This window comes from Phragmites australis, chromosome 24 (genome assembly GCF_958298935.1).
Source record: "Phragmites australis chromosome 24, lpPhrAust1.1, whole genome shotgun sequence".
NCBI classification, from domain to species: domain Eukaryota; kingdom Viridiplantae; phylum Streptophyta; class Magnoliopsida; order Poales; family Poaceae; genus Phragmites; species Phragmites australis.
The window spans coordinates 2,934,700-3,076,200 of record NC_084944.1 but is presented as its reverse complement, the minus strand read 5'-3'; the positions used below and the strand labels follow the sequence as shown (position 1 = coordinate 3,076,200).

Genomic DNA, 141,501 nt, shown 5'->3' with positions numbered 1-141,501 from the left:
GTGATGGTTGATATGATTTTGTTGGGCATGATTGTCGATGGTCGTTGATTAGATAAGATGGTTCCATTTATATTTACGTTCATGTTGGTTGCAGGTTTGAAAAGGTTTGTTTGATTAAGGATAGGTGCTCATATATATGTGTCTAGGTTGCTTACGTATATGAATTTACTTAATCTTGTTCATGTTTCCTTACTAACAACTAAATGTATAATTTTTAGAGTCAGTTTATTTATATGTATCTATTATAGAATAAGTCTTGCGAGTACCTTTATAATCACGTTGCTTATTTTCTTTTTAGGTGGAGTTAGGTACCAGCTACTCTAACCCCCGGTTGGTTGCCTTGTGGATAAATAGCGCCAACGGTTTTGTTTCTTTAGTTTAGTTTTTCTGCTGCGATGTTTGTTGTAAGTTAACGCTAGATGAGCCCTGACGTTTATCTTTTGTACCAACTTGTTTTTCTTGTAATCCTGTTTCTTCATCATGTGGTATTTATGTTGTTGAGGTATAGGGAGTTACCAACACGCATATACCGGGACTTCTGGAATTAGATTCGCTTTAATCATTGGTGGCTACGATTGTTGTGGTGAGATGAGGGTTAGCACGTGACACATCGAAAGACATGCGCGGGCTAGCTCCCATCTTGTTAAATAATCGTCCTGGTAATTAATTCGAATTTAATTTGGATAGATCCTAACAAAGTAACAATAATGATAGGGAGGACAGCGTTCACACTGACAAATCTATTGATGAGAAGTGGGAGTGTCTAAGGCCTTCCGCAAGTCAAAAGGGTTGTGCTTCACTTGCAGTGAGAAAGTGGGGCAAGGCTCACAAGTGCCCGGATCAAGTTCCTCTGCATGTCATCGAAGAGGTACTTGATCTTCTTTAGATCACTGATATGTCTGACAGTGAATATACCACCGAGTCACATAAGTTTACAGAGACTGTTCTTGTTGTGGAACATCAGACTCCTCCAACGAAGCCCAGACGGACAATGTGTTTCCGTAATTTTATTGGCAAAAGGGAGATTCTCATTCTCGTGGATTATGGCAGTGATGGTACATTTATGGCTAAGCAGATGGTTGATCACTTACAATTGTCGTTTATGGAGGTGCCCGCTGAACGGTTTATTGCTCCTGATGGAGGTGTGATGGTATGTGATCGACTTGTGCTGCAGTTACAGTGGTACATACAGGGCTATAACTTCTCGTAAGTCATCAGAATTCTTCCTTTAAAATACTTCGATTTAATTCTAAGGGTAGATCGGTTGGACGATCACAGTCTCATGTGGGTACATTGGAAGCTCAAACGTATGGGGTTTGGCCACATTGGGCGCCAGATTTCGCTCCAGGGTATGAAGTTGTCTGGTCTCCTTCGTCGTGGTGCGCTCTCCCACCTCATTGAATTGGTGCCTACCCATAGTGTGTGTTGTATTTTCTGAGGCCATAGCTAAACTGTCGGACGTTGTACAATGGTTACTGATAGAATTTTCAGACATCTTCAGAGATCTGACTAAATTGCCACCTCCGCGCACATTCGATCATCGTATTCCACTTCTTCCTGGAGCATAACCGGTTAACATATGCCCATATAGGTACGCTCCACATCAAAACACTGAGATTGAGAGACAGCTCGATAGCGTGCTGCGGCAAGGAGTCATCCGGCCGAGTTCAAGTCTTTTGCCTCCTCGGTCTTATTGGTCAAGAAAAAAGAGGATCCTGGCAGGGATGTGATCCCCAGAACTCTATCTTATCTGAACGAAGGGCAGGCTCCTGCCAGCTTCCTTTCACAAACAGTTGGTTGAAAAGGACGTTCGCTGTATATATGTGCAGTGCGGTGTATGATGATGTGCCCCCACTGTGCTGGTCCAAAGAAAACAGGTGCACCCACGGGGAAATTCGATGAACCGACCGCATCCCATGCTTTGCTAGATGCGCACTTGTGCTGGAGCCGAGTCATCACATGATAACGCGATGAACTCATAAATCAAAGCCATGCCTTCGTACGGACACTCTGTCAGGTAGTGGCCGCCGGGCAGCCGGCAGCAATTCAGTAGCTTCAACAGTGAGCAAGTCGTCCGGTCAATTTCCACCGGCTCGTCGAGCTGGACACGGATCCTCTGTATTAATGACGATTAATGCAGAGGATTACTGTTTGCATAGTAATATGAGTCTGCTGCTACAGTTCTCTATATTATTTAATTACTGTTTACTGCGGATACTGTAGCTGCAGTGTTTGATTCTACTGTAGCACGAATATGCACTGTAGCATCAGATACTGTATCGTTACTGCAGCAATTGATCCAATCCATCCGTCTCCAAATCAAGGGCTGTGGAGTGCTCCTAATGCACGCTACTGTAGCTCTCTGCAGTTGCCAGTATCCCGTCGAGCTACCGCACGAGCATGACCACTTGGTTGGAGTCATTTCGGTTTCGCGGAATTTGTCTTCGAGGTTACTGTATGCATTTGACTGCTTAATTACCTCATCTGAGCTGCTAGCACTCGTGAATTCTGGGCTTCCATTTGAGAGTTTTCCAATCTTTAATCTGGGAATGTCAATCGAGTGCTTACCTATGATCATATCACTTCTATGTTCCAAATCATTGTTGTAGGATGATGAGTGGATGATGCGATTCTCACTCCCCGTCCAAGCGTGTACAGCCAACAAGAGCACCAAAAGCTAGCAAAGGACTGCCAAGTCCCAGTCACAGCGACAACCTGATAAAAAAGACTCAAAACCTCACCTAATTCCTTCAAAATCATCGTAAATTGCACGCTATTCCGTTCCACCAAATGCCGCGGCCTGTACCTGCAGGCAGCCGCCACGTCTCGCGTTTCCATGGGCCGTGTGCATCCGTGCTGACTCGGATCCACGCTCTAGCTGCGTGCACCGTTGTCAGGATGGATATTTGCTGCGGCGGCTCAGGGTCGAGGCCCCGCCGGCGGGCGAGACGCTACGGTGTGCGGCCCGCCGGTGACGGGGACCCTGCCTGCATAATTGCTGGCATGAGTTGGAGCCAGAGGGCTGGTACTTCGAGATAAGCTGGACGAAACCGGGCCTGCCCGTCCCGTCCGTGGAGGTTCTGCAACACGACAGCGTCACGCTCACAGCCACAGTGCACGGTGGCCATCATCGCAGGCGCGCTACTTTCGAGTCCCTTTTTTGAAGGAGTTCGTGCTACCTGTGCCGACCGTCCCGGGCACGTCGGGTAAACTAGAGTAGCTGTAGCTGTCGCTCCCGAGGCTTATATTTTTTAAGGAGTTAATGAGTGCTACATGGTCGCTCGAATTTACTTAGCGTGGATGCCTATAATTTATAAAGAAATATATTTATTTATTTGTATTTACGGTTCTAGTGTGATTTACTCCTGGCTCGGTAAATGCGACGTTCGTACAAACGGAATTTACTTGTTAGTATAATAAATTTTATACAAATAACTAATTATAATTTTAATTTTTACATCTGATTATACGATCTCATATTTAATAAACTAAATAGAAGCTCGGTTCAGTTTATTTAAATAGATACAATTAATTAAATACTATTTTGTAATAAATATAATATTATTCAACCTACTTATACTATATAGTTCTATGAACTGGTTGACGAAACCAAACACACCCAACGTGATCCGGTGTGATCCGGCGAGATTGCGTTTTTCACGACGGGGAGAGCGTGAGATCGTCACAAGCAGTGTGGAATCCTAAGGGCCTGTTTGTTTCAGCTAGAGATTCTGAAAAGCCGCTTATAAAAGCTGGATTGTGAAAAGCTGGATTGTGAAAAGCTTTTAGACTGTAGATTTTAAAAAAATTTAATGTACAGTTTAGTAAAATGGACTTTCACAATCTATCAAAAACTGAGAAAAACCAACTTCTTAGATTCTCACAATCCAACCAACAGATTTTAAAAAGCTATAACCAAAAACTGCCTGTTTGTTTCAGCTTCGGATTATAAAAGCTGAAAGCCAGAATCCGAAGCTGAAACAAACAGTGCCTAAGAATGGGTTGGATGGACCGCCGCTCCAGTCCCCCGTGTAGCGACTGATACCTCAATTCGCGTCGCGGTCGCCTGCCCAGTTCCTGTCGGTGGAGTTGATTGATTATTTGATTCTGTGGTGATGTCTTACCTAATCGCTTGATTTGCACGACAACAACGCGAATTATCTGCGATGAATCTAGGCCGAATCGACAGTGCAGTTCGCTACAACTGCTGACATACAAATCGTACCATCGAGTGGATGAATGAACTATCACAAAACACATCTTGAAATGGACAACCATGCATCGTCCAAACCAAAACCCACTGAAGGGCATAAACAAAGATGAGGCACACAGGAACGGCCGGCGCATAGTTCGAGATAGAACTCTCCAGAAACCATCGATTCTCGTTGCAAACCGGGAAAAAAATTATATGGAGCGGTGTTGCATACATCGCTTTCTTTTACAATATCATCTGAATAGCAATCACATATTTTTAATGGAGATCTTAAAATAGTAAATCTTTATTCAAATGAAAATTTATATACATGTTTATTATTAAACATATATAATTAGTATTAAGTATATCTTGGCATCACTCTGAGATCCTTGGATATATGACAGGCATCCTTTAATATAGGAGATTTCTACAACCCTATTAAATGATGAGATCCCCGACAAACATTGTACGCTATGCGTGTGTCCCTATCCGAAAATTTATCATGGCACAGCAGCAGCCTCACGGTTTGGCGTGCGGTAACAGGCTCTTCGGATTAACCATTGTTTAAGTATTTTTTTCCTTTCACTTGTTGCGGGACTTAGAAGAGGTCTTGGAGAGAAATGTCGGCTCGCGGCGAGGCGACAGGGATGTCACTGACTACGGGCGATGGAGGATGGTTGGTGGATCAATGCTAAGGTAGGAAGGCAGTGACCTCATGTTAACGTGACATACAAGAGTGTCGTCGGAAAACAGGTGAAAAATGAGATGCGAGGATAAACACACGAACTCAATTTAAGGGTGGAGTAGTGTGAGCACCAAGAGAGCCGTCGAGAGATCGAGGACGGTTGTAAGCTATTAGATAAAAAAGCAAAAAAGTTGATAAATATCATAGTCCTTTTCCTTTCTTTTGGCCGAGAGGAGATATGGCGCTTGATTTTCCAGCCTGTCACGGTCTGTCCGTGCCCGCCATGCCGCGCGCGCGAGGGGGCATTTGCGGAAGTCTCCAGGCGAGGGGCCAGTATCGACGGGGCTCCAACTGCCCCCATGCACCCACCGTACGGGTCTATGCTTTGCTTATGGATCCGATCGCTGACGCGTGCCTCGTAGGCGCCAGATACGCGCCCGGTGCATGGACCGCGTCCAGGAGTGGGTGGTGCTGATGGCGGCACACTAATCCAATCCGTTAACATTAATGAGAAAATCCCAGAGGACGAGGCCGTGATATTTGCAAAGGAACCCTCGGGGTATGTTCTAGTGATGCAAAGTGTTATCAAAAGGTCCCTGGATCTTGGGTGATTTGTAATTAGGTATGTTGAGAAGGGTGTGAGTGTTAGGAAAGTGCCATATCCATTGCCATTTACGACCCCGTTCCCGTCGTCTATTCTGGCACCTCCCCTTCCTCTTTATATTGCGCTCCCCTCTCCCCCGCCGCCAAAGCTAGCGTTTTTATCTCGCGGACCGCACGATTCGAGCAATTTCCTAGGCGATTCCCATTAGCTGCTGTCGGTCTCCGGAGGGTCCGATTGCAGTCAGTCGCAGGCGCGGAATCAGGCGCTGGGCGAGAGCTCGGCCCGTGGCCGATTTCTCGGGATCGATTGGGTTTCATCTGCAAAGGTTGGGGCTTTCTCCGAGGTCGTTGCGACTGGAGGAAGCGGCGGGGCATGGGGGCGTGGGTTTCGGGCCTGCTTGGGGTGGACGGCGCGGCGGCGGCGGGGCCTGCTGCTGTGGGCCTGGGCGACCTGCCGGAGCTCTGCGTCGCCGAGGTTCTGCTCCGGCTCGACCCGCCGGAGATCTGCCGGCTCGCCCGGCTCAACCACGCGTTCCGCGGCGCCGCGGGGGCGGACTTCGTGTGGGAGGCCAAGCTGCCGGAGAACTACCGGTACCTGATGGAGTTAGTCGGGTGCGGCGAGGAGGGGAAGCGGAGGAGGCAGCGGGCCGGGAAGGAGATCTACGCAAGGCTCGCCAGGCCCGTGCCTTTCGGTGACGGCACGAAGGTGATTTCTTTTCCTTCTCCTGCTGCTTATACGTGATTACCTGTGATTTTTGTTACGCGATTTGAGATTTTATGAGCGGTTTCTGTGTTTAATTGGAGGATTGGAATCCGTCTTCCTTTAACCGGTCTTCTTTTCGCTGCTCATGCCTGAGTCCTGCCTAGTGTTGATACCTGAAGCATTTTTTAGTCAAATAAAAGTTTAACGAGGAAGTAATATATACCCGTAATTTTGCTCTTCATAAGTTCATAGTACTCCCTCCGTTTTTAAATACCTGACAATTTTGGCTTCTACATTTGCATGCTGACCAACAACACATTATAAAATATTTAGTGAAGTAAAATAGATATGGTATCGTTAAATTTACCATTAAAAGTACTTTAAGCATATTGTATACTTTCGACTATTTGCTTATGTATTTGTTAAAAATCAATGGTGACAGCATGAACATCAAAGTCAAAATTGTCAATTATGTATAAACGGAGGTAGTAACTTTTTTACCGTGAGAAGTTGGGTTTTTTTTTTTTAAGAACTCAAATTAGAGGTAGGGGATGGTTCTTTAAAAAATGGGATTACCCATCTTTTGCTTAAAAATGATTTAAACTACTGTTTGGTAATGAGAAGTTTGCAAATTTTTAGGCGTTATAATTTTTTTTTTGGGTTTCGGTAGAAAAAGACCAGGCTTGCTAAATTTTATGTGTTTGGTAATTGTAGGAATTCTGGCTGGACAAGAGCAGCGGCAGGATTTGTATGGCGTTATCCTCTAAAGCACTGGTGATAACTGGGATTGATGACAGAAGATACTGGCAACACATGCCAACTTCAGAATCAAGGTGAATATGGCTTTGATATCGCTTTTACTACCATGTTGTTGGTTCAGTTTGTGTTAGTTTTCTGAAAGATGGTATGGTGACATTGAGTTGCAATGGAATGAGCAGAAGACATACCTCTTGGTGTGATTGACCTGTTCCTTTCTTCATTAAACACTTCATTCCTTGATATCCAACTTATAATTTTTTTTTGGCTCCGAAACATACTAGATATGGATGCATCCGTGTTCACATATTTTTAGGATATTGTTTTAGGATATGCATAAGCTGACTTCTGCCTTAGTATAAGAGATGTGAATTCAAATAGATGATTGCTTGTTTCTTATCTCCGTTATCAAAGTGTAATATAGCTGCCAGCCTTCCAAGTGATGGCACAAGAAGCCTGTATCTACTCTGTGCCAATGGAAGATATTTACTCCAGGCGCCTCGTGTAATTGTGGTCATTTGGGATTCACTATTTTCCAATGTAATTCTATTCTAGCTCGTAATGATAGTCAATACCGTATTGCTGAGAATCCAATATCTGACCAGTCCCTGCTGAATTTTATCATGCAGATTCCGATCTGTGGCTTACCTTCAGCAAATCTGGTGGTTTGAGGTGGTTGGGGAAGTTGATTTCTGTTTCCCTGTTGGAACCTATAGCTTGTACTTCAGGGTCCATCTGGGGAAGTTCTATAAGCGATTTGGCCACCGTCATTACAGCTTGGAGCATGTCCATGGTTGGGACAAGAAGCCTGTCCATTTCCAGCTTTCGACCTCAGATGGTCAGAATGCAGTATCTCAATGCTACTTGAATGAGCCAGGGAGCTGGGTCTTGTACCATGTAGGCAATTTTGTGGCCTCAAAGCCTGACCAGCTGATGAAGCTGAAGTTTTCGATGGCGCAGATCGACTGCACACACACAAAAGGAGGTCTGTGCGTTGACTCTGTGCTTATTTATCCGAAGGGGAAGGGATTTCAGCAAGAGAGAGTGGTCAGGTCTCAGAAATGAGATTGTAGATGTTGTGGAGGTACTTACGGTAGGGTGTTAGACCAATGCAGCTTGCAGCCTAATCCTATTTTTAATTTGGGCTCTAGTATGCAACAGAGGAAAGTGTATATGATTGTAGACTCTAATTTTCTATGGTCAGTGACATGAGAGCGCTTTGTCAGTCCTTTCCCAAGGTTGTTTTTTTCCCCTTGAGCTGAACTGATACTTTGGGCAATCGATAAAACTGTACTGAAATGAGATCGAAAATGTTGGTTGGTCAGGCACATGAGTTTTTTTTCCTGTCCTTCCTATGGTCCCATTTTCCCTCTTGGTTTAAATTGAAACTATGAGCTATTGATGAACTGTAATGAAATGAAATTGAAAATGTTTTTTCACCCTTCTATTTGCTATGTTCCTCTGCGCGTTTGTACTTTCAGTGCTGATATGTGTAATTAGAAATTCTGATGAAACTCGGTGATCCATTTCAAGAAAATCTCAATAGATTGCTGAACTTTCTCCTAAAGAAACCGTAAAAGTTGAGTGAGGTTAACTGATGGTTGTTCGACTCGCAAGGATAGTTGTCCGTATTTCTTCCCCCGGTCAGTTGTGGCTAGTACCATGAGTGGTCTGTCTGCTTTATTTCTAAGTGCCACAAGGCGATGGATCGATGGTACATTGAGGGAAGGCAAAGAGTGCAGGTGCGCGCACATAACGATCCAAACAATACCATGAACGGATCAGTGGGCGACAGTGCATGTTGGCTGTTGTTTCGATCTGGAAGCTTTGCTAAATTCGCTTGGCTTTCTCTTATTGCGTAGGCTCTATACTATTCAACAGTCACATGCAGCTTGCACCTTTGCATGTTGCAGTCCGTCGTGTCATTGTCATCAACAAGACCGGCCAATCTGCCATTCTTTTTTATAGAAATGCTCTCCTTTTGATATTATTATCATGACATAATCGAACCAGTTGGAGTTCATATGTTCTCACTTAGTCCATGCCTGCTTTTACTGTTTTATAAGGAAAACATCGCATCTTGCAGTGAAATGCGCGCGTGCTCTCCTTTTCGCATCGATTTTATTTGGAATTTGACATCTCCCACTACGTGCTCTTAAACTCTCCTCAAGCTACGGCAATGGTGCGCTTGAGCAAGCAAGCTCTACTGCGTCAGTGCTCGAGGAAACCAAAGGGATCCTATGGTGCGCGCAGATCGTGGCTGGCGCATCAGCTTTTGGTGCGCCCAAGGATTGGATGGATCATTTCGCCCCTGCCGTTCTTATGGCCGACCTCCATTATGCCGATGCCGCCATGAATCTGTCTCGGTCTTGTCCCCTTCTTTCGCCGGGCATCTGAGACTCTGCCGGGGCAGCGCAATCTCTATCGTGTCGCCAGGCAAAATGATACGGCAACAGCACGAGGGAGACGAGGAGGAGCTGCTTTTTCAGGCCAGTGCTCTCGCCATCAGCGACAACCAACCAGGAATACCGAGCTCGCTCATCGGTTATTCATTTGCAGCGACCCCACTTGCTCACGAGCTGTTGCGTTGTCCACTGCGGCCTGGCTACCGCGGCCGGGAAGATGCGCTCCTTTGTCCGGGAGAGCAAATCGTCTTTCCTGGAATGAGCACAGACGCGACGACGCCTTTTGACTGGGGAGACGCAGACACCACCACCACTGTGGTTCAGAGAAGTTCCCGGTCCGCTTCGTTTTCGCTGGGTAGGAGAAGCCTTTTGACCGGTGTTTTCTGCGCAGTTCATCCGAAGCCGGTGTCGCCGTGCTGGCTTGCCGCTTCCGCGAGATTTATTTATTTATTTTTATATTTCGAAAATGAAAAAATTCAAAAATAAGTGACAGTTTGAAAAAATTATAAAACTAGACAACTGTCCGTCGAAAGAGTGACATGTTTAAAAATTAAATATACCGTCCTTTCAACATTGACCGATTTAAAAATAAAAAAGTTACGTTCCAATATTTTTAGTGGTACAGAGAATGCTATAGTCTAGCTTTTCAAAATATTTTAACTCAAATAATTATTTATATAATAAGAAAAAAACAAAGTTGTCTAAATTTTTTTAAGTTAGATCATAGTATCCTTTACACCACCAAATTTTTCGTTAGTGTTTTAAATTTTGAGAGCAATTGAACAGAATTTTTTTAAACATGTCGTCTATCAGAATGGCTACATGTAATTTTTTTGATATTTGAAATATAAAAATAAAAAAGTCCTTCCGCGACGCGCTCGGCTGACCGGGTCTGGTGGGTGAGAGAGAGGCTGAGCCGCTGGAGCGGCGGTCTGCTGGAAATAGAATGGGCCATGGACCGGGTCAGTTGTTCCGGGCCGCACAGGCTGAGGCCTTTGCATTCATCGATGGGCCGAAAATGACGGCCCATGTGATGAAGGCATCCAACTTCCAACGAGAACGGGAGCAGTGCGGTAGATTGTGGAGCCTGCAGCTTCACGGTGCGAGTGGCGGCGCGCGACGACACGCACCCGCCGCGACGCGACCACCAATCCAATCAGGCGCCATGCCTCACCTCGCCCGCGCACCGCCGCTCCACTCCCACCCTGTCCCCGCCGCCGCCGCCACCGCCCGCCTCCTCCCACTCTTGGCGTCGGCAACCAAACCCCGCCGCCGCCCACGCAAGTCCTCCCTCGCCCGCGTCCGCGCCTCCAACTCCGACCCTTCGCAGCAGCAGCAGCAGCAGGAGGTCAGCCTCTCCGTCCTCCGCTTCACCCTCGGTACCAACCCCCTTCCGCCTCGCACTTGCCCGCCGCCGCCGCCGAGCTGGTCGCTCTAACCGTGCTTCCATCTGACGCAGGGATTCCGGGGCTGGACGAGTCGTACCTCCCGCGGTGGATAGGCCTCGGATTCGGCGCCCTCGTCCTCCTCAACCACCTCCTCTCCCCGTCCCCCACGCCCGCGCAGCTCGTTGGTCCTCGTCAACCTCCTCGCCTCCCGCCGCCCTACTTCTCCACCCGTAACCAATACGGCTAACTGGTTGCAGAGGTCCGAGGTTCTTGGGCTGTGCCTTGCCGCGTTCTCGGCGACGCTGCCGTTCCTCGGGAGGTTCCTGGAGGTGGGAATCGAGTGTTTCCCTTCCCTAACGGTGTTTGATGAAATGGTGCATTGGCGCATTGCGGTGAGACAGTGGAGACAGAGATGTCAGTGATTGGGGTTTTGGTTGTTGCAGGGCGCTGATGCTGCCGGCCGTGTGCCTTTGCCCGAGGGGAGCAGGCAGTTGTTCGTGATGTCTGAGAATCTCTCGGCGGCTCAGAAGGAGGACATGGCGTGGGCCTCGTACGTTCTGCTGCGGAACACAAACACCACGTCTGTGGTATGTTTTCAGTTTCTTATCAGTCATACAGATTTAAATTGAACTTGATCGAGTGCAGCTATAATATGTCAAGCACATCCTTTTTTATCGTCTGCATATGGTTCCATCGGGTAGTTAAAGTATAGCAAAAGTCTTCTTGGTGTGCAGCTGTGGATGGTTTGTTAATGTCTACTTGTCCAGTGTATTCTGCTGTTTATGTGTGAATCTTGCTAGAAAAAATCTCAATCTTTGAACTGGTTAGATGTTTCACCTTGCGATTACCTTTTCCCAGCTCATAGCAATTGGGGATGTGTTGTGCATACGAGGATACTGGGATCCACCTGCAGATACTTCAAAATATGCCATGATTGAGTGGTTCAAATGTCAGATGCAGCAAGTTGGACTTGTTGATTTGAGGGATGCTTTGTACTTCCCTAATTTTTCAGGTAAATGCGCTGCTCTTGCTGATCAGAACATATTCTGATGTTGTTTACAAACAAAGAGTTTCGGCTTAGCTGTCCAGTATAGCTGCTTTTACAATGTTTGGGACAACATGCCATATTATATGGTTCTGTCAACATGTCCACTGTTTCTGTTATGCCAAATTCGTAGTAACTACATAGTAAATTTTGCATCTTAGGAATAAGCACATACTGACGTGTATTTGGTCGATCAATAGTGTGGTATTTTTGTCATGATGATTAGCTGGTCATGTGATTTTCATAATATTGTTTTTCTCTATTGGACATCTTTATATTAAATGTGTCTTACACTATACCAGCCATGCTGCTTTGATCAGACACTCGGCTTGGGAAGATTCTGCCAGACGAGGTTCTTTGTGTGTTAGCTCAACGAGTTCTGTGCAGTCCTGATCCAGCTAATGGTGAAACAAAAACTGAAGGTGCCATCCTGCTGGCCTCCAATGCAAATTATGCATATACTGAAAAAGATAGGGTTTGGATAAGAACAATTGCCAATAAATTTCAGTGTGCCTAGTTCACAGATATCAAAGGTATTCCTACATCTTCAAATGGCCTTTTTTTTTTTCTCGTTTTCAGTAATCCAAACTTTGAGTTTGACATAGGAAAATAAAAGTGTCTTTTAAACAATAATAAATTTGGACAAGCCATTTAGGCCATGCACGACGCAATGAGCTGGCCAGGCGCTTGGAGGAGGTTTCACGCGGTGGTTGTTGCCATGCTGGAGCCACGGACGCACTCATGCGGGCACTTGTGGCAGGAGTCTCGTTAGGTGCTGGAATTACTGTTCACCTACAATACTGTTTGTCGAGGGTTTTTCTCTGATAATATGTCCATAAGAATAATGGGGTTGTCTTTGTGATTCAGGAATCGAACAAAAGATGAGGCACACACGATGCATACAGGTTTGGACCCCCGATTGGAGTAATACCCTACGTCTTGTGTGATTGATGATTTATTTGTATTCTCTTGAGTACAGACAATGTGTCTAGATCTATTACTAGAAGTAGATGAGATCTAAACTAGACTATTGACGAAGTACTATGGGTCGTTCGTATCTCGACTAACAGGGCGTCAAGCAGAACCTCGACTTTAATTAGTTGGCGCGCCAAGTAGAAGCCGGCGTCGGAGAATCCAGTGCGAATGTGCACTCGAGACTTAGTCGATCCTAAAAAGCAGAAGACCTCTACCTAGCGCGCTAACTGTCGAGGGTTTTTCCCTAACAATATGTTAACAAGAATATCGCGGTTGTCTTAGTGATCCAGGAATCGAATAAGAGACGAGGCACACGTGATATATACACGTTCGGACATTTGATTAGAGTAATATCCTACGTTTTGTGTGGTTGATGATGTATATGTATTCACTCGAGTACAAACAATGTGTCTAGATCTATTATAAGGAGTAGATAGGATCTAAACTAGACTAAAGTCACCAAGTATCTCCTGTGGCATACTTGTGTCAAGTTGCAGATAAGTTGTGTTCCTCCGGAAAAAGAGTCTCCCTTCAGGGGTCTGGGTCTCTGTCTTATATAGGGGTCTTGTATCGTCTCCTATCTCGTTATAGTCGATAGGGAGTCATTCATCTTGTCCACCAAGAAAGATCAGATAAATCCGATTGGGATACTAGTTGTTCTCGAGTTGTGTAACCAATTGAGACCTTCCTTGTATGAGCCTTCTGCATCTTCGGGAGTATCAGGTACTGCAGATTCGGTTTCGTAATATCTAGAGTTGTTAAGCATGCACACGGCGTACTTTATCCATATATGGTATACCCTTTATGCGTATATACTTCATAGTTAGATATTCGACACGGTTCACATTTGAATCAGATTTGTTTAGAGATAAGCTTAGAGATCAGTTAGTTTAAATCAGATAAGATTAGAGATAAGTTAGAGTTGGATTTAAAGGAGGTCTTTGTGGATCTATATAAGGCACACGATTGCCATCATTTATAATCAAGCAAGAGAAACTAATCTAAGTACATATCCCCCTTATTCTAAGTCTTTCTTAATATTTTGTCTCCCCAATTTATGGTCTAATTTCTCCCCTAGTAACCAACGCTGTCCGACTATCTCCGGTGGATGTTTACCCTAACAAGTCACCAGTCGGCCAGGCATTGGATGCTTGGAGCGGAGAGCAACACGATCCTGTGATAGAACCACAATTTCAACTAGCAAACAACTGTTTATGTATGTACATATAATTGTTTCCGTTGTAGGTTGTGGCTCTTGTATAGATGCTTGATGATGTAGCAATCATTCTCTCCCCTTAAAGCATCTGTGTAAGCACATTGCACATGCCCTTAGTCACCTCTCCGGTTCTAGACGTATGCTGTAAGGTTTTTTTTAAGATGACTGTTGATGTGTTTATTTTAGAACTTGCATAGGTTCACTGGCAATTGTTGACTGACTAACTAATTTTTTTACTGAAATGCTGTGGGTCTGGGGCTCTGGGCAGTACTGGAAAATGGATTCAGAGGGCTTGGAGTGTGTAAAGTAGATTGACAGGTCTAACCAGGTTTCGGAGTGACTCCGTGGCAACATGGGCAAGGCAGATGTGGTCTAAAAGGAATTTGTTGTGCAATGGAGATGAGCAGTTAGATTTTTTTCCCGCTGGGAGTGGCACTGGTTGAAGCAAAACGAGTTAGCAATATCTTGTTCAATGGATAAGGGCCAAAATGTTGATGCTTGGTTCATCCCTATATTTGCGTTTTGGCATGTCTATTGGATTTGCCACTGGAGCAGAAAGGCAGCTCCAGGGATTCCCAATATCTCGTTCAAACTAGTGATGGTATCAGAAATTACACGGCACCTCCGGCCATATAAGGTAGTCAGCCACCTGAGACATTTAACTATAAACACCAAGAGCTTTCGAGTCCAACGTGTTGTCAAACGTCAGGGTTTGCAGACATTACAGATCAATTAAGATCTACCATATATGGAATAAGAGCTTTGATTGCAGCAAGCTAGTGACGTTTCCGGCACTGAATTTGCTATTTGGAATTAGTGCTCAATTTGCTACTATACACACACTTTTCTTCTGACTGACCGACTCACACTTAACTGTGGATAAAGATGTTTGGGGACAATTGCTTGGTTGCCCCTCTTTTAAAGTGCAATTATGATTTTACCCTCTTTTTTTGACTTTGTGATTTTGCCCCTGTTTTTTCAAACTTAAGAGTTCGTTTGCCCCTGTTCAGTTAAGGGCAGTTAACGGTGTGAATTGAGCTGTAAAAAGACATGTATGCCTTTGCACTATTGCCTCTACTTTTCTTAGTAAATTGTGATTTTGCCCTTGTTTTGACATCAAGCATTTTGACAGATTTTAAAAGAATTTTGAATGAATTTGATAGCAAAGTTTAACCGAATTTGCATATATTTAATTTTTTTATTGAATTTTGATAGAATTTCGACAACAATTTACAACTCATAAATCACGGTTCAATGCTCTCTGCACCTGAGAAAAATGCACAGTATGTAATTGAACTTTTTTTAACAAGCACATAGCTAGGAGGTGAATGCCTTTGCCTTCATAAAATTTGGATTGGAACTTTTTTAACAAGCACATAGCTAGGATTTTATAGATAAAGATGGCGCTGGTCCATGCACAGTTTTGCTTCAGTTATACACAACATTTATACAAGTGTTCCATTTGGCAAATCAAAATTGAATCAAATATGAATGTTTTAATTTCAACAAAAAAATATACAAGCCTGAAATGAGATATTAGTAACATACAAAATGAACGGCCAATGCTAGCTCAAGGTCTACACATCAACAGCTGAGGATCACGTACTACCTGCATCTCTGAATTTCTCCGAACTCTGTACTTTTCCGAACATGTGCCTCTCTTAGCTTGTTGAGGCTAAGCTTTAGAAGGTTTTCTGAAATCAAAGTCACATGCAAAATTAGGATCTTTATCTCTATCTAACTTTTTTCCATCTATTAATTTCATTGCAATCCAAGAAACAATTAGGAAATACAATTTTGTAACCACCACATCCATCAACCATATCCAGAAGTGAGATACATCAGTACATGACCAAAATTCAACATACATGAGCAGCACATTGACATATGTCATAGGAAAAAAATCGTAGCTAGTAGATTCGTCATCTAAACCACAGATCATCATTTATGTTCAAGCACCATCAACAACTAATTTTTGAAACAAAAACTGGCACCTAATTGAAGGGGATTAAAGTGTTGTTCCACGGAAGGGCTAGAACAGGGATATAGCAAGGACCTTGAGCCGGTCGGGGTGCAGCAGTCCAAGGTCTACGATGGTGGAGCAGATCGGTGGTGGAGCTATGAATCCGGTCGGCGTCTTGGAAGTAGGGTCCAGGACGCGCACTGCCCCTCCGTGCGTTGCGCCCAGCTCAGCTGCCGCCGCGCTGCGCCCAGACCGTGTCACGCCGTCGCCTGCCTGATTTCGTGTGCCTGCGCCGCGCCGTCACCCGGCCCTGCTCGCAAGCGCATGATGCATCGTTGCCGGATAGATGCGCACGACTGGCTGCAGCCGATAGGACGAAATGATAGGCTTTCATACTTGCACATCGGCATTTTGATCTATTTCCATCCTTTCCTATTTTTCAAAGGTTCTTTCTTTTTTTTTAATCGGAAAATTGATATGTACCTGACGGTGTGCAAAAACAGAGAAAGACAGGCCGGTTCACGTTCAAAAAGTGAGGACAAAATCATAAAGTCAAAAAAAAAAGGGTAAAATCATAATTACACTGAGAAATAGGGGCAACCATGCAATTGCCCCAAATGTTTGTTACTTCTGTTGAGTCACTGTTGTAAGTCACCGCCTCAGGCCAGAGAAATTTAACTACCCATTTAAATAATCCCAAAATATTTTCTTACCACTTCCTTCTAAATATCTGATCTAATCTGGATGGCATCTTGTGATGACATGTCCTAGATATGCAAAGCGAGTAGCTGGTGCTTGCCTCCTGGTACTGCTTGGTTGAGTATGATATTACTGATGGGTACTAGCATACTTCTAAAGAATTCTCTTGGCTATCCCCCTGCTAGGGACAAATCTTAGAACTGTTAACTGCAGGTGCTTCTTGTATAGATGTACTCATGGTTATTTTAAATAGAGACAAGCCTATTTTATTTTTCAATCTCCAATTGGCAAGAAAGTATGAGATTTTCCTGACTTACAATACCAGATATCCCATAACTCGTAACTGGTGAAACCGGACAAATGTCACTCCCGCAGCAATTCCACCCCGACTTTAGAAGATGTCATCCGTCCAACGTGGCACACTTTGCCGACTTAGCATCTGGATCCTAAAAAGCTCATGACCTGGCTGCTCTCTCTCTCTCTCTCTCTCTCTCTCTCTCTCTCTCTCTCTCTCTCTCTCTCTCTCTCTCTCTCTCTCTCTTCCAAAATTTCCCCATTCTCCATCCCAAGCTCTAAATTTGCGACGGTCCGGGGGAGAACTGATGTTGGAGGGCGTATAAGGTTAGTTCATTGCACCCTTGATTTGCTTTGGTTTATGTGTGCCTGATCATGTATTACTTTAAGTCAATTTGAATGAACCTACCTATCTTACCTATGCGTCATCATGTATTAGTCATGTCAATGTGTTACTCATGCTGCTGACCTGCAAAGTACTCTATTAACACATATTCAACAATGAATTCAACGCATATGGCACCATAAACGTAATTTCATTTCACTTGCTGAAATAAGGATACACAAGCTGTTACATTCACTTGCTAAACATCATTCCTAACAGAACACCAACACAACACACCACCACAACCATTAGCATCATTCTCTCATGCTCCAACTTCTGAACCCTTCCCATGAGCTCTGCATTTGCAGCATTCTTCTCGTACAACTCCTTGTTCAGTGCTTCCTTCTCTGATTTGTTCTCTTCTAGCTTTGTCATGGCATCAAACAAATATGATTTTAGCTGCTTGTTCTCCATCTTCAGAGCCCTGACCGTGTCACGCAAATCTATTAGCAACTCTCTGATGAAAGAGGAAATGTGATATTTGTCTAACCATTTCCAGAAACCGCTTCCACCAGCCTTCAATTGGAAACCACGAGATCAATCCCCAGCCAGAAAAACAATCCAATCATACATCAATGATAATTGGACTTACTCGAGCACAAAAGCATTTCAGATATCTTCTTCCCAGGTTGTCGTCGCTCCACAAAAGCCACCTTGCTGCCTTTTGACCGCACAAGTAGTGCACGACAGGCTCATAGTCGAGTGGGTGGTGCATGTACTGGATGGGGGAAGAGAAGTCCCTATCGCCGGTGCTCAGCCGAGAAGACCAGCTCGAGCTCCAGGAACTCGCCATTGATGCCGCTTTTGTCACCTCTCGGACCGCCACATATCTAGAGCTTCGGATGGGGAATGGGGAAATTTTGGGGGAGAGAGAGAGCAGCCGGGTCACAGGCTTTTTAGGATCCAAATGCTGAGTCAGCAAAGTGTGTCTCGCTAGACGGATGACGTGTTCTAAAACTAGGGTGGAATTCCTACGGGGGTGTTATTCGTTCGGTTTCGCCAGTTGCGGGTTGTGGGCTGTCTGGTATTGTAGGCCGGAGGGGGGGACCTCATACTTTGGTGCCAATTGGAGGTTGAAAAATAGACTTATCTCTTTTAAATAATAACAGTGTATATACTGTACTGGTGTACTGAGAGTCTGAGATGGATGAGGATTAAGGACTTACTCGGTGAAGATGAATGAACCTTTCAGGAGTTGTTTGAGTATCACCATTTTCTATAGCGAAATGATACTTGGATGAGACACAGACCATGTTTTCTTTCCAGGATGAGACACGGACCTGGTTAATAATGTTGGCATGTGCTAGTAGGAAATTCAAATCATTAAACAAAGCATTAAATGAAACTTGTTGGATCGTGTGTTGTATCTTGATGCAAAGACATCTTTAAGGTGAGTGGTAGGAGCTTCCATCTCTATTATGCTTTGTTGAATCCGATTAGGTTGTTGCCTTGTTGGGAGGGAATGTAGTTTTAACACTCTTACTTTATCAGTGCAGATGTGCACTTACATAACGGCATTGTGTGTATTCTCTTTTCATCTTGTAGATGGATAGCGAGATATGCTTTTCATGGCCTTAAGCAGTTGAAGATAGTGACAATACCTATTGAGGCTGAGACGATAGAATTGTTGAAGAAAATATGGATTTCAATGCTTTCTCTTCTTGGGCTCATTCTCTTTGTTTCTGTTAGCCAGTTGACTAGTGTGTGGCCCAAGCCCATGTCGGGTTGCTCATATGGGGCAACACCCACTTGGCTAGGGTTGGGGGAGAAAAAGGAAAGGAAAATGAGAGAGTAGAGGAGGCTGGCGGTTGCTCGTCTTGCAGCGGCGGTGGCGCAACCTACCCCAATTCCTGCGGGGATCGTGAGGTTCTGGAGGATTGCATCGTATCAACAAGAGGGTCGGCTTCTTCTCCCAGAAAAAAGAGAAAAACTGACTTTTCCCGTTGGTTCATCACTATTTTCTCTGATTTTGGTCCGTCGCTTTGAGCTGGAGGCGAGAGGAACTCAGCTTTGGCATTCGGTGTGTCGGTGCTTAGGGATTAAGTGGTGGAGCTTGTTATTTGGAGCTGCGTGTGCCGAGGCTCGCCCGTACTTGCAGTGGTGGTACGATTGAGGCTTTGTATCTTCGTCTTCCCTCTCGCCAGCGGTAACTGGTGGGTGATTGAATTTCTGGGATAGCCTTTGAGCGTGTTGAGCGTGTTTCTCCGTGAGTTTTTTACCTCCCTTTTGATCTGAACGGAATGGTTGTTTATGCTTATTGCTCTATGATGATCTTTTACACTGAAGTTGGGAGATGTTTGAGTACAATAGGTGTTGATCTGTGTAGTTCTTTGATATTTGGATCGACATATGTAGTTCTGAAGGTTGTGGTTTATTCCTCTTTGTTCAGTCCATGTGTATCCTGTTGTTATTTAGTACATTGCTTATTAGGCTTGATTCCTGGACTAGGAGCGCTGTAATTGTTGTTTCAATTAATCTTGTGTTGATTGAACTCTGAAAGAGCAGACTATCCACTGGTACTGCTTAGGTAAAATGTTGTTCGATTAGTGTTTGTTTCTCAAAGAGTAATCTTACTTCCTTTCGGTATCCGTATACAGTAGCATTGTGTAGGAAGAAAGCTCAAATTCAAAGAACATCTTTTAGTTTTGCATCTAGTTGTGATCTTAGTTTCTAACCCAGCTTATGATGTGTCAAATGGACAATTAAGGAGGAGGACATCAGAAGTTCTGGGGCCAATTGTTGAATTCATCTGAGAGCACTTCCTTTTATATCAATCATATGATATTCAGTTCTTTATCTTGCCTGATGGGAGGTGTCTTTGCTTATGCTCTATTGGCACTTTCATGTATGTTCATGTTCAGTGTATATGTGCTATTATGCAATTCGATATTTATATGCGGGATGAAATCCATGCTCATATTATCGCTTTATTTCCTTCAATCTAGAAATCCACTAGCTTCTGAGATGGCTAGTTCTAGCTCTTCTGTCTTACCACCGTCGTCCTCGGACGCGATTAAGTCTAAAAGCTTTGATGGAACTGGCTTTAAGGGCTGACAGGTCCAAACTAGGCTATGGTTAATGGAGCTCAGACTTTTTGGGTCCCTCACCGAAGAGTCGTCCGCCCCTCCGAGGGAAGCCGTGCTAGACGAGATCGAAAGAACGTGTCTTGACGCATTAAGGGTTTGTTGGGAGAAGGCTAATGCCTCAACCCTAGCACACATCTTGGCCGTCCTATTGAACAGGCTCTTCAACGTCTACGTGAGGTTTGAGGAAGCACGAAAGGTATGGTCAGAGCTGAATGATAAGCGATAATGACTTTGAGTCCTTGGGCAAAAGGACAGTGGGGAGGGTCATGATGTGCTCATGTCCTGCTTGTATCTCCATGCATCATGCGTTGCTTCAGCGCTGCATAAAGAATTAAAGAGGGAGTGGTCCGGAAGAAAAACTGACAATGTTGAACAAAAGTGGATTTCTGGCAATAACTGAAATGATCTGCGTCCGTAATCTTGTTGTTTATTGGGACAGGGCGCTTGTAATTGCAAATCTGCATAGCACGGGCTCTGTCAGTGTATCCCATAGCAGATCGAATAGCAATTCGAAATATTTCGTTTAGAATATCTCAAGTTTTCACACTTCCACATTTTTGCTTGTCACCCACCACCTTGAACCACGTGTTCACGTAAGAGCAGCCGCAATGGGGAAATAGGAGGGGTAGTACCATAATAAGGTCTTATTGTCGACAATATACACTGTGGGGCAGGGTTCAAAAATTCGTCGGTAACCGATCAAAATGCGCGATAACCGGGCATCTCGATCCGGCTCGGTTTCAGAAACCGAACGGTAACCGAATTTGAATTAAAAAATTTGAAAAAAAATAAAACATTCAAAAACATTCAAAAAATCCTAAAAAAAACTAGACACAATTCTAAGATATTCTGTGAAAAAAATTTCAAAATTAATATCGTTTGCATCATATTCTATAGGGAGGAAGTTTTTAAAAAAGGAAAAAATTGGAGCGTGTGGCTCAGTTATTAACTCATGTTAAGGAAAAGCTTAACATATAAACACATTTTTTTTAGAACGTATCTTAAGAGGATTTTTAAAATTGATTTTACTTTATTTAGAGTTTTATTAATTTCTCTATGATTTTTACAAAGTTCACAAGCATAAAGTGAATATGTTAAAAAACAACACTGTAATTAACTTTTTCATGTCTACTATTATTTTTCCTACGTAAATAATAACATAAATAAACTAATAAAAGTGGTTTCACTAATTTTTGAGGTGTGATAGGTTAGATATGAATTAATCTAGTCGCAATATATTTACACAATCCTGCATGTTACAATAACTAATTCATGAGTTCATGTATTTTTAAAAGACACAGAATCATGTAAGAAGACTAACAAAATTAGTTTCATGATTTTTGGATTGGCAAAGAGTAAACTATGTATTTAAATTGGTTTAACAAATATATTTTCTCACAAAAAATTTTGAACTTTTTTATGAGTATAAATACTTTTATCATGTAGATCATGTTATAAGGAAACCGACAAAATTTGTTTCACTTGATTTGAAGCTCAGATGAATTAGTTATTGATTTTACAAGATTGAGATAATTTTTGGGTTTTTTTGTTGAACTTCACTGAAAATCGATAAAACCGAGCGGTTACCGATAATACGAAAAATTCGAGAAAACCGCTCGATAAATCGAGAAAACTGCTCAGTAACCGGTCCAATTCGACGGGTAACCGAGAGGTCAATTTCATTATTTTTTTTCTCAAATTTTAAATTTTATCAAACGAATTTTGTCCAAATTTTATTCAAATTTCGAGCGGTTATCGCGAATTTTTTATTACCGCTCGACCTCGGTAACGGACCGACGAACGGTAAGTTGAACCATGTTGTGGGGTGGTATTAAAGCGGGGTAGTAAGTTGCTGCCGGTAGTAGTTCTGCTACCAGGTTACAAGCAATAAAAAAGTATTGGTTCTCTCACATCCTCCTCGTTCTCCCTCCTGCTGCACAATCTGTTGTTGCTCCCACCACATCGACCAACTCACCTCCACTGTTGCAACGTGCGGTGGTACGCCTCACATCCCGTATCACAATGAGGAGCTCATGGGAATCCGGCGGCCCATCTCCATAAGAGGCGTACGGCGAGGATGATGACCTCCACCAGCCATGGCGCAAGATGTGGCAGACTGAATCCATCTAACGCAAGCTCAGGGATGGACAGCATGACTGGATCTGACCACCAAGAGTTCGAGGAGAACCACCATAGCTAGATTTGACCACCACAAGCTCGGGAGAGAGGAAGCTCGATTCGATCGTCAGGGAGATCGGTCCGACAACGGAGGAGAGGTCGGCGATGTCCATTCGAGACCCGCAACCATTGCCACCAGATTGTTTCTCTCCCATCACCTTCCTCTCTCCCTGTCAGAATTTGTGGAGTTGAGTTCGATCTGACTCAAAGGGGAGCTCGATCTGGTGGTGAGGACTTCTATCTAGTAGAGGAGAGCTTGACCTGGTCAAAAGGGAGCTCAATCTGGTCACTAGGGTCTCCATCCGGTAGGCGGTGGCTCTGATTTAATCGCTTTGAGGGGAAGGGCGGGATGACATTGCTAGAGAGAAACAGGTGGAGGAGGAGGCATCGTGCGTGAGAGGGGGACAACACGAGTGGAAGATCAATTTTTATTATGATGTTTATCTCATTTAACAATTATAACAACTAATATCCACTGATATATAACCTCATTTTTTTTTAGAATTCAAGGGCCAAGCCCTAGTCACCCAATGCATTAAGGAGACAAAACCGTTTACATCATTTGTGTCAACAATCACAGTTCAAAACTAGCACCAGCTCAATAGAAAACCAAACTATTATATTTGTTCACTTCATCCTCTTGCTAAGTAGACAGGAGCATGAACCAACATCTGGCACTGCTCGTTCTTGTTCTTTACCAATGCATTCCTCCAGACTTGGGGGCACCCGGCTCAGCAGAGAGATGCTGGTAAGCAACAAGAGCAGAAACAACTCCTCCCAAATCTTTGTTCATCACCAAAGCACCCTTTCCGGTCTCGAAAGCACCGTCTCTATCTTGCAAAGCATGTGCTCAAAATGTGAAAGGCATCTCGTAGAACACAGGATTTTCCAACCTTTGAGCATCGAGACAATTCTCCTCCACAGAAATATTGTGATCGTCCTAAGAGCATCTCCAACCGAGCTCTCTTCTCACCCCTTATCCTATATTTGAGGAAAAAACGATGAAAATCGGTCTCCAACCGATCCCCTATCTGAACCCCTTTATTTGAGGAGCCCTCAAATCTCCTCCCTCACCCCCTACATCTAGGGACTCCTCATCCAACCCCTTATTTGGGAGAGAGGGGAGAGAGAGAGGGGAGAGAGAGGAGAGAGAGTTACCAGATATTAATAAAATAGAGGTGATTTGAATATAGGGGGTCAAATATGAGGGATCGGTTGGAACGCGTTGAAAAATAGTTGATGAAATCTGGATGATGAGCCCCTAAATAAGAGGAATAGAGGGTCAAATATGAGTAGTCGGTTGGAGATGCTCTAAGTAAACACGGGAGAGCAAGATACCAATCTTGTCCGGATGGACCCAACGACCTTTTATGTACCTGAAACCCATGCCTTGTCTTCTCTCGATCAAATAATGCATCGACCCGAATTCAAAAACGCTTGAAGCATAAACAAGTACAGTCACGCCAATCTGGATTCAAAAATCCTGCCCTGTCGCACAGTCTCGCTGCAGCGGATGTCAGCGAAAAGCCGTAAAAAAGTCACCGAGCGGCAGCGAACGTGTACCCACATTTCAAAATCCTCTCGTGCCCTCGCCTCCTCAAACGGTCGGATCCCGCAGCCGCCAAGCCCCCCGATCCCCACCGCCCCTCGCTGTGATCGGACGGCCCGCCTCGCCTCGAATTCAAAACCCCGTTCGAAGGAGCGGCCGGACCGGACCAGTCCACCACCGGAATAATTCCGGTAGGAGGAGACTGCAGTAGAAAGAATAGATTGCGTAGGATAATATGTACTGAGCCTTTGGATGAAACATATAGAATATATATAACTTAGATATTAAATAATTTTAAATAAAATAAAAACTAATTTTATTTTATCATAACAACCGGATTCTTATGTGTCATATACTATATATTCTAACATCCTCTGTAGTCGTAACAGAAGCATCGAAAACGATGAGACTAGAGTGTAAGACGAACACATGCAGGACGAAACACCATAGAAGAGTTTGCCGGAGGCGGCTACAAGGGGAGGCAGCCATGGTGAGTGCAGTCGTGGTTTCCCAGTCCTTATGCTTCCCTCCCTGCTCTCTCCTCTCCATCACCCACCACTCTAGCAAAAGTAGCGATTTCCGATCCTTCGCCCCTCTCATGTGACGGACATTTGATGGTTGGCATCCTGATCGTAGCTGCTCTAGCTATGGTTGGCCTCTGCGCCGTGGCGACCGGTGCCAGGAGAAGGCCAGGAGGGGAAGCAGGGGGCGGCGATGAGCCCGACATGAGCGACGGCGTCGGTGGGAGAGGTAACCATGCCTTGCCTTTTGCCTGCGCTTTCATTTATGTTCCTCGTTCTCGTACTTTGTGTGAGGAACCGTCCAAATAGTATCCTAATTAATCATCAGGATGATCATTAGTCATAATCACAACCTCGACGATTAACCAGAATACCATTCCGGTAGTCCCGGCACGTGTTTTGTGCCCAGGATCGGAACACATGCCTTCCAACTCAAATATCACAACACAGTTTAATAGAGAGCAAATAATTAAACTGGATTACCATTGTTAAACAAGCAACTACTTCCACAATTTACAACAAAAGAGGAACAACAACAACTACTATGCAGCGGAAGAAAAAAAAAAAACCTATACAACAAAAGAGTATGGAGCCGTATGCCCTTAGGCTCCATACCAAAAGCGCCAGAGTTCGGAGTAGAAGGTGCTACTCCTGCCCGCCACCCTGATCGGCAGGCACAAAGTAGCCGAACACTGCCTCTTCTTCGCCGACCTGCGAACCTGGAAGCAACTTAAGGGCAGCACCCTTAGTACGAAGGTACTAGCAAGTCTTACACAGTATGAGTATATATATTCTCGACTCCAAGGATCATGCATTTAAAGCTGTAGCAAGGATTAAGACATGTTTAAGTTCATTAAGCGGTAAGCAACCTAGACTCTAGGTGTAAGCAACTGACTTAACCAACCACCGACTCAAACCCTGCCAACCAACTGATCAAAACAGATATATAACAACAAGTGTATAAAAGCAAACCATTCCCACCAAACCACCAACCACATACCGACCAAACCACCCCAATCCAACCATGCCACAACCCACATCGAAACTCTACGACCAAAATATGGTCGCTCGGTGGAGATAAGCGATAGCGATGCTCATGACCGAGAGCGCGGCAGTTCGAACTGGTTATACACCCTGCAGGGGGATACTCCTGGACCCACACGACACAGGGACCATACGGCTTGTGCCACCCGCTAAGATGCGCACAAGGGGGTACCCGTGACAACCTTTCCCAACCAGGCCCAACCATGTGGATCAACCATAGCTCGGCACGGCGGTATTAGAACTACTCCCCGAGCAAACTAATACCGCTAAAAGCCCGGACTCAAACCGGACTCACACCGTCTATGACGAGGCCCACATGACCACGTCTGCGAAGGTAATCGGCTCGCCTACCATTATATCAGCATGTGGTGAGTAAGGTATGTGCTAAAGCCGACTACACCGATGATCGGTGCTTAACCGGTGCAAGCGGTCTACGGTGTCCGGGTTCCCTCCCCGAACTGCCTGAGGACTCCTCGTGAGCAGATGACACCCCTAACACCGCCCACACCTCGTCTCAACTCACCACTCACCAAACCGACTCATCATCAACACAACCATAACTGCGAACAAGTAATAAGTCCTAGGCTCGCGACAACGGTGGACGCCGTCGTCGACTTCTACCGGAAATCCTAAGTACCACTAAGCATAGCGAACTAAAATTAGACCTCGATGACACCACTAGGCTCCTAGGAACAACACATGACACGTGACCGAAAAGGGATAATGCATCGGCATAGGTTCTACCCAACTCAGTACCAGACACATGCAATGTATACATAAGCGTAGATAACATATTAAAATTTCAAGTAGACACGGTGCAATATGAACGATGCTTGCCTTGCTGCCCTGAATCAGAAAGGTGGGACGCCTCACGATCGCCCACGGCCTCCGGGATCGACGGATCGGCGTTCACTACAGAGAGCAACGCGTGCAATGTAATGAGCATGTATGAAATGCGATCATGTAAGAAAAATATGCTCCACAATACATGACAACATTATTCCAAGATCGTACTGTCCAAACCAGAATTTTCCAAGTGGTCTCAAAAAGTTTGGAGTTCCTACGAATTAACTACGAATTTTACAAGCTATCAGCTATCAGGAAAGCCTGATAAACCGTGCTCGGGGTGCCCGGGATGAACAGTACTCACGGGGTACCCGGGGTGAACAGTACCCGGGGGTGCTCGGGGTGAACAGTACCCGGGGGTGCTCGGGTGAATAGTACCGGGGTCCTCGGGATCGACCGTGCTCGGGTGCTCGGGGTGAATCAGTACAGGGGTGCTCGGGTGCTCGGGTGAACAGTACCCGGGGGTCGTCGGGTGAACAGTACCCGGGGGTGCTCGGGAGTGCTCGGGGGTGAACAGTACCGGGGGTCGTCGGGTGAACAGTACCAGGGGTGCTCGGGAGTGCTCGCGGTGACTGAGCTCGTGGTCGGGTGAACAGTACCCGGGGTGCTCGCGGTGACTGAGCTCGTGCTCGGGTGAACAGTACCCGGGGATCGTCGGGTGAACAGTACCCGGGGTGCTCGGGAGTGCTCGCGGTGACTGAGCTCGTGCTCGGGTGAACAGTACCCGGGGGTCGTCGGGTGAACAGTACCCGGGGTGCTCGGGAGTGCTCGCGGTGACTGCGCCGTGCTCGGGTGAACAGTACCCGGGGGTCGTCGGTGAACAGTATCAGGGGGTGCTCGGTGAACAGTATCCGGGGTGCTCGGGTGAACAGTACTCGCGCTACAGTAAAATCAGCCTCGCGCAGCTCCAGAACAGCAGCCATTACGAAGGGAAAAACTGAGCTAAACTAACCTGGGAGTCTCTCTAAATCAAAAGTAAAAATGCCTAGAAGGGTGTACAGGGTCTAGACTTTGTTCAACCGCCTAGCAACATGATTCCTAACTCAAATCCACATAAATCCTCATTTGTTCCCAGACTGTAGAACTTTAAGAACTTTGCAACCCTAGTTCCAGATCCAAGATCTATCCAACCAAAAATGAGCATACTTGCCATGGGAGCCTAGCAGACTCACCTAAGGTCCTTTGCTGAGGTTGGTGACCGCCAGTTGAAGGAGGAAACGACGGAAAATGGCTTGGAGAAGAGAGGAAAAACTGCTGCTTCCTTGCTTCTCCCAAAGAACACCAAACAAGTTCAGAACCAGCTCGAATTCCTTCGGGGAAACTGAAAATGAATTGGATGGACGAGTAGTCCCTGAGCTGGTGGTCAGGTGAGTACCACATACGTACCTTGATCTTGCTCCCAGAGGTAGGGATCCAAAAGGGGAAAAATGGAGCCTAAAAGAGAGAGTGAGAGACAGCCAACTCCAACTTGCTTCCTCAAAAAGCCTTATCTGGTGGAGTGGGTGAGTAGTACGTATGGGCAAGCTTGTTAGGGGGAGAGAGAGTGTTGTCCACTTATAGAGAGATATTTTCCACCCAAGTGGGCCCCATTTACCTAGCGGAAAGTCCAGACTTGCTTCCAGCTCCTTTATTTCTCTTAGTTTTTCCTTCTCCCACCTCATTGACTCAAAGTGAAGTGCTCCAGTGACCCAAACTGGAACATGAAGCTGAAATTGCATGTTTTAGGATTAAAACACACAATTATGGATTTCGGGACGTGACAAACCTCCCCCCCTAAAAAGAATCTCGTCCCGAGATTCAGTATGAGTCGGGGAGAGAACGATGAGCACACTCATGTGAGAGATTCCAAATATGCCATATTACGACATCTTTCACAAGTCCTCAAAGAACTCAGGATACTCGGAGCGGAGCTTATCTTCCCGCTCCCATGTCGCTTCGGCTTCTGTATGGTGGCTCCATTGGACTTTCAGGAATTTGGTAGAATGGCGTCGTGTCTTGCGCTCGGCTTCATCCAAGATACAAATTGGTCGCTCACAATATGTCAAATCCGGTTGCAACTCTTGGGGTGCAATTTCAACGACTTCCGTCGGGACTCGGAGACACTTCTTCAATTGTGACACATGGAACACATTGTGTACGGCGGAGAGAGACGGAGGCAAGTCCAACTGGTACGCGACCTCTCCACGCCGAGCAAGAATCTGAAATGGACCAACATACCGAGGTGCCAATTTGCCTCGGACTTGGAATCGACGAACGCCCTTGAGAGGTGAGACCTTCAGGTACACGTGATCCCCCACCTCAAATGTGAGCTCTCGGCGACGTCGATCCGCATAGCTCTTCTGCCTAGACTGGGCCGTGAGAATACTCTTGCGGATATTCCGGACATGGTCTTCTGCCTCCTTGACCAAATCCGGACCCAGAAAAGCCCGCTCACCGGATTCGGACCAATTCAGTGGTGTACGGCACCTCCGACCATAGAGGGCCTCGAATGGCGCCATCCCAATACTAGCCTGGAAACTGTTGTTATACGAAAATTCCGCGAACGGCAGGCATATGTCCCACTTCTTCCCATAAGTGAGCACACAAGCACGGAGCATATCTTCGAGAATCTGATTTACCCTCTCCGTCTGACCATCCGTCTGCGGGTGATACGCCGTGCTGTGGAACAATTCGGTTTCCATAGCCTCCTGGAAACTTCTCCAGAAATGAGAAGTAAACTGTGTACCCCGATCAGAAACGATCTTCTTCGGCACTCCATGGAGACAAACAATTCTAGTGAGGTACAACTCCGCATACTGCTTAGCAGAATAAGTGGTCCTGACAGGAAGGAAATGCGCGGATTTTGTCAACCGGTCCACGATGACCCAAATAGAGTCATACCCACTCGAAGTCTTCGGTAAGCCAGTAATGAAATCCATCCCAACTTCTTCCCACTTCCAAGATGGAATGGGCAAAGGCTGGAGTGTGCCGGCAGGCTTGATGTGTTCAGCCTTCACCCTTCGGCAGACGTCGCACTCAGACACATACCTAGCAATCTCCCGCTTCATGCGAGTCCACCAGAAACGGGGTTTCAAATCCTGATACATCTTTGTACTGCCAGGGTGAATGGATAGCAACGAATCATGAGCCTCATCAAGGATCTTCTTCCTCAGCGCCTCGACCCTCGGAACCACTAAACGGTCCCCAAACCAGATAACGCCTTGATCATCCTCAGTAAAGCACAAGGCCTGCCCGACCTTCCTCTTCTCTCGAATTCGGGCCATACCCTTATCATCCCTCTGTGCAGCCTTAATCTCATCAATGAGCGTGGACTTGATTTCGAGATTGGCAACAAAACCGTCCGGCACCATATCAAGCCCAAGACGCCGGAAATCGTCGCATAACGTGGAATCCATCGGCGAGGCTACAAGACAGTGACAATGAGCCCTTCGACTCAAAGCGTCGGCGACCACATTCGCCTTGCCAGGATGGTAGTGAACCTCCAGTTCGTAGTCTTTGATCAACTCAAGCCACCTGCGCTGCCTCATGTTCAAATCTGACTGCGTGAAGATGTACTTCAGGCTCTTGTGATCCGTGTAGATACGGCACAAGTTGCCCATCAAGTAGTGGCGCCACATCTTCAGAGCGTGCACGACAGCTGCAAGTTCAAGATCATGTGTCGGATAGTTCTCCTCGTGACGCTTCAGCTGTCGGGATGCATATGCAATGACTCGGTCCTCCTGCATCAAAACACAGCCGAGACCGATGCCGGACGCGTCGCAATACACATCAAATCCTCTGGTCACATCAGGCTGAGTAAGCACTGGAGCGGTCGTGAGCAGCTTCTTCAATGTCTGGAAGGCAGACTCACAGGCATCTGACCACTCAAACACGCTGCCTTGCTTCAACAACTGAGTCATCGGCTTCGCAACCTTGGAGAAGTTCTCGATGAACCGACGGTAATAGCCCGCAAGTCCAAGAAAACTCCGGATCTCACTGACATTCTGGGGCTGAACCCAGTCAAGCACATCCTGCACCTTGCTCGGGTCAACTGCCACTCCGTTCTCTGATAGAACATGTCCCAGAAAAGCCACCTCCCTGAGCCAGAACTCACACTTGCTGAACTTGGCATACAACTGATGCTCTCGGAGCCTGCCCAGAACAATACGGAGGTGCCCAATGTGCTCTTGTACAGTCTTGGAGTATATCAGAATGTCGTCAATGAAAACAATGACAAACTTGTCCAACTCCTCCATGAATACCGAGTTCATGAGGTACATAAAGAAAGCCGGCGCATTAGTCAAGCCAAACGACATAACGGTGAACTCATACAAGCCGTATCTAGTAGAGAATGCTGTCTTTGGAATATCCTCTGGTCGGACCTTGATCTGGTGATAGCCCAGCCTCAAGTCAATCTTTGAGAAGACTCGGGCTCCAGTCAACTGATCAAACAAGATGTCGATCCTAGGAAGCGGATACACATTCTTCACAGTGACTGCATTCAGCGGACGGTAATCAACACACATCCGGAGAGTGTCGTCCTTCTTCTTCACGAATAGAGCCGAGCATCCCCAAGGTGAGGAACTAGGACGAATGAAACCCTTCGCCAGCAGCTCCTGGATCTGCTTCTTCAGCTCAACTAGCTCAACTGGCGACATCTTATACATCTTCTTCGAAACCGGGGCCGCACCGGGCACGAGATCAATAGAGAACTCCACTGCCCTACCAGGCGGCATTCCAGGCAACTCATCCGGAAAGACATCCGGAAATTCCCACACCACAGGAATGGTCTCCATAACCCTGGTGGGGACAGCCTTTACGGCGAACAGGCAGGACTTGACATCCTCTAGCTTTAACTGGACCCGAGTACCTGACAGACCATTGAGGGTGACGGTCCGCCGAGCACAGTCCAACACAGCCTTGTTCTTGGAGAGCCAATTCATTCCCAAAATAATATCAATTCCCTTCGAGTTCATCACTAACAGATTGACAAAGAAGGGAACTCCGTTGACAATTACCGCCGCTTTATTCACACACTGGTTGATTAAAACTTTGGCCCCTGGGGCGTCTATAAGGTACGGTGTGTGGGTAGCACTGACTCTCAACCCACTTTTCCAAACATAACCCGAAGATATAAAGGAGTGAGAGGCTCCTGAATCAAACAAAACCACTGCAGAAAAGATGTCAGAGTTGAAACTCATATCCAACGTACCCATTAGGACGGTGTCACCCTCCTGAACCTCGTCGGCGGTAGTGTGGCGAGCTCGACCACGCTTGGGAACGTGAGTCGCCTGCGAAGACTGCGGTGCTGACTGAGCCGGCGGTGGTCGCGGGGCACTCACCGCGGCTCCCGGCCTCGGATACGGGCACTCCCTCGAGAAATGGCCGACGCGGCCGCAGTTGAAGCACGGACCGCCTGAGCCACCGGTCACGCTCACTTGGGAGCCGGCGGGTCGTGCAGCCTGCCCTTGTGGGGCGGAGAACGCAGGACGTGGTACAAACCACATCGGTCGTGGGTAGCCAGCCGACGGCACCTGAAACTGTGGAGGCTGACTCTCAGTGCGGGTGCGCTGCGAGCTCCCACCCACAGAAGACGAGGAACCCCTCTTCCGCCTCTTCTCCTCTTGGTGGCTCTTATACTTGAGCTCCACTGTGATCGACGTGCTTACCAACTCGTTGAAGTCGGCGAACCTATGCGCGGACAACCGGTCCTGCATCTTTGAGTTCAGGCCATTCACAAAGCGGCGTTGCTTGCGCGCATCCGTGCTGACCTCCTCGGTAGCATATTGTGCAAGGTGGTTGAACATCTGCACGTACTCCATCACCGCCCGACCTCCTTGCTTGAGGTCCTCAAACTCCCGCCTCTTAGCCTCCATGAGGCCACTCGGTATGTGAAACGAGCGGAAGGCCTCGCGAAACTCCGCCCATGACACGCGGTGATCGGCGGGATGCATGGCCAGGAAGCCGGACCACCACGCACCCGCCGGGCCCTGAAGCTGATGGGCGGCAAAGAGCGCCTTCTCGTGATCCTCACAACGAAGAAGGGCGAGCTTCTGCTCAATCGTCCGGAGCCAATGATCAGCATCGAGAGGATCCTCAGCTCGCGAGAAGACCGGTGGCTGAGTCCGCAAAAAGTCCGAGAAGTCGTCTCGGCGCACGGCCCCACCTCCTCCATGAGGAGCCGCGTTGCGCACGAGAGCCTCCAGGAGCGCTTGGTTCGTCTGGAGGAGAGCATGATTCGCTTGGCGGTTCTGCTCAATCTGCATGAGCACTTCCGCCATAGTCGGCGGTGGAGGAGGGTTGTTCTGACCGGAACCCTCCGGAACCTCTCCACTACGCCGAGTGACAACCATTCTTGAAATGTAAAATAAAAGGGGGAAACGTCAAATTCCGACTCAGCACAATGCATTCGCCGGATATATCGTTAGAATCCCGTAATACATGCATAAATATGAATGCATGCATGAATGCCATGAAATGATGCATGCTCGAACCTAGCTACCGCTTCTTTCTCAAAATAAGAACCGCACCTGCAAGCATCAAAATCACAGGCAGTTTATAACATCCAGAACGTACCCTTCGCGCTAGAAAGAGTAAGAGCGCGAACGGCCCTTGTACCACATGCCGTACAAGCGACAATCCATACGTCGATAACGACGTATTCACTTCCCGTAGACCCTACGGGACATCTCGTGTAAACGCCACACGAGTAGACGACCATGTCTCCCATCGCATGGTGGATGTTCATACGCTATTGCTAGCGTATTCACTTCCCGTACAGATCACCGTACGGAACATGCCGGGCCCCTGCCTCGCATCCGGCTGAGCCCTCGGTGATTAACCGCCACCGAGCGTCGTGCCTTACCTTCCGACGATGCAAAGCCGAAGATGCAATGCTCAACATGAATCAATGCAGGGTCGAAAGCAAAACAATGTGGTATAAGACATATAAACGTCACTCATAATACGCATTTTAACTTAGGGGCATAAACGATAGCAGTTTAATACATATTAGACATGAAGAGGCATAAACATAAATCATGGGTTATTTAGGTGAATTTTTGCGACTTACTAAACAACGCACTAATTATGTTTAGGCTACTAAATTAAACCAGGCTCTGATACCAAGCTGTGAGGAACCGTCCAAATAGTATCCTAATTAATCATCAGGATGATCATTAGTCATAATCACAACCTCGACGATTAACCAGAATACCATTCCGGTAGTCCCGGCACGTGTTTTGTGCCCAGGATCGGAACACATGCCTTCCAACTCAAATATCACAACACAGTTTAATAGAGAGCAAATAATTAAACTGGATTACCATTGTTAAACAAGCAACTACTTCCACAATTTACAACAAAAGAGGAACAACAACAACTACTATGCAGCGGAAGAAAAAAAAAACCTATACAACAAAAGAGTATGGAGCCGTATGCCCTTAGGCTCCATACCAAAAGCGCCAGAGTTCGGAGTAGAAGGTGCTACTCCTGCCCGCCACCCTGATCGGCAGGCACAAAGTAGCCGAACACTGCCTCTTCTTCGCCGACCTGCGAACCTGGAAGCAACTTAAGGGCAGCACCCTTAGTACGAAGGTACTAGCAAGTCTTACACAGTATGAGTATATATATTCTCGACTCCAAGGATCATGCATTTAAAGCTGTAGCAAGGATTAAGACATGTTTAAGTTCATTAAGCGGTAAGCAACCTAGACTCTAGGTGTAAGCAACTGACTTAACCAACCACCGACTCAAACCCTGCCAACCAACTGATCAAAACAGATATATAACAACAAGTGTATAAAAGCAAACCATTCCCACCAAACCACCAACCACATACCGACCAAACCACCCCAATCCAACCATGCCACAACCCACATCGAAACTCTACGACCAAAATATGGTCGCTCGGTGGAGATAAGCGATAGCGATGCTCATGACCGAGAGCGCGGCAGTTCGAACTGGTTATACACCCTGCAGGGGGATACTCCTGGACCCACACGACACAGGGACCATACGGCTTGTGCCACCCGCTAAGATGCGCACAAGGGGGTACCCGTGACAACCTTTCCCAACCAGGCCCAACCATGTGGATCAACCATAGCTCGGCACGGCGGTATTAGAACTACTCCCCGAGCAAACTAATACCGCTAAAAGCCCGGACTCAAACCGGACTCACACCGTCTATGACGAGGCCCACATGACCACGTCTGCGAAGGTAATCGGCTCGCCTACCATTATATCAGCATGTGGTGAGTAAGGTATGTGCTAAAGCCGACTACACCGATGATCGGTGCTTAACCGGTGCAAGCGGTCTACGGTGTCCGGGTTCCCTCCCCGAACTGCCTGAGGACTCCTCGTGAGCAGATGACACCCCTAACACCGCCCACACCTCGTCTCAACTCACCACTCACCAAACCGACTCATCATCAACACAACCATAACTGCGAACAAGTAATAAGTCCTAGGCTCGCGACAACGGTGGACGCCGTCGTCGACTTCTACCGGAAATCCTAAGTACCACTAAGCATAGCGAACTAAAATTAGACCTCGATGACACCACTAGGCTCCTAGGAACAACACATGACACGTGACCGAAAAGGGATAATGCATCGGCATAGGTTCTACCCAACTCAGTACCAGACACATGCAATGTATACATAAGCGTAGATAACATATTAAAATTTCAAGTAGACACGGTGCAATATGAACGATGCTTGCCTTGCTGCCCTGAATCAGAAAGGTGGGACGCCTCACGATCGCCCACGGCCTCCGGGATCGACGGATCGGCGTTCACTACAGAGAGCAACGCGTGCAATGTAATGAGCATGTATGAAATGCGATCATGTAAGAAAAATATGCTCCACAATACATGACAACATTATTCCAAGATCGTACTGTCCAAACCAGAATTTTCCAAGTGGTCTCAAAAAGTTTGGAGTTCCTACGAATTAACTACGAATTTTACAAGCTATCAGCTATCAGGAAAGCCTGATAAACCGTGCTCGGGGTGCCCGGGATGAACAGTACTCACGGGGTACCCGGGGTGAACAGTACCCGGGGGTGCTCGGGGTGAACAGTACTCGGGGGTGCTCGGGTGAATAGTACCGGGGTCCTCGGGATCGACCGTGCTCGGGTGCTCGGGGTGAATCAGTACAGGGGTGCTCGGGTGCTCGGGTGAACAGTACCCGGGGGTCGTCGGGTGAACAGTACCCGGGGGTGCTCGGGAGTGCTCGGGGGTGAACAGTACCGGGGGTCGTCGGGTGAACAGTACCAGGGGTGCTCGGGAGTGCTCGCGGTGACTGAGCTCGTGGTCGGGTGAACAGTACCCGGGGTGCTCGCGGTGACTGAGCTCGTGCTCGGGTGAACAGTACCCGGGGATCGTCGGGTGAACAGTACCCGGGGTGCTCGGGAGTGCTCGCGGTGACTGAGCTCGTGCTCGGGTGAACAGTACCCGGGGGTCGTCGGGTGAACAGTACCCGGGGTGCTCGGGAGTGCTCGCGGTGACTGCGCCGTGCTCGGGTGAACAGTACCCGGGGGTCGTCGGTGAACAGTATCAGGGGGTGCTCGGTGAACAGTATCCGGGGTGCTCGGGTGAACAGTACTCGCGCTACAGTAAAATCAGCCTCGCGCAGCTCCAGAACAGCAGCCATTACGAAGGGAAAAACTGAGCTAAACTAACCTGGGAGTCTCTCTAAATCAAAAGTAAAAATGCCTAGAAGGGTGTACAGGGTCTAGACTTTGTTCAACCGCCTAGCAACATGATTCCTAACTCAAATCCACATAAATCCTCATTTGTTCCCAGACTGTAGAACTTTAAGAACTTTGCAACCCTAGTTCCAGATCCAAGATCTATCCAACCAAAAATGAGCATACTTGCCATGGGAGCCTAGCAGACTCACCTAAGGTCCTTTGCTGAGGTTGGTGACCGCCAGTTGAAGGAGGAAACGACGGAAAATGGCTTGGAGAAGAGAGGAAAAACTGCTGCTTCCTTGCTTCTCCCAAAGAACACCAAACAAGTTCAGAACCAGCTCGAATTCCTTCGGGGAAACTGAAAATGAATTGGATGGACGAGTAGTCCCTGAGCTGGTGGTCAGGTGAGTACCACATACGTACCTTGATCTTGCTCCCAGAGGTAGGGATCCAAAAGGGGAAAAATGGAGCCTAAAAGAGAGAGTGAGAGACAGCCAACTCCAACTTGCTTCCTCAAAAAGCCTTATCTGGTGGAGTGGGTGAGTAGTACGTATGGGCAAGCTTGTTAGGGGGAGAGAGAGTGTTGTCCACTTATAGAGAGATATTTTCCACCCAAGTGGGCCCCATTTACCTAGCGGAAAGTCCAGACTTGCTTCCAGCTCCTTTATTTCTCTTAGTTTTTCCTTCTCCCACCTCATTGACTCAAAGTGAAGTGCTCCAGTGACCCAAACTGGAACATGAAGCTGAAATTGCATGTTTTAGGATTAAAACACACAATTATGGATTTCGGGACGTGACACTTTGGTAGGCTTTCGGGTTAAACATATGCTTTTCTTGCTGGCTTTTGGTTCTATTTGGCAAAACATATGGCTTCTGAGAAGCAGAAGCTACTTAATAAGTTGTGCCAAACAGATCGAGCTTATGCTGCCTTTTCAAAAACTGGTAAGCTAGTTTCTGATGAAATAAATTAAAAGCCGATAAACTGGCTGAGAGTGGTTTTTCAGAAAAACTATATTTTAAGAGGCTAAAAATTAAGACCATAAACTAACATCTTTTCTTAGTTTTTCTCAAAAAGATATAAGTAGTTTTTAAGAAAAATAGTTTTTCAATAAAAAACTCATAAATTTCAGCTACGCTAAATAAGGCATCTGTGTCCGGCCTTGCTTTGTCCACCTTGCAGAACGGGCGTACTTTGGTAGGCTTCCGGGCCAAGCATGATCTTCGCCGGAGATCTCGCGAATTTTCTACAGAAGGGCGCTTCGTTCTTTGGTTGGGCGAAAGAGAGAGAGAGTTGAGTACCGAGATCGCTTTGTTTTTCTTCGGGGGAAATTAGAAAAGGTCCTTTCTTAGGGCCTTTTTGTGATCCACAAAAGCTAGGAGATGCAAATGAAATCTAGTCCTCGTCTCCATCGGCACCGACGATGCCAACGACGGCGTCACAGGGCACGGCACGTCACGTCTGCCAAACGACCGAACTGCCCATGTACCGTGCGAGCCGCGAGCGCGGGAGGCATGGTTCAGCTTACCGACAGTTATCGAGCTACAGCGATAACCGAAAATTCACGATTAGCACGTTAACCGGTCGAATATTTTTAAAAATTTAGATAAAATTTATTTTAGAAAATTAGAAATTTGAAAAAAAATCACGATTTTAGCCAATCGGTAACCGGTCGATTACCGAGTGGTTTTTGCGATTTGTCGAACGGTTTTCTTGAATTTTCCGTATTGTCAGTAACCGCTCGGTTTTCTCGATTTATCGAGCGATTTTCTCAATTTAAAGTGTAGTTCAACAAAAAAATCCAAAAATTATCTCAATCTTGTAAAATAAATAACTAATTAATCTAAGCTTTAAATAAAATAAAACAAATTTTGTTGGTTTTCTTGTAACATGATATACATGATAAAAGTATTTATCCTCATAAAAAAGTTCAAAATTGTTTGTGAAAAAATGTATTTGTTAAACCAAGTTAAATATATAGTTTACTCTTTGCTAATACAAAAATCATGAAACTAATTTTGTTAATCTTCTTATATGATCCTATGTCTTTTAAAAATACATGAACTCATAAATTAGTTATTGTAAAATGCAAGATTGTGTAAATATGTTGCGACTGGATTAATTTATAACTGACCCATCACACCTTAAAAATTAGTGAAACCACTTTTATTAGTTTATTTATACTATGATTTACGTAGGAAAAATAATAGTAGACATAAAAAAGTTAATTACAGTGTTGTTTCTTAACATATTTACTTTATGCTTGTGAACTTTGTAAAAATTATAGAGAAATTAATAAAACTCTAAATAAAGTGAAATCAATTTTAAAGATCCTCTTAATATACGCTCTACACAAAAAAAATATATGTTTGTATGTTAATATTTTTCTTAATATGAGTTAATAACTGAGCCCCAAGCTTCATTTTTTTTTCATTTTTTTCAAACTGCCTCCCTATAGAATATGATGGAAATGACATTATTTTTTTAAAAAAAAATCACAGAAGTTCTTAGAATTGTGTCTAGTTTTTCTAAAGATTTTTTTTAATGTTTTTTAATTTTTTATTTTTTCAAAAATTTTAAATTCAAATTCGGTTACCGTTCGGTTGATTCATGATGCTTATTGCAAATAGAAAGTAAAAGAAAGCATAACGAGTAGAGAATAAAACTCTTATATCAATATATGGGGTATTTTTATATTTATTTATGACAAAAAATATAATAAAAGAATATATCTATTGGGAAGATACCCTTTCCCAATAGACACTACTCTCGGTAATTGATCATATAGTTACATCAAAAAGTATCTATTATAATACTCCCTCTTAATCAATTATTCCAACTATAAACTCTTTGTTGAAATTTCCTCTAAAACGCTATAGAAAAATATGAGGAGAAAGTAATATATTGATGTGCCATTAAAACTTCTTTAAAACTCAATGAAAAAATATCAAAAGAAAATGATATGGCATATATTAATTATTGCCTCTTTGTAAGCTTATATGAGAAACCTAAGAAGGAAAAGCTTATTGGCGAGCTTAGAAAATAATAATTATGATTTATGGGTTATATTAAAACTTTCAAAAAATCTCTTGAAAAAATAGTAGGAATAATAGTAATATGCTATTAAACTCCTTTAAAATTAAATAGGAAAATAAATAGAAAACGATACAGCATATATTGATTAGTATCTCTATGTAAACTCATATGAGAGCCTTTAAAGGGAAAAACTCATAAGCGAGTTTAGAGAATAATAGATATGTTTTTGATACCTCCTTTAAAAATCTCGAAAGAAAAAATTAGAGATATGACATATAATCTTGTTTAGATATTGTCTTATTAAAAATCTTATATGAGAAACCATATAATAAAAACTTGGAGCGCCGCCAGCTTGTCAGAGCCAGCTCGGGCATACCGCATTGGGCAGATCGCCAGGCTGGTACAGCCCAAGGCCTTTGGAGAGGGTGGATGCGTCGTGCAAACCAGGCCGCCACTAAGTTGTGCTGATTAGCGCCGTTTATGGGTTGTGTCAGCCGTCGATTGCCGAAGAGGGTAGGTGGCCTTGGGAGCTGCGTCGTCGCTGTTTTGATGCGGCAAGCAATGTTGGATGGGAGGAGCCACCACCAGAGGAGGCGCTGCTGGCACTGGCTGAAGAAGCACCGTCGAATGAGCTGGACGCCTGTGTCGCCGGATTTATGTGTGGTTTTTCGCCAGGAGGCAAGCACCGACCGGGCCACACCACCGTCTTGTGGCTGGTGTGCAATGGCCCCATGTGCCCTTGTTCGGGCTAGCCGAATGTCGTTGGGCTACTCATCTCGCGCCCCAAAGGAACACCATCCTGGGAGGGGCACACCAGAGTGCGAGGCAGCTGGTCGCCTCAGGAAGAGGCTACCGCCAGAGGGCGGTGCGACCAACCGCCACCATATTCGCCGGATGCGAGTGGTGTGGAAGTCGCTGAAGTGCAAACGGGCGCCAACAGACCGGATCCACGCCAACCATTGTTGCTGCAGAAAAGAGAAAACGACGGTGGCCAAGTTGATGGCGTGACTGTGTACCTGCAGGTTGAGAAGTCGTCGTGGTGCTCATATGTGATGTGCAAAGGCCTTCGTGCCTCTGGTATTCGGTGTTGTGACATGTTGTCAAGTGGAAATTGGCTTCTCGTTGTGTTCTGGGCGCCGTCTTCGTGTGGTATGTCGATCTGTGTCGAGGCCGATTAGCGTAGTTGTGATGTTAGGCATTGTTTGTCCCTCCTCCATACTTCCTTGCTGTGCTCTTAGGTGGTGTGGCTGATTAGCGATTTGGAGAGTAAAGTGGTTGATAACGCATTGCAATATAAATGAAAGTAGAGACAAAAGGTATAGAGAGTAGAGAATAAAACTCGTGTATTGATATACGAGGTGTTTACATATTTATACATGATAAAATGACATAATAAAAAGAAATTTCTATTAGAAAAAACCCCTCCCCAATAAACACTACTCTTAATAATTAATCATATAGTTATAAAAAAAATATCTATTCATAACAATGCTCCATGTATATCCCTAATTCCTGCCAAAAGTGGTTGCCACTTGCCACGGAAAGGCGTCGTGTAACGCAAGCCACGTGTGGTGCCACCGACAATGACATGTAGACCCGCACAGCTATCCATGCTAGACCGCACTAAGCTCAGTTCTTAAGTCCTGTTTGTTTGAGCTTCTGCTTTTGTTTTTTCTGCAAAGCTGTTTTTGAATTTTAATTATTGAATTTTACAATAATTTTTTAGCTTTTCAGCACACTACTTCTCAGAAAAGCTTCTCTCAACTAACTTTTCAACTTCTAATTCATTTCTTAAAAATAAAATTCTGACTTATCAGAAATCACTTTCCAATAAACCCGTTTGTTTGGGCTTATAGCTAATCTTTTTTTATCTCGCTTTGAATGCATGCGCGGTAGGTCATGGCTCATGTAAACTTTATGTCGCGTCCATCTTTTGAAGAAGCACTCGATACGCTCCCCCACGCACAATTATCTTGGCATGATTCCTTTTGTGTGAAGAAAGTGCGAGATCGTTGGATTAGAATCCAAGAAAGTATTGTGAAAATAATGAGCACCCAAATCTTCGCAAAAGGAACTCAACGGGGCACTAATTTATATATAGTGGAACATTTGGGAGCCGTATTTTCCAGAACTCTATCAATTCTCTCTTTCTAATTATAATTGAGGCAGAATTCCTGCCATTTCCGGCAAAAAAAATAATCTTGGTGCTTTTTGAATGATCAGTCTTAAGTTGAACGGTCAGTCTTAAGATAAACGCTCAGCTTTCGCCTGTAAATCACACGTTTCTCTGAGGTGCCACCCACCATCCCCTTCTATATTATCGATAGATTTTTTTTTCTACTGCAAATCACACGTTTCTACTGCAAAACAAATGGGATTTTTTTCCTTTCGATTTTCTTTCGGTTACAACAATTGTGCCGTTCAAGCGTAACATATTACTGAGAGACACCAACGAGCAGAAACTGAATTCAAATTTTGAACTGGGAAAAGCAACCGTTAGACTACAAAATCGAGGTGGCCAGTGGAGCTTGGCGTCAGGAGGAATTTGGCAAATTGCAGGCGTGGACGATTGCTGCCATTGAAAGCTCGTGTTCTCATTCACGCATCAGCTACCCGGGCCATCATTCCTCGAGTCAAAACTTGAAAAGACTTGGAATTTTGATAGGGCCTCCGTACCAGCTCATAATTTTGGGCTGTCGTCAGTCGTCACTCGTCACCGCATTTACGCCTCTCAAGTCTCAAATCGACATCTCGTCCAGCCAAAGCAAGAAAAGATCGGGGGTGAGTAGCTCGCTGGGGCTAATGGTTCGCTGTAGCTTTCCAAGTCTCCAAGATGGATTTTGTTTGGCTTAAAATAGCCGACGATTCCGTCCTCTGTCTCGTTCTACCTTCTTCAATCTAGTATGTTTTCTTTTCCAAGATTTGTCCGCTTCTGTACTGAGGAGTGAGCACCGAGCACTAATCTGAGTACTGCAGGTTGCGAGCTGCGGTGTTGTAGCTGCCAAAGAATGAGCTTGCAGAGCTGTCCAGCCGTCGCCGGGGACGCGACGGCGGAGGAGCTGCTTGAGCGGGCGCGGGGGCTGGTGCCGGCCGCCCTGGCCGCGGCGCGCGCGGCAACCGGCTTCGGCGGGCGGTGGAAGGCCATCACGGCGAGGCTGGAGAGGGTGCCGCCGTGCATGTCGGACCTGTCCAGCCACCCCTGCTTCTCCAAGAACTCGCTCTGCCGTGAGCTGCTGCAGTCGGTGGCCGCCACGCTCGCTGAGGCCGCCGAGCTCGGCGCGCGCTGCCTTGAGCCGCCGAGGGCGGGGAAGCTTCAGATGCAGAGCGACCTCGACGCGCTCGCCGGGAAGCTGGACCTTAACCTCCGGGATTGTGCGCTCCTTGTCAAGACTGGTGTGCTGTCCGACGCGACGGTTCCGGCGGCCCCGGCGGAGGCCGCGGCGGCTGCTGCCACGCAGATGGACGTGCGGGAGCTGCTTGCCAGGCTGCAGATCGGACACGCGGAGGCGAAGCACCGGGCGGTGGATGGGCTTCTCGATGCTCTGCGCGAGGACCAGAATAGCGTGTTGTCGGCGCTCGGCCGTGGCAATGTGGCCGCACTGGTGCAGCTGCTCACGGCGACAGCTCCCAAGGTCAGGGAGAAGGCGGCCACTGTACTCTGCTTGCTCGCCGAGTCTGGGAGCTGCGAGAGCTTGCTAATGTCAGAAGGCGCGCTGCCGCCGCTTATCCGGCTTGCTGAGTCAGGCAGCCTTGTCAGCAGGGAGAAGGCCGTCATCACGCTGCAGCGGCTGTCCATGTCACCCGACATTGCCCGTGCGATCATCGGACACAGCGGCGTCCGCCCGCTCATCGACATCTGCCTGACCGGGGACTCCATCTCGCAGTCCGCCGCGGCTGGAGCGCTCAAGAACCTCTCTGCAGTGCCGGAGGTCCGACAGGCGCTGGCCGAGGAAGGCGTCGTGCGCGTCATGATCAACCTGCTCGATTCCGCCGTCGTGCTCGGCTCCAAGGAGTACGCCGCGGAGTGCCTGCAGAACCTCACGTCAAGCAACGACAACCTGCGGCGTGCCGTCGTGTCCGAGGGCGGCCTGCGCAGCCTGCTCGCCTACCTCGACGGCCCGCTGCCGCAGGAATCCCCCGTGGCCGCGCTCCGCAACCTCGTTACCGCCGTCTCGCCAGACAGCCTCGTGTCGCTGTGCGTGCTCCCGCGCCTCGTCCACGTGCTCCGGGACGGCTCCGTCGGCGCGCAGCAAGCGGCCGCGGCGGCCATCTGCAAGATCTCCAGCTCCACCGACATGAAGCGCCTGGTGGGCGAGCACGGCTGCATCCCGCTGCTGGTGCGCCTGCTGGAGGCCAAGTCGAACGCGGCGCGCGAAGTCGCCGCGCAGGCGGTGGCGAGCCTGATGGGCTACCCTCCGAACGCTAGGGACATCAAGAAGGACGAGAAGAGCGTGCCCAACCTTGTACAACTGCTGGACCCGAGCCCGCAGAACACGGCCAAGAAGTACGCCATCGCCTGCCTCCTGGCGCTGTCGGCCAGCAAGCGCTGCAAGAAGCTGATGATCTCGCACGGCACCATCGGGTACCTGAAGAAGCTCTCGGAGAAGGACGTCGCGGGCGCCAAGAAGCTGCTCGAGAAGCTGGAGCGCGGCAAGCTGCGCAGCCTCTTTACCAGGAAGTAGTAGGATCGGCTACTGAATCAGCTAGCAGTGAAAGCGTCGTTTTTGCCGTAACCTGTATAAAATCCCCGTCCTGTTTCATAGCCTCTACGAAGTGAAGTGCGGCAGTGCAGTGCAGAGAGTACTTGTGTTCATCTGAATTGAACATATCGCGTTGTGATTTCAGTGGCTAATGCGTATCAGTGTATGTCAGGCAGTTCATTAGTTCCTAACTTAGGATAAATTCCTGCAGTCCCGTCCTAATGCTAATAAAAGTTCTTTTCTTTTTTTGAGAGCGCTAATAAAAGTTCTTTAGACAACATCATTTGCACTGTTTGGTTGCGATTGCTTATTATCTGTGGAGTTTTGCTGTTCTTTCGTTCTGCGGTCGCCTAATTCTTCAGAAATAAGATATTGCCTCTGAATTCGGGTTCAGATGTTCACATTTTTTTTCCCCTTGCCAATTATAGATTGTTCAAGAACAAAATCTGCGTCTTTTGGATACGAGGATGACGCTGATTTTGTCATCACTGTAAACAGCAGTGTCTGGTAGAGTGCTGTCGGACGAGTGACTAAGCTATTGGAGCACGATGGGGACGAACCGCAGATTGGTGCCCGCACTCGCGCACTGGCAATGCTCTTGTCGGCCGGCCCAACTCATTACGTGATCGTTTTCTAAACAAGATTACGCAAGAGTGTGTAGGTGATGTTGCTCTTTCTCTCGAGCTGTGGATGCATCGCAGTTGCAGACAACGTGGTGGAGGTGATTCTGCATCACGTCTTCAGATGCAGATGATTGAGTTGGAGTGAGAGCGATCTGGTGGGTCGGAGGTCAGTCTCGGACAATCCTTGTCGCTGTTTATTTTCGTGTCGATGGATTCTGCATCACACGGATGATAATGCCATGTCGGACCGGACAGGATGTGATCCTTGTTTTTCTGTATTTTTCTCTTTGTAAAGTTATCTTTTTATCTAATTTTTTTTAAAAGCTGGACAGTAGCATTCTCTACACCATAGATTTTTTCAGAATTTTTTATGACTAAGTGTTTTCAATTTTGAGAGTATTGGAGAACAATATTTTTTATTTTTTAAACCTGTCATCCGTTGAAGGGTGACCTGAGTCTATTATCTGTAATTTTTCAAAACAAACGTATATATTTACATTTATTATTTAAAAATATAAAAATAAAAAATTCGAATATTAGACGATGCAAAGCACGAACAACAAACTCGCCCACATGCTGTTTGAGCCCATTTCACAGAGAACCACCACCGGCGCTTTCGCATAATCCAGGCAGGCCCATATCACCCATGTGGTCATGTCGTCTAGGCCCGCGCGCCGAGCCACCTCAAATTACTGTCGCGGAGTGCAATGAGCCTTGCAATCCCAAAAGCGCTTCTTCCCAAAGCGCCCGCGCGCTCGCCACCTCAAAGTTTCTTCAATTCTCTTCTCTTCTCTCCTCTCCTCCTCCGATCACGCCCAATGCCTTACCCCATTTCTAAATATTGTCGTTGGATTGTTAAGTTTTGTCTAGGATCAATTGGTTCGGCGGTTCGTCTCCGACAGTCTGACGATGGATTCTAGTTGGATTGTTAGGGTAATACACTCTTACTGTCTGGATTTGCTTTTTTTTGTTGCTTGGTTTGCTGGGAAATTTTAGGATTTGGACACTAGTTTGTGTGCCTTTCATATTTTGACAACCTGCCACTCCAATTTCTTCGCAACATGACACTCTAGACAATTTTACCCCTCTTCTTCTTCCTCCCGACTGTCACAGGTATAGCTGTCTTCTTCTTCTCTGTCTCCGACGAGTCAGCACGCGCCAAGTACGACGGGGACACCTGCCACCCGTTGAGCCGTGCGAAGGTGTCCATGGCGATGCGGCGCCACTCTCGCGCTCCAGGACACGTGGCTCCTAGACGTGCTCCTCCTCGCCGCGAGGAGGTTCTGCGCCGCTCGGCCCCGCAGCAGCTGCTCACGCATGTATATAGACACTTTGGGTTTATTTTTTTAAATAATATTGGTGGGTAATTTATAAAGAGACACTTTGTTTTATTTTTTCTCTGATTAACGTGGTAATATCTAGATCTTGAGAGCGAAGGATATGCTTTTTTTATTGGCCAATTACTATATAATATATTTATGTCCCTAGATTTGCTATGAGATTCGTCTGTTTTTGTCGGATCCACAAAGAGCACAAAGGGGAAAAAACATTGGTGCCAGTTGCCACATAATTTGAGAGATTTTGCTTAAAAAAATCAAGTAATGCGATTTGAGTTTTTCTCTCTTTTTTTTCACTTGAAAGATGCTTAAACAGTCCCTTTGGATAAACAAGTGCCTCAGCTTGAATCATTGAGTTGAATTTTCGATATCAAATTTTAATAGACTAGTGGTAGCGCAGCATCTGTTTTGCTCCATGTTACTGGACTCCACTATATTGATAGCAACAGCTTGGATGCAGGTGAAGCAAGTTGCTTATGGTCGGTATCAACTTTCGTCAGTGCCATGACCATTAAACTAGTTTGATCTGTTGTTAGAGCACACCTCTGTAAGTGTTGCCCCCTATCGTAAGATCGACGGCAGTGGCATAAAGACTATTGTAGTTTATTGTTTCTGGTCCATCCTTAGCCTCTTGCAATCTATCTTGGAGAATGATAGATAATCTAGTCTAGGCATTGCTTTGTGGTTTGTGTGCTCTAGTTGTGACCTAAATGATGACACCACTATCTTATCTTTTGCGGGGATAAGGCAGACTTTCCTCCAAAGTAGTTCATAAAGAATAAATACTGATAATGGAATCTGTTGGCTTATGTTTCTTCTGCTTTTCTGAAAGAAAACTTCTATTTCTTACACACCTTTTAGGGATACTTGCAAAGGAGCAATTTGTTTTTTTTTTGAAATATAGTAGCAAATAATATCATTACAAACTTATAGCATGATATGCATTTAACTTCGCTTGATTTGTTGTTAGGGCGCATCCCTGCAAATTCTCTCCATGACTTCAACCAAACAGCCAAGATGTGCTTTAGTTGGGACCTAAACTATGGCCCTAAACTATGGCAACACTGCATCTTTTTCTTTCGAGGGGGATAGGGAGGCAGACGGTCCTTCAAAGTAAGTCATACTGAATGGTGTTGGTTGGCTTGAAAAAGAGATAGAACTAATAATTTCAGTACAATGATCTGTTTTACAGCAACCGGGTTCAGCTATATTAATAGAGAATATGATGCCTTTTGAAATCGGAACCTTCTTTTATCTTTTATCCCTTTCCCTGGAACATCTAACTCTGTCACCATTCTTCTGGTGAAATTTAAAGCAAGATTATGCAGGAAATTCTACACATACCGAAGCAATTTATACATATGAAAGCAAGTCCAGGAAATTCACGTATTGGAGCAATATATACATATAGAAGTCAAGGAAATTCTGTCGGATGCACTGTGAAGTTTCATCTGCACTTCCTCTGATATATACATAGTACGGCAAGTCCTAAACTAAGGCCGTGTTTGTTTGAGCTTCTGCTTTTGAGCTTCTCTGAAAAACAGTGCTTTTGGCTTTTCTGAAAAGCTGCTTTTGGAAATAGGTTGTTGGCTTCTGCAATAAATTTTTGGCTTCTCAGCACATAGCTTCTCAGAGAAGCATATCTCAGCGAGCTTCTCAGCTTTAGTTCATTTTCCTCAGAAACAGGCTTCTGGCTTCTCCAGAAACCACTTCTCCAGAACCTCGTTTGTTCTGGCTTCTGGCTTCTGCCAGTAGCAGAAACAGTTTCAGAAGCAGAAACAAACACAGCCTAAGTCTTCTACATCTCTACCACTGGAGCTTATTGTACTCAGAAGCCAAAGCTAGAACACCAAACGAGGAGACGGATAAGAAGCAGCCATTATACCGTTACATCATGAAAGTCATGGAGTTAAGGTTGGCCATGCGGCTCCACATGTCCAACGAGGTGAGCCTCGGCCGCGTCATGCTCCGGCGAAGCTCCTCCAGCCTCGACAGGAGGAGCACCATCCGCCGGCACGGGATGAAGACGAGAGTCAGCGGGATGAGCCATATGCCCCAGTCCACCACGAGCATCTCCGGCCTCCCCCCTCACTGATGGCTCTGCAAATCTTCAGAGTGTTCTTTGCTCTTTCCCAGTGATAGTGCTTCCTGCTATTTATATAGTGGAGCGGTGGAGCCTTTACTCCTAGTGGAGGGCCATTAACAAACTTTAGTTGCAAATTGCTAGAGCTATCGAAGGTCCCACTTCACTGCCTGTTGGTGGATCCTGGTCTGGCTTACTCTGGGTTGGCGTACTCCAGTGGCTTTCATCGCACATGGATCATGGATGAGGATGAACCTCTATAGGTGGCAAATTATTGGAATCATTGGTGAAGTTCGTGGGCAGATAGTCTGTTGAGATTCCTTAATATGATGATAAGAGTTAATAAATCTTCTTTTATCCAAAAAAGATAGTCTGTTGAGATGCAGAGTCAGAAGGTAGTATGGTTTGTGGAGAACTGGAGATCATCTTCATATGCTATGACCGGCATGCACTACAGTGTTATGTGCTCCGAGTTGAAGCCAGCGGGGTTTGTCTCCAGCCTCCAGACTCTCCATTTGATATAGGAGCTGAAGCTAGTTGATGCCACCAACTGGTCTGGCTTTTCGCGCTCTTAGAACGTCTGAAATATCTTCCAGTCTTTTCTGCTCGCCTTAAACCGTTTAGTAATGTACTTAAAATCCTCCCACGTTCAGAGTTGCTGCCCTTTTTTAGCTGAAAGGCTACCGACCAGCTTCATTGTGAAAGCTACCAAGAGTCCAGACCGGAGTCACTACCTTCTGTGCTTACCTTGGTATAATTGTTAATGCAGTAGCATGCTTGCACAACCAGTGACGGATGCAGATAAGCCAGATAGGAGGCTCATCGACCTCTCTCTCCCTCTTCTTTCTCCTCTTCCTCTTCTTCTCGCTCTCTCTTTCATTCTTCCTCTCCCTCATACATGGCAAAAAATTGTTAGGGGGAGAAGGCTCAGGGGGGCTCTGTGAGGAGGGGGGGGGGGGGGGGGGAGCTGGAGCCTCACTGGATCTGCCCCTGTGCGCAACGAAGCAACCCCCACCTTTGCAATTTGCAAATTCTTTTGAGGACTAGCAATTTGCAATTTTTTAGGACTCTAGCAACTTGCAATTAAGGACTGCTTCTTGTTGTTCGATGGACTAACTTGCGATGTTACGCATTCTGTAGTTAGGGCCAGAAGCAAGAAGTTTATGTGTGATCATGTTATGAAAGGGAAGTCAAATGAGGGAGGAAACGGTAGTTTGCAAGCTCGATTTCTGATTGCTGCTACCGTCAGTCATGGCCTGCCTGCAGAAAAACCTGAACACCACGCAAGCAAGTGTAAGAAAATTTCAGATACCCGCCTCTCTTGTGGTACTTGGGTTTGAGCAATGCTCAAGGCATGATCACTGTGCGAACGATCTCGCAGCCTAAGAATATCTCCAACCGACTACTCATATTTGATCTCCTATTTCTCTTATTTAGAGGCTCCTCATCCAGATTTCATCTCATACTTCTCAGCGCGTTCCAACCGACCTATCATATTTGACCTCCTATATTCGAATCATCTCTATTTTATTAATATCTGATAACTCTCTCTCCCCTCTCTCCTCTCTCTCCCCTCTCTCCCTCTCTCCTGACGCCAACCAGAGCTCCATCTCTCTCCCTAACCTCCCTCTCTTCGAGCTCCCTCTCTCCACGCCTCCACAGCACGGGTGGGCGGGTGAGGGGGCGACGGCGTAGCGTGGGTGGGCGAGCGGGTGCGGGGAAGCGCGGGCGGGCAAGTGCGGGGCCGTGCGTAGGTGCGGCGGCGCGGGTGAGGGGCCGGATGAGGGGCTCCTAGATGTAGGGGGTGAGGAAGGAGATTTGATGGCTCCTCAAATAAAGAGGACCGGATATAGGGTCAGTTGGAGACCGATTTTCATCGTTTTTTCCTCAAATATAAGATAGGAGGTGGGAATAAGGCTCGATTGAAGATGCTCTAATACCACGACATACCTCTGGCTATGCTGCAAACAGGAAAAGGGAGTGAAGGTAAAGGTGTTCAGTTACGCAGCACTTCTGCACCTTTTCCCTTTTGATCCGTGTGAGCTGGTGAACCGCAACAAATTCTCTTTGCTAGCGTGGTTACGAAGGCTAGCCCAGATTAGCCAAGCACATGTCTCCTTCGTTCTGCACATTCTCATCCCCACAAGATTCTGGAGTCTGATCACAGTTCCGTCGTTCTGTTCATCTTTTGGCTGGTGAGGGGAGCCATGCATGGGCACCCGGCGCTGCTCTGGAAGAGATACGATAACACAAGCCCTTTCTCCAAAGGTTGCGTTGCCGAACACAAAAGGTGTTGGATTGCGACCCGAATGTTTGCTGATCCATCCAAAAGCACAATCCATCCAAATGTAGAATCTTTAGAGTTGAATTATTATATATATTAATTATAGATTAAGTTTTACGAGTAATTTTATATTCACGTTGCTTTTTTCTTTTCAGATGAAGTTAGGTGCAATCTACTTATCTCCCACTAAGAACGATGTGGTGGCCAGCAGTATCTATCTTATATTTACTAATTGGAGGCTCTTTTTAGTGCCTCCACATTAATCCTAAAAAAACCTAGAAATTCTCATAAAAAAGCAAAACATCCGACCGTCGAATTGATTGATTGACTAACTGTAATTATAGATCAACAACCAGAATAAACAAAAGATTAAAAAATAAATCATAGAGTCCAACTCTAAGACTACTTCTTATCTTGCCTTTCCTTTTTTTTATAGATACCATTTGTCCAACGAGGGTACGTTAGCAAACTCCAACTTAGTTATGTTAGCAATAAACATACTTTTCCAAATCAATTAAAATATGTCAATTAAATATGCGTGTAATCAAACATTACAAAATTAAAACAACAGAACGCAAACATATTACGGATTATCACATAAAAGTAATATCAAAGAATTTATAATGTATTTTAAAAAATAATATGAGATACGGTGACGACATTAAAAATAATAATAATTTCAAAAAATCAAAAAACAAATAAAAATCAATTTGCATAACACATAAAATGAAAATTATAAATTAGATCTATTCACAAATAATAAATATGATTCCAATATTATGAATAAAAATTACATTTATATTTTACATTCTAATATTTAAATATAAATAGCTGATGTATTTTAGCATACAACTATTATTATCAAATATCTAAAATTCAGCTGTAAGCTAAATTTCTAACATGTGCAGTCGCACAGGTTGATGCGCTAGTACTACTCTAATTCTAGTTGTTGGCCTTATGGGTAAATGACGTTACCGGTTTTGTTCCTTTAGTTGTGTTTTCCGCGTATATATGTTTACGCTAGATAAAACCTTATCTTTTGTTAAATATATCAATTTGTAATCTTTTGAATCCTAGTAAATCTTGATGTTGCAATAGTCATGTTGTTAAAGGCATACGTGGGTAATAGCTTTCCTAAGAGTTAGCAATGCACACATACTAGGACTGCTGGGATTGGATTCATGCTAATTATTGATAGTTACGATCTTTGTGATGAGATATGGGTTAGCATGCAACACGTCAAAAGACATGCATTGGTAGCTCCCATCTTATCAAATGATCGCCCTGTGATTAATTCGAATACAATTTGGATGGATTCTCACAGTATTTTATTAATATAGAAAGTACACAAGATGTTGTCCAAGATGCACCTTGTTGGCGGAAGAGAAGATACCTTCCACAAACAAGGTGCAACGAGAGTTTCTTCTATAGAGGAGATTCAAGCTTAGAGAAAAAGTGGAGAGCAGGGATAACCAAAAACATGTTGATAGTAAAAAAGATTAGGTCCCTAGTATGGTGGTTAAGTGTTTGTATTTATATTATCATTCAGGATGTAAATATACAGGTATACCCTACAGAGATCGTACAGCCTGAGCCTAGGTAGAATACATTTATCCTGCTCAGAAGATATTATCTATTATGATAAATACAATAGTGCAAGTGGCCCTATGGACACGGTACTCAACCGATCATAAATTGTGATGTCGCACTATCTCGAATGTCAGAGTAGCCACCACTTGCGCCGGCATTAACTGCCGATCACTTTTGGTTAGGCCAATTGCATTTGATGTTCTCCTTTGCTGATATTGTCTCTGGAGACTAGCTTCTTCACCTGTCTCGAGAGGCGGTGGCCTGAGAGGTTCATAGCCTCCAAAAGCGTTAGCTTCTGCAGGGACTCTAGCGCCTGAGAGCTCCGGAGAAGTTCGTGACGGCGTCCCCTTAAAATTATCTATAGGCTGGGATATTTTCCCTAACACACCTATTGCTGAAAATTTATTTATTGATCATGATTCATCTAGAGTTTAACATTCTTCTCTTATTGTGCAGCCTACACAATATTTTATTGTAGTTGAAAGGCTTAGTAGGTAAATTAATCCACCCAAGAGGTTAATTGAGAAGTGTAATATTATTATTTATGCTTTGAGTTGTGCAGAAGAAGTTGAAGGTAATATATAATCTTCTAATTATAATGAGGCTATTACTTGTGCTGATTGCAATAATTAAATGATTACAGTGTAAGATGTGATGGAGTCACTTGAAAAGAATGGTACTTGAGATTTAATCAAATTGTCAAAAGAGAAGACACTTGTTTGTTGCAAGTGGATTTTCAAAAAAAATGAGAGTATTCCTAATGAAGCAGTAAGATATAAAACAAGGTTAGTTGTAAAAGGCTATAGGCAGGTTCTAGGTATTGATTATAATGATTTATTTTTCTCTGTTGTGAAGTATAGTTATATTCGCACTTTACTTAGTATTGTTGCTATATGTGACTATGAACTTGAACAATTAGATATTAAAACAACATTTTTACATGGGGAGTTAGATGAAGATATTTATACAGACCAACCTAAAGGTTTGGTTATTCCTGGAAAAGAAGATATTATCCGTAAATTAAAGAAATCTCTTTATGGTTTAAAACAATCCCCAGACAGTGATACAAGAGGTTTTACTCACTTATACTCTCTAATGGTTTTAAGCATTCTGATTATGTAGCTGTGTATATTTGAAGACTGTTAATGGTTCAACTATTTATTTTCTTCTCTATGTCGATGATACGTTGATTGCTGCAAAGGATAAATAAAAAATAACTAAATTAAAATCACAATTGAGTAATAAATTTTAGATGAAGAATTTAGGTGCAACAAAAAAAAATTCTTGATATGGAGATCATTAGAGACAGAAAGCTGACAAGTTATATCTTAGTCAACAAGACTATATTGAGAAGGTACTTCGTCGTTTTTATTATGCATGATGCAGAACCATTGATTAAGCTGCATATTTCAAATTATCTTTAGCTTTATATCCTGAGTCAGATTATGATATTGAGTACATATTTAGAGTTTCATATCAGGTGCAATTGGTTCACTTATGTATGTCATGGTCTGATCTCATCCTGATTTATCTCGTGCACTGGGTGTTGTTAGTAGATTCATGGATAATCTTAGTAAAGAGCATTGAAAATTTGTTCAATAGATTTTCATATATATATATATATATATATATATATATATATATATGTGTGTGTGTGTGTGTGTGTGTGGGGTACTTCTAATGCTTGTTTGTAGTTTGAGAAATCTGGAGATGGATTGTTTGTTATATTGATTTAGATTATGCTGGTGATTTAGATTAGAGATTTCTCATAGGTTATGTTTTCACCATTGAGGATTGTGCTATTAGTTGGAAAGTATGTTTGGAGGCTACTGTTGCTTTATCAACTACTGAAGCTGAATATATAGTTATTTTTGAAGCATGCAAAGATGATGTTTGGATGAGAGATTTATATACTGAGCTTTGTGAAGATAATTCTTGCGTTAATTTTTCTAAGATAGTCAGAGTGCTATTTGCCTTACAAAGAGTCTGATGTTTTTTGAAAGAACAAAGCATATTGTTATGAAATATCGTTATATTCGAGGTAAGAACTCATAATAATTCTACTAACATGATGATAAAATCACTTCCTACTACTAAATTTAAGCTATACTCAAATTTAGTTGGTTTAATTCCTATAGATTTTTTTTGGCACTAGTGATATTTATTATTAAAAGGAATTAATTGATAATTCTTTATTTGCTACACGATAGATTTCGTCTTAAGATAGAATTTATTAGATTGTGATCTGAATTTTTTTTAAGTCATATAAGTGATGTTTTTAGCTCACGTTTATATTCTAGTTGTGTATCTATATAAATATATCTTGTAAAGATTTTTTATGTAAAAATTATGTCTAGTATTTGATCAGTCGTGCTTTATTTATAAAGAAAGGCATGTGCACTCCGGCTGCATATCGGTCCGGGGAAGATCGCGTGACGTCCGACGCTGGTCTGTCTCCATTTCCTTTCCTTCACTTGGCTCCACTTCACTTTCACTCCCCATAGAGCAACCTTTTACAGTTGGAGAAGCCATGATAAGACTGTGTCCAACGGATTCCCTTCAGGGGCCAAAATCTCTTCACGACGGGATTTTCGTTCCCTTCAGCGCTCCAACGGATTCCCTTCACGGTTCCTGTCGCGAAGGGATTCCCAGGGTCATTCCCTCCAGCACGGGATTCTCTCTCCTTTCCCTTCGTGATTCCTCTCGAAAGGAAGCTGTTGGAGATGAGAGGAAATAAAGAGAATGAAAATAGGAAAAAGAATCGGAAAGGGAATGAAATGAAGAGAATATTGTTGGAGACAGTCTAAGCAGAGTGTCCAAATCATCTCAGAAAGTTTTACCTTGCCTCGTCAGAATCATATATGTTTAGATGTTTTACTTTTACACTGCCTCGTCACTTCGTCAGAGACATTGATGCTTGCACTAGATGGAGTGATGGACGCTGTCACATCGATGCGGTGCTGATTTGTGGATACTCTAGTCATGTCGACATTTCGATTGTGATGGGTGCTCCATATGAGATTTGTAGGGTGATATCATATAAATAGGATGGTAGAATTTATATTTATTAAAAAGAATAGTATTTAATTAATTATATTTGTTTGAATAGATGAATTGAATTTCTGTTTAGTTGACTGAATATAATGTCGTATAAATAGATATAAGAGTTAATATTATGATTGATTACCCTATAAAAAAAAATTTGTGATATTTTTGACAAATGAGCCATCGCCTGTATGAGTGGATGCAGAACATGCATCCATCGGATCAGGTTGTAATCGTATGTTTACACCCGCCGAACCAAACTACGTTAGTAGATGCAGACAAACAAATGATTTTTTTTTTTAATTCTACACATTCGCTAAGTCAGGTTGAGAAGGTCCGAGTAACCAAAACACCCTACTAACGCTGTAACGCACATTGCTGCAAGTGGTGCCCCCCCCTTGCAGCCACATGCCGCCGACTAGTGAACAATGAGTGTTCAGGCGCAGGCGGATCTAATCAGGCCGGCGTCGACGAGTCCGGTGGCGGATGCGGCAGTGAGCTCTGAAACCTGAACCGACGATCGTAGCCGTGTCCCTCGAGAGATCTGAGATGACAGCAGCCGTGCAGCACAAGCTGCTGAACTGCTTCAGTCGAATGAGTTTTTTTTTATTTTTATATTTTTTCGATTAAAAATTTAAATAAATAGATTCCTCGTGGAAACAATTGCAAAACTAGACGCCTACCGCCCTCTGAGGAGGCGGTAAGCAGTCCCGAAGTCTCTTACCGCCCTCTCAGGGGGCGGGTAGCCTTACAGCCCTCTCAGGGGCGGTTAGCGACAGTACATGAACAGTAAACCTCAATGAACAGTACTTCGAAGTTTAATTTTGCTAATACCTTCTCTATTCAAAATAGTGATGTTCTGTTGCTCAAAAAATCCTAAAACTTTTTGTACGTGTTACATAATACATGTGCAACCCATTTTAATTGAATTCACCCAAAAATCCTGTGTAGAATTTAAACTAAAATTCTCCAAAAAAATGCTACTTTTATAACTTCTAGCAATTGTTAGCACCGCAAATAAATTTCTAAAAACCTGTTAAAATTCACTAATATTCATCTTATGTGATGTGATAATTTATAAAATTATTTTTAGCCTGATTATATGGTAAAAAAGTGGATTTCTTTGTGATGCACCATTTATATGTATTTTTATAATTTTGTGTGATATTCTTCTTTTAACTTAATTTGAATTCAAACATATATAAACATAGAGCTAAAAATAATTTTAGAAATTATCACATCACATAAGAAGAATATTAGTGAATTTTAACAGGTTTTTAGAAATTTATTTGCGGCGCTAACAATTGCTAGAAGTTATAAAAGTTACCTTTTTTGGAGAATTTTAGTTTAAATTCTACACAGGATTTTTGGGTGAATTCAATTAAAATAGGTTGCACATGTATTATGTAATAAGTACAAAAAGTTTTAGGATTTTTTGAGCAACAGAACATCACTATTTTAAATAGAGAAGATAGTAGCAAAATTAAACTTCAAAATACTGTTCTGCGAGCTTTACTGTTTACGTACTGTAGCTACCCGTCCCTAGGAGGGCTGTAAGGCTACTATAAGAGACTTCGAGATTACTTACCGTCCTCTGGTAAGGGTCTTACCGTCCCTTTAGAGGGTGGTAGGCGTCTAGTTTTGCAATTGTTTCTACGAGGAATCTATTTATTTAAATTTTTAATCGAAAAAATATAAAAATAAAAAAAGCTCACGGAAAGGTTGAGCTGAACAGCAACACAAGCTGCGGGCTTGTACATGTCGGCTTGTGGGCAATCAGCTCGTCCGTGCTTCAGCCCAGCCCATAGAGAAATCGTTCTCCAAGTCCAGTGCAGCATTCAGCCCAGCCCAAAAGGCAATCGTTCTCTCGGCCCAAGTCCAGTGCATCATTCAGCCCAGCCCATAGAGGCAATCGTTTTCTCGGCCCATGTCCAGTGCAGCATGCAGCCTAGCCCATAGATGCAACACCCCGAGGAAGCAGGAGGCGGCGTGGCGCAGACACAGCCGCAACAGGAAATCAGCCGGAGCCGGAGAAGAGAGCGATGGCCAGGAGCGTGGACCTCCCCGTGGTGGATCTCGCCTCCCCTGACCTCCGCGCCGCCGCCTCCTCCGTCCGGCAGGTGACCCCGCCCAGTCCCGAAGTTTCCGCGAGGTCTCTGCTTCGTGGCCTCGTGGGCACAGCGAGCTTTACGCAGCACGTGTGATTTGGTTCGGCAGGCGTGCGTGGAGCACGGGTTCTTCTACGTGACCAACCACGGGGTGGAGGCCGGCCTGCTGGAGGCGGTGTTCGCGGAGAGCAGGAGGTTCTTCGAGCTGCCGATGGAGGAGAAGATGGCGCTGCGGCGGAACAGCAGCCACCGGGGGTACACTCCGCCCTACGCCGAGAAGCTCGACGCTGCGTCCGAATTCCAAGGTTGAATTTCTGTTCTCGCCGGAGTCTCCGTTGCACTCTGCACTTACGGAGTGTTGGATTTAAGTCGAAATTCTAAACTTTGACTGATGTCGGTAGCAAATGTCGGATTGCTTTAATAATAGCACATAATCGGTTGCATCATAATCAAAGATCAATATTTTCAGTGGCAAATCATCAATTTATTCGATGGAGTAGTATTCTTTAACGGATAGGAAATTTAAAAGATTTTAGAGGTTTTTTTCCAGCATTGGCAGTGCTTAATTATTTAGACCCACTGGTTGTGACATTTAAAACTGAACCAGAAACCATGCTTCTAGTAATCTAGTTCAATCGATCTGTTTCTGGCAGCAACAGGTCATTCACTGCTTATTTCCCTGGTGATGGCTATTAGTGTGATTAAATACAGATGGGAATACCCTGTGGTCTTTAGATATGAGTGAGGGGATCGTCAATTGGTAGACCGTGCTGTGCTTCAATTATTTGTCCAGGGTTGTGCGCGTCTCTTGGAATCTGGTTTAGTGGGTGAAGGATAGTTCCAGAGGGAATGGACAAGTATGAAAGAACCCATTTGCCACATCCTTGCTGCCTGTAGTTTGAAACTACAGCAACATTTTATATTTTACCTTTTAAGTCTGTGGTGTTTGTAATGATATAGTTCAATCTCTGACTGAACTCTGAATAACAATTACCTATATAGGAGACCTCAAGGAGAGTTTCTACATTGGGCCTACCGGAGACGGAGATTGGCAGAATGATCTAAACCAATGGCCCTCTGAAGGTATTTATCTGCTCTGCCACCGTCCTTCATGATATCCATGGACATAATTCATGTGATCAGATGTCCAATTTGTGCTTTTCTTTCCAAAATATGAAAATATTTGTATTTTTATCTGGCTAAATTATCTGCAGAGCACTTTCCGTCTTGGAAGGAGACAATGAAGTTGTACCTTACAGCTGTTCTGTAAGTTTTAGAAGAACATTTGTATATTTCACAAAACTGTTTACCACAGAGATCAATATGGTCGCTTATTCCCTATCAGTGCTACTAGCAAAAGGATACTCTCTCTAATTGCAATGAGCTTGGATTTGGATGAATTCTTTCAGAAGATTGGTGCATTCAACAACCCGTCACCAGTTATTCGGTTATTGCATTACCCAGGTTACATTGTTGTAGTTACTGAAGCTCTAGATAAATTCTTGGTGTTGTCTTTTTATTGTTCTTGCAAAGTTTGTTTAAATATGCAATGGAGCACTGGATATATTCTTGATGTTGTTTTTTGATTTTTCTTTTCATTTAATGGTTATTGATAGTTGCTTGTGTGGCTTGAGCACTTAATTATGCATGTATCATGCTCCCAGAAAAAAAGTATATTATAAATTAAAAAATAGGCATGCAAATGTTCCTTTTTCTTGAATGCTCAACAAATTTATGTGTTTCTCAGAACATAAATGGATGCATATGTTATTCTAAAAAAATGAAGAACTTGACATCCTCGTAATGTTGCTTGGGTGGGTTGGGTCTGGGGAACATAACTTATCTGTCCACTAAATTTTTTTTTAGTGAATAATGAAAATTGCAGATTTATAATTGCATGACCTCAAGTGTAGTTTATCCTGAAAGTCTAAAACTCTCTGTGGACTCAAGTGTATTTGTTAGTAAAATTTAAAAACTTGCTTTTAAGTTCACTTTTATTTTATAAGGCACCTTAATGGTTAATAGCAACTGCCAGCAAAGGCTACACAGAGCTCTGTGTCTCGTTAATGTTTCAAAGTAATTATCTAGCTGCTGTATACTGGATCGCAGACTTTGAGTGCCAATGGAAACTCTGATAAGCAATATGAATGTAAGGTATAGAAGTTCGTTGGGTAGCTCTGTTTCCCCACTGTTTTACTAATCTTCTTTTGTACTGGAAAGTGGGTTATGAACCAAAGAATAACAAAATGCGTGATGTGTCTTTGAGTTGCTTGTAGGAAGTGTTGTTTTGGTGAATGTGTTTTCCTTATTAAATTGGAGTCAGTCGAGCAACTTTGTCTATGTCCTTTTTTAGATTTCCTGATTTTATCTTATTGGAAAATAGCATTTGATCAATTTAACGCAGGTGAAGTAAACGAGTCTGACAGTGGAAATTACGGTGCATCAGCTCATTCAGATTATGGTGCGATAACTCTTCTAGCAACAGATGGCACTCCTGGCCTGCAGGTATGCTATCTGTAGTGCAAATGGTGGCTTCATTTTGTTTGTATTTACATTCTGGATTCTTATGCTGCTGCGTGTGTACAGATATGCAGGGAGAGGGATAGGCGTCACCAGCTATGGGAAGATGTTCATCACGTTGATGGGTAAATACTTCTTTTGTGATTTTCATGAATAAAAACTTCTAATCAAGTAGTCCTGTGCACTCTATAGTGAATATATTTAATTTTATTTTTTCTCCTAACTTGCTACAATCCTGTTTTCTGTGCTCTTTAGATAATTCCTAACAGGTATGATATGATCTTATGAGTTCTTATGTTACGTGTAGGGCCCTTATTGTTAATATCGGCGATTTGTTGGAAAGGTGGACGAATTGTCTTTTCAGGTAACATTCTTTATTACCTCTGTTGATCCACTCTGTGGTAGTATGGTAGCTGTCATCTACTGCAGTAATAGTGTTGAGTACTTGCATCTCGAGGACATTCTTCTGCAACTCTGCTTGGGTAAATAAGGTAAAAAATAAATTGCACCTTTTAACAATAAGTTGATGTTATCTCATCAACACAAAGAGCATGTTTCTTTGGTAACATTATGATCATTTCATGATATGGCGGTGTAGTTATTGAAATTCGATTGAGAAGATCTTCTGCAGTTCTGTTTTATCGTATCTTTCTTATGCACTTATTTCTAATTAATCTCTACAACAGACAAACATTGTTCATGAATTTTGATTGCTATACACTTCTGTGTAACTTGTAGATCTACACTGCATCGCGTTGTTGCAGTTGGTAAAGAGCGCTATTCTGTGAGTGTACTAACTACTGAATTCAGTATTTCCTACTTTAGGAATTTGAGCTAACCTTTTAACAGTGAGCCACGTTTCACACAAGTTTTTTTTAATATATCAGGTTGCTTTCTTTCTTGATCCAAACCCCGATTTACTTGTGGAGTGCTTGGAGAGCTGTTGCAGCGAGGCAAATCCGCCGAGGTCATCTTCTCATAGCTTAACATTTTTTACTGTTTCATTTGTCGTTGTTTCTCATGCTTTTCAAATTGAACGCTGTTTCAGGTTTCCTCCTATCAGGAGTGGCGATTACTTGAACGAGCGATTAAGTGCTACATACAAATAATCCTCCGTCACTACATATGTAAAGCTAAGTTTATCTAGATTTCGTTCGGGCTTGGCAGCCGTTAAGAATGCTTGACTGCACCATCAGGAAACTTAGTATCATAGTACCATTTGAACTGAAACTATTTTGCGAGCACGCAAGAAAGATAGACATGTGAACTGGATCTCCAGGATGATCCTGGTGCGGTGGTGACCCGAAGACTGCACTTTTCTGGATACGCTAACGCCACCAAAGACTGGTCATGCCGACGGCCATCGATCGAGAGCAGATCGTCAGGAAGTAACTATGCAACGCCGGCGTGCGCGTTCGCACATTTCCCTACCACAGTGAGGACACAAACATGTGTCGCACTTTCCAGAACAGGTTTTCTCTCTGTCTAGTTTCCCCGTCTGTTAGACAGGACAAAACAACAGTCAAGACTGAAAATCTGGAGGTAAGTAGCCTGCAATCTTTGGAGTTGCGAATCTCTTCTCGTTTGCTTCCACGGAGGCGATTGGACAGGTGATTCCATTTCCATCCATCTCTTTCTTTGACAAGAGAAACTAAGTATCTTCATCTGTTCATACCCTTGTGAACACGATCGACCAGCATACCATCTGGAAGGTTGACATGCTCGAGCCGTCGATCTGTAAGCATCAGTGCTCTAGAACATGCGTGGACTGCACTTCCTCGCCCCGTATGCATCTCCAAGACTCACGCCAGGAGCATGCATTGTGTAGCACGCCACAACTGTCTTTATGTTTGGTTTACGTCTAAGTTTGTTACGTCTTAGTTATATCATAAATTTGTAGATAGTTGTTTAGTTGACTGTCGCGACCGTAGTAAGCTATATTTTGTTAACATCTTGTCCATATATCATGTACTTAATTTTTTATTAACTTTGCTATACTTTTGGAGCCACATTTTAGATATATTTAACTTTAGACATGACAAACTTAAATGTGAACTAAACATTGCCCTCAGTCTGAAACAGTGATACCCGTGCAGAAACTAGATAGCGACCTCGTTGGCAGTAAGCATGACTTCGGGTTCGGAACGGCCGAAAGGACGCGAAAGCTTCAGCTCGTTGGTTGAGTCATGACAGCCGATTAGCAACCGGGTGAAAAAGTTCTCGGCTTTGGCCAAGACTGGAGACTGGTCGAACGGACGGTCAGATTGCGATGGCAATCGTGCTGCCGCACGTACGAGACGCAGCTCAACAAACAGGTCAATGCCTGCCAGGCGTTGAGGTTCTGGGCTTCCTAATCGTCTCGAGAGAAACACGTTAACAGTTCGTGGAGGCAGAAGCCGCTCATAAGCATTTAATTTCTGCATTGGTTTCAAACACGGTGGGTGATAGCATCCACAATGCATGCCAACCCATGTCTTACAGTCTTAGCGCCTTGTTTCGCGACAAGATAACCATGTTTGCATTTGTCTTCAAAAGAAAAAAAAAACATGTTTGCATGTGACGTGGCATTAGTGCTGATATAAGTACTGGACCATGAAGTGTCTGTTGAGAGTAATTTGGATTGTAAAGTACATAGTGGATAAATACATATTCGAATATCTTTTATTGATGATTGTTACAAATATATACATATTGATGAGGTGTCTGTTTGAGGAGACATACTTCTCGAACGGATACCTATTCGATCAATCAACTGTCAGGAGCAACTGCTCGATGACTAGGCGAAGATCTTTGATTTCTAATACTCCTCTTATCGATGCCGGTTCATGTACTTATATATTTCATCTAGAAAGCTCTTTCAAAAACCCTTTAGAATAAAGACAGTAGTAATGATTTGTTGTTAAAACTATTTTACAATTTAGTAAAAAATAAGAAAAAAATAATACAACATAAGTTGATTATTGTCTATCTGTTAACTCATATGAGAAAATATTATAAAAGAAAAAACCCATAAACAAGTTTAGAGAACAATAAATATATCTTATATACCTCCTTTAAAAATACGGGTAGGGAAAATAAGAGGTATTACATATGATCTTGTGTAGATATTGCCTCATTAAAAAAATTTATGAAAAACTTTATAAGTAAAACTCATAAAGGGAAAAAAGTATAATATAATGTATGAGCCGGTTAAATTCATGAGGATACTCCTTCTGATTCTCGTAAATCTCGAAGTCGTTGCATACTAATACCATAAACATATTTTTGAAATATCAAAGTTGGTAAGGACTTTGTGAATAAATTTGCGAGATTATCACAAGATTTAATTTGCAAGATGTTTATCTACTCACTTTGTTGTAACTCATGAGGATAAAATAATTTAGGGGCAATATGCTTAGTGATGTTGCTTTTTATGTAATCTATTTGTATCTAAACAACACAAACATCATTATCTTCGTAGATAATGATAGATGATTTAATGGAACTAATACCACATGACTATTGTATGTGGTTTATCATTCTATGAAGCCACACATATTCACATGATGTCTCATATAATACAATTATTTCAGAATAATTGTGGATGTTGCCACTAAAATTTGTTTGGAAAACTTCCATGAAATGGTTGTCTCATCATGTAGGAACACAAAGTCTATCTGTAATCTGGCATTATGGGGATCTAATAAGTAGCAAACATCAGTGTCTAATCATATTTGAATCTTGGTTTTTCTGAAATTGAAAGAATAAACCAAGATCTTTGATGCCTTAGAGATATCGTAAGATATTTTTGACTCTCGTCCAATGGCATTTACTTGGAGCAGCGCGATACCTAGCTAGTAAGTTCACTGCAAATGAGATATTAGGCCTGGTGCAATTTGCAAAATACATAAGCGCTTGCATGGCACTAAGATATGAATCCTCGGGTCTCAGTATCTCTTCTCTATCTTCCCGTGGTCTAAATGGATGGGGTTTTAGATGGATATGATTTATCCATATTGAATTTCTTCAATATTTTCTAGATATAGGTAGCTTAATGTACTATAATTCCTGAGGGAATTTGCTCGAGTTTTAGACCCAAGCAAAAATTGGCTTTACCCAAATCCTTCATCTTAAATTATGTCTTTAGATGATCACGTGCTTCATCGATATCTTGTGTGTTACCAATGATATTTAGGTCATCAACATACATAAAGATAATACAAAATCTTGTCAAGGATTTCTTGATGAACACGCATAGACAATCATTATTGTTGGAGTAACCCTTCTGCAAAAGGAACTCACTAAGTTGGTTGTACTACATTCGTCCCGACTGCTTTAAGCAATATAGTGACTTATTAAGCTTTACGCAATATATGTTATGATTTGCGTTTAGATTCTATCGGGAACATTCATGTATATGTCCGAATCAAGTGAGCCATATAAATATGTGGTCACTATATCCATCAATTACATAGATAGATAATTTTAAACTGCTAATGAGATAAGATATCGGAATGTGATTCTACTCATGATTGGAGAATAAATTTCATTAAAATCAATGCTGAGTCTCTGCATGAACCATTGTGCTACAAGTCTTGCTTTGTATCTCACCACCTCGTTGTTTTCATTATGTTTCTAGATGAAAACCATTTGAATCCTATAGGAAAAATATTTGGAGGTGTAAGTATTACTTTTATGAATACCTCTCTTTTTGTGAGCGAGACTATCTCTGTTTGGATTGCATCTTTTCATTGAGTCCAATTCTAGCATTATTTATACTCTTCCATACTCTTGGGATCTAGATCATTTTGGAGATTATTTGCAATCATAGTAGAAAAGTATGTGTCGATAATTGTAGTCTTTCAGTCATATGATTATCTAGAATCTAGATAGTTAGTGAAAATCTCTTGTACCTTTGGTGACTGTTCGTAATTTTCCAATACGATTGAGTCAAGGTATTTCGATATCCCAATATCATTAATTAAGTCCACTATTGATATAGGTTGCGGATGTTGCCCATTCATTGGATGTATACTACCCATTGGGTGTCTGTCAACTTGAGATTGACTTGCACTTACTGTTTCAAATGGTTTCTTTCTCTGTTTCCTTTGCCGCTTGTAAGAAGTTGTATTCTTCTTTGTGGCCATACTTCTCCCCCCTCTTATTTTGAACAGGGAGTTGAGTGGTTTTTATTGGTACCTCCACTCTTTCGGGCACATTTTTGGTAGTATTATATGATTTTGTGACATATTTGTAGTTAGTAAATGTATTTAGCGGGTTATTTGTAATATGTTACAAATTGATGATTTTTAGAAGGGATGTCTTCTATATTCCAATTGATTTTCTGGTATTCTTTCTGGTACTTAAAATATCCCATAATGCTGGGAAATAATCCTCAATGAATATACAATCAGTATATCGTGCTGTGAATAGGTCCCCTATGAGGAGCTCGAGGTATGTAATAATCGATGGAGATTGATACCCCACGCGGATCCCCAATTTCTTGTGTGGGCTCATGGATGTACGTTGCGGTGGTGAGATCGGTACGTATGTAGCACAACTGAATTTACATAGATGAAAAATACTTGGTGGATTTCCATGTATTGATTGTAGAGAGGAAGTACTATGATATACAGTAGGTCGCAATTGAATTAAGTCTGCAGCATGTAAAACTGCATGACTCCAACAAGAAGTTGGTAAGTTGCAATTATGTAATAAGGATCGTGCAATGAGTTTAATTCTCTTGATAAGGGATTCTGTCAAACCATTTTAAGTATGGACATATGGGATAAAATGCTAAACTTGAATTTCTAGGGTCATATAATAGTCATTGAAGGCACATGAGGAGAATTCTGCAGCATTATCTATTCAAATTGATTTAATTCAATTTTCAGGATAATGTGCTTGTAATTTAATAATTTGAGCCATTATTTTGGTAAATGTATAGTTTCGTGTGGACAAGAGACATACGTGAGATCATCGTATAGATGCATCTATTAGAACCATGAAATATATGAATGATCCAGTTAATGGTTAGATAGGATCACATATATCACCTTGAATACGTTCAAGGAATTTGAGTGGTTTTACTTGAACTTTAAGGTAAGATGATCTTAAAAAAAAATTAGCTTCCCTGTGGCACATGCAATGCACATAAAATTCAAAGATTGAGAAAATTTAGCATCATATAAATTATGATCAATGGAATTGCTGATAATTTTTCACATCTCCCTATGCTAGGATGACCAAGGTGATCATACCAAGTTTATAATGCATTGATATTCTGAAAAATTACCTTGAGCAACATTTGCTACGGGTTTGATATATGTGTAGTATAATCCTGATGATAAAGTAGGAATTTTCTCAAGTACTAGTTTGTCATATCCGTTGTTTTTCGTTAAGAGGAGATATTCCTCTTTATTGTCATCATGAGTTTCAATATTGTCATCATGAGTTTCAATATGGAATCATTCTGACGGATATCTCTATAACTTAATAAGCTATAACTTAGTAAGTTACGAGTTGAATCAGGATACAATAAAGAATCCTCAATTATAACTTAAGTACCTATATTGAGAATAATTATGGCATGACTTGACCCAACAATTATTACATCGCGTCCAACGATTGTCAAAATATTTTCTTATCTCTTATTAAGAGTTTTGAAATATTTTGTTTCCCTAAGTATAGAAGCTGTGGTGCAACTATCCACAAGATATATTTTCTTTTCCATCGGATTGACTCTCGTAGAAATCTATATGTAGAATCAAATAATTTAATATGAACTTTTTACCAGATATATGAATACATACAGACTTTATTTAGTATTGTAAGTGTTGATACAATATTATAACATACAATATATAATGATGATAGCTTATTATTACAATAACTAATAGACGTCGATAATATAGTATCTTCGAAATTAGGAGACTAAATAAGGTCTTCAAACATGCAAAGCAAATTTGATAATCATATTTTTCGTACTTATGAGATATTTTGGCGGCTGAAGAGTCTGGTTGTTACTTAGTTCTTGTAGAACTTGTGCTACTGGCATTGAAGACGAACACGGTGAGGCGTGGGCGGAGCCGAGGAGGGAGACGAATGCCGGCCGATGTGTGTGCGGTGCAGAGCCGAGGAGCCAAGGAGGAGGAATTACGCGTGTGGGGAGCAATACCGCGACGCGGATGTGCGGCGGATGGCGGTGCGTGTGGCATTGACATACTGCGGCTGCGACGTGCCTCCTCGGCTGAGTGCCTGAGTCGGCTAAGATTAGCTAGCCTCCTAGGGTTTTGCCACTGCATGTGCATGGGCTGCTAGAGTACTGGGCCTTTTGGGCCTAATTTAAGATATCCAGGTACTATCCGGATGTTTTATCGGGTAATATCCGTTTTATGTATCGGATACTCCGTATCCGTCGGATACCATCTTCCCGAACACGAACCCATATCCGCCAAAAAATACCTGAATTCAGCTCTGATATCCGTATAAGTTGCCGGGTACCCGGATTTATGTCCCGAATTTGTCCAGAATAATACGGGCGGGCGGGTGGGTGGGAAATACCCGTCCCGTTTTCACCCCTAGCGGTGGCCACAATGGCTGCAAACTAGAGGAGCGCGGTGGCGACGCCATCGACCACCCGTGTGAGGGCCACGACAGCGACGACCGAAGTAGGGGAAGCAACGACAATCTTGGCGTAGGACACAAAGAAGTGTAGAAGCGATCGAAGGTAAAGTCCATCTTGCCATCGCTCTCACCGGTGATAGAGGCCTTCGTGCCTCCAATGCTTTTTTGTTGATCACTTAGTGGAGATTAAGTGGCTAATAATGTATTGAGAGTAATTTGGATTGCAAAGTAGATAGTGAGCAAATATAGATTCGAGCTGATGATTGTTACAAATATATACATGTTGATAAGGTCTCCTTTTGAGAAGACATTCCTCCCAAAAATACCTATTCGATAGCAACTGCCCGACGGTTAGATAAAAGAGCTCTTATTTCTAACAGTGGCAAGGCCAAAAGAGTTATTCTAGATTTTTTTTTGGAAAATGTAATTTGTAGGAGAGTTGTATGTTATATTAATTAATTATTAACGTAGTTAACAAAACCTGTACAACAGAGTAATACTTTTCAAGTACTTCGATCGAGTCACGAAACAAAGAGGAGAGGCGTACGTGCAGGTCAGCTTGCACTCACAATTTCTTGCCTTCTCAATCAGACAGGTCAAACATTTGATAATTCTTCTAGAACAAAGTCAGACAGATCGCGGCGTCCTCCGTCAAGTTTTTGCGGGAGCCACTTGGTGCTTCCTAACCAATATACATTTATCATTTATAATACAATTATAGTATTTTCTAATATTATTATAGTGTTATTTATTTTTTATCTCTGATAACTACTCTATTTCTTATCTTTTATTATTTTTTCTCATTTCTTCATATCCACAGTCATCCTTCAATAAATTTAAGTAGCTGCATCACTGTAGCAGTGGACAACAGCTACCGATTCTCAAATTTGACAGGCACAATGGCGCACTAGGATGCGGCTGGTGGATGCACAATTTCCAAACATGTAGAATGCTTATTGAAATTGATCAAAGTTTTTTTTTCAAGGTTTTGCAAAGTATTTTCCTTTTTACATATCTCAGAAATTTGATTGAATAATGAGTATGCTATTCAAACTACACAGAGACTTGGAAACTTTTTTAACGAACGTGGAAACTAAAATTTCATTGCAGTCACACTGACCTGATAGAAAGCTGGTTGAATTAACCCCTTTGTGGTCCTACATATTTATGGCACCTATATAACTACACGTGAAATCGAATTAGGTAGGGATGGATATAACTTATTTTGTATTTTATTTTATATTTTTTCGGAGTTAGAGTTTAGGCATGAATATTATCGGATAATTATTTCTTCATCATGTATTCTATTCTTTTTTTTTTCTCAGAGTTAGAGTCGGAGCGGATAGTGCCAAACTTTCGGTTAGTTTGATAGATAGAAATTTTTAATATCATTTGCATCCCACACAATACATTAAAGGGTGCAATCAAAATAAGTATATAGAGAGTGATCACTGAGATGTGAAAATAAGAATTATCTGTCTACAGATATATATAACATACCTATATATTATCATACTTTTAAGTGAAATCATAATATATTTTTTCATAACACGTAACACTCGGATACTTCGGATGGATATCAGTCATCATGAATCCTATCTTATTATTTTCTTAGATATAAAGTCAGACATAGATGCCAGTCATCTCATATTTGCTTCGCAAGCTTTCGGACGGGCAGGCAGGCAAAAAATATCCATTCTGTTTTTAACCCACGTATGTCTACCACAGTACACATTATTACAAAATAAGTTTAGCTGACTTTCTTTCCCTTAGGGTCAAAGAAATAGTAGGTATTTTTTATATGTTAACTATTTTCTGATGAAGTACGTCCAGTGTCATACATGGATATAAAAACTTAGGTCGTCTGTGCAAGATATATTGCAAGTACTTAGCTTAATGTTCTTAAAAAGTACTTAGCTTAATCGTACACCATGTTGGCTAGGATGGCTGCCGTGGACAGCTCAAATATATTATAAGCATGTTAATCTGCTATGTAAAATATTGTTTGACCGTCCTTATACCAAGCTAAGTCAATAAAAAGGAAATTCCCGCAGAAAAGTATTACATAAAAAAGAAAAGTCAGGGATTACATATCCAGACCATCTTATAAAGAAGATTGTATTAAGATACATCTTATGTTTTTTTTTAATATGTATAGCAAGCCAGAAAAGGAGAAACGAACCACGATTGCATGGGTATTTGTGAAAGGCTCCGTAACTTCTAATGGACACGAAATATTACCATCCATCTAAATAAAAGTAACATGATTAATACAACAATGGTGTGAGAGAATGTCAATCTCACAATATACAGATAACACAATTATTTTCATAGACCATAATCTCAAGCAAGCTAATATGAAACTTCTACTTACGTATCTTTGAGCAGCTCTCTAGGTTTAAGATTAACTTTCATAAGAACAAAATTCTATGTTACAGGGAGACAAAGGAAATAGATCAATGCGTACATCTTTTTGGGCGTAATAGGGCTCTTACACTTTAAGATATTTGGGCATTTTCATGCATCATCGCAAACTTTGTAATTGTGATGGGAGAAAGGTTGAAGAATGTTTCGAAAGATGACTGAGTAGTTGGAAAGGCAAACATATGTCAACAGGGGTAAACTAGTATTGATTAACTCGGGTATATCTGTTTGCCAATATTCATAATGTCTTTCTTTGAAATTTCACATGGTGTTCTCAAAAGACAGGATTATTTAAAGTCCAGATCTTTTTGGCAGTACGATAATCATAAAAAGAAATAGAGACTCGCCAAGTGAAATATGTTGTGTTAACCTAGAGATAAGAAGGGTTAGGAATAATTGATATGTCAACCCAAAATGAATGTCTCTTAAGTAAGTGGTTATTCAAACTTCTCAATGAAGACAGAGTTTGGCAGTAAATACTCAGGAACAAATACTTAGGGAACAAAAGTCTCACACAAGTGGATGGTCAACTGAAAGATTCTCATTTCTTGAGTGGACTAATGAAAGTCAAACAAGAGTTCTTACGTGGGGTACATTCCAAATAGAGGATGAAATCCAAATAAGATTCTGGAAAGATAAATTGTTAGGCTCCACAATTCTTAGCGACCAATACTGCTCTTTGTATCAGATTGTGGTGAGTTGTGAGACACAAAAATGCCAGATGTTATGAGCACTATACCGCCCCACATATCTTTTCGTAGATCGATTATAGGAGATAAATTGATAGCTTGGCATAATGTAGTGTCTAAGCTAGTCAATACATAACTTATTGATGAAATTGATGTTTTTAAATGGGACTTACATACTAGTAGATAATTTTTTGTTCGCTCTATGCATCGACGAATGACAAATACTGACATTTACTTTCCCAATAGATTTTTTGTGGCATCTGAAACTTCCTTTAAAAATCAGTATTTTCTTTGGTATTTACAACAAGGAGTGATCTTGACTAAAGATAATTTAGCAAAAGACAAATGGAACGGGGATCTAAAATGTGGCTTTTGTAATCAATGTGAAAGCATACAACACTTATTCTTTAATTGCCATTTTGCTATATCTGTTTGACATCTTATCAAAATTAATCTTAATATTGACACACCTAGGAGTATCAGACAAATCATGGGTGGATGGCTCAGAGGTGTTGGGCAAAAGCATAAGAATGTCATTTTGTCAGGGTAGCTAACCTATGTTAGGCAATATGGCTATGTTGAAATGATATCACCTTTAACAAAAAATCAATCACAACTTTTTACAGTGTATTTTCAGAGGAACTTATTGGCTAAGGTATTGGAGTTTACGGGTGGCAATTTAATAATAGACTAGATGGTGATTGATTTGTTACCATGTAGTTTATTTTCATATTCTCATTTCAAAGATTGTATTATTGCAGCAATGATGTAATAATGAACTGGGTTTCGTGCATTGAACAATGCATAGACCGGAAAATATTTCCTTTATTAAAAAAAAATACAACAATGGTGCAATATGGAGTTAAACAACACATAAATAAAAAATTCTAATTTAATAAACCTCTCAGTAAAGTTATATAGAAACCACTCATCTCAAAATGCAAGTCATGTATATATAATCTTCAATCGTATTTGGAATATAGAGCGTTCATGTTAATTCAATGATATTACCTCTATTTTCCCGTGTTTATTTTCCTTCTTCTTCAACAAGTTTTCAGTAACCATCCAAACTAAATACTCTTTATCTTATTTCCAAGACATTAGTTCTATAGATATACCATGGTTGCTCATTTCTTTCTACCATTCTCTTCATTTTATAACCTCCTCTCCCTTCCCACTCAATACACGCCTAAGTTCTCTTGCTAAAAAGGAGAGTCAATTCTTCGAGAAGGCAATATTGTGATTGACCTTTTTAATCTGTCTTAACCAATAAATGGATGCAGATATAAAATGTTGTCATATTATTTAAATGGTGACAAAAACCAAAAATCACAACACCACTACTATAAAGTCTACGTGCCAAAAGTCAAACAAAAAATTAGTACTATATATCAGAGCTTGAAAGCAAGTCGAACTCCTCAACTCATATTATTGTAGCACAATTCAATAAAAGCAAAGGACAAAAAAAAAAAAGAGAACACACATTGAAAGGGAAAAAAAACAGACATTGACTCCATTACATTGGCCATTTTGCAACCCCGTTTTCCTGTCTTCGTAAATCCGACAGCGGATTCTAAAACTCCAAACTATAACATTATTTTTTGTTATAGAAAAATATAATCCAAATCAACAGAGACTTCTAATAATTTAATTCACAAAAAATTGCACAATTCGCCAACAAATTTCATGATGGCTATAGCATACCTCTCCTGACCTACTCTTTTTCTCCTCATTCCCTTCCCTCCCCACTCCTCGCTCGATTTGCCCCCTTCCATACGGACACCCGGGGGCGATCAACTAAGCCGCCGCGCGTACTCATCGAGCTACAGGCCGCGCGATACAACAACGCCCCGTGTGCGCGCGTCGTACGTGCGTGGTGATCCACGGGCCGGCCACTCACGGCTAGACGACGAGTGCTTCCGTCTGAACAAATCCAGCCCCGAATCTTTGTTAATATCCTTTCTCTTTTGCGTCGATCGATCATATCCATTTCCGTCTATAAATTTAGCGCCTCGCTAGCTTTTGAACACCCCCATCTTTCTCCCGGTTTCCCTCCAAAAGCAGCACGAGTACGTGCAGCGGCAGAAGCTTGCGCCGCCATGTGTGAGGGGCTCGTTGGCCAGCTGTTGCCACCGTGCCGGTGCAATGCCATGGACGGCGGCGGCGACGGCCGTATGCTCGGCGCGGTCGTTGTCTCTCCGGACGTCTCTGTCGTTGTTGTGAACGATTCGACGACCGTGACAACGTGCAAGCAGCCGCCTCTGGTCTTGGCCGATAAGCCGTCGTTGACCAGGGGCGCGGCGAGGGAGGCCGTGTCGATCCTGAGGCTGTCATTGCCGATGATTTTGACGGGTCTCATACTCTTCGTCCGGCCGATGATATCGATGCTCTTTCTTGGCCGGCTTGGGGAGCTCGCCCTCGCCGGCGGGTCGCTCGCCATCGGCTTCGCCAACATCACGGGGTACTCCGTCCTGTCCGGCCTCGCCATGGGCATGGAGCCCGTGTGCGGACAGGCCGTGGGAGCCAAGAACCTCCCCCTCGTCGGCGCCACCATGCAGCGGACGGTACTCCTCCTCCTTGCGGTGTCCGTGCCCGTCGCCTTCCTCTGGGCGCACATGGAGCCGCTGCTCCTGCTGTGCGGCCAGGACGCGGCCATCTCCGCCGCCGCTCAGCGCTACATTCTCTTCTGCCTCCCGGACCTCCTCTTCCAGTCGTTCCTCCATCCTCTCCGCATCTACCTCCGCACCCAGTCCGTCAACTTCCCGCTCACCGCCTGCGCCGGGCTCGCCGTCGCCATCCACTTCCCCATCAACCACTTCCTCGTCTCGGTCCTCGGGCTCGGCGTCGAAGGCGTCGCCCTCGCCTCTGCCTGGGCCAACCTCAACCTCGTGCTGCTCCTCCTCGCCTACATCTACGTCTCCGGCGTGCACCGCGCCACCGGTGGCTTCACGCTCTCTGTCAAGCTGTTCAAGGACGTTACCGGGTGGATGCGGCTGGCCCGCCTATCCGTCGAGAGCTGCGCCAGCGTCTGTCTCGAGTGGTGGTGGTACGAGATCATGATCCTTCTCTGCGGCCTTCTGGCCAACCCCAAGGCGACCGTCGCATCCATGGGGGTGCTCATCCAGACCACGTCCCTGCTCTACATCTTCCCCTCGTCCCTCAGCTTCGGCGTGTCGACGCGTGTCAGCAACGAGCTCGGCGCGAACCGTCCGGGCGCCGCGCGCGCCGCGGCCCGTGCGGGTCTCGCGCTGAGCGCGCTCCAGGGCGTTGCCTCCTTCCTGTTCGCCGTGGCCGTGCGCGACGTATGGGCGCTCATGTTCACGTCGGACGCGGTCATCCTGGCGCTCACGGCGTCAGTGCTGCCCATCCTCGGGCTGTGCGAGATCGGCAACTGCCCGCAGACCACCGGATGCGGCGTGCTCCGCGGGAGCGCACGCCCCAAGGACGGCGCGCACATCAACCTCGGCGCGTTCTACGGCGTCGGCACGCCCGTGGCCGTGGCGCTGGCTTTCTGGGCGGGGCAGGGTTTCAAGGGCCTCTGGCTTGGCCTCCTCGCCGCGCAGGCCGCCTGCGTCGCGGTCATGCTCGTGGTGATCGGGCGGACGGACTGGGCCAAACAGGCGGAGCTCGCACAGGTGCTCGCCGGAGTTGTCGCCCCCATCGATGACTGCAGGCTCCAGGATGTGAACGGAGACGGTGGGAAAGACGTGGCGGCGCGCGTCAAGGTTGCGGCGCCCCACGGCGACGAGGACTCCAGCTTGCTCATCAATGTGCAGGGCTGACCGGCACTATACCTTGACGACGACGGCCGTCTACGTATGTATGAATCACGGTAAAGAACTAGTTAGTGTTCAGTACGTGGTGTGAAAAAAATTCCGGTCTGAACAATTTTTGGGAAGTTCAATTTTTTTTAAATGGATAAAAGCATTTGGCTTTTTATATCAAAAGATATATACATGTAACTATTGATTATTATAATATTCTACCGTATGTAGCCAAACACACGAAGCAAACATGAGTTGGTGAGTACATGTACCATGTTATTGCGTAAAAACACCTGAGACTTTGAGGTGAAAAAGCTGGGTGTTTTCTGTAATTACGTGGTCGAATTAGGTGTGTTGAGTGACTGCTAATATGTAGGTGGCCCTGGAAGCCGAGATTTTTTGTATTTTTTATTATTTTCCACATGTACGATGTATACTTGTATATGTACACACAATATTGAGGATGCAAATTGCCTTACGCTCATATTTCACACCGGAGGCCTGAAATAGCCTCCACTGTTGAAAACTTGAAATATATAAATGATTTATCTATATTTTTTATCAGTTTAGTCTTTTAAGTGAGTTGGTTAGTGAATGGTAACTCAATACGTATGCCTCGGACTACTTGTTTAGGCTCAAATTTTAGACTATATCTGTTTTTTAGCCTTTTTACGGTGGTCCATACTACCTGTAAACAGTAGGTAATATAAATTTAATCTGATCTTCCATGTGATTAGATATTTATGTAATTATGACAATAATGTTAATATTTACCCACCATATCATTAAAGAGTACTACAATCTTTTTTTATACCTAATCCCTCAATAATCAACATTCAGAACAATCTAAACATTAAACCTATGAATTTGCACGATATAACTACCATGCTATTTTTTTCCTCAAAATCCTTTATACTACATATACTCTACTCATACTATCTCTAAATAATAGGTAATATTCTAACCAATCTAGACTATCCGATCCAAAAAATAGATGACTTAAGTTTTTTCGAGACCACCGTAAAAATTTTCTTTTGTTTTTGGATGATTTTCGGATAATTAATTTGTACACAAGTGCATGGACATAAAGGATCAGCTAATAAGTACGTACCAATTCTACCATGCATTAGCTACTTTAGCTTTTTTTAAGAACACATAAAAGCGGCTGTACACATGCCTGCCAAACAGGTAGCACCGGATTGGTATGACCCGTTCTTACGGTTACAGCATGGTTAAATCAGGTGCAGAAACATCACCCCGATCGATCACGTACGTCCGCGCTTACGCACGTTTGGCCGGCACATGTTTTGACGGCCTTGCATGACGTACCACGTAAGTGCGCGTCGCTGTCGCGCGCGGTGTCGGCGGTGCGGGCTGCAGGCTGCCGCCCCGGCCGCCGGCAGACGCACCGGCCGGCCTCTGCCGTGCTGACCGCGCGCGCGCCAAACCTACCGCGCTGCAGGCTACTAGCTGCAGTAGATTTCGCGTTCTGCCGTCGCCCGCCGAGGCACCCGTTTCGTCGTGATTTTCCCGTGTCGGCTGCTCGATCGCTGACATGTTCTCGCGTGCACACTAGCGTAGGGTTATCTCACCGGTGACCGCATTGTGGAACACTCACAGCGCAGTCGGCGATCGACAGGGCATCCGTGTAACACTCATGTTTTTTTTTTCATTGTTCTTTTATAGAACTATGCAATCGATACTAACTTCCCAAGAAATCAACGCTAATTACCTGGCAAGAATCCTGTACCCGCGATTTAATTAACGCACAAAAAAATCTTGTACATTTTAGGTTAAGTTCAATCTTACTTTTTTTCTACACAAAACCAGTTAAGTTCTACTCTTTCATGTGTACGTAATACATCAGCATATTGGTTAGGCGTTACTGAAACACAATCTTAGATGGACATATGGAGAGTTTTCACTGACTGGGCGCCGTGGTAAATTACGATAGCTCAGTTGTTACTTCTTCTTTGTTCTACATATACGTAAGCGTGTCACGCTTTCTTTAGCTTGCTGTCAATTCAAAGCGTAAGACCGTAGAGCAATTTGAGGTTTTTTCATTTGTATATTTCACCAAATCCAATCATGTACATCAACATAAATTGTTGATGAATAACATAAACCGTCTACGTATTGCTGCATATTCTGAAGTTTGAAAAAGAATCTTGCTTATGTAATGTCGTACGTACGCAAGGAAAAGGATTCAATTCTTAACTATTATTCCAAGCTTTCACTTTTCTGAACATTAGTATTTCTATTCCTCTTCCACGCTTTCGTAGGTAGATGGATGCATGTTGCATGCCGGCCGTATCAAGTATGAGAAGTACATCGAACTATAGCTAAATATAGAGAGCAGATCAAGCTGGCACGCATGCATTATGATGCCCTAAAAGGGCTAATAAGTAATAACCGTCGGAATCCGAGGGTCAAACCGCCGTAAATCGATGGGTGTCTTCAAAATGTGATAGTTGCTTCACTTCCATTGATCCATCATAATACATATTTTCATAGACTGCGTGTGCGCAATATATTGTGGAATTGCATTTTCCGTTCCTCATGGGTTTGAAACCTTCCATCCATTAGCTCAACGACCCCAAAGCGATAAAGAAACAGTAGATCAGTACCACATGCAAAGAGATTGGCAATGAACGACGACTTTCATTTACTGTAGACACATCAAGTACAGGGCTTGACCTTGGCCCTTCTGAAGTGCATCGAACAAGGTGCAGAGGCACTAGAAAATGCTTGATCCAGGCAGTTCAGAAGCTTCGAAATGGTTTCTGTTTGAGCTTATCTGGTAAGTCCGTTGACATTTTGATGCCTAATGCATGGTAGCTGATCACTAGAAGTCCTATTTTTAACCTAAGATGTACGGTTCTTTATGGTTAGATGGAGGGCAAGCAGGGGGCTGTCTATCTGCGTGGTTGCAGGCCGCCGGCACACTCACATGATACGTGCACTTGCAGGGTGCACAGCTAACCACGGCCAATATCTGAGCCAATGAGGATTCGCTGACCTAGGCCATGGCTGGGAGAACTAATCAAACTAGCGATCTTCAGTCGTATTAGGAGGATGTGCATTTCTTGAAAAATAGATAAAGAAGATATGAAATTAGTGATGAGTCATTGTGACCTGTCACTAAATAACCTATTAGTTATAGGTGTCATCTGATCAAGACCCGATATAGACATGTCACTAATGATCAACTTATCAGTGACGGATTATCTTATACATATTATGAGCTGTAAAGAATCTGAAACTAGGATTGGCATTAGAATGCATATGAAACAAAGCAAAGTGTATACAAGTACCAATTTTCGTAGAATGTCTATATAGTAAATATGTACATAGCATGATATTATATTATTTATTTTTTCTTATTTTTCTCACCTCAGCAGCACTTAGAATAGGAATCATTGTATATTTTTGCTCAATTTTGATATAAGAAGTGACGGCTATGGACACAAATGTGTGTTTTAAAAACGGTGCAGAAACTTCTATGGGCAAGAACTAAATATTCCGGGCTGAATTTGGCCTCAAAAAATTTGTCAAATCCGATAAAGTCGGGGAGAAATCGATGTAACTTTTTCTGTAGATGTCTATCAAAATATCGCAATCGGAATCCGTATGCAAAAGTTATGCCTGTTTTATTAAAGGCATTCCGAGTCACAATACAAAATGCGATTGTTTGCATGAGATATTCAGAAATTCATAAAATATTAATACAAATTTAGATGAGAAAAATTTTATATGTAAATTATAACCCTTGACGAAATTTGGTAAAATAAGTCACTAGTGACGGGGCACGGTTGTGACCCGTCACTGATGACCTTCGATAAAGAAGATTAAAAGGATAAAATATCCAATTTCTATCATAATTACATGATAGGTAAGGTGATAAGGGGGTTCACGCGTGGGGCGAGGTTGCGGATTCAATTCCCGCAGAATGCAAAGACTGAAAACACTGTGAAAAATAGCATGGCTCGTGGAGCATATGCGATGGGCCCGCGTTGGGATGGTTCGGGTGAAAAAATATTTTTTCGCTCTTTTTGTGTCCAAAAAATGTGAAAAGGTTCATCAGTCATAACCCGTGAATGACCTCGTTAGTGACGAGTCATAATCCGTCACTAATAATCTTTCATCAGTGACGCGTTCAGGGTGACAGATGCGGGACCCGTCACTAATAACGGTTATTACCTATCACTAATGACTTTTTTTTCATATAGTGGTGTGGATGTGTATCACTCTACCACTAAAGATTCGAGTGCTCTTCCACTCGAGTTTGAGCTACTTTATTCTTCTAAAGAAAAGATGGATAGTTCTTCGTGAGCATTCTTGTTTTCCACCCTTTTTTTACATTCAACCGTAGCATTTCGCAGTTTGCACTAGTGTAGCATTTTCCACACTTCTAAAAAGCATGTCATGAATACATGCATACGTGGAATATATTGGATCTGGTCGCAGGTTGAACAACCTTTGGGATCTTTCGTTTGCAAGTAGTTAATTATTAATATCTATGGCCAATGATTCTTTTCAACCGTGTCTAGAATTTCACTATACTTTCTACTCCCGTAGAAGGGGGGGGGGGGTAGAAATTAGATCTAGCCATTGACTTAGGGGTACTATAGTCTATTTTTGTAATACATACTCTCTCTGATCCTAAATAAAAGTCATTGAGGTTTGTCCTAAGTCAAACCTTTTTAGCATTGAGCATTAATAAAAAAAAAATCATATAGATTGATAATATAAGGTTGATATTACTAGATTCATCATGAAAAGTATTTTCATGATACATAAGTCTTTCTATTTGAAATAACATACTTCCTATGATCCCTTAATTATATAACTCCATATAGCTCTTTTCACAATGCCCCAAATATAAGTTCATTAACAACTCCAAGACACATTTTTACCTTTACTTTCTTATTTTGCCCCTATATAAGTGCATCTAATCAATAAAGTAAATAAGCCAACCATACTAGTAGTGCACAATGACTAGAAGGCAATAGGGTCTTCGCTCATCTACCTTAATTCATGTGCACAAGTTCAAATGAACTTAGGCCATTCCTGATACGATATCACGAGCTAATGTCTAAAAGATTGCCACATCATATAAATACTAAGTAGACATAAACTCTCCAATGCACTGTATCTAAAATGGAATCCACATAATTAATATGCATTCTCTCCCCTCACCTCACATCATATACTACCTCCGATCCCAAATATATATAAGTCCATTTAGGTTTTTCCTAAGTCAATTTTTTTTATCTTGATGTTAGTAGATTCATCGTGAAAAATACATTTATAATATATAACTCTTTTTATTTAAAATAATATAGTTTATTAGATATTATTAGTCAAAGTGGTATATTAGAGACCATGTTGATGTTCTAATGGACTTAGATTTTGGATCGAAGGGAGTAAGACATAAGCTGCCCTAATACATGTTTATGCTATGGCCATCTCTTGGATTTTGAGCCCAGCTAATATTTTATGGAAGACACTAGCTCTTTCTCTTAATTGTCATATCATCTTTTGCCATACATAACTATCTAATTAATATCTAAGACATTGTGCATCATGAAACATTTTGAGTGACCTTATATAAGGAATCTGAAGAAATATTTTTGTAAGTAGATATTACTAATCAAAGTGTTATATTGGAGACCATGTCAATATATTAATAGACTTGTCCTTAAGATTAAAAGGAGTAGTACTTGGCTATACCTAAGCCTACTTAGGACTTTTTTACTAAGCCTAATTTGCAGTCGCGCCAATGCTACACGCGCCGCTCATGATCGCTGTCTCGGCCTGCTCGAGCGTGCCACTTCTCGTCACCGTATTCAAGGTGACGGAACAGTTATTACTCGTTACTTATAATTCTTTTTTCATGTGGTGCTAGTACCTCTCCCTGATGGGCGGCGCCACGGTGACATGCGCCTTGAGGATTTGGACGGCGGCGTGAGTAGGGTGCGGCGGCAGTGGTTGGGCGGTCACGTTGTTCCTGAAAACCCACGATGAACAGCGCTGGGCAGACGGATGTATGCGGCGGCCGCGGTGGCGTGGAGTTCTGCGGCAAACCGGGGCGACAGGCGACGGTTTAGTAGGCGAGGCCGTGGAGGCCTTTGGGATACTTCGACGCTCAGTTCGTTAATTGCTTGCATCGATTTTTCTACTTCTCTGAGACAAATTAATCGCATCAACTTGTAGCGGTGCCATACATGCGTAATTGGAACGTGCAGCTGATTTACGACTTGATTGCTTACAATGAATAAGGAGAGTTCGGGTTCGTGGTATTGCTTACACGAACATCGATTGTAAATGAGATTCCAAGAAAAGTTTGTGCTGGTGGTAAATGGATAGAATAATGCTTCAAGTGATGCGCGGACGTGCCCCCATCTCCTACACCGCAGAAGCCTGGGCCATGGCCGCCATCTCCCAAAGCCGTTTTACACGTACGATCTTCCTCGTCGTATAACCCCCGTACAGCCAACGGCGGGCAAAGACTCGCGACGCCGCCGCTACTGCTTGCCGTTATACCGCCGATCGATGTGCCATGAACCCAAGATCGGATGGAAGTGCGGAAGAGGCGGCCAAGTGAGGAGACAGAGAAAGGAGGCAGACACAACTGGCCACTATTAAATAAACACGGATCGTCGACGCCTGGCTTCCATGGCCTCTAGCTCCAAGAAAGGAGGCGGATCATACAAACTTAACGAATAAGGCCATCTGCGGCAAATCGATCGGTACGTTCGATTGGCTTAACCACTGCAAAGAAGCCAACATGTGCAAATGCGTTATGTCGAAAAATATTAGCTGCCTCCAATTACGTATGGCAAAATAATTTGCTATATTATATATATATAGCTGCTAGATTTGATTTAGTGCAGATCAAGATTGAAATATAAGGTTAGACAGGGCGTTCATGAGAGAGATTCTGACGACTCCTAGCATGCTCATATATTGAACATCAATTCCAGTCCATAACTGGTTGATTAAAAACCACTAAATATATAGCGATGAAGACAGCGATGACATTACAATCGAGTATGATTACATGCATGATAACCAATGATAAGCTCGGACCACGATCATGAAACGTCTTCCGATCCCCGTTCGCTTTTTTAATTATTTTTTGCACACTGTACTATGGTCAGCATTACCAGCTAATTTTATGCGTCTGGATATGTATTTTTCGTACATGCTTTCGTCCTGGATGTTTTATTGGTAGAATCGATCGGGCATTGAATTTGTTTGAATATCGCATTGAATATTATCAAGATGTAACCCTTAGATGTTCTTTCGCATCAGATGTACATGTGGCTAACGAGAATCATTCCCATCGTTGACGTACATAGGTGCAATATAATATGTCTTCAGTTTCTAAGAGAAAAATAGAAAGTCACACGAAAGAAAACTCAACTCTAAATATCAGCAAACAATAGATGTACAGTACATATATACGTACTTAGCTCGTTGACAATGTAACACATAATAGTATATGTTTCAACATGTCAAAGGTTGATGCATGAATTGAAAACACACGCTAACAAGTGGCAGAAGAGATGATCGGTAAAGAGATCTAGATTTGTGGTCAGGGTTTCGAACTTGTTCATAAGTCCGGATTTCCTATATTAGTCAAGCAACAGAACAGAACGGATTTCTGCAGAGACTTGAATAGACACACTTTGGCACTGTAGAACCTTATGATTTGATGCAAGACATTGTCTAGATTCTGGAAACCAGTTGCGCACAATATATCGACAAAATATGGTGTATACTTGTCAAGTTAGCATGCACACAATGACACAGATGGTACTGTGCTTTGTAGACGAGCAGTACAGCGGTTGCTAATGCATGTTTGCATTTGTATATATACGCCTTCCCTGCAGAGACAACGGCGCGTTCTAATATTCTACTATATCGTTTAGTCGCCTTCATTAATTATAATCACTTACCAGAGAGTACAATACGCTCATCCATCAGCACCTCAGCAGTCATGAACGATCCAAGCTGCACGCAACTTGCAGTATAACCCCCAAGCAATAAGAGTGGTGTTGCTTCGTCGTGAGGAGAACAATAGATCTATAGCATGCCGTGAGGAGAAACATGCATTAGAGCCTGATAACCTTGCAGGAATAGGGGTTTGACGCTTGTATCGTACACATTATCCTCTCCAGAAATCATGGCTTCCCTCCAAAGCTTAGTACAAAATTATTAGTTACTTATAGCTGTTCCAAGCTAGCTTCGAATGTCAACCTTCTTTAAGAAAAACGAATGTCGAATGTCAACTTATAAGCTTGATTTTTCAATGTTATTTGATCTTTTGGTATGTTCAGTCCATTGATTTTTGGTGCCCATTATCCTTCAAAGAGGTAGTTGGAGAAGGTAGAGATTGGACATTGGGGCAGGGTCGGTTTGCAGAGCTTCTGACGGTTGTTGCCGAGGAAGCCAGCCAGGTCGCGGCAGCTGGCGGAAAGTATGCTGGGTATGGATATGCAGACGTGGCTGGCTGATCCGTCCATAATCGATTTTGTTAGCGTTAGCTTTGGTCGCCAGCTCGTTTTCTGCGTAGTCTCCTTATCTTGTTCCTGGCCTAGGTCGTGCTGCTGCTGTGCTGCGTCGGCATTGCCGGCGGCAGCTTTTGTTTCGTTGTTCTTGTTTCGTTTGAACCTTGGTTTGCTTTCATGTCAATGTGAAGATACAGCTCTCCTTCGTATTATCGAGGAAGAATAGACTGAACCAGTCAGTGCTGCTGGACAGAAAAATCTTGTGCAGCTTTGTAAGAGTGCAAGAGATTCGAATTATCGAAGTTACATATCCATGTTGCTTCCTCGAGCCAACTAAGGGTACAAATTAATTAATCTATTTTTTTAAAACGAGAAACATTCTCTGCTTTGATTGCAATCAGCATAATAGTATACAGACAAACAACATCCACCAGATACAACAGGAAAAACTCACGAGACAAACACAAATTAATTAATCTAAGGTACTTATCGACCCTCGTTCAACTAATAATAGTATTTTTTTAAAAAATAGGCCTTGCGAGCTTTGTTTTCATCCTAACTGGCCCGGCCCAAGGATAGACCGACCCATAACAATATCGATCCGGCCCACGACTGGAGCGCGAGAAAACAGCCGAAATGCCGGGCCGCTCCCACCCTGGCTGGCTGGTTGCTGCTTCTACCTCCGCCCTGCCGGTCCCGGCCCGTCTCCCGAGTTCGTTGAAACGCCCGCCTCCCTCCCGCAGACGCCCGTCGCAGCTCACAACGACGCGGCGCCGTGGGTGGCGTGTGGGGCGGCGGCACACGATCGGTGCGCCCGACCGGGCCATGCGTGCGCGGAGGCGCGCTGTTGTTGGTGCAGGCGCCGCTCCTGGCTCGTGGCGAGCGCGCGGGATATGCCGCCCCGCTGCGTACGGGGTGCAGGCCACGGCGAGCGGCTCCCGTCAGTTCCCAAACGCTCTTGCGCGCCGCGCCTGCTCGCGCGTCACCGATCAAGCATTCCGGCCGGGTCAGACACCCACGCAGCCACGCTCGTGCACCGGCTGGGACCGGAAGGAGATCGGACGACTCCTTCAAAGTGTTCAGGCCACACTAACCCATCAACCATGGTTGTTTTTTTAGTGGATCAACCATGATTTGATCAAGAGAAGTACTATAAGCTGACCTTGCCATCAACCATGACTTGGAAAGCATCGAGCATTAGTCGTGTTCTTGCTTCTATCGAGAAAATTGATTTTTTTTTCCACCTTCGAGAGCACGCTTCGCTAAAATACACTCTCAACGTGCAACACTCTAAAATGCTACTCTCGACACAAAGGCTTCGCCGAAATATCAATCTTCGATGAATTTGCCTTTGACCCCACCTGTCAGTCATCTCTCCACTCTTATCCTCCCTTCCTCTTCATCTCCGACCATCTCCTTGTCTCCCTCACGCGGTGCTAGGTCCTGCTCCACCTTCCACTGCCGCGTCGGGGACTTGTTCCTCCTCGCCGCCGCGGAGGTCGGCGTCGGCGCCGGGGTGCGTATCCCGCGAGGAGCGCGTTGAGCAGGTCGTCGCGCTCGGCGGCCTCGCGTTTGAGCCGCTCCGCGCAGGCCCGCAGCACGGCGGCCTCGTCCTCAGCAACCACGGCGCGCGCGAGAAGGTGGCGCTCAGTCTCCATCCAAGCAGCCCGAGCGTTGGACCGGGCGTCCTCGCGGTGGCACACGCGGAGCTGGTCCTCGGCGGCGAGCAGGCGCGATGCCAGCAGGAGGTTGCCCCCGCGCCGGGAGGCAAGGGGTTGGGAGATGGTGGCCCGGTGGCGGAAGAGCCATGGGGCGGCGGGAGGACGAGTCCATAGCCCCGCGACGGAGAAGGGAAGAGATTGACCGGAGAAGAAAAAACTAGGGACGAAGATGACTCTGACACATGGGATCAGGAGTATAATTGTCTAAAGCGATAAATTACAACGAAGAGAGTGATATTTTAACGTATTGCATGTTGAGAGTGTTATTTTAGCGAAGCCTAGTTTTAAAGGTGGGAAAAATCAATTTTCTCGCTTGTATCTAACCAGTTGAAAGATTATTTTTATTTTTATTTTTACGAAAGCAACACAAACCGAACAATAACGCTCATGGGCCTACGTGCATTATTGCGTGTTCATGCCATAAAAAGGCAAGACATCGCACGATCGTGAGTGCACGCCATTGGTTGTGCGCATGTGATCTGCATCCCCTTTCCTGCACCAATACTTGTGCTCCTGTAGCTATTATTCATTCATTCTGGTACCATGTGCTCCTGGAGTTTGCCTTGTAGAAACCGCCGAGTCATTGGAGGAGATGACGAACTCGAGGCAGTGAATCTCCACGCACACTGCGGTTCAGGCTCCGTGGATTATGCCTGGCCTAACTCAAGGAGAAGTGGAGAACTGCCGGAATCTCCCGGTCGACCTACTATCTCCGTTCATGTAGGACTGCAGGAGAGAAGCCATATATCACCGATGTTGCTTACTATTACTAGGTATAGTTTAAATCTGAGAGGAAAGCAAGTAGTAGAAATATAATTTGGTACTGCAGTGACTGGTGAGTATATTTATGGTATATTTGGTTTGTATCTGAGTTGATCACGTCTAAAATTAATTGATAATTGTTTGGTTGATTATCATAACTATGATAAGTTATATTTTATTAGTCTCTTGGCTCACACAACCATACATTTAGTTTTTTGCTAATTTTGTCACACTTATAGCTAAAAATTATTAATCATATTTGACTAACTTTAAATGTGACAAACTTAGACGCGAGCTAAACAGACTCTCAGTTTATACTCCAACCTCCAAGATGTGATAGATCACACACCTTCCATGAGTTTTTGCAAGAAGGTGTTTGCACATGATTCAGATCCTAGTGGAATCATCTTTGATGCTTACTCCTCACTACCTCTTTGGGCAGATTTCCTCAAATATATGAGCAATAAGGATTTGATTCACGATGCCTACAGGCAACTGCAATCTACATCCCAGATGTTGGCTCAATATCAACTACCCCAAGGTCCCCCTTGGTGGTCACCTGCTGCTTCTTCAGGATGAAGATCAGTTTGACAACGACCAGGAGAACGAGGAAGAGGAGTGATATGGTACTTTTGTGGTTTCTGTGGTTCTTTAGCTATTTTGATTATGCTCTGATCTATTAGTGTTGTTCCAACATTTAGTATGCATGCTTCTATATCACGATGTTGCCTTAAATTTCTTTCTTTTGGATGATCTTTTAACCTCTTGTTTCATATTTAAAGTTGTAAACTTTATATGGCGAATGATTCTGTTACTCGGTTAATGAGGAACTAACACTAGGTCAGTTGGCAAAGCTCTAAGGGTGGAGCAAGCTGGCCAGGGATTGATCCTTGGTCCCTGCAGGCTAAAAAAGGCCGGCATGCTTGCCCCTTTTTTTAAAAAAAAAAGTTAATGGAAATGAGGTTCCCGCTGGAAAAAAAACCAGATTCCTCTCCGGCTCCAACTGCATAGGAGAGCTAGAAAATTCTCCGAATAATTTCAACGATGAGTCATGATTTCCCAGGTGCCCCAGGATATGGTACGTGATAGTAAAACTAAAACGCAAACGTTGTCAGTAAAATCGGCAAGCCTCTGGTGCGCGCATACATGTGACATACATGTCATGTAAAAAGGACAGACAAGAACAGAGGCCACACAACATGTAACACCACGCGACGTAGCTGTTGGTACGGCGGTATTGCTTCTCATCGTGATTCCAGAGCTCCAGGCCATGTGGAGATGCATTGCACACGTACAACAAAAGGCAAGACGTTGGTCCGAGCCATCGGTATTCCATGGTAGAGCTTTGCCACACGGTGTGGAGTTTGTCCATTCTTTCTCTCCAGTCTCTGCCCTTACCCTGTGCTCTGATAAGCAGGGGTGGATCCGAGGGGGCTTAAGTCCCGTTACCTTTGAGTGTATTTGGGAGTTCGTAAGCCGCTCTTTCAAATTTTTGATATGAAAAAGAAAGAAGTTGTGAAAAGGAGGAGGAGTAGGAAGGAAGAACCTTCTACTTAGTGGTCTGAATTCGTCATTACTGAGAAGCAGATTTCGCGAAATGTAGAGTAACATATGAGGAGCACAAGCTGTTTCACTACCTCATGTGGAGGGTTCTTGGAAGAACTCATGACTTGTGACCCCCGATGTGTCTGTTTTCTGCAACATCCAAACGCCCGTACGTCCCTGGGCCACACGTGTGAGAAATTCACACATCTGATACGAGAATCTCCTAGGCCATGGTTGCTGCGACTGCTTCATCGCATGTTTCCTCCATGTTCAGTAAGAACACTCCTGTGAACCAGAGGCAACAAGTGCTAAACGCTCTTGGGGTCAACGCTAAAACAACAAACAACCACTTCTTAGGGTTGTCAGTGTTCATTGGGCAATTCAAACAAAAAGCATTTGAGTACATAAAGCAAAAAATATGGGTACATAAAGCAAAAAATACGCCGTATACAAGGTTGGAAAGAAAAGCTTTTGTCCAAGGTTGGGAAGGAAATCCTGATTAAGGCGGTAGCACAGGTGATTCAGACTTATGCCATGTCATGTTTGAACTTGACACAGGTATTCTATGACTATCTAAGCTCGATCATAGGCAGGTTTTGGTGGAACCAATAGGAGGAAGATAGGAAAATCCATTGGATTAGTTGGGAGAAAATGACTAGGTCGAAGAAGATAGGAGGTCTTGGATTTAGCGACCTACACGTCTTTAATCTTGCCATGCTGGCTCTACAAGCGTGGAGGTTCCTATCAAATCCTGAATCCCTATGTGCTCATATTTTAAAAGCCCATTATTTCCATGATGGTGATTTGCTCTTAGCTAAAGCAAAATCAGGCATATGCTACACCTGGCGTAGTATTCTGAAAGGACAACAATTAGTGAAACAGGGTTTGATCTAGAGGGTTGGAAATGGAGAACATATCCACATTTGGAATGACCCATGGCTACCGAGAGGACTTACATGTAGGCCAGTGACAATAAGAGGACAATGCATTCTAAATTGAGTGTCAGAATTGATAAACCCAGTTACACTAGAGTGGGATTCAGACTTAGTTCAATCGATCTTCTGTCCGGAGGACACTGAAGTGATACTGTCGATTCCAATAAAAGAGCAATTTGACGATATTCTGGCCTATAAGTTGGGGATCATATTGAGGGATCAAAAACTGCATAAAGATGCTGATACAACAGATGGAGAGATGCAAAACAACTATATGTGGATGAAATTATGGAAGTTGCAATTGCCAAATAATGTTGAGATGTTTCTATGGAGATTTGCTTACAATAGCCTGCCTTTTTACATGAGTCTTTTTCGCAAAAGAGTCAAAGATGTGGACACAAGATGCCCTGTGTGCTACAGATTGGATGAGGACGGTGGTTATTTGTTCCTGAAATGCAAGTGGGTGAAAGAAGTCTGGAAAAAAAGAAACTATGGAGCACATTCGTCTGAAACTACTCAGCTGCTCTTCGTTGCAAGAGATGTTCAAATCAATATGGACTTTAGAGACTGATACTCAGGTGAAGACATGCATATTGTTGTGGGTACAGTTGTTGTCAAGAAACCAAATAAATGCTGGCGAGAGCAGTAGGAATCTGAATTCAATTAGTCACCATATCACACACTCCTTGACTGATTGTGAGCAAATACAAAGAAGACAGCTGCAGTAGCACAGCGAGCTTATGCAAAATGAAAACCCTCTCCAAATCCTTACTTGAAGATTAATGTCAATGGCTCCTTCAATGAAATTCAAAACCAAGGTAGCTGGGGTTTCGTTGTGCATGACGAACAAGGAACTATTAGAGCAGCAGGAGCAGGGCATTTGCCAAGGATTGTCAATGCGCTCCAAGCCGAGATGGAAGCAGCTCTGATGGCGTTGAAATATGCTAATGAATGGAGTATGTCTCGTATTGTCCTTGAATCAGATGCAACGAGCCTGGTCTCAGCCTTGACGTCGACTTCACTGGACCGGTCCACTCTTGGTGCGCTAGCAAAGGAAGCAAGAAGGATACTACAATGGTTGTTCATCGAAGCTAAGGTGCATGTCTGCCGCGAGCTTGTAATTATGTAGAAGATCCCTTAGCAAATTTTGGTTTCAATCTTGGTGGGACTGGTTCTAATATTTTGGCTGGACCGGTTCCCAGATTTTGTACTCGGTATGGCAGCAAGCTATCTAGTTGTATTGCCATCTAAGTGGAACATGTTTCCTCTTTAAAAAAAAACTGCAGACTGGCCCTCGCGCCTTTTCCTGTGAAAATCATGTTCCGCACGCGACCACATGCGTCCAATCTCGCATCGCAGTCGTTTACCTGTCGAAGCGCACACGGCGGCTGGGTTAGGGTTAGGGTTCGGGGAGGTCCGGGGGGCGGGGGTCGGCGAGGCGGAGGTGGTGGGCGGGGGGCGGCTGAGGTCGGGCGACGAGGGCGTCAAAGCAACAGCCCGACAGCGCCGGGTTAGCATGACGGCAAACGACGGGTGGCGGATTCAGCGGTGGGGATTCGTCGGAGACGATGGAGGAGGGTGGGGCAGAGGTGAGCACGTCGAGATGGGGTTGCCGGAGGTGAGGAAGAAGGAGGAAGGCGGAGGCGAGCACGTCAGGTGGTGGATACGGCGGCAGGAAGTCGCCAAAGATGGTGGAGGAGGGCAAGGCGGGGGCGAGCACACCGAGATGGGATCACCGAAGATGAGGAAGAAGGAGGAAGGCGGAGGTGGGCACAGCGGGTGGCAGATCCGGCGGCAGAGAGCCGCCAGAGACGATAAAGGAGGGCAGAACGAGAGTGAGCATGTTGAGATGGGGTCGTCATAGGTAAAAAAGAAAGAGTGAGGCGAAGGTGAATGGCCCGTCATTTAGCTTTTGGGATGGGGGCGTTCGTTCGCTTGCTCGTGAGTGGGTGCGAATTAGAACCGTCCCTTTTCCTGTGCCCTGCTGTTAGTCCTCCTTTCTTGCTTGAGCCGAGGCTTTATTCTGACATGCGGAACTGGGTTCCAAATACTCTCGTTATCCAGCGCGATTTGATGGATGGTGATCGTGTGGCGTCGAGGATCAGATCAGAGGACTCGCTTATCAGCGACGGCTACGTCTGTTCAGATTTGTTTTCCCCTCCCTCTGTCGTTTCACATGTGCGAGTGCCATAGCTGGCAACGCAGGGAGGTTGCAGAGTACCAGGACCAGCCTCTTGCTTGCTTAAAGTGCAGTAACCCTGCGTATTGTATGCTAACACGCTTCCTGAAAGCACGGAGCTCAAACAATAATGCAACCAGTTTACAGATTATCTGGAGCTCAAACAATAATGCAAACAATAATGCACACAAAAGATTCCCTGATGTCTGCACAGAGCCCCACAAGGATCCAGAATTTCAGATTCCCCAATCGAGTCGACGAGTTGTGGCTTTGGAGTGACGGCGAATGCCCCCAAAAGAGAAAACAAGTGTGCACGTCTGTCGGTGTATTAGCCCTAGTACAGATCAGTTGAAAAAATATTAGCAAGGAGACTTGTGGTGAGTGATTGACAGCTTCTTCTTCTTTTTTTCTTTTGCAAGAGTGATAGACAGTTTATGGCGGTAATCAAGATCCTTTGCAGGTTCAGTGATCGACTACTGAACTTCACATGTTTGTAAAGACTAAACACAGCGAAACGGATGCTGAATATCAAGACTGCAATAGAGATTCGAAAGTTTCTAGCAAGATCTAGCGCAACAAAATCACAAGAATCCGGTCGTGATCATGGCATCATCTTACACATCCTTCAGCTGGCATCATCACCAAGCTTAAACCTAAGCACACAGCTAATCCAGCGGCAATAGAAAGATTCTTATTGCACCTGTACAAAAAAAAAATTACTGAGCAGCAGCAGCAGCAGTATGCAAGCAGCTATCTCACTGAAGCTAGTTGTTCGATACTAGGATGGACAGCAACAAATTAATGCTCCAATCGCAGCAAACTAGTAGCTAATTTCGATTCTTTCGGTCCACCGGTGTGATCCTCTCCTCCTCATTGCAGGTCGTAGACAGTGGTGTCGGCGGCGTAGCAGCCAAGGACGCGCACGAAGACGGCGAACCTCTCGATCTCCTGGATGACCTCGCGGACGCGGGGGTCGTGCGCGGTGCCCTCGCAGTCGACATAGAGGACGTGCGGGAACGCGCGCAGCGTCGGCGCGCCGCGGGCACTCGTGTCCAGGATCATCACCGGGGGGCGCGCGCCGCCGCTGTCGCTGACGGCGTCGTTGTTGATGACCTCCAGCTTGGTGAGGTTGATGTTGCGGGAGGAGAAGGCGGAGAGCACCTTGAGAACCACCGTCATGGACCCGCCCCGGTGCGCGACCACCATGCTGGTCTTGGCGGCGGCGTCCACGGACAGGATCACGGGCGAGGGCGGCCTGGAGAGCAGCAGGAAGCGCGTGACGTTCCAGGACTCGTCCTGGAGGCCGTGCGCGAGCACGTCGAGGCCGTAGAGGTCGGCGGCGCGCGGGCTGGCGATGGCGGCGGTGTCGAGCAGCTTGTTCGACCGCAGCATCTCCACGGCGCCCGCCGTGTCCTCGACGGGCTCGCGGTCCACGCCGAGCAGGGCCAGCGCGCGGCCGCAGTGCGCGAGCGCCATCGGGTGGCTGATGACGCGGCGCACCTCGGCGGCGCGCACCCCTGGCATGGCGAGGAGGCAGTAGTGAACGAAGAGGTTGATCTCCTGCACCACCACCAGGTCGTGCCGCAGCAGGAGGTCGTAGTTCCGCAGCGTGGTGCCCTCCATGGTGGACTCCACTGGGAGTATGGCCCGGTCGGCGCCCCCGCGCTCCACGGCAGCCAGCGCGTCCGCGAACGCGCGGCATGGCACGGTGTCACATCCGGGCAGCGCCGTCTTGGCCGCGAACTCGCTGTACGCGCCCGGCGCGCCCTGGAACGCCACGCGCAGGCCGAACCCATCCTGCAACCCGTCCCCGCCGCCCGTGCTCACCGAGAGGTGGATCCGGTCCGCACGGCCGTTGATGCGCTGCGCCTTCCCGTTCACGCCCTTCTTCGCTTGACCGTTGACGGCCTTCCCCTTCCCGTTGACGCTGCCGTGCCCTCCCTTGCCGTCGCCGTTGATCTGTACCTTGCCGTTGGGCGGTTTCTCGGCCGCGTGCCCGTTCACGCCGTTGATCTTGACCGCGGCGGGGACGAAGGAGGGGGAGGAGGAGGGCCTGTGCCTGTTCCGGTGGGACTTGGGGAGGAGGAGGTGCTTGGGGAGGTGGAGGGAGGAGGTGTAGGCCATAGAACGCCGCGCCGCGCCGCGCCGGTGGGGAGAGGTGGGAGGTGGGGATTGGGTGCTGAGGTCGGGGTAGCTTAGCAAACAGGTGCGGTGGGCGGACCTTTATAGCCCCGGAAGCAGAGCGAGATAAATGCAGATCAGAGCATAGGCCAAGCACATCGCATCGAGCCGAAGTCACAAGCTATCGTCCATTGGTATCAAATGATTAAAAAAAAGAGAGTATAAATTAACATATCGCATGACCGGAGGAGGCAAAACCAAATAAAGACGATTTTTTTTCGACGAACCTTCCAAAAGTAGAGAGTTCCTTTAATTCACTAAATGAGAATGACGTTAACTTAGTTTACGAGGAAAAACGGTTTTGAAAACTTTACAACCGTACAATTTGTTAGAACAAAATATTGGTAAAAAATCTGATAACAACAAAAAAAAGACTGAGACGATCATCTATAGTGCACAAAGATGAAATTGCAGTGGATATTTGCAATAAAATGGGTTATAGGGGGAAATCAACATCAAAATGATTCAGACGTGGTTTTTGCAATTTAAATAAAATCATCAACACATCTTACTTTAGCGTGCGAATTGGTAGCACGACTAGGAGCACGGAGAAATTCAAACTAAACCACTTCTCCGCCTCTCCGGAGCACCGTTTTATTGTGGACAGGACACGGACAGCAGGGTTGTTTTTCATCTGAACGCTTCAGACCGAATCAACTATTTCAATCAGTCGTGGTCGCTCCTCAAATCCACAGCGAAACGGCTGGCGTTCTCGTTCAAACGCTTGTAAAATCTGCAGGCCCGGCCGCGACGCTTTCGCTTGATCTGGACGTATTTTTCCATGTGACTCGGAATCGCGCACCGGAACCGCCATTGGTGCCGACGAGTGATCCTCGCGCTTCCGCTGTACGCAGCTTCCCTCTCCGCCACCGGAGGCTGAGCATCCGGTCGCTGTGAGCTCTTCGTTTCGCTTTCCCAATTGATGTTTGATGCAGCGGGCGTTGCTGTCATGAATGGACAAGGTCACCACTGCTTTTCTTCTGTATTGCCAGTAGTGGTAAGCGAGCAGGCCACAGATCGAAGCTGATAAGTGCGAAGAGTCATGCGTGCTTGCTATCTGCTACATCAATCAGGTAAGAACGGTGCTTGCTATCTGATCATTGTGGCATGTTGGGGAAGAAGTGACAGCGAAGTGTTTAATTGGACCTGATCTTTTTTTTTCAGATTATCTTTTGATTTTTTATTTTATTTCCTTTTTTAAGTTGGAATAATGAGTTGCCATAGCCTGTTATTTGGGTTCAAGCTACGTATGCCGAACTGAAATACAGGTCGTCGAAGTTAAGTCACAATTGACATATATTATAGACTATTTCGGGGTAGAATCATTGCTGACAGGATCGTCGATATATGAATCGTTTTTAACATGATGAGCGGTGAGCTGACCGCCGCCGCCAAAACTGTATTGTCGATGTGTTGGTCGTATCATTATATCATGCATACAGTCGGGTTGTTGCAAAAAAAGTATAGCAAAAAACATAGAATTGAGTAGCATGGAATAGGTTGTTTCGATCGGTAAACGTGATCGAACTATTAGGTGTTGTTTGGTTTGATGGATTTATGGTGTAATCAGACCACAGCGTAAAGCCATTTCATTAGTTACTGTTTGGTTCGTGTGCACTACTATCGAATACCCAGTAATCGGTCACAGTTCAATACAAGGCCCATTACATCCAAAGACCAGTGGTACCAGATCTCGTTCCCGTCAGGACCTCTGCGCTCATTCTCCTCCTCCTCCTCTCTCTCTCTCTCCGCAGCATCGGCCCAGCGAGGCAAGTAGGCATCAGATCCGACATCGTCTTTTCTCTCTCATGTTGACGCGGCGGCGAACAATAATGCCAAAATGGTGTGGAGGCGACATCGAACCAGCGAAGACACAATTTGTGTGCTGAGCGCATGGTGGATGCTTGTTGGTCTCCGGTTTTTCCGGTGAGCATGAGACAGTATCGGATGAAGCGCCCGGTGAAGACGACATAGTCGACGACGAAGGGGACGATACCACAGGCCAGGCAGCGGAGCCAAGGGAGGCCATGGCGGTGGCCATTGCACCTCGAAGACAATTCATGAGGGGCACACAAGAGGAGTGTTTGAAGGAGATGTCCATGGCTTCAGCCTCCGGGAAGGGCAAAACTTTGCTAAGAGTTTGATATTGTGGTTCAACCAAACAAACTCTGCTTTCACCCGGTTCCTTTTACTTTTCCAGTGTAATGTAATATTTTCTCAGCACTATTCAACAGCACGTTCTGGCATGGATGTGGGTGTGACTGACATACCGCCTTCAGGGGCACCGCGGTCACCCACACACCGGTTCTAGTGCTCCACTCCAGCCTTGGCGCCTCCTTCACCTACATTGCTCCCGTTCCAGGTGGTCGCTGATAACCCTGCGGTTAAGGCCTCGGTGGGCGGTTTCATCGGTGCGGCAACTGTCCCCCTGCAGCGGCCGGTCCTTGCCACTTTGCCCCCAATGAGACATCCTCGATCGCCTGTTGTGCGTTCGGTGGGCGTGGCGACGCTTCCTCGACGTAGTATGAGGGTAGCCGCACAGAGGTCAAGGGTTTCCAACCCAATCACCCAAGCGCAGAATGTGCTCATGCGTAGTCTTCGGATCACATCAGACTCCCGCCCTCCGGACGCTGCCGCATTCGTCGAGTATGAACGCGCCTTCGAGGCTCCGCTGTCCGAGTCGAACCAAGCAGCGATCAGAGAGCTTTTCTCCAAAGGGACTCCTAGCGTCTCTCAGGGCGTCGTGCCGCAGCTGGCGACTGCTTGATCCAATCGTAGTGCTACTTCTTGGTCGCTGGTTAGTTATGGATCCCCAAAACATTTTAGTGTGGAATGTCCGTGGCCTCAATGCCCGGGACCGTCGCGACGTTGTCCGCGAAACAGTCGACCAAGAGCCCGTGTCTCTGCTTTGTCTCCAGGAGACCAAGCTCAGTGTTGTTGACGACGCTCTCATATTGAACATGCTTGGCTCTGCCTTCCGCTACTGCTTCTTGCCGGCCGTGAACACTCGTGGTGGGATTCTAGTTGCATGGCGTGCCGACTCTTGGACGGTATCCAACGTCACGCCTAAGGATCACTCCCTTACAGTCAAGGTTGCCTTGTCGGGTGGGACGCCCTGGTGGCTGACCACCGTCTACGGCCCCCAGCGTGAACACGATAAGATTACTTTCTTACAGGAGCTGCGGGACTCGAGGGTCGGTTGCATTGGATCATGGCTCTTATGCGGGGACTTTAATATGATCTATCGGTCGCAAGACAAGAGCAATGGCGCCCTGCATAGACGATCCATGGGTCATTTTCGTCGATTTCTGGAGGACCTCGAGCTTAAGGAGCTAAACCTGTAGGGCAGGCTTTACACGCGGAGCAACGAGCGCACCCACCCAACCCTAGAGCGGATTGACCGTGTCTTTGCGTCTCTGGACTGGGATAGTTCGTTCCCGGATCACCGCCTTCATAGCCTATCTTCTGATTGCTCCGACCATGCGCCCATTCTCCTCCACACATGCATGAATTCGTCCTTCAAAGGTCGCTTTCAGTTTGAGTCTATCTGGCCTCGGTTTCTCGGGTACTTAGAGGTGGTCATGGGGGCGTGGTCCTGCCCCTACGAAGACGTCGATGCTTTCCGTGTCCTGGATTACAAATTGCGGAGCACGGTGAAAGCGCTTAAATGTTGGAGTAAGAAATTTGTGGGAAACGTCCGCTTGCAGCTTGCCATTGCAAAGGAGGTGGTTCACCAGCTCGACATTGCTTTGGAAAGGTGTTTCCTTTCGCCGTCTGAAAACGATCTCAGGAAGGAGCTTAAGTGCAAGTGCTTGGGGCTGGCTTCCCTAGCGCGCGCGATCGCCCATCAGCGGTCCAGGATCTTGTGGTTGTCCGAGGGCGACGCGAACACCAAATTTTTTCAGCTTTAGGCGTGCCACCGTCGGCGCAAGGGTTTCATCGAATCCCTCCAATTGCAGGGCATGACTATGGTTAACGAGGCCGATAAGGCGGCTGCCGCCTTTAACCATTTCAACAGTGTGTTGGGCACCTTTGAGCAGAGGTCGCTTGCCCTTGATTTTGAGTTCCTGGACATCCCGGCCGGAAACCTTGGCGGCCTTGATGTGTGCTTCTCTGAGGCTGAGATTTGGAAGGTAATCCAAGACATCCCAGTGGAGAAGGCTCCCGGGCCTGATGGCTTCTCCGGGTTGTTCTACAAAACAGCGTGGCAGATCATCAAGCCTGACGTAATTCGGGCATTCAACGCCCTCTAGTCTCTTGATACCAGAAGCTTTCATCTCGTCAACCAGTCACTGATGATTCTTCTAAAAAAGAAAGCCTTGGCCCAGGAGATCAAAGATTACCGGCCTATCAACCTCATCCACAGCTTCAGCAAGCTCTTCACCAAAGTTCTTGCCTGCCGTCTCGCACCACGAATGATTGAGCTGGTTAAGCCTAACCAATCGGCTTTCATAAGAGGGCGGCACATTCTTGATAACTTCAGGGCTGTCCAATTGGGGGCTAGGGCACTGTACAAGAAGAAGAAGCCGAGTGTGCTCTTGAAGATTGATATCGCCAAGGCGTTCGATACCGTCTCCTGGGTGTTCCTCCTGGATATGCTGCAGCACCTGGGTTTTTCTCGTCGTTGGCTTAATTGGATTGCGGTGGTTCTCTCTATGGCGAGCACACGCATCCTTCTCAATGGCAACCCGGGTAGACGAATTTGTCACGCACGTGGGCTTCGCCAAGGTGATCCTCTATCGCCCATGCTGTTCGTGCTCGTCATGGAGGCTCTCAACGCGCTAATCGCTAAAGCTGATGGGCTCCGGTTGTTCGAGGATCTCGGGGTCGCTGGCATCAAGAACCGAGCTTCCTTGTATGCAGACGACCTGGTTGTGTTTCTCTCCCCCCGCGAGTCGGACCTCACAATGATCAAGGCAACCCTGGACACATTTGCAACCGCTTCAGGTCTTCATTCCAATCTGAGCAAGTGCCAGCTTTCGCCAATCCAGTGTAGGGACGAGGAGTGGCTCTCAGTTACAGGGCTCTTGCCGTGCCAGGTTTCCCACTTCCCGGTCACCTACCTTAGAGTTCCTCGGTCGCTCAAGAAGCTTCGAAAGTCTGAGGTGCAACCAATAGTGGACGCGGTCGCTGACAGGTTGCCATCTTGGAAGTCCGGAATGCTTACTGCCACCGGTCGGGTGGTTATCACAAAGGTGACTCTGACGGCCATCCCCATCTACCTGTCTATCGCACTGTGCCTTCCGTCTTGGGCGTTGGAGGCCATTGACAAACTCAGGGGGGGCTTTCCTTTGGCGAGGCACTGACATGGTTCATGGTGGCCACTGCTTGGTTGCTTGGACCCGTGTTTGTCGTCCTCTTCCACTCGGAGGTTTGGGAGTCCTCAATCTGTCTTTCCTGGGATATGCTCTGCGCCTTCGTTGGGAGTGGTTGCACCGAGTGGAAAGTGCGCGGACATGGGCTGGTCTGCCGGACAAGCCAGAGCCCATTGTTCATTCGATGTTCGACGCTTCCTTTTCGGTCGAGGTCGGGAACGGCTTAAATGCTTTCTTTTGGACTGATAAATGGATTACTGGCACTTCCATCAAACAGATGGCACCATACCTAGTTCAGGCGATCTCCAAACGTGCCCTACAATCGAGGTCGGTGGCGGACGCGCTGTGCAATAGAGCTTGGGTCCATGATATCTCAGGCGCCCTTACCGTGCAGGTCCTCATGGATTTCCTTCGGGTCTGGGACGTTGTGGAACACTTGCATCTCTCGGACTCTCCGGACACCTTCATTTGGAAGTGGTCGCACAATCATCAATATTCATCCTCAGCAACTTACAACGCCTTCTTCCATGTGCAAACCGTGCTCCCGGGCGCCAAAGAGCTCTGGAAGACGAAGGCCCAGCCGAGGTGCAAGTTCTTCTTTTGGCTCGCGCTCTTCGGTCGATGTTGGATTAATGACCGCCTGCAGCGACATAATCTGAGAAACGGTGGCCCCTGCTCGCTCTGCCTCCAGGCGCCCGAGACAATACAGCACTTAATCCTCGGGTGCGTCTTTAGCAGAGAAGTGTGGCTCCACCTTCTTCATTCTGTTAATCTGCAACGCTTCACTCCCAAGCGGAGATGGAGCTGGCCGATTGGTGGTTACCGACTCGCAAACGAGTGCCAAAGGTCTCCAGGCAAGGTTTCGACATCCTATTCCTCCTTGGTACTTGGTGCATTTGGAAGGAGAGGAATCGGCGGGCTTTCAATCGCGCATGTCTGCTGTCCGGAGAGCTTTGTAATCTGGTTCGAGACGAAGGTCGCTGCTGGATTCAGGCTGGAAACAGGCCTCTAGCGCAGCTGCTCGGGCTCTAGTGTCGTGTTTTCCTTTGGTCAGTGCGTCACTGGCCGTGTTGTCGGTTTTAGTTTGTTACCGTGTGTCGGACGACGCTAGCGCCGGCCGCCCTTTGTTTCCTTCAGTGTAATCTATACTTCTGCTTTCCTCTTAATGAAACAACGCGCCAAGGCGCGTTCTCGAAAAATTTTCTCCCTCTCAAGATAGATGGAGTTTTAACCTTTTCTATTAGGTTTAAAATACATAACGTTCTACGATTTTGATGTAATTTTAGTTTAAAATTTTCAATGTTAACTCCTCCATTAAATAACTTCCTTTCTAATGCAAATCTCATTTTTCACGTAATGAATGATATTAAAAAAGGGTAAGATGATCATCTAACCTCTCACCTTAATACTTATGCTCAACTTAAAATACTATCTATTTTGAGACACAGATAATATCATTTACATTTGTGTTTGTAGGGAACGAACCAAACACTACCATAATATATCAGAGAAACTGTTTCATAGAATAATTTGGTGTACCATGAAAGACATAAAGCACAAGCCAAATGCTTACACACTGGATAAGCCAAAGCATAGGTGGTCAACTGAAGTCAGTGCCATTACTATATCATTTGCTTGGCCCTCCCCCGAGATAACGGTGTCTGCAAACCGTTCGAGGAAAGTCAGAAGTGGCGGGCGTCGCTAACAAGTGGAAATTTAAGCACGGCACCACACGGCCCTGCGAGAATGTCCTGTCAGAGAACAGAAGCGGGAACGTTTGGTCGTGATCACCGAGATGCTCGTCATCCAGCCCCTGTGACCCTCGAGACACGGAGCATGCCACTTTTTACTAGTGCGTGGTTGCTTGCAACAGTTGCACATCGGCATCCAACTTTTTCCTAGCCCCAAGCAATGCCGGCATGTAACACACGTGTGACGTGTCCAGCACGTGGGGACAGGCTGGCCCACATGTAAGGATTTGGCTCAGGATACAAGATGTTCAGTAGGAGGGAGGGTTCCTGTTCTTCTTCCTCTCTGAGACTTCCTCACCTGAGCAAAATGCAGGCCAGGCTGGGCTCGGGCTGGCAAAAGTTCGATTTTCTTCGGGTCTAAATTTTGTGTCTAGGCCGGGCTTGAGATTTTGGGCTGGGCTAGGCTCGGGACAAGCTAACCAATCATTTTTTCATGTAAAAATAAACAAATTAATTATCTTGAAGGGGCTTTGACCAGGCCTAGGGTGTTTTCGGGCTTGATGCCCTCTGCCTAGGACCGTTAAATAAGCATCGGGCCTCCCTAGGTGGTTTTTTGGGCTGGGCTCTGGCTAGGCTTCGGGCTCAAACTAAGCCGGGCTGGCAAAAGTTTGATTTTCTTCGAGTCTAAAATTTGTGTCTGGGTCCATGACCAGGCATCGGGTTTGAGATTTTGAGCTGGGCTCGCGATGAGCCAACCAATCATTTTTTCATGTAAAAATAAACAAATTAATTATCTCAGAGGGGCTTGGGCCAGGGCCAGGGTGTTTTGAGGCCTGCTGTCCTCTGCCTAGGACCGTCCAATAAGCATCGGGTCTCACTGGGTGGTTTTTTGGGCTGGGCTCAGGCTGAGCTTTGGACCAGGGTCAGCACCAGCCCGGCCTGCCCCTGTCAAACTTGTCCAGACTCCAGAGCAACAGAGCACGCAGGAACATTTCCTCTTTTCTTGCGTTCCACACTTCCACTAGACCACTAGACTGTGGCGGCCTTCTAGAATGATTTGCCTCTCTGGACTTTTGTGCGCTTTTCGTTTATTCTACTGCATGGACAAGAACATGAATGGCGTGGAGCTGTTTTGTCTAGTCGAGATAAATGTGCGTTGATTGGTTGCCCAATCCCTATCTAAAAACGGTTCCTTTGACGTAACAGTGGCGGGTCTAAAATTTTCAATTTAGATGTACATACTCATCGCGTCACTGTCGCTCTGCTGATAACACCCGCGCCAGCCACCGCCCCGAGCGACGTCAGCGCCGCTGCTAACACAATGCAGAAAGAAACGTGCCTTTCTAGGTCCTCTCTTAAAAAATAATCTGAATTAACATACCCATTTTTTGTTTATTTCTTACTCCAATGTTAGTACATGTGTATTTATTAAGAAAATGTATAGTTTTGCCGCTCAAAAAGAAAATAAATTCATAGACATGCTCGAGGAAGGATTTGGACTTGCTGCTCGCATATCTTAGAGTAGTACTATCCATAATCGAATTTTATTTGTACGTAGCAAACGAAAAACATGTGTGGGCATTAGCTTTTGTTTGTACGTATTGTGACACATTTTATTTTAATAAATGCAACAACTTTATACTAGTTTACACCAAAAGACGGCAAGAATCCACAGTACGAAGTTAGGAACACAGGTACTTGGTGAACTTTCCACGCTTGGACACCAGGCTTTGCCCGCCGAACAACGGTCGGCTGGGGGAGACGGTGTCGTCGGCGCGCGACGGAGCTCCCTACAGCAGAAACAAAGAGCCGAGGAGAAGCAGCAGAGCCGGAGAGGGAGCAGGCCCTCCACAGCGAGCCACCATTGCTCGCTCGATCCAAGCGACAAACGAGAATACCGAGTAAGTAGGGAAAGGATTAGCCAGCCGAGTGGCTAACCGAATGCGGCAAGGAAATGGGAGAGGGGAGAAAGCGAGAGGGGAATTTAAAAAGGTGGCCTCCCCGATCTTTAGACTTGGTAGGCCATCGGTTCCCGTGCCACTCGTGGCTGCACCACTGCCACTGTCACCGTCACCTCCGCCGACATGCCTGACGGCCCCCCTACCATCGGAGTTCGCGCCGCTCATGTGGCCGCGGCATGTCCAGCGTCATGCCTGACGTCAGTCGCGTGCCACTGCCCAAGCCGCTGCCACCCCGACCGCGCTGCTGTGCCCAGCGCCGCGCCCGATGATCGCAGTCCCTATACCACTAGCACCCGCACAGCCGCCAGCATCGCCCTCCATATCTAGGTTTCGCGTAGTCGATGAGTCATGGATAGTGGAGAGCAAGAGGTGGGTCGTGTGGGCGTCACGTGTGGGGACTTGGGAGCCGACATGAGCTAGGCGTAGATGAGACTATGGGCTAGTGGGGTGGTCAGGTGTTGCATGCACGCAGCTGGGCCACAACAGGTCAGTGGGCTTAGCTAGTTTGTTTTTTTATGTAATAGTACTTAATAAATACTAATATATATATTAAATTTTTTTAAAAAATATTTGGATATATATCTGTATACCTATATCTAACATGGATCCATTTCTGAATGTAACTATATTGTAATATGGTCGTTGATACGTTGGCAAACTCACGTGTCAGCGGCCACGGTGTAATTACTTAGAGAATTTTATTCCATTACGTAAGATATGCTCCTTTTCCAAGATTAGGTTCGTTGTTTAGCTTATCATGTCCTATAGAGTGTGGAGTGTGTTGCGGTAGCGTCAGTCGGGTGGACCAGTATTTTGTCAGATTGGCCAAAGATAACATTTGCAAATTGCAAGTCCGGTGCCCCTTTCTATGTCTGGTGTTCCCTCATGCATGAGGATTTTATATGTATCACTCCGGTACTTTCCTTCTCCCTCTAGATCATGGGTTGTCCTTTATAAGACATGGACTATATTTTCTGTCACTTCGGTAATGGAAGAAGACAACACTTTTGAAAAAGTGGTTAGGGCCCTACTGTATTTCTTTTCCTCTGGACAAGAAAAGAATGCACTCTTTTATTTGAACTTTTGAGTAAAATCACGAGCAGGAATAGAGTTCTATTTTAATCTAAAGGTGACTACACTAACCTCCTGACGTAGAGGCAATAATAGTTAGGTCTATTTTCCTAACACAGAGTGAGTGGAACATATTTCTGATATCTTATAAGTCAATGGGCTGAAACTGCACAACTATCTTACATGGGCTGTCCAAGGTAGACTGCAATAAGAGGCCCAAAGTCTATTCCAGGACTCTACACAAAACATGACTTGGGCCTGTTGGTGTAAAATCCAGGAAAAAATTCATATTGCCTCCCACAACTATTGCTTGAGTTTATTTTGCCTTTATCAATTGCAAAACCAGACATTCCACATCCTCTAACATTCAAACCGATGCAATTACCTCATTATCTAATTTTGATAGTGGTTTCGTCCTACATGACGCTAATGTGGCAATGGCCGCCCATATGTTAGATGGCATGTGGCATGAGTTATTATATACGTAAACATTCTAGTCACTAAATTGAAAAAAAAAACAGCAACAGTGGTGGCATCGAGGGGGCGGCGTGCGGGTAGGGCTGTGGCCAGCTCGTGCGGGTGCGGCCAGGGCGCCTAGGGGTGTGACCGGATGAGGCGGATGCAGGGCCAAGGGATGGGGTTGAGGGGGTGGCGTGTGAGGTCATCGTGCTCATGGTCGACTCGATGCCAGCGATGCCACATAGGACACGCTCCTGACCACCCTCCCAACCACACGTCCTTGCTCCCGACAACTTGTCCAACCACAACCGCCAACCACTACGCTCGCGGGCGGGTGAGAGGGTGTCGAGTAGGGGTGGCCGGAGGTAGAAAAAGATGATGGATGATCGACGATGCTCGGGTTCAGCCGGGCAAACCACGATGACTCGGTCTCTGATATTTTGCAGAGAAAGAGGAGGGAGAGAGGAAGGAGATGAGCGGCTCTGATCAGGCTCTAGGGCTCGAGACCACTACGAGTGGTGGTACCATGGGTGTTCGGCCATCAGAGAGGAGAGAGAAGGCGCGAATCGAAGTTGAGGGAGCGACAAAATGGAACCAGTGGAGTGTGGCAGTCACGGTGATGTGCTTGGATTGAGCAATGTAGCTTCAAGGAGTGGTGGCGGATGTTGCCATAACTCGGGAAGAAAAGGGGAGTGACGGCAGTGGCTCTATTTTTGGGCAGGGGAGAAGCAGGAGAGTACGAGGGTCCTTGGGGCTATTTATAGAGGTGCTCGGTAGGTCACAACGACACAGTAAGGTGTGCGCATAGGAGGGAAGCAGGGTGCTTGGCAATGGTTGTGGCGCGCGTCATCGGCGTTATTGCAGCTGAAGCCACCTCCTACTGCAGAAGTCATCAGAGGCCCGCGAGCACACGCGCACATTGAACGAGTACATGCAGAAGTCATCAGAAGCGTAGACGTCGTTCTTGATGTCGGAGAGGGAGGGTCTAGCGGCCACTCCTTGCGAGCACCATGCCGTCCTGAGCCACCGAGTCATCCCGTGCTTGCAATCCCGCATGTAGCCATGCGCGCCGTCCCTTCGCGTCGCAAGGCCTAGCCTCGCTCGATCTCATCGCCCTCTCTTTCTCCCTCATGTCGTCGCACCTCTCTCCTCCGACCCCCATCCACTCTGGCTCCCTCTCCGACGATTAAGGAGGGCCGGGCGGAGTCAAGGGTGATCCTAGTTGTACACATGAAGGCCAAGCAAAGCATGAAACAGATGATGAAGATGGCGTGTTGACAAAGTTAAGTAAAGGGGATGCTTGTGCAAGTGAAAAGGTGACCCGAGGGATCGGAAGTGGGAGAGACTTGCTGGCGGTAAAGATCGTAAGATGGAGGACATATGTCATCATCGGAGCTCTTACTTCAGGTGGAAGCAAGTGACTGCTAGTCACGCTTTGAGAAGTGTGCTAGGGTTTCACGTTTTGGCCTTAAAACCGTGGGAGGACTAGAGGAGTACGTGTCACAATCGTAAAGCTTGGATCGAGGCGAAACTAAGTCGTAAAGGCGCCACGATCGTCCGATGAGTGGAGAATAAAATGGACTAAAATACCCTCAGTGGTAGGTAGAAGTGTACTACGAGAAGGGTATTTTAGGAAAAAGTTAGGAAACTTGAGGTTCAATTTTTTTAGGCCTATAGATAGATGTGTAGGGCTATAAGAGAGGTTGAAACAGCCACTTGAGCCTATTGTGCCACTTATTTAAGAGACCATTGCTATAGTTTTACAGGAGAGGGAGGATGAGTGTTTAGCCTATGTATTAGGTGAGAGTTTTAAGTGAAAAATATTTATAATTCGTCTAAAATATGGCTGATCTCTTTGAGTAATCGAGTTTATGTTTTTGCATATGCTTGAATTCCCCTCCTTCTAGTTTTTCTCTACTGGTTCTCTTGCAAGTTTATAAGTTTTCGGTATTTCATTATGATTTTCGTTTTAGTTTTTGAGTTGAATTTTTAGCACCTTGTGAAGTCATTTTTCTTGTTGCTAGAGGCATAAAAATCACATACGAGTGTACACTTATGGGTCTTGAACTCTCTTACCTCTAGATCATCAACTTACAGAATTTCTTCAACCGATGATCTTTTCTTTGATTTTTTAATCTTTCTTCTTATGTTTCAAATTTTGTGTGGGATGAGTTTTGGATTGGTTTGCTATAAAACCTAGTGTTTGATTTCAACCATGAGATCCATCTTTGATAGGATCTTCTAGTTTGGTTTTTGAATTCTTTGAGTTTCTGTTCTGTTCTAGACGATCTTTTAGATTGAGCTATGTGTTTCTGTGTTTTATGTTGCACTTAATTTTTGAGATGTGTTAGATGATAAAATAAGAGAAAGTTATCTTTAAAAAAAAAAAAAAACACCTATTCATGCTCTCTAGTGATCGGTACAGCCCGTACAGCCTAGCTGTGTTCGACAGTGACTGGAGATCAGACATCCTGCTCCTTCGGTAGCGTTCTTCCGACTTGGGAAGTCAGCTTCAGGAAGCATGCCGAAATTGAAAAATGATATAAAAAACGGCTTTCGTTTTGATGTTGACAGCACTATTTGGAGGATAAGATCAAGAGGTCCCTTACCCCTAATTCCCCCATAGCGGAAATGCTTGGATTGAGCTCTACTCCAAGATGGATTGCAGCATCACAATGTGGGCCTGTGGGGGTGGGGGGGGGGGGGACTCATGCACTCATCTGCAAAACTCTCCCCGTCCAACCAGTACACAACAATGCACATTTCCACTTGGCAACGGTGGCCTAGATGAGGATGGACCTAAGCACGGAAACTAATCAGTCAATCACTTAACACATGTGCAGCTGAAACTCGCGCTCTCTTCCCTGCAAAACCAAGTTGTTCTACTGCATGCATTCATCAAAGACAGATTGCCAGAATTTATACGTAGTGCAGTGAAATCTCAGAGCTTATTCAGGCTTATGATCGACCATTAGGCTACCGCGTCTGAAAGAGCTCGAATCTGCACCGCGTACGTGCTTTTCAGCTAAAGCGCGAACCTCTGAATATGGAGCTAAACAGTCTTGCACAAAAATATCTGACCATGCACCGCCCGAAATCTAGTACTGGATACGGTTGGTGACAAGAAAACAAAAAGAATCGTGCATCATCGAACATCTGCCCATCGATCTCTCCCTTTCACCTTTACGTGAAATTAAACCCTTATTATACTGTCCTTGAACGAGTCAAGAATCAAGACACTCAAACGCCAGCGATTTCAATCGTCGTGCACCGGTCGAATCAGCGGCGAAGCTCAGGGCGCAGCCACTTGGACAACCCGGCGGCGATCGTACCGCTAACCTCGTCGCGCACTAGCCAAAAGCGGCTTTGTGGCATCCCAGGCTGCACCCCGGTGTGGCGAGTCCCCGTTGGCCGGGCCGTCCAAGACCCTGATGCTTTTCGCGAGAGCTGTGCTTGTGCTTCACAGCTAATCTCTAGCCCAGCGTCGAGCGAGCAAGCAGGAAACGCGTTCCGTCACGTCCGGTCCTGTTCGCGAATGTTTTCACCAACTCCATCAGTTTTTAAACCCTCATGCGATCCTCCATTTGGACGTACTCTGCTAGGAGATGGACTAGCTTCCTCTATTGCAAACCTTGTCAGCTTGGTCGCTGCCGTTACGTGATCTTGTGTGCTTCGTACGTGCTGTGCTAGCTTCTAGTGTTGCCATGGCTGCGTTTCTTGCGTTGGGTGCAATGTGGTGTGCGTGTTATTGATCGGGAGTGCTGCGCGTGTTGATGATTTGATGCTGAGGGTGCGTGCGATGGAGCAACGGCAGGAGGAGCGGATCAGGGGCGCGTCGCCGTGCGGGCGGCGGGCGCGGGCGGAGACGCGGCACCCGGTGTACCGCGGGGTGCGGCTGCGGGCGGGCAAGTGGGTGTCGGAGATCCGCGAACTGCGGAAGCCCAGCAGGATATGGCTCGGCACGTACGCAACGCCCGAGATGGCCGCCGCGGCGTACGACGCGGCCGCATTGGCGCTGCGGGGGTCCGGCGCGGCGCTCAACTTCCCCGACGCCGCGCTGTCGCGCCCGGCACCCGCGTCGTTGTCCTCGGACGACGTCCGAGCCGCCGCGGTGGCGGCGGCGATGGACGCTGGCCGTAGAAGCTGCGATCGGCACGGGCTACATGGAAATGGCGGCGCGGACGAGAGGCGCGACGACATGGGAGTGGACCTGGACGGCGTCGTGGACGAGGACGACGTGTTCGAGATGCCGCGGCTGATGGCGAGCATGGCGGAGGGGCTGATGATGAGCCCCCCGGTGCTGGGCCCAGCAGCGGCGGCGGACGGCGAGGCGTCGCTGGAGGACGAGGGCGGCGTGAGCTTGTGGGATCTCTCTTGATGCGCTGGCCAGTGACAGTGCCGTAGTGGAAGAGGGTGGTGTGAGACGAGGACGCGCGCCACGACCTTGTGCTTGCAAACGGGAGCGTGCGTGTGGGATCACACCTGATGGGAACGGAGGAATACATGTGCTGGGGGACTTGTACGCTCCGTGATATGTTTGTACGCAGGCATTAAAATTTCGTCTAGAACAAAAATATCTAATTCTGAAAAAATTACTGATATATGGAACTTATATAACAGGGGATCCAAAATAATTAAAATATTAAAATGAATGAAAACAATTGTAAAACAAATTTAAAATCCCTGCTTGTACGTACGTAACATGGATGTGAAATGGACGATGCAGACACGACGGATACAGACATGTATCGAGTTTGAGCTAGCCACGTACTCCTCCTATATATCCTATTGCAAATTGGGAGCGCACGTAAGTAGCTTGCTACAGTTGTTCTACAACTCCATATTTCTCACGTGATTAAACTTACCTTTTCTAATCACATCTGATCCTTCGCATGTACGCTTTGTTAACTACATATCCTAATGAACCTACAATATTCGAGGCACGGATTTGCAAGAGCAGTTGGCCTGATCATCACTGTAGCTTGTACCGTTGAAAGGCTTTTTTTTTACAATTTTTTGAGCGGACAGTCAGCGGCATTTGATTCATGCAGATGGCTGCACGAGTAGAATTTGGCGAATCGTATGGATTTACAAATTCCAATGGACGGCGGAAAGAGGGAGCCGTCTAGCTTTGAGATGGGTCACCGTGGTGAACACTATAAATAAAAAACAAAATTCAAACCTCACAAAACAAATATATTCCAGAAAAAAACAAATAAACTGGTGAACCCTACAAACAAAGAGGCAAAAACATATTTTAATTAAAGAAAATTAATACCTTGGTGAACTATACAAAACAGAGAAAAAAATATTTTTGTACGTAAGAAAAAATTGGGTGATTTCTAACTGGTGAAGTTTCACTGAACACTCACTAAACACATTCTTACCGAGTTTTCAAGAATTATTGAACTAGGTTTCGGAATCTGTTGACATGTTTCACAAATTGTTGCAGGGTTTTTAAAAAATTCTATTTCAGTTTTCCAGAATGTCAGGGTATGTTAGCTAGATAATTATCTACTGAATGTTTAATGGATAGAGCCTCCAAACAATGTTCTCATCTTTTTTTTTTTTTGAATGATTTGATTTCAAAAATCAAATCTATTTGTCTTCTTTCCCAAATCTTATTTTACCTTACAATTCCAAATGCCCCAATCTCCAAATTCTTTATCTCAAAACAAAAGAAATCTAGAGTGTGAGGATGAGTAATATAAAACTATTGTATAGGACTGTCTTATATGTATCCAGATCCTCTAGTTTTTCTGATATTTTCAGAGCATACGTCCGTGTCTAAAAAAGAAATCCCTGTACATATGAAAATTGCCCGCATGCGGTAAGATATCACATAAATATGAAAATTTATCTCTAAAGATATTTTCGGAGTATACATTCATGTGGACAAATTGGAGGATGGTAGTTACACATTTGTTCAGGCCCACAACATAGGACCATTTGCACTCTACCTTGGGCCCAATCAAGCATTTGTTATGCATGCAGTTGATCCATTGGTAGACAGACTTGCAAACACATTGTATGTCGAAGATTTCAGGGCAAGAACTCGCTGGCCCAGGGTTGTTGTGATCAACTTTGAGAACCTCATTAGTTTCACTATCCCATTTCCCCAAGATGTTGCTACTGCATTCCTTGACCTTTTACCTGCTGTGTGGGTTGGGTTGCCCCCAACAAAGATGTCCTTAACCATTGCAAAATTAAAGAGCATCAGGCCTAGTAGGATTAGATGAATAAATGTAGCTAAAAAAACTGTTTAAGATCTTCCATTTGATATGACATGCAAGCATGAATTAATATAGCTAAATATGTAGATATGTGGATGCTCTATCACCTGCTGAAGTTGTGGATGTTCTTTCATTTGCTGAAGCTATGGATCTACTATACATATACTATTCACTTGAGCATTACAACAAATGATGCCTTTTGTCACTTGCGCCTTAATTCCATGGTCCACCTGACTTATGTTGTGAAGATCAAGCGAACTATGTAGATTGGTGAGTTGTGTTTTTTGTTGCTTGGTCCTTAGTTCAGATATCCATTTGCCTTTTATTGTAAAGCACAAGTGAACTCATTTGGGTCCTTTCATTGGGTGTGGTACGAAATGTGCCCTGTTTCAAAGACACTTACATTATATTACATAGGGATAATCTATCCACCTTTATTTCAATTATGATATCATAACTTAATAGTACGAGCATTCTTTCTTGTCTGAATTGAACTTTACTATGCAACATTCTTTTGGGGGAGAATCAACCACATTTATTCTTGATTGAATTCGAATAAACATTCAATATTGTCATCTCCTCCGACATGGAGTTGCCACTGAAGGGATTGCAGCACCTTTGCGTGCCTCACCAAACTCATCTTGGCTTAATTCCATGGCAAACAGGGCATTATTTGATGATTTCCAATGCGGTTGACCACCGCCGCGAGGAGCTTCATCTGCATAGAGATGAACCCATCCCTCTCCAAGTCGACCGAGCACATGTTGTGCATCGCCGCGACCCCGTGACCCGTTGGTGCTCGAGCGTTGTGCAGTAAATCACCGTTGCCACGTACGTCGTGGATGAGCATAGTCATCCCGACCGAGGAGGGGGAACAGGCGGTGAGAAGAGGTCGAGGGGTTTTCGGTGATCCCTTCTGCGGCAGCTCTATGGCAGAGGAGATGTGAAGTGAGGGAGAGCTGGGAATGTATCTAGGGAGGAAGGAGGCACAATAGGGGTATTTTAGTCCATATAGAAATACGAGAGCCTAAAAATGAGATTAAATATGTCAGATGTGTACATAATGATATGAATGGAAAAATTTATAATGGCACCATCCGATTTCAACCTTTACAATGGCAGAAAATTAGTACTTTCTCTGTTTTTAATACTTGTCACTTTTGACCAATTTATTTGTTTTCAAATATTTATCACTTCACGTTTTTTTAAGACAGTTTTCAATTTTATCCGTACAAAATATCTTTTATTCACTTATTTACGGTAATTTCTAGAATATTTTAGCTAGTTTCTAAAAGTATTTTTATCATTTTATATTTAAAATTTGTACTATCTTTGGTACGTTTTAATATACGTATCCGATAAAAAGACGATAAGTATTGAAAAACGGATGGAATACTCTTAGAAACTGGATCTAACTAGCCCTTCCACGGTCCTGGAGTCAGAAGCTGGAGCCCACATCCCGGCGTCTGGCATCGGTGGCGTCCTGAACATCCAAGGCAGCGGAGCGCTGATGATTTTTTTTGCCAAAAAAGTAAAAAACCAAATGCTGCGGCGCGGGGTTCTCCGCAGAAGTGCACAATGCGGGGGGAAAATACAATACACGATTAATCAAGTTCATAGTCCTACATTTTTTTTAAAAAAAAAGTTATAGTCCTAACATCTAAAAAAGAAGAAGTTCCTGGTCCCACATCTGAAAAAAAAGAAGTTCCTGGTCCCAAAATAAACTCCCAAAAAAAACCCCAAATTTGATCAAGAGGAGTTGAAACATGCATGTTAGTAACACCGAATCATATTATATATCACCACCTCGAAGTCATGGGCACGGCGCATACGAACAAACGTTAGCTAGCCTCGCTCCTTCCAGGAAGTAGTAAAACGAAGCATCAAGATTCAACTGCTCGCTGTCACAGCTGTACATGATGTATCAGTCCGCGAACTGCCGTGTTGCCTTGGCAGCCAAAACGGCCGCGATGCCGCGGCGAAACCGTCAGTCAAGGCGGCCCGTGCAGGCTACAGCGTAGTCCTTGATGAACTCGGCACGGCAACAAGTGATGAGCTACCACACGGCGATCCTGCAGCCGAAACATCATCTCGAGTCCGACTGCAATCAGATGTTGTCGCACAAACTCGGTAATCTTCGTGTGGTTAGGCTAATCAGTGAAACAAATTGCAAGAGCACTTGCCCTGATCATTACTTGTCACGTTCAGCCCGCCATCTGCCATGGACCGCGCGAGGAGGAGGAGGCAGCGAGTAGTGGCGACGCTAAAGTGATCTGGTTCCACGCCGGTGCTGTTGCTTTTGCCCGCCGTGCATATGCTACATGGCTTCTGTCGCCGGGTACCGCCAATTCGGTTCGAGCTGATGGATCACCTGCACGGCTGCACGCCCGCGTTCGAAATTGAAAATGCCTGGAGAGTGAAGCATGCTCGAAGCTTCTCGTCTTGCGAATTCACCGTGTTTGGGACCAGATTAATGGACGAAATCGCCGGGGAGACAAGCGGTGAGCAATGCTGGACTAGCAGCCAGCAGGCAGGCGGAGTTTACCAAAACGGCACAGCTGGAGCTCGAATCTTGAGACTAAACAAGCCCGGCGCAGTCCATGTTCTCCCTACGTGTGCCAGTCAGCGGCGCTTGACTCGCCGTGGCTGCAGAAGACTACACGAGTGAAATCTGGGGCGAATCGATTCGCGACAGCACCGGAGCGGCCGTGGAAACCGCGCCGAAGGATCGTCCGGTCGACGCGTTGCGTCGCCGATGCCGTTGTTCGAGAAGTAAAGGTAAGCTACTCCTCGCAAGACGTAAACAATTACAATTGCAGCCGTCGATCTCGATCATACCGCTTGCTTAGTTGGAAACATTTACTCCGTACTGCTACCAGTTAGTCAGTTACCACCGCTGCTTTTGTTCAGGGGAGTCAAAGTGAAGGAGAGCACGCTGGCTGCCGTCTCCCCGGCATCCTGGCTGCCCCAGAGGCCCAGACGGCCAGGCCCAGAGCAGCTTTCGCTATGGCGCACTGCTACGTGACCAGCCAGTACAGGATCTTGGAGCGATTGTGGAGAACAGCACCCGTGTTCATTTTTACTGCGCGTTTGTCTTCCTGAACCTTTAGATCAAGAGAAAATCTACAATTTATCATCGAATAACTACTGAGTCTATAATCCATCATTGAATAAATTCTGTTTACTTCTATACCACCGAATAAATATTTCAGTTCCTTATATGCCATCGGCTTCCGATACTACCCTCTGTTGTACTGTTCATTAACAGTATGAACAGTGCCCGTAAATAAAAAAGTCACAAAAAATATGTCGATTTTTGTGCACGCTCCATAATTCATAATCAACCCGTTTTAACTGTATTCACCTAAAAATACTGTGTAAAATTCAAACTAAACTTTCTCAAAATGAGCTACTTTTGTAACTTCTTGCAATTTTTAAGCCTCATAAAAATTTACAAAAAATCTGAGAAAATTTACTAATATTCCTCTAATGTGATGTAATAATTTCTAAAATTATCTCCCGTGGTGAAAAAATTAGTTCTTTGTAATGCACAGTATTACAAAAGTAGCTCATTTTGAGAAATTTTAGTTTGAATTTTACACAGTATTTTTAGGTGAATACAGTTAAAATAGGTTGATTATGAATTATAGAGCGTGCACAAAAATTGACATATTTTTTTTGACTTTTTTTATTCTCGGGTACTGTTTATAAACAGTATAGCGGAGGGTAGTATCGAAATCCGATGGCATATAAGGAACTGAAACATTTATTCGATGGTATAGAAGTAAACAGAATTTATTCGATGTTGAATTGTAGAATCAGTAGTTATTCAATGGTGAATCGTAGATTTTCTCTTAGATCAACGACCATGAAGAAGTTCTTCAGCTGTGCACCGGCTTAGACAGTGTTAACCAGGATCAAGTGCCAACTAATTCACCCCGCAAAAAAAAGAGTACCTACTAATTCGTGAAGGACAGAGAGCACGAGCTGTTTCTTGCCACACGCATTGGGGCGTTGCTGAATCCATCCTCTGCGTTCAGTTTCGTGGAGTACAGGGCAGCCACCAGCCAGCACAATCATACGACAGTCCTTGGTCCATGGCCGATCAATTTCAAGTACTCCTACGCAGTTAGCTCGTAGCCGTAGCCACCCCGGGTGGATGGGATGAACAGGAGAATCGCACAGCAGCCTTGGGGCAGGGCGAGGCAATGAACCACGCACGCGCCGGTGTCGTGATCCCCCGTGCGTTTCGCATATTTAGCCCGTGGCCGCACGCGAACCCGCCCACTCCCACCCACCGCGCGCGGCGCGCCACGCCCTGTCCGTCCCCCGGCCCCCGCCGCTCCCCGCTCTCCTCCGCCTCCCGCGCGCGCGAGCCGCAGCCCGAAACGAGCACCTGCCCCCGAATCAAAACAAGCTTCAGCTCGCGCATTTTTTTTTTAACACCGGCACGGCCAGCCACACGGCCGAAGCTACCACGCAGCCGCCCCCCCCCCCCCCCCGCGCACTTCCGGGCCCTTGAATCACACGCGCTCGAGTGCTGATCAGTTGGCACACGGGCGCACGCACGGCAACGCGCACTAGCTCGGTGCTCGCTTCCCACTCCACAGCAAGCTCAGATCAGAGATAGGAGTACGTGATTGAGTGAGTGACGGGACAGGCGGCAATGGCGGGTGCGGGGACGCCGCTGAGGCTGAAGGATCTGCTGGAGCTGGACTGCGACTCGTGCAGCGCCGCGGGCTTCCGCTGCTACCCGCGCCGCCTCGTCTCCGCCTCGTCGCCAATGCGGCACCTCCTCGAGTCCCCCGAGGCGCTCCGTGGCTTCGGCGGTCGCTCACCGTCCCTGCGGCGTGGCCCGAGCAAGCTGTCCCACCTCTCGAGGAGCCTCTCGCGCCGGCTCAGGGGCGGCTTCTGGAGGCGCCGCGACGAGGAGGTCGCAGTGGCCGTGTTGAGCGTCTGCGGCTGCGGCTCCGAGCCGGAGACGTCGTCGGAGTCGAGTGATAACTCGTCCGGGAGGAGGAGGTCCCGGACCGAGTCGGACTCGGACTTCTCGTCGGCGAGCTCTGCCTCGGAGAGCATGCACGATGCCGTGGCCGCCGCCGGAGATGAGCACGAGGTAATCAACGTCGATAATTACGATTTTCTCTGTAGTTCGGCCGTTGCATTCATCATGATGCTTCAATAATTGGGCGTTAATTCAGTTGCGGCCTCTCGTTCGGTTAGTTACATTCTTGCGTTTGTATAAGCTCTGGATCAGAGTGGATTAGCTACGAAACGGTCACGGAAGCCCCACATATTCATACCACAACCAAAGCTCCAGTACGACCCAACTATACATCCACGCCTTGCTCATTTATGCGGATCTTCTGCACTGTGCGTCTGTGCCTCTGCATGTATGAAGCATCCAAGGGAATCAGCCGCACTGCACGGTCCTCGGTAGTATTGTAAAAAAAAGAGAGTATATTTTACTCTTCAAACTATACAGTTGATTAAAAACTCTTAAACTATTAAATCGTTTGTTTAAATTTTAGAAATTTAAATACAGATCTTTTACACCTTTGACAGTGGTTTTGTATACTGAGACAGTAGTTTTTCGGACTACTGCATAGTTTGGGAAGTAAAATATTTTTTTTTAATTTTAGCTCATAATAGTACCGCTAGTGTTACTGTGTTACACCTCAGTCGTGCCAATCACGGTGATTGATTGATGGAGATGACCGGTGTAGATTGTAGTACCTAGAGAGAGAGAGTTAGAGCTTTTTAGATCCAAATTTTTAGAAAGATGATTCTATAAAAAAAAGTGAGTATACTAGAGACAGTTAGAGCTTTTTAAATCCAAATGTTTAGAAAGATGATTTTATAAGAAAAGTGATTGTAGCTAAAAATCATTCTCCAATGATTTTTTAGGTAAACTATATAGAATAAGCGATTTGATAAAAAAAATTGAATTAGAAGATGTTATTTTTTATTTTCTAACATATAATTTATTTTAAAAAATTACTCTCATAAAATCACTCTGTAAGATAAAAACTATAAATTATTATTTAATAAAACTCTTATTAATTTTACTTAAGAATTGGTCCGATAGCTTCACGATATAGGACCTAAATATACGGCCTAAAACGTTCACTTTGCTTGTGGTTTTGTGAGATTTGTGCCTCGCAGCTTGTGTTTACCATGATCCGAGGTAGGCTAATTAAGTACACGCAGTACTAGTTGTCGGGTCGCCAATACTGATAAGACGGTGAGAAATGAATCACTTGTCCACGGCTGCTGCAACTGCAAACTGCAGGGTCTCTTCCTTCCTGCCTAGAGCTCACTGTTCGGCCACCCAAACCATCACCCTGTTCACGATGATGGCCGGCCCAGCGTCCTGTGTCCACGACGACACGACGTGTGCTGTGGACCAGGCGGAAAAGGTACAGCCAGCATAAATGTCGTAGGCCTATGCGCAGTCAGTGAGTGCAGCTTGTCGGGACGTGAGCCAAGCACTGTAAAAGGCTCACTCACGTCCGCACATGCCGCTGAACTACAGCGTTCTTGCTCAAGTCCGACCACCATAGGCGTAGCTTCGGCTGAGCAGAGTGAAGGCTCTGTCTGCCAAGTGATGACCTCCACTGGCCGGCTACTGCGGTTGCCAAGTTGCGACGTTGCACGTAGAAATACACACGCTCGTACCAACCACTGGTCCATCAACGTCGTCGCTTTGTCTGCAAGGCTACATGTGCCGATGGCCACTTGGTTAAGCCGGCGCCGCACGTTCTGTTGGAGCAACACCGTGGTTTGTCTTCTACGAAAAGTTCACGGCTCCACCGGCACGAAACGACCACCAGCAGCAGCAGAGTAGAAAGGACGCCCGCCGCGCCGAGGCCAGCCACGCGTGCGGCGTGCGTCCTTTCTACTCTGCTGCTGCTGCGGCGGCGTTGCGGCGATAGGTAGAACTGTCGTTTGCCGCGGCAAATTTTTTGCAGCGTTGCTAGCAATGGTTGGTTCATGATGAGCATTGTTTGGTATGTGGTCGTCGTACAATAATGCAGGCGATGAAGAGGGGATCCAAGGAGGAGGGGTCCAGCTCGGGATCGGAGGTGGACGACAAGGATGAGCAGCTCAGCCCGGTGGCCGTCATGGATTTCCCCTTCCACGACGACGGTGACGGCGAGGATGAATACGGGGACGGAGAGGACAAGGGTGGCGCCGGCGCGTGTTCGTCTTCTTCCGATGACAGCCTCGCGCGTCTCCAGAGTAAGTGATCTTCTCTGAATCATGAAGTACATAAGAGTAGTGTGGGTCCTTGCATGAACACTTCATCCATGTGCAAATAATCGCCGGAAGAAACAAGAGAGTAACGAGGGAAGTTGAGACGACTACGTGGTCGTTTAATCACGAGACGTTGGGGACTTGGACCTGTACCCAATCCGAGTCCCAATCCGGTCAGACATGAGTAGTGTGTCTCGTCAGTTCAGAGAAAATGTACGAGATAGAGCAGAGCCGCAGAGACTTTTGAGCAGCTGATCGGGCCTTGTGAAACGCCGTCCCCTACACATTCTCAATGCGGGAATCTAGAGTAATTAGGGTGTGTTTGATCTGGAGTTAAAATGGGATGGTACAGGAGTTTCTGTTTTTAAAGATGAGATAATCCTTTTTTTAGTTAGATGTATGAAATGAGTCTCTTTTTTGTTTGGTTGGAGGAACGATGATGGATGAGGATAAAAATTATCAACTAATTATATCTTTTAATTTTAAATAATAACTATTAATAATACATTAATCAACATGCACTAATACATAATCATACTCTAATTAACAATAAAATATGCTAATTAACCATAATCATACTCTAATTAACTCATTAATCATCACTGATTAGCATATTAATCCTTACAAATTCTAATTTTATAGTAATATATACTAATAAGTAATACAAACATACTAATATCACTAATTATTATACTAATAAGTATAATTAGCTAAGTTGGATAGCTTTATTTCACCGATTCGGAGGATAGCTTTATCTAACATATTGAGAAAATATTTTCTAAGAGAATGATCTCATTCCTGTTGTTCCTGAAAAAAAAAGGAGAGATGGCCACTTCACATATCACTGTATCCCCTAAACTAAACACACCTTAGAGTACCAATCATGTGTAGTACAAAAGATAGTTACAGCGGTAATAATGCTGTCAAATCTAAGAGGAGGTAGCGCTGGAGCCTCCCCAGAATCTCCTTTGTTCCTGTCTTTTGCTCCGACAGGATACGGAATTATAAAAGCCGTGCCAATTGTTCGATTGCTTGGACAGGATACGGAGATCCTACTGGACCCACATGATCAGTGACGGTCGGATAAAAGGCAAAGAAAAAAACAATGATCTCCCCAGCTTTTCCATTTTCATTTAGTTTGACCATGATTTGAGTAACCAATGCAATCATCCGCGTATGCTTAAAACGTTTTCTCTTTCGTGGAGCAGGAAGAAAGGCGCACAAGATCCGACGATTCGGGAACCTCGACGAGCTAGGTCCCGTGGATCTCGAGGCGCACCTCGCCGCCACGTCGGATGACCTCGCTGACGACGTCCCAGAACAGCAGCAGCTCCAGTGCCGCACCGACGCGGTAACGCCGCCGAGCCCAGGCAGCGGTCGCCGCGGCGTCGGCTTCCACGAAGAGCCAGACGAGCACGGCTTCCTTGCGCTGGTCATGGACACGGTCTCGGCCGGCGTGGACGTCGTCTCCGAACGGCTTCTGCTCGACTTCTTCGTCGATATGAAACTTCGACGCTCTGACGCTGAGCTCCCTGCGCCGGCCGGCCTGCTGCCGCGAAAGGCTGAGTGGTTGGGAGACGGTGAGATCATGGCAGCGGCCAGGGGCTGGTTGGAATGCGCGGAAACTGAGCGGTGGGGCTTGAACGACGTGCTGCGCGGCGGGGAGGCCGTCGTGGCCGAGATGGAGCGTGGCCGGCGGTGGATGCAATGCGGCGAGGAGGAACGGGAGATCGGCACGGTGGTGGCGGGGATGCTGATCGATGAGGTGGTGGATGAACTTGCTAGGCAGATTGCATGGGCATCTGGCGTGGTGGAAGTCACGGACACTGCTCCCAAGAATACTAAACGCTTCCTATGCGAGGAAGTGAGCAATGCTAGCAGCAGTACAACCTCTTACCTCTGTGCTCAGCTCTGAGAAGTGCAAGGAGCTTAAAACATCAAGACCTCAAGATAACTCATGTAAATTATTCTCTCATTAAAAACTTGTGTCAATCTGCTAAATGGGCTAGTTTCGGCCAGTGTTACTGGATATGGAAACAAGTGTCAGAATTTAACTTAGATTTGAGTGTCTAATTTGATAAAGAAAATTTAAACATATAAAATACAACTTAGAATTTAATACGAATATCGAAATTCGACTTCGATTCAGGATGTCCGATTTGAAAAAAAATGAACATAGATGTCCGAAAACACTGGTTTCGGCTGGGCCCAGGATAGCACGATATCCCAACCCAGCCCATATATGCCGTCGTGTCACCATGTGGGCTGGGTCACTTTAATTTGCGATCCTGATTGATCGGCTAGTTCTGCCGTTTGTTTCGCTTGCCTGTTTCTGAATGTCGCTGAACAGAGTCGTTCTGATAAACTAGTTCTCCAGCTGTGCAGTATGCAATGTTCATTTCTTCTGTCAGGCTGTGTTTCTGAATGTCTTTGTCAAGTTGCTTGTCCAAATGAAGGCTACTTAAACCGGTATTACCTGTTTTTTCCGACCAGAAACTGATATTAGACCCTGTTTTTTTTTTCCCAACTTACAAATTGTGGATTATGATTACAATTTGCAAATTGAAACAAACAAGTAGATTGTGCAATCTAGTTTTTAACAATTCAGTTTCCAGATGATAATAATCCAACAATTTAACCTTCATCAACTTATGCAGATTGTGCAATCTAGCTTTTACAATTTAACTTTTACTATTCAGCTTTTACAATTTAACTTTTACAATTCAGCTTTTTACTGTACAACAAGCTGAAACAACAAACTGGTCCCTTTAGTCTTTGACAAAGGCGTAGTGATGCTTCTGCTGTACTACAAATTAGACCGCCTTTATGCTTCAGTTCGTCGTGATGATGTTGGCTTTTGCTTTGCATGTGGGGACACAAGATTGGCAAGCTTAGCACTGAGCACCGACTAATCACTATGTATGTATCAGGGCTGACCAGTGGCTGCCTTCCCACAGCTCCTATTTGTTGTGACGAAAACCGGTTATGGTTTCGATCCCTTATCGATAGCACAACAATAAAATGGTTAGCCGGCTAACTCACAAGGGCTCTCTTGGCATCTTTCCTGAGGTTAGCCAAAATCCTAATACTCCAAACCAGGACATCCCGGCATTCATACCGCGCACTGCTACCACAATCAACGGAGCCTACATCAACCTAGAACCGATCCTTGTGGCTGTTATTCCCCGAGCGACGGGAATCATCAGATGGCTTCTGCAAGCAACAGTTTGATGAAGTTAATTCCGCATTATTCTGAGTGTTCGTGTTTTGGCTAGTTAACTCTTAAAGGTTTAGTTCAGTCTGCTACCTAACAGCTAGGTCCCAAGGTACTTCCAGGCCAGGCAAATCTTCACCAAGAGGCCATTTCCACACGCCGCGGCGGCGGCGGCTCCCTCCCGGTCCGCTTCCCTCCAAATCCCCTCAGGCCCACATGACGTCCCAAGAACAAGCAAGGAGCCTGAATCATTCCGACCCCCAGCTCCGGAACTTGGAGGCGTTCTCGCGGCGGTTCGATCTGCCCCGTCTCGTCTGGTTCGAGACGAAGGTGGTCAGGGTCTGGAGGGAGGACGGCGGGGGGTGGGCGGTGACGTCGAGGAAGCTCGGGGAGAAGGGGATTGGCGAGGAGGAGGTGTACCGTGTACGACGCCGTCGTGCTTAGCAATGGGCACTACACGGAGCCGCGCATTGCCGTCATTCCCGATAATCTTGGCGCTATAGAACTTTTGAATTGTGATCGCGTAAATCTGAGCTCCAAAAGTCGGATAGATTCTGCAATAAACTGCAATGAACTCCAGCCACCGGAAATTCCTGAAGTTGATCGTCTTCAGTAATCAATTCTCTACTTTCAAAACTTTGGCAGGGGTAGATGCTTGGCCTGGCAACCAGATGCATAGCCACAATTACCATGTGCCGGAGCCATTCCTCGACCAAGTGAGTGTTTTTCTCACTCAATGATTTCTCCTCCGATTATGCAGTTCCATGCTTAACTGAGGAGTGTGCATCACATCGCTATGTAGGTAGTGATCACAATCGGAGCCTCAGCGAGTGCGTTTGACATTTCAAGAGACATCGCAAACGTTGCGAAAGAGGTCCATATTGCCGATAGATCAGCACCAGCTTCCACCTGTGAGAAGCAGCCTGGCTACGATGATTCGTGGCTTCACTCCATGGTAAACGAACGTTTTCCCTGTTGAGTCAGAATATGGTAGCTTTATCCATTGGAAGAGCTGCCACAGCTATTACTGTTGCGAAATTAATCTTCGAGCTGCAGATCGATCGTGCACAGGATGATGGGAGTCTATTGTTCCAGGATGGAAGCTCAATCAAGGCCGATGTCATCATGCACTATACTGGGCATAGAGGCTTGCAGTATCCAACCGTTTCTTACACGAAGCATGTATCTTTGACTGAAGCTACCTGTATGACTTCCCATTTCTTGGAGATGATAGCACCATCACTGTGGATGGTAACTGTGTCGACCCACTGTACAAGCATGTTTTCCCACCTGAAGTGGCTCCTCAACTTTCATTTGTCGGATTACCGTGGAAGGTCAGTTCGGGTGCAAGTTGCTGCCCACCAGTTTAGATGCTCGCGTAACTTAACTTGCAATATTCTACGATCTGAAACCTTCCAGCCTCTGTTCAATCCAGGTTATCCCTGTTCCGCTGTTTGAACTGCAAAGCAAGTGGGTTGCTGGTGTTCTATCGGGACGGATTGAGCTTCCATCGAAAGACGAAATGGCGGAAGATGTGAAAGCCTTCTACTCAAAACTTGGAAGCGCGCGGATGGCCTAAGAGATATACTCATAACTTTTCAAACTATCAGGTAGCCTGAAGATGCCTGTCAATTTTCCACTGATACGTTTGAATTTCCATTGATAAGTATGCTTTACATGCAGTTTGAGTATGACGATTGGCTCGCGGAGCAATGTGGCCATCCACCAATTGAAGAATGGAGGAAGCTGATGTATGCTGCTAATGCGAAGAACAAGGTGGCCCGTCCGGAGAGTTGTCGGGACGAGTGGGATGATGATCATCTAGTGGCCGAAGCAAATGAAGATTTTAAGAAATACTTGTAAAAACATTATCAGGATTCTCATCTCCGAAATCATTTTATGTATCTCTGAGTATAGCCATAACTAGAATAAGCATTACATGGCAAATGATTTTGTAAATGACAGTCTCAACTCTGAAATGGACAAATATGTAGGGAAAAAAATGAAGATTAAAAATATGCACCAGCCGGGAATCGAACCCGGGTCTGTACCGTGGCAGGGTACTATTCTACCACTAGACCACTGGTGCTCTTGTGCATGAAATGTTTTTTGTACTATAAGTTTACTCTTCTTTACAAATAATCAGCACTGCAATTCCACATTTCCACAGGCAGTCCTCATCCTGGGGAGCAGGGAAGCAAGATCACTTAAGGCCAAAAATGTTTTGCTGATGTTGCATGATTTCATTTCATCTCTATGAAACTACTAGTATTGAACTTTTCGTCTATGATCACCTAAATTAACTAAAATCGGTAATGTTGTTTCAAAATTATACATGTGTATACCACCATCAATTTCTTTCTAGCCTCACCCCCTGCTATTATCACTGCAACTCTGCGAAGACGGGAAAGTTCCCACCATACAAACACGACGAACACAGCAAAAAATGCCGCCATTACAAGGAAGAAGGAACACAAATCCAATCTCCTTACAATAACAGCATATGCACAGACATCCAATCTCCTTACAATAACACAAATCCAACCTCTTTATTAGTTACTCAAAAATTGATTACAATCCAATCTAGTAGCGCAAGAGCTTGCTCAGCTAGCAAAACGTTTATATCATAGTGCAGTATAGCTATGGCGTGAACGGCCGCCGGTGTGTGTCGAGCATCTAATTACTCATGATTGTAATCAATTTTTGAGTAACTAATAAAGGGCCCTCTTGATTCGAAAAAAAAACAGCATATGCACACACGCACTCCCTCTCTCACACTCTCCAAAGTAGAAGCTTGAATAAGGAAGCTGCTGCACAGCACCAAAATGTCCTGACGCAATTGAAGCGGATGTCACCAAGAACATTCTTCTCATCCTACGCCTCGACGCTGTCGTCCTCCAGCGCGTAAATCCTCTCCGGCTGGCCGTCCTCCAGCGCGCGCACCCGCCTCCGTATCCTCCTTAGCACGCCGTCCACGGCGAGGTCGACGGCGTCCTTCCCCGCTCCTCTCATCTCCGCGGTGCTCCCGTGGCGCCGGTACACCACTCTCGGCGCCAACTCCAGCAAGCGCTCCCGCATCCTCCGCACCTCGGGCTCCGGAACGGCCTCGAGCGTCTCGGCGATCTTGACGCCGCCGAACACCACCGCCTCTTTCGGTATGTGGACCGAGAACTCGTCGTACCGCGCGGGGGGGAGGTGCCAGCCGTACTGCCTCCTCGCCGCGACGTCCTCGAAGAACACGGGCACGCAGCCGGCGATGATGGCGTCGAACGTCGACCGCCGCGTCGGCGTGTCCCCCGGTGGCTGCAGGCAGAACCTGGCTCGTAGCATGGGATGCATGTACCGGACCGGGTCGTGCACGCATTTGCCGCCGGAGCAGTCCACGACGACGCACGCGTCGGTGCGGTTCGCGCACTGGGCGAGGATGGAGCCACGGATGTTGGGCCTGGACGGGCGCGAGGCGCCGCCCGCGAAGAGCATCAGCGTGCTGCGGCGGGCGCGGCGCGCGCGGGCGAGCCAGGCGCGCATCAGCGGGAGAGACGCCGGGTGGAATGATGTCGGGTGCGGGACCGCGTGCTCCTGCCACGGCCACGCGCGGGACTCCAGCGTCAGGAACGTGAAGTTGGCCAGCTCCGGCAGCCGCAGCAGCGACGTGCTGCCCCACAGCCTCGGATCCACGCCCGGCGGCTGCGCGTAGTCCCACGCTGACCCCGCGACCACCAGGAAATGGTCGTGGCCCTGGCGGCGCGACAGGATCCGCGGCTGGTCCCGCGCCAGGAACTCCGCCAGTGCCGCGCCGTGCCGCGCGGAGGCGTCAAGGAGCGCGGGGTCGAGCACGTACGGCAGCGCGTCGAGCGCCGCGTAGTAGGGCACGAACACCGCGTCGGCGTGGGCCGGGTCGTCGGCGAGGCAGTCCCGCTCCAGGATGCGGCGGTGGAAGAAGACCTCCAGGAGCCGCGGGTCGGTGCGGTACCAGGAGCGGCTGCGCGGGTGGGTGCGCGGGCCAAGGCCGTGGTTGGCGAGCGACTCGCAGGGCGGGGACGAGGTGGCCGCCGCGGACGGGTCGGCGAGCGGGAAGGCGTCGGCGCCGCAGTGGCGGAGGAGGTGCGCGTTGAAGCGCGGGGGCAGGTGGCGGATGTGGATCCGCCGTCCCGCGCAGGGGTCCTGCCCATCGGCGCCGGCGCCAGGGGCGGCGGCGACGGAGAGGAGGAGGAAGAGGAAGAGGGGATTGGCCATTCTGGGGAGTGGCCGACCGAGGGAGGGAGTGGTCATGTAACTGAAACTGTTAAAAGGAAAAAGTTTGTGGATCACAGGCAGGGTTCACAAAATCGATCGAACACCGGGAATTGCTACCAGTGAATTTCCAAAATTCATAAATATCGGAAAATTCGTTTAAAATTCGGTGAGAACTCACTCAAAATTCACTCGATCAAATTTATAAATCGAAAAAAAAAATCCGGTCGAATCGACATTCGTTAACCATTCGATTTGAATGGGAAATCGGTCGAGTTGTACCGAAACCGACCGAATTTTCCGCATGAATCGTATTTACCACATTCTGAACGATTTTGTCAAAAACCGATTGAATTTACGATTTACCGAGCGAATTTCTCGAACTTCATTAAAATTCAAGAAAAATAAAAAATAGAAAAAAAAATACGACATGAGATTTGTTAGATTTTGTTTAATCATACCATCTACTCTATACATATATCACACATAGGGGAAAAAAATTTATCCTCCTTCCCTTGTCCTGTAGAGCTAGGCTGAAACATGTCGTTTACACTATGCATTCGACATGTTTCAATCTTTTCTATTTATTCAGCCTTTTTCTAATGCAAACGACATTTTTTGAATTTTTTTCTTCGATACTCTTAGAATTGTCTCTAGTTTTCATAGAGTTTTTTTATTTTTTTAAATCCGGTTAATTTTTTTTAAATTCAAATACAAAAATCGATCATATTTTAAATTCATACTCTACCGAATCGACCGATATTCACGATATTCAAGCGGTTTTCGATATATTTTTAACCTTGCTGAAACAAACATGACATTACTTCTGTTTTCTGTTACCGTCACAATTGCAAAGATGACCCGTCTTCTTAACTTCATTGCTTCTTCTGTTCTCAAACCTGATTTGAATTTTTAGAATTCAAATACGAAAATTGATCGTGTTTTAAATTCGTACCTCATCGAATTGATCCATATTCACGATATTCGAGCGGTTTTCAGCGCATTTTTTAAACCCTGCTGAAACATGACCTTACTTGAGCTCCTGAATTCTGTTTTCCGGTACCGTCACAATTGCAACCATGGACTTCGTAGGCTTCTCTGCATCACTTCGTAGGACAAAGATAGGGAAGAAAAGAAAGCATCCAATCGGCGACATGGTGCAGAGTTTTTTTTTTATAAAAATAAAAAAACTCCATGGTACACGTGATAAAAGGGATAGAAACGACGCAAGATATGATGCTAAAACACAAGAGGTATGCGCCTCCGGCCTAACGCATTTTACTGCTACATATCTCGTACTCTGTTTCCATCAAGAAGTTGCGGTGCCTCCACGTAACCCTATCCCTTCCTTTTCAATGATTCTACATGGAAAATGAGTGGTAGAACTGCTGGAAAGAACATGCGTCAACACTCAGATTCCACTACCGATCCAGGAATTTCAAAGCCCAAGGAGATATGGAAGTTTCCATGGCCATCCGCCGCTTAAGTCAGATTCTCGAGATAGTTTTCGACGTGTCCGGTTGTGGGAGATACGCCGGGCCAGAGACGGTTCGCGCGCGCCACCTGCCGTCCTGCCCGTTTGCCGTGGCTGGTGCGCGTGGGTCGCCTGTAATCTATCTATTATCTTAATATTTAAGAAAAAAAATTCATTACGTTAGTTCTGAAGGTTATAAAATTACTACATTAACTAAAAAAAATCTAAATTATTCATTGTTATTAACCTCTAACGGTCTAAATTAAACAAAAGAGTTACTATAAAATACAATTAATAAATAGTTAAATTCGGAATAAAAAATTATGGAAAATTAACCGTTCAATTTCAATATTGTTTAGAAAGCAAAAATCTAAATAAAGAGTCCACATAAAATAAAATAAATAATAATTGAGATTAGGGTTAAAATAGAAAAAAATCTATATCAAATATAATCTTAGAAAAAACAAATTATTATAAAATTCAAATATCTAAATAAAGAATTCACATAAAATATAATTAATTAAATATTATCAGTAAGACTAGCCACGTTATCAACCTGAGCCACTCAAGTGACACCTAACAGAAAAATCGATAGCAGATCGATGAGCTCAGCCCATACTTCTCCGCTCAATTCCTTGCCGGAAATCCCAATTTTATCTTTTCTTAAGGAGTGAGAAGACTGTTACTCGGTTGTCAATTCTGCCACCCATTTCACCACACATCCATGCCTCCACCGCAGCTAGCTTGCCCTCAGCCTCTCACCATCTCATCTCGGTATCTCACCTTCCCGTCATGCAACTCCGCTTCCACAGTTCCACGCAGTATCGGATGCAGAGAAGCTAGATGAGAGAGTCTTCTTCCTCTCTCTCTTTTCCAACCTCTTCCTGAAAAAAAAAATTGTGAGGGGAAGGGAGGCTCAGGGAGCTTTCATTAGCTACGAAGGTAGAGACTAGATGGATCCGCCCATGCTTCCACAAGTCCCCTCGTCTATATAAACCTCTTGCCTCTAGCTACTCCAGAGTCCAAAGTCCAAACACATACGCACCAAGCCAGGCAGAGCTGACAGCAGTCAGCAGAGCAAAGACGAGAACAAACAAATTGCAAACTTTGTCTTCTTGTTGCAGAATTGCCGCAGCCACACTATACTCGCTATAGAGGTCAGTCACTAGTGATGGCCGGAGAGCGGCGTTGCTGCTGTCGGTGGTGGGGTTGCTCGCCGGCACAGGGGAGGAGCACGAAGGCGTGTTGGTGGTGCGCGGGCCACGGCTGGCGATGTGGCCGTTCGAGGAGATCTACGTGGTGGGGGAGGGCGTTATGTTCTGACTTGCGATTTCACTCAACACGATAAAATCTGGAGATGTTTGCAGCAAAGAATTGGAAGGTTCGTGGGAAGCAAGAAAGAACAGACGTAGAATAGAAGGAGGAAGAGGGGTTCTAGAAGGGCGTTATGGTACATTTCATTTCTTGCCTCTCTCTCTGCCGCTCCTCTCGCTATATATCTCACCCGCTCTCATGTCTAACGGGCCCAAACATTGAATAGGTATCTGGTCGTGGGCTTCCTGATCCGAGCTGGAGCCGGCCCAGCTTCTGGGGTCTTGGCTTGAGGAGTCTTCTGGGCCACATCTCCACTCAGCACCGTAACATCCTCCCCCTTGCAGAACCGGCTTGTCCGCAAGCCGACGCCAAGGGAAAACGATGGCACGGTTCAGACAACCTCTCCCTTGTGGTCAGCTCCTCTGGTTGGTTGGTCCATTGGACGAGCACCTATTCCACCACTTTGGATCCACGACGATGAAGACAATGTTGCAGGATCTTCGTCGGCTCCGGTGGTGTTGCATCATCACTCAGCGGCTCCAGCATGGTGCATTGGTTGACCGTGGCTGGTGGCAGTGCCTGACGTGGCTGAGAGCTATGCAAGACCAGATGAATCTGGCTAGACGCCGGCAGCTGAAGCTTGTAGGAAACCTTACCAATCTTCTGGATGACCTGAAACGGACCATAGTAACAGAAAGCTAATTTGTGATTGGAACGATCAGTTACCGAGGACTAGATGTATGGTTGTAGCTTCATATAAACCAAGTCACCTTCCTTGAATGTACGCTCAAAGCGGTGCTGATCAACTTGATGCTTCATCCGTTGGCGTGCTCGCATCAGGTACTGGCGCAACAGGTTGGTGCGAAGCTAACATTCCTTGGCCCAATTTGCAAGATCAAGAGCTGCATAGGCTGAAGCATCCAGAATACCAAAGTGCCTTGGGCTATGACCATACAATGCTTCAAACGGAGAACACCCGAGCGCTGAATGGTGATCCGTGTTGTACTGAAACTTTGCCAAGGCCAACCCAAAATGCCACTTCATCGAACAAGAATGAACAAAGCATCACAGATAAGCCTCAAGACACTGATTCACACATTCGGTTTGCTTGTCAGTTTGTGGGTGATATGCTGAACTCATATTCAGTTGGGTGTCGTCAACCTTGAACAATTCCTTCCATAGGGCGCTTGTGAAAATGCGATCACGATCAGAGATTAGTGTTTGAGGCAAACCATGCAGTTTATAAATCGAGTTCAAATAAATTTGAGCAACTTGCCAAGCAGTATATGGGTGAGACAAGGGCATGAAATGAGCATACCGGGTAAGCTTGTCGACAACAACCAATATGTTGTTGAATCCCGAAGATCTTGGTAACCCTTCGATGAAATCAAGAGACACAATTTGCCAAGCATGTTAAGGCACGGGCAAAGGCTGCAACAAGCCTGGATAACGCACATGCTTGGTTTTGCTTGCTTGCAAACTGTACAGTTGCTAACAAATTCAATAACAACTTTCTTCAGACCTGGAGCAGAATCTGCACGCCCACGACCCCGACAACGTCTTCCCTGGCCTCGTCACCAAGATCATGCCGCACGCCAGCAACCTCGACCCAAGTGAACGTATCAGCTGCGTGCCACTGCCACCTGTACGACCGCACCTAAACGTAGCGTGCACGCACGCTGCCAAGAGATCGACCACAATCGTGCCGACGGACTTGAGCACGGTGATCTCGTTGTCGTTGCGCCGCCCCTGCATGCTTCCGGTGGCCAGCTCCGCAAGCGTCTCGGTGATGTTGCGTTGAACCACTTCCACTAGCTCCCCGACCTCCTCCATCACTGCCTCGAAGTCGATGAACACCCTCCTGTGGCACAACACCTCGTTGTCGCACTCCCGCACTACCGGAGTGAATTATCCTATGAGTCCCAGGTGCGCCTGGGGCGCAGCAGCTCCTTGCGCACGATCGGCTCCCGCTACCTCGTCGCACAGCTCACAACGTCCGCCGCGGCCACCGTCTCGTCCTTGGTGGGGAGCAAGAATGAGACGTAGTGCGAGCAGTGGATGCCGACGGCAAGCGCGGGGTGGCAAGTGAAGCGATGCCATAGGGTGTTCAGCGGATATGTAGAATCTAAAAAAGAAACATGTTAGTTGCTTATATCTACTGTTGTAGCATAGCTTAACGGGTGTAAATATATAATCTTATCCTAAACCGAGAGTGAAGTTAGAGCTTCACTCTGTAGCCTAGTTCGGCAAATGTAGACTCTGCATCTGCTCATGAAGATAGATTCACTTGTTAGTGTTATAAAATTATCTCCATGTAAGTAACCCATCATAACCTAAACTCTTACATCAGCTTATACAATCTCAAATTCAATCAACTAAATAAAAACTCAGACCAACGTGCAACTAACCAAACACTTTTTTCAACAAATATAACTTAGCTTAGCCTCCTTTACTCTCAATCTGCTTATATGATAAAGCTTTACAAAACCTTGTCCGAGTAACTAAACACACCCGTTAAAGTCTCTCAGTTCAGAATAGCCCAGTTGAGGTTCTGAAACTTCAGGATCGGAGTAAGCACTGCATTGGTAAATTAAATGGCAACGCCACCCACGACTTCCATTTGCAGCTCGAGAAAGGATGTTCCAGATTTCTACCGAGTAATTTCCTAGACTGTTTCAGTGGATTTCTGCTGTTAGGCCAAAAGCAAAAAGATCCGCAACTGTTTGCACTGCACCACAACTGTTCGTCGTCCATTGCCTGCGATTTGCAGGACTGAATCCCATCGGTACCATTGCCAAATCAATGAATTGGCACCAACAGAAAGGGCATTGCTACCTTGCAGTGACTGGAGCTAAACAGACCAGTACTCGACAGAGATTTCAATTTCGTTTTATAATTTCTTCGTTTACCGTCGAAAAGATCGATTTTACTAAAATTTTGATCATTTTCGTCATCTAATTTGCGGGTCTCACATGTTAATAAAATAAAATATCCGAAATTAGATATTTTGTTTTTCTTCAAAATTTCCGAAGTTTGCAGATCCTTATTTTGAATTAGATAATTCGTTGGTGCGTGATCGCGCGGCGGTGCCCCTGTCTCGTCCGGGTCCTTGTGGAAACTAGAACAAACACGACGCGGGACTGGCAGAAATCGTCTCGTTGTTTCGAGGCGTGTCTGTACATGAGTACCATGTGAACGAATCGAACTTGCCTGCGACTGTGAGCAGAAATAACAAGTTGCTGGGGATCCTTGAGGTGCCCGGGACATTTGTTTCGTTTTGTTTTGTTGGGCATGGGAGAGAGGAAGTGGAACAGCCGAACAGAGCGTGTGGCTGCGTCTCCCATGGCTGCGCCGGTGGAATGCAACTTTTCACACTACCGTGGTTTGTGCAGACCGCAGAGCAGAAAACCGAGTTCGATTTCTGGCTAAGCCACGCTTATGCTCGAAGTGTTGATTGGCATTACGTCGCAGCAAGATTATCATATGCTTCGTATTCGCAGATTCACAAAGCTCTTCTGCTGTCCTATCTAAAAACTAAAATTCAGGTCTCATATATTTTCAGCGAATATTATGGGCCGTTATTGGTTTGAGGCCCATTGATAGGCTCACTACAGGCTAGCCCAATAACTTATACAATCAAGAGGAGCTTTTTTATTTTTACATTTTCTAATTTAAAATATTAAACAAATAGATTTCGGATGAAAAATTTATAAAAATAGACGACTACCGCCCTCTCAAAAAGTTGCAGCCCTTTCAGAGGACAGTAAAGGCACCGTCTTAGAGAGCGGTTAGACCTTGCAGCCACTTGAGAGGGGCAGCCCACTGTTCCCGTGGTAAACAATACTTAATAGCTCAATTTTTTCGTCTTATTCCCTCTATTTAAAACAGTGATCTTCTGTTGCTCCAAAAATTCTAAACATTTTTGTACATGCTCCATAATCTATATGCAAACCATTTTAATTGGATTCACTAAAAAACATGTGTATAATTTAAACTAAAATTCTCTAAAAAATGGTACTTTTATAACTTCTAGAAATCGTTAGGGCATCAAATAAATTCCTAAAAATATGGAAAAATTAACTAATATTCTTATTATATGATGAAATAATTTTTAAAATTATTTTCAGCCCTAGGTTGTATATGCTTGAATTCAAATATAGTTAAAAGAAGAATATCACATTAAATTATAAAAATACATATAAATAGAGCATTATGAAGGAACTCATTTTTTCACCATATAAGCTAGGGCTGAAAATAATTTTAGAAATTAGTACATCATATAAGAATAATATTAGTGAATGTTTCCAAATTTTTAGGAATTTTTTTGATGCTCTAACGATTTCCAGAAGTTATAAAAGTACCTTTTTTAAGAGAATTTTAGTTTAAAGTATACACATAATTTTTAGGTTAATCCAATTAAAATGGGTTGCACATAGATTATGGAACATATAAAAAAGCTTTAGAATTTTTGGAGGGAGATAGGAAGAGAAAATTGAGCGGTGAGTATTGTTCACTATGGGAATAGTGGGCTAACCACCCTCTCATATGGCTGCAAGTCAGAGTGCGGTAAGATTTGCGCTTCTCACCGTGGCATCCTTACCGCCCTCTGAAAGGCCTGTAGCCCTTTTAGAATGCGGTAGACGTTAATTTTTGTAATTTTTTTTTCATCCGGAGTCTATTTATTTAATTTTTTAAGTTAGAAAATGTAAAAATAAAAAAATTCCAATCAAGAGTATACTTACGCACTTGTAATAGAAGGTCCCTTATAATTCAGCCTGTTCTGTTTCCGTCGTGGTCGTAAGAACACGTATAATAGGGTGCTTAGAGGATGTGTTTATTAAGGTTTTTTTTTCTCAATTGTAGTAGCACAAGTACTTAGACGAAGAGCAATATGCTTACTTAAGCACTGCTGATTATATTAGTGTTAATAAGATAGTTAATTATATTTAAGTAATTGTAGTTTTTATTTATATTAAAAATTATAATTTTTATTTAGATTCTTAACGCTCTCTTCCCTTAAGTACATAGCATTATTCATGCCCTAATAGGAAAATAACCCGAAGAAAAAGGGCGAGAAGAATAGAAGACTGAATCAAACATAGGTGACCGGATCATTTGTTTATGCATTGAAAATCATGCACGTGCAAAACAATCTCAAGATTGACAAGTAAACTCTCCTGCTTGCTGCTCACAACAAATTCGTCTCATTCATCTGATTATGAGTTCTGCTCCATGTAAAAGGCTCACCATCATTCCTGCATGTAAAGCAGATTATACCTGATCCCTTGATCGCTAAGGTGCCCCACCAATTTTCTATGTCACCACCTCCTCGATTCCTCGCAGCTCATCTTTGCACTGCAGAACAACCATGCGTTGTTTACCATCTACTCTCAATCTACACCTGAGCTAACTCCGGATATATAAACGAACCGAACTTTTCTCCCATCTAATCACTGCTGTTGCTGGGTTAGCCTGCGAAAATGGCGCCTGGGCTTGCGAGCTCGAGCTCGGTGGCACTGGTTCTAGCCACCGTTCTTGGCTCCCTGTGCCTCGTCGCGCTCTCGGAGGACGGTGCGTGCCGTGTATTTATGTTCACGTGTTCTTCTCTGCTTCGGATTTCGCACTCTTGCAATGTGTGAATTGTCATGGTGATGTGCAGAGCAACTCGAGAACTTGCGGTTCGTGCGGCGCGCGCAGGACGCGCCCCTGGTGTCGCACTACAACTACATCGTGATCGGCGGCGGCACGGCGGGGTGCCCGCTGGCGGCGACGCTGTCGGAGCACTCGCGCGTGCTGCTCCTGGAGCGCGGCGGCCTGCCCCACCGCAACATGTCGAACCAGCAGCACTTCACGGACGCGCTGGCGGACACGTCCCAGGCGTCGCCCGCGCAGCGGTTCATCTCCGAGGACGGCGTGGTGAACGCGCGCGCGCGGGTGCTGGGCGGGGGGAGCTGCCTGAACGCCGGGTTCTACACGCGGGCCAGCAACGATTACGTGCGCGCCGCCGGGTGGGACGCGCGGCTGGTGAACTCTTCCTACCGCTGGGTGGAGCGCGCGCTGGTGTTCCGCCCCGACGTGCCCCCCTGGCAGGCCGCGCTCCGGGAGGCGCTGCTCGAGGCCGGCGTCACGCCCGACAACGGGTTCACGTTCGACCACGTCACGGGCACCAAGATCGGGGGAACCATCTTCGACAACAGCGGGCAGCGGCACACCGCCGCCGACTTCCTCCGCCACGCGCGGCCAGGTGGGCTCACCGTGCTCCTCTACGCCACCGTCTCAAGGGTCCTCTTCAGACAGCAAGGTACGTGCATCGGTGCATGCCATTTCTTCGCTCACAGTGCAGACCAGACGGTCAGTTCTGAAGAACTCGCACAACTGTGACAGAGGGGGTGCCGTACCCGGTGGCGTACGGGGTGGTGTTCACCGACCCGCTGGGGGTGCAGCACCGGGTGTACCTCCGGGACGGCGCGAAGAACGAAGTGATCCTGTCGGCGGGGACGCTGGGGAGCCCGCAGCTGCTGATGCTGAGCGGCGTCGGGCCGCAAGCGCACCTCGAGGCGCACGGCATCCAGGTGTTGGTCGACCAGCCCATGGTCGGGCAAGGCGTGGCTGACAACCCAATGAGCTCGGTGTTCATCCCGTCGCCCGTGCCCGTCGCGCTCTCCCTCGTGCAGGTCGTCGGGATCACCCGGGCCGGCAGCTTCATCGAGGGCGTCAGCGGCTCCGAGTTCGGCATCCCCGTCTCCGAGGGCGCCCGCCGCCTTGCCCGCAACTTCGGCATGTTCTCTCCTCAGGTGCGATCTGCTTAATCTCCCCGGCCTTCGATGCTTCCTCCCATGCTGAGAATGCAGTACTGATCGACCGTCCTGCGGCAGACTGGGCAGCTCGGCACGCTGCCGCCGAAGCAGAGGACGCCGGAGGCGCTGCAGCGCGCGGCGGAGGCGATGCGGCGGCTGGACAGGCGGGCGTTCCGGGGCGGCTTCATCCTGGAGAAGATCCTGGGCCCGGTGTCCTCGGGCCACATCGAGCTGCGGTCCGCCGACCCGCGCGCGAACCCGGCCGTGACGTTCAACTACTTCCAGGAGGCGGAGGACCTGGAGCGGTGCGTGCACGGCATCGAGACGATCGAGCGGGTGATCCAGTCACGCGCCTTCGCCAACTTCACCTACGCCAACGCCTCCGTCGAGTCCATCTTCACCGATTCCGCTAACTTCCCCGTCAACCTGCTGCCGCGGCACGTCAACGACTCGCGGTCGCCGGAGCAGTACTGCAAGGACACCGTCATGACCATCTGGCACTACCACGGCGGCTGCCAGGTCGGCGCCGTCGTCGACGACGACTACCGGGTGTTCGGGGTGCAACGGCTGAGGGTGATCGACAGCTCCACGTTCAAGTACTCCCCCGGCACCAATCCGCAGGCCACCGTCATGATGCTCGGAAGGTAACCCAAGATGACCTCGCTTCTGACGCATTTGAAGGCCTATGCTGAGCTGAATTAGCTCATGGGCTTGCATCAGACTCAGATAAGTAACTCTAATGTTTTGAATCTGTACAGGTATATGGGTGTGAAAATTCAGGCCGAGAGATGGAGGAAATGATAAAAAGCAAAGAATTTCAGGATGACTCGTTTGTACTTGGGTACCTGCTGTAGAGTAGGTTTTATTTTTCTCCACCATGTAGTGTACCTCTTCTCAAGAAATAGCTCTAGTTTCTGATTGTTAATTCTGAACTGAATCCCTGACACCCCTTGAGATGCATTGCTCAGCATTTCAGAAGAACAGTGAAAGATTACGCTGTAAAGGCATGAGTAAGAAATAAAAGAATTTGCAATTTCATCAAATACCGAAAAGTGATTCTAGCAACAATACTCCAAAACACACTGCAGAATCCATTTACACCGAAGACAATTATTTTCCAGGATTTACATGGAACAGATCATTACCTCTTGGCAGTTGCTATAAATGCTATAACCCCTGAACAGAGGGATCTGACATGAAACCTCATTAATTTTTTATACAGGGACCAAATACAGGTAAAAAAATCGATTGGGCAAGTATTTGCACTAAATAAACAAAGGTACTGGTCCTAAAATAAACCCTGTTAGCATTTTCCCACTTGTCTGAAACCTATACCTCTTGCCAAATTTTCATCCTATCTATGCTCTCAAGAAATAGCATATGCTACTTTGTATCTTTTTTTCTCCAGCATGACCCAGAGGTCACTAGCATAGCCAAAGTTCATATTGTGAGGTTTTCCTGGATGGCCAGAAACGAGCCACAAATATTCCCGCCCAAATCTGGGAACGTTGTGCATCCAGCCAATGGCTTCACCTTGCCTTTACGGTCAACACTTACAGGATACTTCAAGAGGTGGCCTCTCATCTCTGTCACTTCATTGGCAATGAACTGCTTCCAGTTCTCTTCGCCAAGATGCCGAACCCGCCTCATGCATTCCAGGCTCTCTGGATGGTTAAAGTCTTCCTCAATACCGCCGATATGCTCAGCCCATAGGGACATTCTGTAGCCATATATCTACATGTGAAATCACCAAATTTGATTCAGTGTACAACTACAGATGCATCAATTGCATCATGAAATCAATTGTGCCCCTGGCACGTGATACAACTGAGAGTAATAATGAAGCAGTAGCAGTGAAGACATGAAAGTATAATAACAAACGAAAAGTACAGTCTCAAAAATAGGAGCTTATGGCATATGAGGACAGCTCAGTTTTGTATGTCATCAGAAATATGACACAAGAGATTCACGAGCTTGAGACATGAGGACTTACCTGTCCACGGGGGGCAGAAACTTTATTCGCCCATGTATATTGTGGCTGATACGCTCCCATCGCAATCTCAGTATCTCTTATTCCTTCCATGGATCTCTGGTTAATGTTAGCTGATCCAATGATCACGTACTCATCATCCACAATCATGCCTTTTGAATGTACATAGACCATGAATCTCCTATTTTTTCTAGCTTGTTCCTGAATAGTAAGTGTAAAATAGATGACTGAGCTTGCATGCAGGACAGACTCAGAAGAACAACACAGCATATAGAAAGAAAAAATCATGTCAAGTGTCAAAATAGCTTGCGTGAGAACAAGTATTAAAATAACAAAATATCAACTAGTAATTTTGGTACAGTTGAGAGGTTCTTTTAAACAAAAAGCTCAAGTGGAAATCCAAATTTTCCAAATAATCTCTTACAGAGATCTCGAGTGCATGCAATGGCTGTTTGGTCCACATGTATGGTCAAAACAACAAGACCTTATACCAATCACCCCGCACGCACGCACGCACACTTATACCAATCTCATTTAAGAACCAATATGAAGTATGATAAGGCTATTCCCAGTAAATTCATCAGCAGAGAGATACAGTCTGAATCTTTAAAATTGTGGTACATGTGCACCATACAGTCTAGCGAACCATGCCAATACTTTGCCAAGAACAAAAAGAGAACCGTTGACCTCAGTCCACGTGAAGGTCGTGTAAACTCAATGTAGTGTTAGCTACTTTATTTATTAATACTATGACTAAAAAGTTTTTTGCTGAAACAAATTAAAAGTGATTCAAGTCCTCAGCATAGTTGAACAAAAAACAAGAAAGTAGTCTCACCTGAGGATTATTTGCTGTATTTGATGCATTTGAAGTGCTAGTGCTGTCAGCAATTTGACGGTTGCCAAGACAAAAGAAGTTTAAATAATCCTGAGGCTCGTATATATCATCCAGGCCTACTTCTTTCAAGGCTCTATATATCGTCTCGTACATCATTTGCATGGTTTTGTTCTGCAGTGTAAATAAAACAAAGATTGATTACGCCATACAAAAAAAAAAAAACTGGGTATCACCTACACGAACTGACGAACACATTAAACAAGACACAAGGCAATGGCAGAAATGTTAATTCTAACCTGCCAGTACAGAATTCTTTGTGTAGCAGCACCAGTTGGATTACCCTCAGGCCACATAGGAATTACTATGTATGCAGAAAACCTTTCATTTGCCTTGATCTTGTTTGCAATTTTGAGAGCAATTTCAATTGGTATTAAATTGTTTGCCCCTGAAAGATAGAAACAATTTGCAAACCTGAGTTGGGATCAATGAAGGAATATGGCATTATTCTGTGTTGCCATAATATGTTTGGTACAAAAGGAATAGGGGAAAAAGGACTGTGGATCAACTTTTTCTGGAAGGGTCAGTGCAGCATCATGTCATATAGAAGAACACAAAACAAAAGTTTACACTGCATTCTTACCGAGATCCTTGTTTGAATCCCAATTAAATGAAGAACCGATGAAGTACTGATTCTCAATATAAATAAAATGTTGGGCTGCCCGGATAGCATGCACATAAGCTGTATGTATGCTCATGTCAATAAGTACATTCTTCCCACAAACAAGATTCTGTTTACCAAAGCAGAAGAAGTGTCAGCCAAAACCAAAACCAAAACCTACAGAATATGGTGTTGCTAGATGGTAACTATATTACAATTACCTTCCTGGTTGCTTCTCGTGGGTCCTTTGGAAATCCTTTGGCCGAGTTTGAATCAATAGATCGAAACACCTGAATTTCAAAGTAAAGAAAGGTCAATGCTTGAAAGACCAAATAACAAGAGGGGCAAATGTTTCTTTTTCCAACTATATACAAAACTATAAATACCTGAACATGCCATGTCTCTGGATCATTGTCAGTAAAATATGTTGCATCATTTATGTTTATAATCTCCGGTATTCTTTCAATACTGAGCAGAGCATCATCATACGATTTTGCCAACTTTTTAATCCCATGGCGTTTGGCCGCCTTTAACCAACGCTCCTGAAAGTTTTGCAGAACATCATAAGCAGCTGGACCATCAATCTTGGAATGCAAGTCGTGCCACGGTTCCCTTGGGCCACGAGCATCAACTGTCTGCAAAATAATGACAAAGAATTATTATTTTCAGAGTAGCCACAAAATAAAGACATAGGGCAGATGCCAAAAAAAAAATCCTATGCTAAAATGCTTTCCTTTTGAGAAATGATAATCAAGTACCAAAAATCATATAAGGTTCCTGCCTTTTCAATATTAAGAAAATTCCAGGAATTTTACACAAGAAACAGCACAGAAACAAGACACTTACAGCAAAATTGGGATTGTAATAATCCTCCTTGTGAACAGTCTGAAGAGTCCGAAACAGAGGATGCCAAGGTGTATCATATCGCCCACCACATAAATCAAGGCCTCCGACAAAAGCAATTATCTTTCTCCTATAATTGCCAGCATCAGTATCCACAATAACTGTTTTCTGATGATGAGTAAAAATGGTTCCTGTTTCCTGGTCCACACAAACTTCGTAGATAAGTACATGGTACTAAAGAATCGTTACAATGCACGATGACTTGATAATAAAAATTGGTGAGGGTGGGGTAGACTTCTATAAACGCTAAAGATAGACATGATACTTTTAGTGAAAAAAACCACAAATGATTCATCATAAAGGGTAAATTTGTACAACAATGCCACCACAATTGAGAATTAGAGATAACCTGCTGTTTCACCCAGCTGTGTCGTTTCCCAGCAGATCGTGGGCAAAGCAATACCTGCACTGAAGAATGCTTGAAAAATCTGCGTGTCTCCTCATCTCGAGTGCCCATGAAACCATCCTATAAGTATAACTTTGATAAGCATGGTGAGACCACCCATGAGGGTTCATCAACTCATTTCTCGGTGCACTTCGATTTTTAATCACCATGAAGTATGAGAACAAACATGTTACCAAATGTCTCTAGTGAACAAGCTACCAAACTGTATCATAGAGAAACTGGACACTAAGTTGAGCAATATCCTCTTAATATTATAAAGTACAGATGAAGCTAGATATTTTTGCAAATCCTTTAACTTGAACACCACAGAAATAAATACAAGAGAAGTTACAGCACAGTTTGCTCAGGGAAAAAAAGTTGCAGCACAATTTAATCAAGAAATCGGTGTACTGATTTCAATTACAGAGAAACATCATTAGTGCTACCCTGCATCTGCTTAGCAACTTAGGTAAAGTTGAAAAGGCATCTAAGTATTAGAACATTGATAGAATTAGAAATTTGTGGATGCGAAATTATGTTTCTCTGCTAGCGTAAAAACCTCAAAGCAGCATATTTTCAACTCGATAAATAATTCATACCATCTTAAATCCAAGAATGCTCCTTGATGTTGGATCATCCCAAACAAGAAGCAGCACCCGCACCCCTTCCTGTGACTTCATCTTCAACAAGTCCCCAAGTGAGGGAACTTGAGTCCCATCTCTCACGAGGTGTATCGTGTGGAAAACTGACCACCCCACAATGTAGATCAACTTCCTTGCCTGGTATATGGCATCGTAGATGTCGCGCCAGCACTGCCCATGCTGGTAGCGCACTCCATGGTCAAGCCATATGTCTGGGAGGCAACCATCAGGAACATGCGCATCCTGATACAGGGTCACCTTCATGCCACGCCGCAGTGGAAAGTAAGTATGTGGCACACCGTGACAGTCTGGGCCAGCAATGACGCCGTGGTGGTACATTGAGAGGCGAGCCACAGGGATGAACTGTATGGACAGACGCAGCAGAGCACCCGGAGCGCATGACTTGCCATTGGGCTCGAGTACAGGGTAGACACCCTCAATCCTGTCCCCAGACAGAAGCTTCTCGGCGGGGATGGACACCACACCAATGATCTGAGCACCGAAGACATCGCTGTCCTTGACGACGAACTGGACATCGGCCGCCTCATGCCCGACGGGCACGACGAAGTTCTGCGCCCAGACGGGATTCTCGTTATTGGGGACAACGTAGGTCCTCGCGACAGTGGCGTAGGAGACCTGGACGGTGACGTACGGGTCGCTGGTTATGGAGGCGTTGGACATCTTGTTGCCGACAGCGCCGGTGATGCGCGGGCCGAGGAGGTCGCCGACCCTCTTGGAGAACATGTCCTTGTTGGGCAAGTTCCGTGCGTCGTGCACCCAGATGTCGAGGCTCCCGTGGAGCAGCACCACCTTCAGCGACGCCCTCACGCTGCCGCCGTGCTGCGACCCTCCCGCGGCCGCGCCGTAGGGCACCATCTGCATCCTGCCGCCGTGGCTACTCCCGCCAGTCGAGAAGGGGGTCGAAGGCGGGGGCACGGAGGGCGACGACGCGTAGTCGTAACGGTCGGAGAGGCGCATGGTGGCGAGGACATCCTCGATGGGGTAGGACGGCGCGGAAGGCGCGGGGGAGGGGGGTTCTGGCGCAGAGGCGTGGTGGTGGTGGATGCTGGAACTGGGTGAGAGCCCCGGGCTGGGACTGGGGTTCGGGTAGGAGGGGGATGGGTATGAAGAGGGGTAAGGGTCGTACCCGTGGCCGTAAGGCGAGGGATGCTGCGGCGGCGGCGGGTAGGCGTGCGCCGGAGGAGGCGGGTACGGCTGGAGCGGGCCGGAGTGGCACTGCTGCGGCGGGGGCGAAGCAGGGGAGTAGCCCGGGAAAGAGAGCGCCGGCGCGAGGTAGGGCGCGGCGGACGGCGGCGGGTACTGGTACCCGTAGGGGTACGGCTGCGGCTGCGGCTGCGGCTGCGGGTACGGGTGCTGGTACGGCGGGTAGTGCGGCGGGTGCTGCCCCTGCCCGCCGTGGTTGCCGTTCTCCATTGCCGCCTCCCTTGCCCGGGCTCCTTCCTCGCACCCGACACGGCTTCGATTGATCTGTCGCTCTCGTGGGGGTCTGAAACGGAGGCGAGTGGTGGAAGGATCGTGGGTGGTGACCACGACGGCGGCGGGTTGGAATTGGAAGGGAGTTGAACTTGGGATCGGTGACCAGCAAGCAAGACGGTGGTTGTGGGGGTTGGCCTGGCGATTGGATCCCCCACGCCTCGATCCTAACGTTGACCGCTTCGTCGGAAGATCGCCTCGATCCTAACGTTGAAGGACCGCGTGTCACCCTGTTCCGTCAGGTGGAAGTGCGCGTGTCGGAGAGAATGGAGACGGTCGTTAGCGATTTTTTTAATAATATTATTTTATTATTAGAAACTTGCAGAAATATATATAAAAATAAAAAATTGTAAAAATAGGTGCCAGCCGGGTGTCCGATAGTCGAGTAGGGTTTTATCGGTAATCGGAGCGTCGACTGGTATTTATTTGTATATTTTTTATTTTAAATATTTTTTTTTTATTTTTTTATAAAATAATTTTATTTAATCAGATTAGGCACGCAAGTAACGCATCCATGGAGCAGATGACGCGGTTGGAACAGATGACTTGGTGGCGATGAACTCTGTTTCTTTTTCCTTCTGAAATGGTAGAATCAATTATCCGTACGGCAAGCAAAAGCGCTCATGGATTTCATTTTCTAATACGATTAAAGTGCTTTTATCACATAAATATGTGGTCTAGTCCATTCCTTTTCTTTTTCTTTTTGAAGCAGGCTACTATCTTAGAGGCGGATTAGTTGCTCGTAGCGGAAGATTCTGATATAATACATATGAATTATCTAGAGAGAAATATATTTAGTTGTTTGTATTTATTTTTTCAATATGATCCAACGGGTGTAAATATACATCCATAGTCTAGCCTGATGAATGCGGATATCTGCATCCGCTCGTATAGATCGATTCATTTTTCAATGTCATAAATCACTTTTATATGAGCAACCTATTGCAATCTCAACTCTTACATCTACTTATACGATATCAAATTTGATATACAGACATATACAACTAATTAAACACTCTTTTTTAACAAATATAACTTCATTCAACATATATATACAATCTATATAAATAAGATCTATATAGACAACTAGTTACATCCTTATTAAGTAATACTGCACTTCACTTTGTAACTTCTCTGTTTTTGTAACTGCTAGCAGAATAACAATTCCGGCAAGACGGTGCAGCTTTGATTCATTCACCGCGTAGATTGCTGCATTTTTCGCATGAGCGAATCGATAGCGACTAGCGAGTATGATAAAGACGGTTTCTGTACTTTACTGTATGGAACAATTGACTTCTCATTTCTTATTGGGTAAGCATTACGAGTGTAATGTTACGCTGCTAAGATTGTCTAAGAACGGTAGGATATTAAACGTGCCAGACTTTCCTCAACCAGAATGGATTCCTCAAATGGAGCAATAGTGATGGCGTCGTGGGCCACGACTAGGTCTGTGCACTTCGGTAACGAACCTAAAAAAAAAAAAAAAAAACGAACCATTACACCGAAATGAATGGGTCAACTCGGTTCAACCGGTTTTCGGTTAATTAGACAATAACTCTTATTTTATAATTATAGGATCAAGAATGGTAAATAGGGCAAGGTGAATAGACGTCTTATCAGATTCTTTCGAATCGGATGGACTTCTCTTTTGTTTCACCTAACACACCTGAAAAACTCAAACGAAAGCAAAATTTAGAGAGAAACAAATTGCAATCAAGAAGGC

General features: G+C 45.4%; 11 protein-coding genes, 1 non-coding gene and 1 pseudogene across 17 annotated transcripts; 9 read left to right on the top strand and 4 right to left on the bottom strand.

The window, feature by feature from the left end:
• Positions 1-5,606: 5,606 nt before the first annotated feature.
• Positions 5,607-8,266, top strand: LOC133907440 (F-box protein PP2-A13-like). The gene is made up of 3 exons (XM_062349488.1): positions 5,607-6,189; positions 6,901-7,019; positions 7,572-8,266. The coding sequence occupies exons 1-3, from the start codon at positions 5,857-5,859 to the stop codon at positions 8,005-8,007; spliced, it is 888 nt and encodes a 295-aa protein (XP_062205472.1). The 5' UTR covers positions 5,607-5,856; the 3' UTR covers positions 8,008-8,266.
• A 2,157-nt stretch (positions 8,267-10,423) lies between these two features.
• Positions 10,424-15,128, top strand: LOC133908016 (protein COFACTOR ASSEMBLY OF COMPLEX C SUBUNIT B CCB2, chloroplastic-like). Of its 4 annotated transcripts, none has more exons than XR_009908066.1 (8): positions 10,424-10,726; positions 10,807-10,916; positions 10,993-11,064; positions 11,179-11,322; positions 11,594-11,747; positions 12,101-12,313; positions 12,436-12,552; positions 12,648-12,818. XR_009908066.1 is itself a non-coding variant. In XM_062350149.1 (7 exons), exons 1-6 carry the CDS (start codon positions 10,513-10,515, stop codon positions 12,295-12,297), a joined length of 891 nt encoding a protein of 296 aa, XP_062206133.1. In that variant the 5' UTR covers positions 10,424-10,512; the 3' UTR covers positions 12,298-12,313; positions 14,240-15,128. The 4 variants fall into 4 exon arrangements, 1 of the variants encoding a protein (XP_062206133.1); XR_009908067.1 differs by having other exon boundaries at positions 12,428-12,552; XR_009908065.1 differs by having other exon boundaries at positions 12,101-12,552.
• Positions 15,129-41,673: 26,545 nt separating this feature from the next.
• Positions 41,674-44,207, top strand: LOC133907976 (U-box domain-containing protein 4-like). Of its 2 annotated transcripts, none has more exons than XM_062350118.1 (2): positions 41,674-42,023; positions 42,219-44,207. In XM_062350118.1, exon 2 carries the CDS (start codon positions 42,251-42,253, stop codon positions 43,922-43,924), a length of 1,674 nt encoding a protein of 557 aa, XP_062206102.1. In that variant the 5' UTR covers positions 41,674-42,023; positions 42,219-42,250; the 3' UTR covers positions 43,925-44,207. The 2 variants fall into 2 exon arrangements, with proteins under 2 accessions (XP_062206102.1, XP_062206101.1); XM_062350117.1 differs by having other exon boundaries at positions 41,674-42,143.
• Positions 44,208-56,864: 12,657 nt separating this feature from the next.
• On the top strand, positions 56,865-60,804 carry LOC133907476 (2-oxoglutarate-Fe(II) type oxidoreductase hxnY). Its single transcript, XM_062349529.1, has 11 exons — positions 56,865-57,024; positions 57,122-57,317; positions 58,015-58,095; positions 58,227-58,278; positions 58,358-58,476; positions 59,417-59,517; positions 59,599-59,657; positions 59,840-59,896; positions 60,271-60,316; positions 60,420-60,499; positions 60,581-60,804. Exons 1-11 carry the CDS (start codon positions 56,947-56,949, stop codon positions 60,639-60,641), a joined length of 930 nt encoding a protein of 309 aa, XP_062205513.1. The 5' UTR covers positions 56,865-56,946; the 3' UTR covers positions 60,642-60,804.
• Positions 60,805-71,972: 11,168 nt separating this feature from the next.
• Positions 71,973-74,475, top strand: LOC133907624 (protein DETOXIFICATION 49-like). Its single transcript, XM_062349696.1, has one exon. The coding sequence runs from the start codon at positions 72,350-72,352 to the stop codon at positions 74,030-74,032; it is 1,683 nt and encodes a 560-aa protein (XP_062205680.1). The 5' UTR covers positions 71,973-72,349; the 3' UTR covers positions 74,033-74,475.
• Positions 74,476-90,240: 15,765 nt separating this feature from the next.
• LOC133907766 (arogenate dehydratase 1-like) lies at positions 90,241-91,978 on the bottom strand. The gene has a single exon (XM_062349849.1). The coding sequence runs from the start codon at positions 91,794-91,796 to the stop codon at positions 90,543-90,545; it is 1,254 nt and encodes a 417-aa protein (XP_062205833.1). The 5' UTR covers positions 91,797-91,978; the 3' UTR covers positions 90,241-90,542.
• A 13,939-nt stretch (positions 91,979-105,917) lies between these two features.
• LOC133907636 (ethylene-responsive transcription factor ERF024-like) lies at positions 105,918-107,130 on the top strand. The gene has a single exon (XM_062349703.1). It carries the CDS (start codon positions 106,132-106,134, stop codon positions 106,726-106,728), a length of 597 nt encoding a protein of 198 aa, XP_062205687.1. The 5' UTR covers positions 105,918-106,131; the 3' UTR covers positions 106,729-107,130.
• A 5,961-nt stretch (positions 107,131-113,091) lies between these two features.
• On the top strand, positions 113,092-117,881 carry LOC133907871 (uncharacterized). Its single transcript, XM_062349967.1, has 3 exons — positions 113,092-113,699; positions 115,621-115,825; positions 117,049-117,881. Exons 1-3 carry the CDS (start codon positions 113,250-113,252, stop codon positions 117,753-117,755), a joined length of 1,362 nt encoding a protein of 453 aa, XP_062205951.1. The 5' UTR covers positions 113,092-113,249; the 3' UTR covers positions 117,756-117,881.
• A 1,389-nt stretch (positions 117,882-119,270) lies between these two features.
• Positions 119,271-120,994, top strand: LOC133908002 (flavin-containing monooxygenase FMO GS-OX-like 5; annotated as a pseudogene).
• Positions 120,995-121,072: 78 nt separating this feature from the next.
• On the bottom strand, positions 121,073-121,143 carry TRNAG-GCC (transfer RNA glycine (anticodon GCC)). Its single transcript has one exon. It is a non-coding gene; the product is annotated as a tRNA-Gly (tRNA).
• Positions 121,144-121,415: 272 nt separating this feature from the next.
• On the bottom strand, positions 121,416-123,326 carry LOC133907869 (probable xyloglucan galactosyltransferase GT19). Its single transcript, XM_062349966.1, has one exon. It carries the CDS (start codon positions 123,324-123,326, stop codon positions 121,929-121,931), a length of 1,398 nt encoding a protein of 465 aa, XP_062205950.1. The 3' UTR covers positions 121,416-121,928.
• Positions 123,327-131,540: 8,214 nt separating this feature from the next.
• Positions 131,541-133,673, top strand: LOC133907868 (protein HOTHEAD-like). Of its 2 annotated transcripts, none has more exons than XM_062349965.1 (5): positions 131,541-131,646; positions 131,735-132,376; positions 132,460-132,869; positions 132,951-133,516; positions 133,631-133,673. In XM_062349965.1, exons 1-5 carry the CDS (start codon positions 131,556-131,558, stop codon positions 133,671-133,673), a joined length of 1,752 nt encoding a protein of 583 aa, XP_062205949.1. In that variant the 5' UTR covers positions 131,541-131,555. The 2 variants fall into 2 exon arrangements, with proteins under 2 accessions (XP_062205949.1, XP_062205948.1); XM_062349964.1 differs by having other exon boundaries at positions 131,556-131,646; positions 132,460-132,839; positions 132,981-133,516.
• A 265-nt stretch (positions 133,674-133,938) lies between these two features.
• On the bottom strand, positions 133,939-139,864 carry LOC133907867 (phospholipase D gamma 1-like). The gene is made up of 10 exons (XM_062349963.1): positions 138,243-139,864; positions 137,608-137,724; positions 137,202-137,396; positions 136,742-136,990; positions 136,577-136,645; positions 136,338-136,485; positions 135,994-136,142; positions 135,698-135,868; positions 134,866-135,063; positions 133,939-134,606 (listed from the first exon to the last, which is right to left on the bottom strand). Exons 1-10 carry the CDS (start codon positions 139,716-139,718, stop codon positions 134,313-134,315), a joined length of 3,066 nt encoding a protein of 1,021 aa, XP_062205947.1. The 5' UTR covers positions 139,719-139,864; the 3' UTR covers positions 133,939-134,312.
• Between the last annotated feature and the right edge of the window lie 1,637 nt (positions 139,865-141,501).

Excerpts from the sequence above, each read along its gene's own strand:
- LOC133907440 (XM_062349488.1), top strand. The coding sequence starts at position 5,857 with ATGGGGGCGTGGGTTTCGGGCCTGCTTGGGGTGGACGGCGCGGCGGCG. Across the intron at positions 6,190-6,900 it reads CTTTCGGTGACGGCACGAAG|GAATTCTGGCTGGACAAGAG; the intron begins GTGATTTCTTTT and ends TGGTAATTGTAG. Across the intron at positions 7,020-7,571 it reads ATGCCAACTTCAGAATCAAG|ATTCCGATCTGTGGCTTACC; the intron begins GTGAATATGGCT and ends TTTATCATGCAG.
- LOC133908016 (XM_062350149.1), top strand. The coding sequence starts at position 10,513 with ATGCCTCACCTCGCCCGCGCACCGCCGCTCCACTCCCACCCTGTCCCC. Across the intron at positions 10,727-10,806 it reads CGTCCTCCGCTTCACCCTCG|GGATTCCGGGGCTGGACGAG; the intron begins GTACCAACCCCC and ends CATCTGACGCAG. Across the intron at positions 11,065-11,178 it reads TCCTCGGGAGGTTCCTGGAG|GGCGCTGATGCTGCCGGCCG; the intron begins GTGGGAATCGAG and ends TGGTTGTTGCAG.
- LOC133907976 (XM_062350118.1), top strand. The coding sequence starts at position 42,251 with ATGAGCTTGCAGAGCTGTCCAGCCGTCGCCGGGGACGCGACGGCGGAG.
- LOC133907476 (XM_062349529.1), top strand. The coding sequence starts at position 56,947 with ATGGCCAGGAGCGTGGACCTCCCCGTGGTGGATCTCGCCTCCCCTGAC. Across the intron at positions 59,658-59,839 it reads GATGTTCATCACGTTGATGG|GGCCCTTATTGTTAATATCG; the intron begins GTAAATACTTCT and ends TGTTACGTGTAG. Across the intron at positions 60,317-60,419 it reads TTGGTAAAGAGCGCTATTCT|GTTGCTTTCTTTCTTGATCC; the intron begins GTGAGTGTACTA and ends TTAATATATCAG.
- LOC133907624 (XM_062349696.1), top strand. The coding sequence starts at position 72,350 with ATGTGTGAGGGGCTCGTTGGCCAGCTGTTGCCACCGTGCCGGTGCAAT.
- LOC133907766 (XM_062349849.1), bottom strand. The coding sequence starts at position 91,796 with ATGGCCTACACCTCCTCCCTCCACCTCCCCAAGCACCTCCTCCTCCCC.
- LOC133907636 (XM_062349703.1), top strand. The coding sequence starts at position 106,132 with ATGCTGAGGGTGCGTGCGATGGAGCAACGGCAGGAGGAGCGGATCAGG.
- LOC133907871 (XM_062349967.1), top strand. The coding sequence starts at position 113,250 with ATGGCGGGTGCGGGGACGCCGCTGAGGCTGAAGGATCTGCTGGAGCTG. Across the intron at positions 113,700-115,620 it reads CCGCCGGAGATGAGCACGAG|GCGATGAAGAGGGGATCCAA; the intron begins GTAATCAACGTC and ends ACAATAATGCAG. Across the intron at positions 115,826-117,048 it reads CAGCCTCGCGCGTCTCCAGA|GAAGAAAGGCGCACAAGATC; the intron begins GTAAGTGATCTT and ends TTCGTGGAGCAG.
- LOC133907869 (XM_062349966.1), bottom strand. The coding sequence starts at position 123,326 with ATGACCACTCCCTCCCTCGGTCGGCCACTCCCCAGAATGGCCAATCCC.
- LOC133907868 (XM_062349965.1), top strand. The coding sequence starts at position 131,556 with ATGGCGCCTGGGCTTGCGAGCTCGAGCTCGGTGGCACTGGTTCTAGCC. Across the intron at positions 132,377-132,459 it reads GGTCCTCTTCAGACAGCAAG|AGGGGGTGCCGTACCCGGTG; the intron begins GTACGTGCATCG and ends CAACTGTGACAG. Across the intron at positions 132,870-132,950 it reads TCGGCATGTTCTCTCCTCAG|ACTGGGCAGCTCGGCACGCT; the intron begins GTGCGATCTGCT and ends GTCCTGCGGCAG.
- LOC133907867 (XM_062349963.1), bottom strand. The coding sequence starts at position 139,718 with ATGGAGAACGGCAACCACGGCGGGCAGGGGCAGCACCCGCCGCACTAC. Across the intron at positions 136,486-136,576 it reads CACGAGAAGCAACCAGGAAG|AATCTTGTTTGTGGGAAGAA; the intron begins GTAATTGTAATA and ends TTTGGTAAACAG. Across the intron at positions 135,064-135,697 it reads ATACAGCAAATAATCCTCAG|GAACAAGCTAGAAAAAATAG; the intron begins GTGAGACTACTT and ends CTTACTATTCAG.